The 144,179-nt window shown below is 39.7% G+C and overlaps 2 protein-coding genes across 4 annotated transcripts; one reads left to right on the top strand and one right to left on the bottom strand.

The window, feature by feature from the left end:
• The first annotated feature begins 61,406 nt into the window (after positions 1–61,406).
• LOC131243203 (uncharacterized) lies at positions 61,407–65,228 on the top strand. 2 transcript variants are annotated; one of them, XM_058242371.1, is made up of 6 exons: positions 61,407–61,456; positions 61,850–61,951; positions 62,109–62,223; positions 62,532–62,858; positions 62,948–63,015; positions 64,738–65,228. In XM_058242371.1, the coding sequence occupies exons 1-6, from the start codon at positions 61,422–61,424 to the stop codon at positions 64,976–64,978; spliced, it is 888 nt and encodes a 295-aa protein (XP_058098354.1). In that variant the 5' UTR covers positions 61,407–61,421; the 3' UTR covers positions 64,979–65,228. The 2 variants fall into 2 exon arrangements, with proteins under 2 accessions (XP_058098354.1, XP_058098355.1); XM_058242372.1 differs by lacking the exon at positions 61,407–61,456 and adding an exon at positions 61,577–61,698.
• Positions 65,229–65,801: 573 nt separating this feature from the next.
• On the bottom strand, positions 65,802–118,753 carry LOC131243202 (deaminated glutathione amidase, chloroplastic/cytosolic). 2 transcript variants are annotated; one of them, XR_009169942.1, is made up of 10 exons: positions 118,548–118,753; positions 103,869–104,005; positions 99,428–99,556; positions 91,731–91,789; positions 83,927–84,039; positions 83,713–83,805; positions 68,877–68,979; positions 66,750–66,827; positions 66,325–66,407; positions 66,166–66,196 (listed from the first exon to the last, which is right to left on the bottom strand). XR_009169942.1 is itself a non-coding variant. In XM_058242370.1 (9 exons), exons 1-9 carry the CDS (start codon positions 118,725–118,727, stop codon positions 66,143–66,145), a joined length of 951 nt encoding a protein of 316 aa, XP_058098353.1. In that variant the 5' UTR covers positions 118,728–118,752; the 3' UTR covers positions 65,802–66,142. The 2 variants fall into 2 exon arrangements, 1 of the variants encoding a protein (XP_058098353.1); XM_058242370.1 differs by lacking the exon at positions 66,750–66,827 and having other exon boundaries at positions 65,802–66,196; positions 118,548–118,752.
• Positions 118,754–144,179: the final 25,426 nt, after the last annotated feature.

Below are 144,179 nucleotides of genomic sequence, written 5' to 3'. Positions count from 1 at the left end.
CGTCTGCTGCTGACGCTGGAGGAAAGTGGGCCCCATCACAGGCCCCACATTGATGCATGTCGAACATCAGCACCGTGCATTTGATGGGTCCCGTTTAAAAATGGGCCACCTCCAAATTTTAGCCATACAGGGAACTCAGGTGGCCCACACCATCAAAAATCATGTAAAGACATGCTAAAATATACAGAAGTAGTTGCTGGGGCCCACCTGAAAATTTGATGCATCTGAAACTTGGACTAACCCCTCCACCAAGTGGGGCACACACAATAGATGGACTGGATCTCTCAAGTGACTACCTTGATGAGAAAATATACAAATAATAATAATAATATATCAAAATAAAATAATGGTGTGAGGAAGTGACGTCCTCACTGGATGTCCACATTTGGGGTAAAAATTTTGTGGGCCGATCATGGCCACACCATGATGTATGTGCTAAATCCACACCATTCATCCATCTTACTAGCACCATTTATTGTATGGTCCCAAAAATCAGGCCGATTAGAAGTTCATGTAGGCCATGCCACTTGGACAGTGGAAATTGTACACAAAATACTTAAATTTTTCTGGGACCCACCTTGGTGATGAAAGGTATATCTGGGCCATTCATTCACTCCTTCAGACCATTTTAAGTCATAAGTAAAGGAATGAGCAGATCCACAACTTAGGTGGACCACACTATAAGAAATAGTGGGAATAAAATTCCCTACTATTAAATCATTTGAGTTCTACTATGATGTGTGACCGCCGCCAAAGTTGAGTCAGCCATTAGATAATGGAGCCAACTCGTTACATGTATTTTACATCCCAGTCGTCCATCATTTAGACCATCCATGTGTTTTAAGTCCCACTCAACGTATGTACCTTATATCCATGTCATTCATCTAATGGGTGGTATCAGCTATGATGTTGCTTGTTATATGAACTGTTCATGGGGTGAACCCCACCATGTCAATGAGACCCACAATTATACAAAATATAATAATAATAATAATAATAATAATAATAATAATAAGGAAAGGGAATTGCATGCTTATCAATGAAAGCTTCCCTGAACATAATGTGATGCATGTGAAGCCCACCTAAGTGCATGTGTTGTATACCCACACTGCCTATATATTTTCCAGTCGCTTGGGAAGTGAGCCCACCTCCTGCTCGTGGACACAAAATGAAGTAGAACTCAATTTTAGGTGGGCCAAACCATGCTACAAGTAGAAACAGTGTAATAACCATTGGAAATTCTTAGGCTCTAGTATGCCCTTATATGCTGGGATGCTTCCTTGGCCATAGACTCCACTTTGTAGTATGATGTAGATCTATGCCTTTCATCGGTTTATCCTCATCATTTTAGGGTATGGTTCCATAGACTAGTCAGATCCAAATCTCATGCCACGGGAGAAAGATTGATCACTTGTCCACCGTTAAATATTTCCTAGAATTACAATAAGGTTTGTAAGAAATCTATCCATCTATTCCTTTTAATCGATCATGGACCACCTAATATACATGTTTTACCAGCCATTCATCTATTTTGATTAGATCATTTTAGAGTGTGGGGCTGCCTATATATTTATAGCAATCTAAGTCGTTTTCATGGTGCCTATTGTAATAGTTATTTCTCATTTAGTCCACCAGTTGGTACGAATCATGTGGATCACTACACTATAGGAATTTGGGATCTTGGGTGGCCCAATTAGTAGTGTGGATTGGTGGAAGTTGTGTGGACCACCACATGTGAGTGCTTGATTTTTATAACCCACCTAACTGTATGAAAATTGGGGCAATCGTGTGACTATTTGTTTAAGTAGATTTATGGTTGTTGTAGCCATTAACCATATGATCACTGACGGGATGGGTGATAACTAAATTTGACAAAATGGTGCTAAATATGTAGCTCATGAATCTTGTGATCATGCGTGACATGGATAGCCGTAAATCATGTGGGTATGTGGGGAATGTGTAGCCCAACCATATGATCAAGTAGTGCTTTGGTGACTACTAAACTATGTGAAATTATGGTACTGGCCGCCCGGCTACGTGAAAATTTAGTAAAGCGGTTGCCCCATTATGCGAAATATGGTATAATAATAATAATAATAAGTAACCATCTCACCTTAAGTCCCTTATTATGATAAGTAGAGTGACATTTGTGTGGCCACTCAACCATACGAACTTCTGATAATGGAGTGGCCATAACACCATGTGGGCATATGAGAAATTGTGTGATTACTCAGACTCATGGACTATGCCGTTGGTGTAACTTCCTGGGCACATGAACTTAGGACTTGTGACAGATTGATCATAGGCCCATTGAGATATATTTTTAGCCCATATGATGAGGCTCATTGTGATGTATTTCCTGCCCATGTGATGTGGCCCATAGTGATATGAATTAGGCCCAAGTATGTGGCTTACTTGCGAAATAGATTTAAGGCCACTTGTAATGTATTCGAGGCCCAATGTGATGTATTTGAGACCCATGGGCATGGCTCATTGAGATATATTTTAGGCCCATGGGTTGTGGCTCATTGTGATGTATTTGAGGCCCATGTGTAGGGCCCACATCTTGTGTATTTGAAACTCATGGGTCGTGAAGCCTGATGTGGTGTATTAATGGCCCATGAGCCGAGGCCCAATGTGATGTGTAGTGCACATATGATATGGCCCAATGTGATGTATATGCGGCCCATGAGTGAGGCCCAATGCAATGAATGTGCGGCCCTTGTGTGAGACCCAAAACGATGTATCTGAGGACCGATGTGATGTGTGATTTCACCATGATGTATGTATTGATGTTTATGTGGGCCATTCCTTGGGGGCAATGTTGGTTAAATGTCCACATTGTCGAAGCCGATTGTTGAGGTTAGTTATTGATACTGAGTATGAGTATGTGACAGCATAGCATCATCATACAAGCCCATATGCATCATCTGCATGTTTGTTATGAGATGTGGTTGACCATTGCATATGTCGTTGGGCAAATTGTTATGAGACTCCCTGATAGGCGAAGGTTATCTCACATGAGTGCACGCTATACGCAGGATTGATGCATGACTATATTGTATGACTCATGCATCTTGCATTGTGTGCCCTAGCGACATCAGGGCCAAAGCCTCCACAGGCATATCGTGGATGGCCAGATGGGACACCGAAAATATTTGGTTCTAGCATACGGGCGCCATAGTGTCCCTGGGTGAAAATCTCTAAACCTCCGAGGCCAGGAGACGCCCCAACGTTGAGACCAAGTGGATACATGAGTGCCCAAGTGCCAAATACCAGGAGGACGTGTCTCCCACTGTGTCGTGGTCGGTTGGGAGGGGGTGTGGCCTTACCCGCCCGAGGGTAGGGGGCATTACTAGGCTGAGTATGATCAGCTTGTGAATGGATCCGCTATCGACATGCCGGTTAGGTATTGGCAGACTATTGGCCAAGCGGATGTGAGGTTTCTTATGCTCACTTGGACTGTGCTGCTAGGAGAGAGACAGTGTCATTTAGAGTGTACTAAACCCCGGTGATGATCCCAAAAAGGAACTGTACTGATATGTAGACTTATTGAGCAAGAGTTGCATAATCATTCATTCATTCATTCACTATCCACTCGGGCTGGTGGTGCGCAACTATTTGTTACGTGTACATTTGCAATGACCAGGATTTCAGTTGGGGCGCGCGACTAACTTGAGATCAAGAGTTTACCACATTGAGTCTGACTATCCAAATTAGGTATGGGACTAATTTGGATAGAAGTCCCTTATGATCGACCCCATAGTCTATGATACTACGTACTGCCATCCCGACTTCACTCCAGCATAGTCATTTCATTCGCACCACATATTGCATTGCATTAGTAACATTTAGCATTTCAGGTTATTATGTTTCAATATTTAGATACAGCTGATGGTATTCGTGAACTCATCAGGAACTGTATATTGCATTGCATCCTCGACATCTGATGTTTGGCTCTTTATAACTCCTCATTTACATGCTGATTTATATTGCATACTCTGATATTGTATGACTCATGGACTTGTCAATATTTCCGATATTGTATAATTATGGCATGACAATATGATGATGATGATGTGATTACGGATGCATGTAATAGGTTATAGCTGTGGTATGATTTCCTTGTAGCATATTTATCTTGCCTACATGTAGGCACTGCACACACGTGTGTACTCACTAGGCTTTTTGCCTAAGCCTCCTATTTCACATTTTTTTCAGGGTTGGAGTAGCTTGGAAGACTTAGCTTTCTCGATGCATTGCATCTATTCTTCGATTTAGCAATGTTGACGTTACGTACCTTTTGTAAAGCATTATAGTTATAACCATCGGTACTTATGATGGAGAGTGTTGCTTGGTAGTTTGATCATGGATCTCCATGCTTAGGTATTATTATATGTATATACCAAAAAAAAATTCAATCAAAAATCTTCCTTGTGGTGCGCCGAACTCGGGACTTGGCGTATGGAAGTCAAGTGCCGAATTCGGGGCATCACGGAAGCTGTCCGTCCCCAGGTTTGAGGCATGACACACCAACTGTTCTCAAACAGCCACACCTACTCCACTCCCAATAATTACAACCCACGTGATATTGCGTTCAATATGAAACAAGGTTTTCCAAGGTTCACCTTAAAACCTGTACAATTGTGTTTTCAATGGGCTATCACAATTAAAAATCCCGCGCTGAGATTTTCTGGCTATCTCAGTCAAAACCAATACAGAGTGATTTTCTAGCTATCTCAAAAACCAAAAGTAATAAATCAAAATACTTATCTTGAAGATTATGCTTGATGTAACCTGGTAGAGCCGCTTCACTTGTAGATGTTAAAAAGGGCGAGCTCCAATTCCTAGAAGGGGGGATGAATAGGACTATGCCAAATAAAAATAAAATGTGGAAATATAACATAGATAACAAAAATATAAACCAACCTCAAATGCACAAGTAGTGAGAGGTTGATACCAACCTTACACCAAAAACCAATGGCTTATGGTAGGACAACCTGATTTCTAGAACGTTTGTGAGTATCAAAAATTCAAAGTGAAACAGAGGTAAAAGAAATAATCCTAGCTATTACAACATTCACCACAAATGCATAAAATAAATTATAATAATCACACATATAAACAAATACAATCATCCACCACAACTCCAGGAATTATAGTGATTTGTGTGTGTACACTAACTGTTCGAAAATAGCCACACAACTACTCCACTCCCAATATCCACACCCACGAGATATTGGCTTTCACAAAGAAAGAAGGTTTTCCAAGGTTCACCTTAAAACCTTTACAGATGTGTTTTTCAATGGGCATACATAATAATAAAAAAAAAACCCATACACTGAGATTTTCCTGGTTGATCTCAGTCAAAACCACAAATAGAGATTTTCCTGGTTAAATCTCACAAACCAAAGATACATAAAATAAAATCAATACTTATCCGAAGAATGTTCTTTGATGTAACTGGTAGAACTGTTTCTTTGTAGACGAAGATGTTCAAAGTTCAATCTCATAGAAGAAGGGGTTCTAAGTCTAGATGAATTTTAAATTAAATCCAACCTTAAGTTACTTGGATTCAATTTCTTAGATCTCATAAAGGGTTAAATCAAAATTTCCTTTTTAAATCAAATAGAATGGAATTAAGAGATCAAGAAATTAAAATAACTAAAAAGCTATTAAAATAAATTTTAAATACCTCACAATAGCTTCTCAAAAGTGGGGACTTATCTCTCAGAGTGGTGGCTTGAATTGACTCGAAATGAATGAATAATTTTGAGAAATGTCCATTATTTATAAGCTGCAAATCGGTTCCCCTGACTGGTCCTGGGTTCGGCTCGACTAGTCCTAGCCGAACAACATTTCAAATTTTCTGGCGAGATCAAATAAAACAGACCCTCGACTGGTCGAGTGGCCAACTCGACTGGTCGAGCAGAGTGCTCGACTGGTCGAGTGAATAAAAATCACATTACTAAAGTTCGAGTCGAGTCACACTTGAACCAGTCTCCACGACCGGTCGAGCAGGGTACTCGACTGGTCGAGGACCTAACAGAAAATTTTAAAATTTTAAATTTAAATCTGGACTAGTCGAGAAAAACCCTAGACTAGTTGAGCCAGTGCCTAGACTAGTCCAACTAAGACTAGGACTAGTCAAAGTAAAGCCTAAATTAAGTACAATGACCCAAATTAAATATGCAATGATAATGACCTAATCCTAAGGTCTTTCTAGGGTCATGTATACCTTAAGTGTGAGAATTGAAATTGAACCATCAGTCGCTTCGGTAGATAGGTTACTATGAAGCACATGAATCTTGACCTTAAATTCTTGAACTTGTCTCAAACTTGTGTCTTGAGACTTAAGTAAAAGTAGTGTACTTGAGCTTGAATTAGAGACTTGATCTTGAGCTTTAAATAAGCTTTAATTTTAAGCTTGAGGATTGAAGTAATGATGCACTTGAGCTTGAGTACCTCGACTTGATGAACTTCAACTAGTTGTTTGTAAGACCCGTATCCTAACCCATACTGTTCTGCCAACTCCCACGATCCTTCTCGACGAATTCCGGTGACTTGTGACCTATAATCGATGTTTGTGCATGACCCTGAGTTGTATCCTATAGATTTGAGTTAACTTAATCCGAGACTTATACCATTGCGACCGCACCGTCACCGCGATTCTAATGCCACGTCTTGCATACCAATCCGATACCCTGGCAGGGAGATGTGGGCCGGCGTTTATTTCGAAAAAAATACAATGTGCTTGCAATTCCCAAAGAATCTCTACAACATGTCCCATCAATCAATCAAATCAATCAATCAATCAATCACCTCATGTCAAGTACACACACCCATGCTTTCAATCTCCACAAGTCAAGCAAGCCCAAAAGTCAACCAATCTCTCACCTCACCCATCACTCACCTCACATTCATCACTCACATCTCTCTTACAACCACCACACCTCTCTCTCTCATTTCTCAACACATTTTTCTAAGCAAGCAAGAGAGATACACGTCCATGCATTCCAAGAGAGAAAAGTGATTTTGTGTGGCCCACTTTCTCATCCCAAATCATTCATCCTATCCATTCAAACCTCATCACCCTCCATCAAAGAGAAGCACAAGGAGATCGGCTTTTCAACGGACCAAGAAGATTAAACGGTGGGTGCTTCTATAGGCTAGATTTTCATATTTTTTGATGGGCCAAGTGAGGCCTACCGATTGATGGTATGGATCTCACTTGGGACCCTTGATGTGGCTGATGGCCCACCTTGATTTTTCATTATCATTCCATGATGGGGCCATTCTTCATGGACCCCATCATGATGTTTACTTTCCTAAGATCTAAAGAGGTCATTTAGACCATCCATTTTGGGTGGAGAAGGAATCTCCACCGTTGATCTTTGATTCAGTGGACCCACATGTATTGGGACCCACTTGATGTATGATCGAATGCAAGGGAGGGCTCATAGTGGCGGAGCCCTCCATCACATGTGTCCCTCTCTCTTTCTATCTCTCTTTCCCTCTCTCTTTCCCTCTCTTTTTCATATTTTTTTATGTGTTATGATGTGGCCGTGTGGCCCACTTGGATGGACCTCACCATGAGGCATGTATTTTATCCAAGTTATCTATTGGTGGGGCCCACTTTATATGTGTTATATCCACACCATCCATCATTAGGTGGGCCTGTGGCCCACCTTATAGCCCAAACCGTCCAGTGTCCCTGGATGCTGGACATTTATCGAAAACACAAATATTAGCTTTGGATTCAAAGCTTTTGAGAAGGGCCACTCCTACAGGCCCCACCTTGATGTATGCACCCAATCCACGCCGTCCATTTCATTCCCCAGCCCATTTTAGGCGTTGAGCCAAAATGTGAAGCCAATCTAATTCCCAGGTGGGCCATACCACAAATGCTAAGGGGTTGGCACGTCATTTCTTACTTTTTACATGGGAGATTTGGAGTGAGTTTTCACTCATGGGACCCATATTGATGTATTTCTTAGATCCACACCATATGTCCATTTTCTGGCATATTTTAGCCGTGGAGCCCAGAAATCTACTCGATCCAACCCTCAGGTGGACTACACCACAACCGATGGTGGTAGTGAGAGCACCCCTCACATCAACCATGCAGACGTGGGGTGGGGGAGTCCCAACCATGGACCCCACCTTGATGTATTTGTTTAATCCATGCCATCCACCACCTTCCCCATGTAGTTTTAGGCTATGAGTTGAAAAATGAGACAAATCTTAGTTCTTAGTGGACCGCACCGAGGGAAACAAAGTCCTACTATTGGAACCTTATAATACCTACTGTTGTGTGTATAAGTGGTGGACCTATCCATCATTAGACTCATTTGGTCCATAGAGAGCTGGTCGATATAATAGACGGAATGGATTATCCACTAGTGGGCCCCATATAGTAGAATAACATAAAAATAAAGCAAGAAAGAGAAGAAAAAAAAAGAAGTCCCTAGACGTTTTTGTCCAATGACAGTGAGGGTGGAAGCATTACTGGGCTGCCACCACATGTGGACCCCACCATGATGAAATTGCTTAATCCACACCATCCACCATCTTCTCCTTATAATTTTAGGCCATGTGCCAAATTTTAAGGCAAATATGAGTCTCGAATGAGCCGTACTAAGGGTATTAATGCCCATCTATTGAAACAATCTAGGGCCCTCTTTAGAGTCCCTTATCACCCAAACCAGTCCTAGTCAGAATCTATTTGACCTCATTCGAGGTGGCCAAGACGGTGAACAGATTATATTATTCACTTGGGGTGTCCCACCATGGATTGTATTGCGAGGCCCAAGATGGTGTATGTGTTGTATATTCACACTGCCCAGCCTCGTCGGACACCATGATATATGTATTTTATCCACGTGTGGGATAGACTCACCTTGATGTATGTAATCTATATGCACACTGTCCATTTGCCCCTGGATGGTGGGGCCCCCTTTGTATATGTGTTTTATACACGTCATCCGTCAGTGTGTGGGGCGCACCATGATGAATGTGTTTCATCCACGTTGTCCATTCGTTTTTTGGGATGAGGCCCACCTTTGATGTGTTTATGGCCCATCCATGAGGCCCACCTTTGATGTGTTTATGGCCCACCTTGATGTATTTTGTGGCCATCTAGGAGGCCCACCTTGATGTATTTTGTGGCCATCTGTGAGGCGCACCTTGATGTATTTGGGGACTATGGGTTGAGGCCCATTGTGATGTATTAGGGCCCGTTGTTGAGGCTTACTTTGGTGTGTGTGTGTGTGTGTGTGTGTGTGTGTGTGTGTATAAGGCCCATATGATTAGGTACATCTTGATGTAGTTACTGCCCATCCATTGAGGCCCACCTTGATATATATGAGGCCCATGTTATGAGGGCCATTTGATGTATTGGAGACCCATGGGTCGAGGCCCAATCGGATATATACAAGGTCTATTGCATTGTGTGATTCCACCATGGTTTATGTAATGACATTTATGGCCGGCCATACCTTGGGAGCAATGTTGGTTTGACGTCCACATTGTAACAATAATGTTAGTTAAATGTCCGCATTATAACTCTCCCTAGGTGTAACACCCTGAAATCAGGGGGTCGAGCATAACTCAGCTCCCGAGTTTCAAAGCATCACTTATGCAACATATTTAATGATGGATGTATGTTGTCTGTATAAGTACATAAAACAAGGAATAGATTAAGCCAAACTATAAACATAATTCAGGGATAAGTGAAGAACGCAAGTGGAAGACTTAAAGAAATATACGTGTACATGTGTAAATCCCTGAAATACATATACATATCAGGTCATACTTACAAGTGTTACTATCAAAATTACAAGTATCAAATGACATCATCTATTCCCAAAAAAAAAATCCCAGAATCCCACGCACATCAGGGCATGGTTCACTAGAACCCGCCTAAAAACTGCATAAAAGAGAACTCATCCTGATCGTCATAGTAATCGGGCTCCGCCTCCTGAGTCGCATCAAGATCTACATCTAAGACAGAGTCTGGTGGGTGTTTAAACACCGTCCCAGAACGTGGGAGTGAGTGATCAACTCAGTGGAACAATAAAGCAAAGGTTAACATGTTATCAAATCAATCAAGCAGTAATGATAAAGCAGAACAATCAGACATGTCCTAAGTACTCTTGTTAATGCAAGGATGTATGTAGAATGATGCGTGCCCTCGCCGGGACACCCTCAGCGTCTTCATCTTACGTTACGCATGACATCACCTCAAGTGCTCCACCTCTTTCAGGTACATGCAATGCGGTGCATGTACATAATTACCAAGTTGTTATTAGTCCTTTTCATACAGTAGGATTGGGAAGCTAAAGTACCTTTCTCATATCAATTTCCAAATAGTGATCCGTGGTAGGGTCGTCAGTCCTAGACAATCTCATACGATCATATGGTTTTAGGTCGCTGCAAAGGGCTCATCACCAATCAATGCACGCCTATCATACCTTCGTTACTACAATAAGGCTCGTCACGCCAATGCGGTATCCAGGTATGCTCGAGGTCACTACAAAGGGCTCGTCACCAATCAATGTAGGCCGACAGCACGAATATAGTGTCCCATACCACTATAATTGGCTCACGAGTTTGGTTGCTCACTGGTCACTACGGTGAGGCTCGTCACCCCAGAGTAGGCCGACAGCTCGACCACGGTGTCCCATACCACCATGTCCGGCTCATGAGTCTTAGCGGATCAAGGTACCATGGTTAATAGGATTTCATCGGTAAGTTTGGTACCCTAGATTTATACAATAGCGTCCATACATGGTGAACATACATCGGACAATCGGGTTACTTGATGAACTCGACTAGCACGAGCGCACGTTGGGTTAAACGACATAGAGTGTGCAAACACTCCGTGTGGCCAAACCACTGCCGACAACTCTAATATGACTCGGGTTCGTCAAATCACGTCCTTTGTGGTGAAAATAGCCTCGACCATAATTTCAAGGCCGATTACTGATTTCCTGGACTATTCATAGTCCCAAACATATTCCATTATAACAGATATTCATATCGACAATTTAGAATAGTAATGGAACAACAACTCAAATCATGTGGTATGTGAGCATTTGAAGAATATCAACTTAACATGGATTTTCACATAAGTAATACTTGAAATTAAACAACAAGGAATGTGACTTACATGTAGGAAATCATACACACCATTAGGAGAGTTGAGAATCGCTTCTCAACGCCCGCAAATAGGATAATATATTACACTTTAGATCATTCAGACATTTCTACAAACACTTAGAATACATAGGTCAACATACATGACGTATGTTGAAATACATGCATTTGGACAATTCCTTTTGCCAAGAGTTGACACACATACATCTTGTATAAATACACGACATATAATCATAGCAAACACATGTTCAAATTTTATACGTATTCAGTACTTCCTACATATACATAGAATACACAAATCTCAATATAACACATGCATAACAGGAACGCAAAATAAACATAGTATTTGGCATGTGAAATCTCATTCATAACAAGAATAAACCATTCACTGGCATTGAAAGCCTTGAAAACCATAACCCATACGATTAAAGTCCGCACCTTAAACCAGAAATAGAGCACCAAACTGATTCAGACGATATGTCTTCGTCAACGGCGACTAGACAACCTAAGGCAAGAATGGAAATGAGCTACAACAACACATAAACCATTCTAAGCTCTAAAACAGATTAGGGTTAGGTTAACTTACCCAAGAAGGAACTTAGAATCGCCGAAATAACGATTCAAAAGTGATGGTTTAAGGATGTAGAGTAACAGGAAAGAATCTAAGATGATTCACCAACTTCTCTCTCACTTTCTCTCTTTTCCTCTCTTTCTTAGTTAGGGTTAGGAAATTCGTATAGAAAAGAGAATGAGGGTTTTAAGGTCTATATATAGGCCTAACATTGATGAAAGTAACCCCAGGGCCAAGGTATACTTAGGTTATAACCAAAACAGGCCTCTCTCGATCCAACGGAACACTTCTAGTGGGCCTTTTTCCATGTGCGGTCGGACTTAAGCTCACTGACCATGGATCTAGGTCAGACTGAGTTTTCGTACCGATCGGATCTACAGATCAGCCGTGGCGGACCACACTCAATTCAACGGTCACCGAAACTCGATCAGGTCCACAAGCACTATGACCTGCCTAGGCCACCTTCCCTGATCCGAGGGTGAAATTGGGTCAGAATCCAATGGTCAGATTGCTTAAAATCGTGGCGCAAGCGACACAACTCAGATTTCATAAAATCATATTTAATTTCTCACCGTTCTCACACTCTTCACTCCAGACTCAATCAAATTGACCCAGAACATCATCTGGACTTGATTTTTGAGGTGATGGTCAAGCCCAACATGGTGACCATAACTGACTAAGATCATCGCTATCGAACTTTCGACGTGCGGTCCAGGTCCGATCCAGAACTTCCAAAAATTCCCAAGAGCAACTAGATTTAGCAATGAATCCCAGATTTCAGAGTAACATAGCGCTAAGGATTCTATAGGTTTTGAGTCATGCAGATCAAATTTAAAGTGATTGATGCTAATTTTACAAGCAATCGAGTTTAGCACTAAGTAACCCACAAATAACTTCTAAGGAAAATAGAGGTAGTACTCGGGTCTTGGCACAAAATTTTTTGGGTCATTACAATCTACCCCCCTTAAAGAAAATTTTATCCCCGAAATTCGTACCTTCTCATATTCCTCAAGGATCTGAGGGTAGCTCTTTCAGACCTCAGCTTCGGTTTCCCAAGTAGCCTCTTCTTCACTATGATGCGTCCATAGAACTTTCACAAGAGGGATGACCTTGCTTCGCAATACCTGCTATTCCTGTCTAGAATAGGCGTCGGTCGCAATACATATGTGGCATCCTCGCTCAACTGCACCTACTCCCAACTGATAATATGCGAAGGATCAGGAACGTACTTCTTCAGCATAGAAACATGAAATACGTTTTGCACGCCTGCAAGTGGTGTGGGCAAAGCAAGGCGGTATGCTACCGCTTCCACTCGATTCAGAATTTGAAATAGACCAATAAATCTCGGCGTAAGCTTTCCTTTTTTACCGAACCGTAGAACTCCCTTCATAAGAGAAACCTTAAGAAACACATAGTCTCCAACCTCAAACTCAAGCAGTCGCCGCCTCGTATCAGCGTAACTCTTCTGCCTACTCAGGGCTGTCAGAAGTCGACGTCGAATAATGTCAACTTTCTCTGAAGTCGCCTGCACCAATTCCGGACCAATCAAACTACGCTCGCCAACTTCTGCCCATCAATGCGGTGCTCTGCACGGGCGACCATATTATACGCGAACTCTGCATACTGGAGACAATCATCCCAACTATCCTTGAAATCCAAAACACAAACTCGCAACATGTCTTTCAGAATTTGATTCACACGTTCCGTCTGCCCATCTATTTGCGGATGAAACACGGTGCTAAACTTTAATTTCACACCCATCGCTTCTTGGATACGAGTCCAGAAGATAGATGTAAAACGCGTGTCTTTGTCAGACATAATCTCCAAGGGAACTCCATGCAGATGTACAATCTCCTTGATGTACAACCTAGCCAACTCGTCTGTAGAGTTTGTGACTCTGATCGGTAAGAAATGAGCCGACTTCGTCAATCGGTCGACGATCACCCAAATAGAGTCACGTCCCTTCCTAGTTCTCGGCAACCCAGAAATAAAGTCCATAGAGATGAAGTCCCACTTCCATTCTGCTATGGGCATGGGCTGAAGCAACCCAGGAGGTCGGCGATGCTCTGCCTTGACCTACTGGCACGTGAGACAACGAGATACAAACTCAGCAATATGGACCTTCATGTTGTCCCACCAATAAGATCTTCTCATATCCTGATACATCTTCGTGTTACAAGGATGCATCGTAAGCTTAGAACTATGGGCTAACTCGAGAACCTCCGGTCTCAAGTCAAGAATGTCTGGGACACATAACCGGCCACGAATCATAGGCCCCCATCAGAACCAACACTCCACTCAGAGTTCTCATCTGTACCAACCCGCTTTCTCATCTTCACCAAAAGCTCATCATCTGCCTGAGCTGCAACGATCTTCTCATCAATGAGGGGCTATACACGAATGTGTGCGATAACCTCATATAGCTCTTCCACCGTAAGCTTCTGCTCAAAGTCTCGCACAAACTCCAACATGTCCCATTCTGCTATCATTAGCGGAGCCGTAAACTCTATAGCCTTCTTGCGACTCAATGCATCTACCACAAGGTTCGCCTTGCCCGGATGGTAAGAAACATCGAACTTAAAGTCTTTCAATGTTACCATCCATCGGCGCTGCCTCATATTCAAATCATGTTGCGTGAAAATATACTTAAGGCTCTTGTGGTCGCAAAAGAGCTCGAACTCCTCTCCATAGAGGTAATGTCTTCAGAGATTTAATGCGAAATGACAGCTGCCAACTCTAGGTCGTGTGTAGGGTAATTCTCTTTGTGTTTCCTCAACTGTCTCGAAGCATAAGCAATCACCCTGTCCTTCTGCATAAGGACACAACCCAGGCCAACGCGAGAGGCGTCAGTATATATTGTATACTTAACCCCTTGCTCTGGCAATACTAGCACAGGGGCGGACGTCAACTTGTCCTTCAGCTCTTGAAAAGCTACCTCCACCCTCTCATTCCAAGCAAACTTCAAATCTTTCCATGTCAACTGAGACAACGGTCTGGCTATCTTCGAGAAGTCTCGTATGAAGCGTCGATAATAGCCTGCTAGACCCAGAAAGCTTCTCACCTCAGTAACTGAACCAGGCTGCTTCCAGTCCTGAACTGCAGCTACCTTAGCAAGATCGACAGCTATCCCTTCCTTGGACACCACATGTCCTAGGAACTTGACTTCCTCTTTCCAGAAATCGCATTTCTTGAACTGCGTAAAAAGCTGATTCTTCCTAAGAGTATCCAAGACCGCTCTTAAGTGCTCCTCGTGCTCTTCCCGACTCGTAGAATATATCAAGGTGTCATCGATAAAGACAATGACGAATCGGAACAAGAATGGCCGAAACACTTTGTTCATCAGATCCATGAACACGGCCGGTGCTTTCGTAAGACCGAATGACATCACAAGGAACTCATAGTGACCGAAGCTAGTCCTGAAAGCGGTCTTTTGCACGTCCTCATTCTTGACGCGTAACTGGTGATACCCTGACTGCAGATCAATCTTCGAAAAGTACCGTGCCCCCTTCAACTGATCAAATAAATCATCGATCCTAGGCAAATGGTACTTATTCTTCGCAGTCACCAAATTCAACCTGCGATAATCAATACATAATCGCAAGGAACCATCTTTCTTCTTCACAAACAAGACAGGTGCTCCCCAAGGAGACACACTAGGCCGAATAAAGCCCAAATTCAACAAACCATCTATCTGCTTCCTCAATTCCTCCATTTCACTCGGAGGCATACGATAGGTGGGCAAAGAAATGGGTGCCGCACCAGGCATGAGATCGATGGTAAAATCAATCTCGCACTGAGGAGGTAATCCAAGAATCGACTCAAACACATCTTCAAACTCCTGAACTACAGGCGTGCTTTCAAACTTCAATTCAGTCATACTCTCCAACAGAGAAGTATAATAACCAAGACGAAAAGGGTAACTGACCTGAACTGGGAAAGTAACTGTCTCGCCTTCAGGTCCATGAATTGTCACCGACCTTGCTTCACAATCAATCTCTGTTCGCATCCTCGAGAGCCAATCCATACCCATAATGACATCGTAATCGTAAAGAGGTGCGACAAAAAAGTCAATAAGAATCGATCCACTTCCTAGATCAATCAAACAATCCAGACAACGCTTGTTCATAGCAGAGGAGATCCCCGTAGTGGTAGTGAGCGTCACTCTTTGCATAGAAACAGTGGTCAAACTCAAATGCCTAACTGCCGCATACGACCTGTCCCTGTCCTGCTCTGCTCGCAAGGACATGCTCACCAACTCCGTAAAGGAAGATATGCTAGCACAACACATCTTCGATAGGATCTCAGGCCTCAATCCCTCAGAAAAATGCCACATCCTCATCGGCTGATCGCTCAAAATCAAGGGAGCATAGCGACCTAACTCAGTGAACCGGTTCTCATATTTCGTCACCGACATCCCTCCCTAACGAAGGTGAAGGAACTCACTCTCCTTCTCGTGTCAGTACCTAACCAGAAAATACTTCTCGTGAAAGCATGCCTCAAACGCCTACCACGACCACTCATATCCTTCCTCAATAGTGCGAAGAACAGTCCCACCATAAACTGGCCTCCTTCTCAAACATGAAGGAGGCAAGCTCGACCTGCTTAACCTCTGAATAGTGCAGCGGTCTCAGCATCTTAGAGATGCGATCAATCCAGTACTCGGCCTCCTCGGGTCTATGAGAACCAACAAATGTGGGAGGTCGTAAGCACTGGAATCGCTTAAAAGTGCCGCTCGCACTAGCGCTCCCAGATGGGGGCATAAGTGAAGCAAGTGGAGTCGCCCCCACTGACTGAGCAAAGATGCTAGCCATGGAAGACAGAAACTGCTGCTGCTGCTGCTGAATCTGCTGCTGTTGCATCAATAGCATCATCTGTTCAAACCTATCAGAAGGCGGAGCAGACGAAGATGCACGGTTCGGCTCAGGAACCAAAGGCGTGACTGGAGGAGCCATAGGTGAAATCATAGGTGTCGGCCCAACACCAGCGTGAGACGAGCCCGACTATGGATCCGTCTGACTATAGCTCAGAGGAGGAACCCTGGCAAGCGACTCAACCACGGAGAGATGGGCCGAAGTCTTCGAACCCTTAGGAGGCATACCCTACATTCAACAGAGGATGCAACCTATAAGATTCAACATCCACATAATCCACCCACACAGCATTCACAAAACAACTTCAACGATAAACAACATGCATTCCATTTAACAAAATTTGTCGCAATACAAGTAGTGCAGCATTACATGAATCACGACAAGGAAAGCATGAGAACCAAAACATCTAAAACTTCAACCAACAAACAACTTCCAACTACTAATGCCAACAACGGCAACACACAAGAGCAAACAACTAAACAAAGCAAAGGACGACTACAACGACAACTACTCATCGGAATCAGGAGATGGAGGCGGGGCACCCGTATCCTGCAAGCAACACAGGATAGACTTCAGAGTTCGAGTCACCTTCTTGAACTTATGCTTCACAAGGCCTTGAAGATCCATGATATCCTGGCATAGAACAGCCTGTCCTTCCTCAAGCCGAGTGATACGGGCATCCCTAGCAACCTGATCTGCGCTCTGCTCTGGTGTCACAGGAGGAGAACTCTCACTTGTATCCTGTGCCACTACCTCTTCCTCATCCTGCTCTGTTTCTTCTTCAATCTCAGCTCCACCCTCAGCATAACTCTCATCCTCATCACTCTCTGACTCATCCTCACTGTCTGAGGCTTGTCGACGAGGACCAATTTCCATCTGCTTAAGGGTCGTCAGATTAATGTGGCAAACAGGTACTGGCTTTTCTGCCCCAAGCCGATAGCCAAACTCATGTGCAAGCTTACAAATGAGTCAGCCAAATGGGAGCAATTCGGTCCTCCTAGTCAAACGAGCGATAAGGATAATCTGACGCAAGATGTACGTCGGCACACATAACTTCACTCCTTGCCCCACTTGATACAGAAAATTTACCATCAGGCGCGTACACTCACTGCGGTTGCTCCACCTTGGATATACATTGAATGTACACATGTGGTGAAGTAAGCGAAAGTCGTCCGTCATGTTGGTAACTAGAAGGCTTCTATTAGGCTACCATTCGACCAGACGATTACACAAGAGCCGGGTGCGACGATCCCTCTCGCGCATACTGTTTAAATTCTTCTCACTGGCATGCACCTCACCAAGTGGCACATTCAGGAGTCGGGATATCAAAGCGAGATTGACCGTGGCCTCCCGACCACTACCACAAGGAATCTTGAACTGCAGAGGCTCCAACGAAGGATCACGAATGTTGGCATAAAAAGCTTGAACAGTACTTGCATTGGCGCGATACTCACCCTCAAACAAGGGACACCAACTGGCCCCTTCCAAGCGCTCCAATAACAGAAACTCGCCAAAAAGCCACGAATCTATATGAGCCTCAAAAAGGACCATATGGCCTTCATAGACTCTGTGAGATAGCTCCGCCAATAAGGTTCTTCCAATGGGAGCTTGAGGATCAAGGTCCCGCTTGGTCTGAAACTCAGGGACGGCGGTCGTGCTCATGGCGGCACCTCTCGGCCTCCGTGCACGGGTTGGGCAGCTAGGCCCGGCTTCATCCACGGGCGCTCTCTTCTTCCCCATTAAAGAAAGAAGGGTAGAGATGAAAAATATGGCCGTGATAAACTCAAAGAGGGCCATAGGAAATGAGAGAAATGGGAGAAATGGGAAGAATGGTGAAGCTTCCACACACTTGAGATCCCAAAGAAGGATTTGAGAGCCCAAATGAGAAGAAAAGAGAGTGAAATCAGCAATGGGGATGGAGTTTTGAGATGGGTTGGTTGGGTGAGCACGAAAATGGAAGAAGAAGGAGATTTGGGAAGGATTTTGGTGGAGTTTTGAGGGAAACTTGAAGAAAAGGAGAGCTTAGGAGGGTGTTTTGTGAAGAGAATAGGGTTTAGGAAGGGTTTTAATCAGCAAACCATGGAGGGGTGGGCCACACTAGGCCCCAAAGTCGTCGATACAAATGTTGAGAGGTTGATACAAATGTTGATAAAAAAAATATAATAGCCAAAATAAATCACAAAGTAAGAAAGTAAAATAACCTCAAAATTCAGATCTTGAGAGGTTGATACAAATGTTGTTCTAAGGACAACCTTACACCAAAAACCAGAGTTTATAGTAGGACAACCTTATTTCTAGAAAGATCTTTGTATCAAATCTCAAACCGAAGAGGAATACAGAAATAAATACAAACTGAATTGAAATAAATTGTAATCACAAATGTATTGTTCTAGGGACAGCCATACACCATAAAAATGGCAGGGCAACCTTGCTGGAACAACTTTTAAAGGAAATTGAATATCAAGCTGATAAAGGAATAGCAGAAAATAAATTCTAAACTATTACAAAATTCTCACAATGCTTGAATTAAATGATTACAACATTCACCACCATACATACATCCCACAAAAGAATAATTAAAGATCAGAAGTATAAATCATTCAAACACAAGGGATTATGGTGGTTTGCCTATGTGTTCACCAACTGTTAAACAACAGCCACACAAAATGCTACTCCACTCCTAATATCCTCACACAGGGGATATTAGCATTCACTAACAAAATAGGTTTTCCCAGGTTCACCCAAAACCTTTACAACTGTGTCTTTGTCTGTGGGCTTACACAATTAAAAAAACCACACTTCTGAGTTTTCCTGGCTCTCCTCAGATAACCAATATAACAAGATTTTTTTGGCAAATCTTGAAAGAAAACAAAACAGAAAGGAATTTACAATTAAATGTAAAATACCTGATTATCTCCTTCGTTGTAGTAGCCCGATAGAACCAAATCAGAGTAGATGATTGAATGTCCAAGTTCAATGTCCAGTACTCAATTACAATGGTTCTAATTCTAATAGATTTTAAATTAAACCAAATAGGGCTTGCCTTAATTGATTTTGATTCCAAAGAAAGGGAATAACAATTCCTCTTATCAAATTAGATTGGAATAGTAGAAATAAAATCAATTAAATAAAGCTAAGGAAAGAGAATATTAAATAAGCACACTTAGCTTAGATGGAGCACAGAATTATCTCTTAGAAGTTCAACGAAGATTGGCTTGAATGGATTAATTAATTCGATAATTTCTTCTGAGATTCGTGCACTAGTTATAGGTGAGTAGATCGCGTCTTCGACTAGTCTAGGGAGCTCTTCGACTAGTCGAAGCAATAATAGATATTTGAAAAATTAGGCGTGATAAGCTTTGACCGTTCTACGACTGGTCGAAGGTCTCCTTCGACTAGTCGTAGGTCACCTTCAACTAGTCGAAGGTCTCCTTTGACTGGTCAAAGAACCTGAAAAACATCGCTAGATTTTGAGTCGAAGATTTTCGACTGGTCGAAGATACAGTCGACACTGTTCCTTCAACTGGTCGAACAGATTCCTGAACTAGTCGAAGCCTAACAGATTTTATCTGAAATTTGTAACAAACTCACGACTGATCGAGGAATTTCTTAGACTGGTCGAAGCAACTCTAGGACTAGTCGAAGAAGGCTTAGGACTAGTCGAAGAACAGACCAAACTTATGTAAAATAAACATTCGATTTATATATCCAAAGTGACCTACTTCTAAGGTCAACCTAAGGTCAGACAAACCTTAACCATGAAGTAAGGACATTGAAACATTAGGAACTAGTGACCTTGAAGTATGAGCCTTGAAGTCTTGATGTAGCTCAATCTTGAAATCTTGATGTAGCTCAATCTTGAAATCTTGATGTAACTCAATCTTGAAAGTGTCTTGAGTTTTTTACAAACTGCCTTGTACTCTTCTTGAAGTCTTGCAGCTTGAGTCTTGTCTTGTGAGCAGTTCTTGCATTCAAGATTGATCCTTGTACTTGTGAGCTTTGCTTGTTGTGACCTTAGCTTATTCATGAATGTTGATCCTTGAGAAAGCTTCACTTATGCAAGTTATATATAACAGTGATTTTGGCACCACAAATTTGACAACAGACAGGGATATAAACTATAGCACTTACAACTTTCAAAAATTTCCAAGAGCAACTGGATTTAGCAATGAATCCCAGATTTCAGAGTAACATAGCGCTAAGGATTCTACAGGTTTTGAGTCATGCAGATCAAATTTAAAGTGATTGATGCTAATTTCACAAGCAATCGAGTTTAGCACTAAGTAACCCTCAAATAACTTCTAAGAAAAATAGAGGTAGTACTCGGGTCTTGGCACAAAATTTTTCGGGTCATTACACTAAGGCCCATTGATAGGCTCATACTTGTTGTGTGTAGGCCATCAAGGCCCATCTTCATTGTGAGGATAGTTCATCACCATATAAAATGCTTAGTATAACTCTATGATTCATGCCCATACGCAGCATATGTATGCCTGATATGAGGAATGTTTGATCATAGCATACGCCAATGGGCAAACTATTTACGGGACTCCTTATGAGACGGAGTGCCTACATTATCGTGTCGTACGCGTAGGAATGCTGCATGACTGGATAGTGCGACTCATGCATCTAGCATACATGTGACTTGATCATTGTACGCCCTAGCGACATAGGGTCATGGCCTCTATAGGCACATTGTGGATGGCTAAATGGGACACCGAAAATACTTGGTTCTAGCGTTGTGGGCACTTAGGATGTCCTTGGGTGAAAGTCTCAGAATCCTCCGAGGCCAGGAGATGCTCTAATGTCTAGACCGAGTGGAATATGAGCACCGGTGCCTATACCATGAGGCTGTATCTCTCACTGTGTCGTGGTCGGTTGGAAGGGGGTGTGGCCATATCCACCCAAGTGAGGGGGCTGTAAGGTAGACTGAGTATGACCAACTCGTAAATGGGTCCACTATCGACGAACCAAGTAGGTATTGGCAAACTGCGGGCTAGGCGGATAGTGAGGTCTCTTCCACTCACTGGGCTGTTTAGCTAAGGAGGAGGCAGTCGGTGTGGAGTGTAATAGACCTCGGTGATTTTTCTAGAGAGCAATCGTACTAATATGTGGACTTATTGAGTAGAAATTGCATATCCATTCATTCATTCATTCACCATCCACTCAGACTGGTGGTGTGTAACTATTTATTACGTGTACCTTCGCATAGCCAGGATTTCGGTTGGGCCCGTGACTAACCTAAGATCAGGAGTTTCCCACATTGAGTCGGACTATCTAAATTTAGGTATGGGACTAGTTTGGATAACAGTCCCTTATGGTGGACCCCGTAGCCTGCGATACTACGTATTATCATCCCGACTTCACATTCCAGCATGGTTATTTCATTCGCACCGCATATTATATTGCATCTGCAGTACTTAGCATTTTGGGTTACTATATTTTTATATACTTATATGGCCTAGATGAGGTTGATGGTATTCGTGGCTCGTCAGGATTTGCATATTGCATTGCATCCTCAGCATTTGTTATTATCTCTTTCATGTCTTGCATCACATAGCCTTTGTATGGCTGATAGCACTCATGGACTTACCAGTATATTTTCACTTACTCTGATATCGTATGATTAATGATCTTGTCAATATTTAAGATTATTTCGATGATGTATGATTTATGGGCTTTATGGTATACTTGGCACTTGTAAGACCCGTGTCCTAATCCGTACCATTCCGTTAGCTTCCGCGGTCCTTCCGGTCAAATTCCGGCAACCTTCGCACCGTATTCGGTGTTTGCGCACGATCCTAAGCCAGGTCCCGCGCACCGACGTCGGCTCGATCTGAAACTTATGTCTTGGCGATCGTGTCGTCGCCGCGGTTCCAGCGCCGTGACTTGCGCACCGAACCGATACCCAGGTAAGAAGATGCCGATCAGCGTTTATTCCGAAGAAACACCGCGCGTTGCGGATTTCGAGGGAATCTCTACACAATTAGTCCCACTAATTAACCATAAATGCAACCATACCTCAAAGTACTTCACCCATTCCCTCTTTTTCCAAAAGTCCACCATCTTTCCACCTCACCATTCCTCTTTTTCTCATTTTCAACCTCAACCATCCCTCTTCTCCACCAATTTCAAACTAAACCATACCTCTCATCACTCCTTTCTTACAACCATCACTCCACCCATCCCTCCATCCATTATTTCTATCTCTCCCTCTCATTCTCTAGCAATTTTTCCAAATCCCATGAGAAATTTCACTCATCCATCTCTCTCTCAACTTCAAGTGTGGCCCACCCTCTCATCTCCAATCTCAACCATTCATCTTTCATCAACCTCCATTAAAAGTGAAGGTAAGGAGCTAAGGAGTCCAAGGGAGCAAGGAGAAGGAAGATAAGGTGGGTGATTTTTCCATTAATTTAAATTTTAGGGCCCACTTGTTGGTGGGACCCATTTGGATGTATGTGATTTAATCAAGAGGGCCCATAGTGGCGGGGTTCCTCTATCTCACCGTGTATCTCTCTCTCTATCTCTCTCTCATTCTTTCTTTGTAATGGTGTGGATCCCACCGATATGTGTTACATCTCCCCCGTCCATCTACATCAGACGGTGTGGCCCACTCTATTATAGGTGATGATCCGCACCCTCCACTGTTGGGATGGGTCCAATGCATCTTTTTATATGTATATATATATATATATATGTATGTTATATTTTATATAATATATGTATATAATATATAATATAATATGTATTTATATATATATATACAATATAAGATAAATATTAAATGTATATGTATATATATATATTGGTGGGCCACATCCACATGGGACCCACCACAAATTTGTGAATATATATAAACCGTCCAGCGTCCCTGGACGCTGGACGTTGCAACAGTGGACTTTATGAAAAAAAAAAGGGAAGGGAGATGTGGGCCACTCATGCAGGCCCCACCTTGATGTTTCTATACAATCCAAACCGTCCATTCTCTTCCTCAGGTCACTTAAGGCGTTGAACCGAAAAATGAGATTGATTTGGTTTTCTGGTGGGCCGTGATATAGGAAACAGTGTTCCTACCCTTGATTTGCTCCCTGATGCTCCTGTACATCTGAAAAAGCTCAATATTGGACTCTATGGGTTGGTATCAAGCCACAGAGACCAATGGATGGAGTGGATCTTACTGAAGCGGGCCCCGTCTATGAAAAACCGTAGAAAATCCGTTTTTTTTTTAAAAAAAAAAACTAACAGCAGCAGCAACTGCTGCCACTGACGCCAGGCGCAGGCAGCGCCTGCACGGCCCAATTGCGGGCCCCACCTTGATGCATTTCGATGATCGACACCGTGCATTTGATGGGTCCCCACAAACCGTACGTCCAACTCAAAAATTAGCCTTTTACGGAACTTAGGTAGGCCACACCATCTAAAATCATGTGAAGACATGTCTAAATATATAAAAACCCTTGGTGGGGCCTACTTGAGATCTGGATGCGGCTGAAACTTGGTCTGTACCCTCAGCCAAGTGGGGCACACATAATGGGCGGGCTGGATTGTGAATCACATCTCGGTGGGCCCCAAAACAAAAAAAAATAAAAAATAAAGAGAGAGAGCCAGCGCTGACGCTGCTGCTGCAGGACGTGCAGGCAGCGCCGGCGGCTGGCGGGCGGGCGGCCAAGAGGCAGGGACCCACGGCTCCATCCGTGGGCCCCACCATGATGTATATTTTGTATCCACACCGCCCATTTGGTGGGCCACTATCTGATGTGGACCCCCTCTAAAAATCAGGCCAATCCAACGCTCGGGCGGCCCACATCACAAGAAACAGTGTGAATTGAACTTTACCATTGAAACCCTTTCTGGGTCCACAGAAGTTCCAGATCAAGCTGAAATTTGTTGTTCCTCTTCACCCTGGCCCGTGTGACCTTGTGAACGGATCGGATGGAAGATAAACGCTATGGTGGGCCTCACATGGGACCCACAGTGATGCATGTGTTACATGCCCACCGTCCAGACGGACGGTGGGGCCTACTTGATGTATGTGTTCGTCCGCACCGTCCTCCTGGACGGTGGGACCCCTCCCTGCTGCACGTGAGTGTGCACGTGTGTGCACGTGTGTATGCATGTGGGTGTGTGTGCACTTGTGTGAGTGTGTGTGTGGATATACATACATACATATTGATATATATATATATATATATATCTATATGTATATATATATAATATTGTATACATTTACATATATTAATATTATATAATATATATATATATATGTATATATATATATGATGGTGGGCCTCTATGGGCCCCACCATGATGCATGTGTTGCATCCAAGTTGTTCAACCATATGGCCGTTGTTGAGGCCCACTTGATGTGTACTTGTGGCTGTTGTTGAGGCCCACCTGGATGTGTATTTGTGGCCATTATTGAGGTCCACCTTGGTATATACATAAGGCCCATGTGATTCGACCCATTTAACGTATTTAAAGGCCCATGGGTTATGGCCCACTGCAATGTACATAAGGCCCACTAATGCGGCCCACTTGATTTATATAAGGCCCATATGAGATGGCCCATTTAATGTATCTGAGAACTATGGGTCGAGGCCCAATGAGATGTATATGGTCCATTGCAATGTGTGATTTCCTATGGTTTGTGTAATGGTACTTTATGGTGGGCTATGCCTTGGGAACAATGTCGGTTTGACGTCCACATTGTAAGGACAATGTTGGTTAAATGTCCGCATTGTCACACTCCTTAAGGCCACTGATAGGCCCATACTTGTGGTAAGCAGGCCGTCTAGGCCCATCTCCGTTATGCGCAGAGCCCATCTCTTTATATATGTTTAGTATAGATGCATGATTCATGATCATTCGCACCATATGTATGCCTGATGTGAGGAATGACCGATCATAGCATATACCTTTGGATAGACTGTTTATGGGCTCCCTGATAGGCGGAGTTACCTCATATAAGTGCATGGTATATACAAGGCTGTTGTATGACTGATAGTATGATTCATGCACTTGCATTTGTGTGATTGTAGTTACTGTATGCCCTAGCGACATCAGGGCCATAGCCTCCACAGAGACATCGTGGATGGCAGGATTGAAAATCAGAAATATTTGGTTCTAGCATACGGGCGCCATAGACGTCCCTGGGTGAAAATCCCTAAACCCGATGGTACCAGAGGATGACTCCAACGTCGAGACCGAGTGGATATACGAGCGCATGAGGGCCGAATACCAGGAGGCCGCGTCTCCCACTGTGTCGTGGTCGGTTGGAAAGGAGTGTGGCCTTACTCGCCCGAGGGTAGGGGGCAATACTGGGAGTTTGACCGGCTCGCGAATGGGTCCGCTTATCGACATGCCGGATAGGTATTGCAGACTATGGTCACGCGGATAGTGAGGTTTCTTACGCTCACTTGGGTTGTGCGCTAGGAGAGCGACAGTGCCATTTGGAGTGTATTGAACCCCGGTGATTATCCAGAATGAGAACTGTACTGATACATGATGAGGATTAGCATGCTTGAGTTGCATCTCGCATCGCATGGCCGTATTATGGCCGATAGCATTCATAACTTGTACCGCATAGCCTTGGTACGGCTGATTGCATTCATGAGCTCATTACCATGATTCCGCATTACTCTGACCTTGCATTCTGAGCATACTTACATTGCACACACACTTACACCACCCTCTAAGCTTTCTATAAGCTTATGCACGATTGATGCGTGCAGGTGACGCCAGGATGCAGTCGCAGCCATAGTCTCGCTATAGTTGGAGCGTGCAGCCGAGCTTCTGGAGTTTTGTTTCTTTTGTTACATTGTATTTTATTTTCTTTCAGTCGCATTGTACTTAAAAAGTTTTTGATCATAGTGGATTTTGTGGTGGTGTTCTTGTGGTTATTGTTTGTGGGTTATGCTTTTGTTATGCTCATTATGAATCAGACTAATGACTTGAAATCCTCCTTGTAGTATCCCAGGATCGGAACCTGGTGAATGGGTGCCAGGACCCGAAAATGGGGTTCTACGGAGGCTGTCGGCGCCGGATTCCGATGATGTATGATTTATGGGCTTTATGGTATACTTGGCACTTATCTTGTACACACACTTTCACCACCCTCTAAGCTTTTGTAAGCTTATGCACAATAAATGTGTGCAGGTGGCGTTAGTTACAGCAGTGTTAAGCTTGAAGCATGCAGCTGTCCTCTGGAGCTTTGATTTTGACATATGTATTTCCTTTTTAGCATTGTATTCAAATGATTATATTAGTAGATATGTGATGATGATGTTGCCTTTATGATTTGGGTATACTTGTGGTTATGCTTCTTATGAGACAAATGTACGTTGGAAAATCCTCCTTGTAGGATCCCAGGATCGGAATCTGGCATATGAGTGCCGGAATCCGAGAATGGGGTACTACGGAGGCTGTTGGCGCCGGATTCGGCGATTAGGAATTTTGTGAGCCTGGTTTCTGAGTTTGGGGCGTGACATTGTTGTAGTTGAACATGCGTACTTATAGCACATATAATGTCGATGTAGATAACACCACGCTCATCTTTGAATGAAGGTGAACTTTCCATCAATTTAAATTTGAAGGTGAACTTTCCATCTATCAAAACAAGTCAATCATACTGAAGTGTTTTAGTACAACAAAATTTGACAACTCAAGGTGCTAGATTTACAACTTAGCACTTACAATCTCCCCCTTTGTCAAATTGTGACAAAACCAACTTACAGAAGATTAACCTATTCTAATACATAGATTCACTCAGTTCAAACAAAATCTAACAACACAGAAACTCCCCCTTAATCAACTCCCCTTCAACTTAAGCTTAGTATAGACCTATATTAAGAGATACATATACATTTCCAACAAAAAAAAAAATCTTTTTCCACACAATACATGCATATCCACATCTCTACATCTCATTTGAATAACTACATTATCATAAAACAGATTAAGATATAAGCAATCAAATACCAAATTTCTCCCCCGTTTTGTCACAAAATGACAAAGGAAGAAAAGATAAAAATATGTGAATGTGGTAGCAGATAAGTGAAGAGAGAAAGAAAGAGTGTGAAAGTTAACAATTTAAACCATAATAATAAGAGTATCAACATCAAACTAACTTAAACATGTCTAAAATTCAGAGTCACTAAGCACAGTAAAGTTAAGTATTACAAGCCCAACAAAAGTAAACAAACTAATCAGAACTAGAAGAAGAGGGAGGTGGAATGGATGGATCAATCTAGTGTAATCCCTTATTTATGCATCTAAAATACTTACGTATATACTTCATTTATTTATCTTGGGAAATTTTTAGTCCATCCATCTTCTCTTCCAGTGAACGAAGGCGCTCATCAAAACTAGAAAGTTGAAAATCAGGATCAGACTTAACATCATCATATTCTAATTCATTAAAAATATCTTCTATATTAGCTTCAATCGGTAGTGCATCTTCCTCTCCAACTTCTTCTCTAACTTCTCTAGCATCCCTTTCAGTTTGACCTAGTGCTAACCTCAAATTCATTTTGTTGATATTTGAGTTGTTGAAAGGTAAATGAGAAGTAGGAGCTTATCCAAGTGGCATGACCATAGAACAATGTAAAGCAAGAGTAGTCACCAAATAAGCGAATGGAATATCACTATGCCCTGGATGAAGTTGAAATTGGATAATGAAATGGTAAATCAAAGAAGGAAGACTCACCGGAATGCCGAATACAACTGAATGAAGAATACGCACCATGAAGGTAGTCAATTTAGCCTTATTACTAGATCTAGGGTATACATTGGAAATAAAAATGTGATGTAATACTTTATATCTAGGCAACATCTGATTGGCCCGAAGCACATTCCCAGAACTCCATTGTGAATCCATGTTGCATAAATTTCTGGTTAATAAATGTCTTTCTGATTCATTCAAATTTTCAGCCAATGTTAGAATGAGAATTCCTTCATCATTCACTAGAATGTCCATCAACTCAGAAATTAAGTGATGATCTACTTTATATGAACCTTATCTAAACATGATATTGAAGGTTAGATATTCAATAAAAATATCACTTATACACGCATACATTACTTATGCAATGGAGCGGTATGTCAGTCTGCCTCAATTCAGAATGTTATCTCATCCTACAGCAACAAGGAGGGGAATAATATTGAATTGAACAAGATGGTTAGCATTAACAGTCTGCTCAACAGTAATGTTGTGGAGATGGATATCCCGCACAAATTCCGGGTCCTCTTCGCGTGGTCGAAGAGTATGCACTGAAATGGAACGAGAAGAAGATGCTCGAGTAGGTTTCTTCTTCGATCTACCTTCCATTGCAAGAATAAACAAGAAAATGTAAGAAAGGATTTAAGGATTTCAAACCCAACAGACTTTTAGGAAGAAAACCCAACAAACCACAATGAAACTGTAATGCCCTGAAATTCGGGGGTCGAGCATAACTCAGCTCCCGAGTTCCAAAACATCACTTATGCAACATATATTAATGATGGATGTATGTTGTCTATATTAGTGCATAAAACATGGAATAGATTAAGCCAAATAGCAAATATAATTCAGGGATAAGTGAAGAAAGCAAGCGGAAGACTTAAAGAAATATATGTGTACATGTGCAAATCCCTGAAATACATATACATACCAGGTCGTACTGACAAGTGTTACTATCAAAATTACAAGTATTAAATTACATCATTTAATTTCCAAAAGAAATCCCAGCATCCCGCGCATCAGAACAAGGCTCACTAGAACCAGTCTGAAAACTGCATAAAAGAGAAAGCAGCCTCATCATCATCAATCTCCCACTCTGCCTCAGAGGTCGCCTCAACATCTGCAACATCAGCAACTAAGACAGAGTCTGGTAGGTGTTTAACACCGCCCCAGAACGTGGGAGTGAGTGATCAACTCAGTGGAATAATAAAGCAAAGGTTAACATGTTATCAGTTCAATCAAGCAGTAATGATAAAGCAAAACAATTAAACATGTCCTAAGTACTCTTGTTAATGCAAGGATGTATGAAGAATGATTCATGCCCTCACGCGTACACCCTCAGCGTCTTCATCTTACATTACGCATGACATCGCCTCAAAGTGCGCCACGTCTACAAAGCACATGCAAATGCGGTGCATGAACATGATTACCAAGTTATTATTAGTCCTTTTCATACAGCAGGATTGGGAAGCTAAGGTACCTTCCTCATATCACCATCCAAACAGTGATCCATTCTAGGGTCGTCGGTCCTAGACATCTCATACGATCATATGGTTTTAGGTCGTTGCAAAGGGCTCGTCACCAATCAATGCACGCCTATCATACCTTCGTTACCACAATAAGGCTCGTCACCTCAATGCGGTATCCAGGCATGCTCGAGGTCACTATAAAGGGCTCGTCACCAATCAATGTAGGCCGACAGCACGAATATAGTGTCCCATACCACCATAATCGGCTCACGAGTTTAGTTGCTCACTGGTCACTACGGGGAGGCTTGTCACCCCAGCGTAGGCCGACAGCTCGACCTCGATATCCCATACCACTATGTCCGGCTCATGAGTCTTGGCGGATCAAGGTACCATGGTTAACAGGATTTCACCGGTAAGTTTGGTACCCTAGATTCAAACAGTAGCGTCCATACATGGTGAACATACATCGGACAATCGAGTTACTTGACAAACTCGACTAGCATGAGCGCATATTGGGTTGAACGACATAGAGTGCGTAAACACTCCGCATGGCCAAACCACTGCCGACAACTCTAATACGACTCGGGTTCGTCTAATCACGTCCTACGTGGCGAAAGCAACCTCAGCCACGAACTTAAGGCCGATTACCGATTTCCTGGACTATTCATAGTCCCACACACATTCCACTACAACAGATATTCATATCTACAAGTTAGAATAGTAATGGAACAACAACTCAAATCATGTAGTACGTAAGCATTTGAAGAATATCAACTTAACATGGAATTTCACATAAGTAAGACTTGAAATTAGACAACAAGGAAAATGACTTACATGAAGGAAATCATACACATCAATAGGAGTGTTGAGAATCGCTTCTCAATGCCCGCAAATAGTATAATATATTACACTTTAGTTCATTCAGGCATTTCTACAAACACTTCGAATACATAGTTCAACATACATAACGTATGTTGAAATACACACATTTGGATAATTCCTTTTACCAAGGAGTTGCCGCACACACAATAAGCATAAGTACACGACACATAATCATGGCAATAACAGGTTCGTATTTTATACGCATACGGTACTTTATACATACACGTAGAATACATAAATCTCAATGTAACACAAGCATATCAGGAACGCAAAATAAACATAACATTTGGCATGTGAAATCTCATCCATAGCAAGAATAAACCATTCACTAACATTGAAAGCCTTGAAAACCATAACCTATACGATTATAGTTTGCACCTTAATCCAGAAAAGAACACCGAAATGATTTCAGACGATAAGTCTTCGTCAACGGCGACAAGACAACCTAAGGCAAGAATAGAAATGAGATACAACACCACAACGACTATTCTAAGCTCTAGCACAGATTAGGGTTAGATTAACTTACCCAAGGATGAACTCAGAATCACCGAAATAACAATTCTAAAGTGAAGGTTCAAGGATGAAGAAGAACAGGAAAGAATCTAAGATGATTCACCAACTTCTCTCTCACTTTCTCTCTCTTTTCATCTCTCTTTCTTAGCTAGGGTTAGGAAATTCGTATGGAAAAGAGAGCTAGGGTTTTAAGGTCTATAAATAGGACTAACATTGATGAAAATAACCCCAGAGTCAAGGAATACTTAGGATATAACCAAAACAAGCCTCTCTCAATCCAATGAAGCACTTTCGATGGGCTTAATACCACGAAAGGTCGGACTTAAGCTCACTGACCATGGATCTAGGTCAAGCTGAGGTTTCGTACCGACCGGATCTTCAGATCAGCTGTGGTGGACCACACTCAAATCAACGATCACCGAATCTTGATCAGGTCCACAAGCACTTAAACATGCCTGGGCCACCTTCCCTGATCAGAGGGTGAAATTGGGTTAGAATCCAATGATCAGATTGCTTAAAATCATCGCGCAAGCGACACGACTCAGATTTCATAAAATCTTTTTTGATTTCCAACCGTTCTCACACTCTTCACTCCGAACTTAATCAAATCGACCCAGGACATCATCTGGACTTGATTTTTGAGGTGATGGTCAAGCCCAACATGGTGACCGCATTGCTATCGGACTTTCGACGCGCGGTCCAGGTCCGATCCAAAACTTCCAAAAATTCTCAAGAACAACTGGATTTAGGATTGAATCCCAGATTTCAGAGTAACATAGCGCTAACTATTCTACAGGTTTTGAGTCATGCAGATCAAATTTAAAGTGATTGATGCAAATTTCACAAGCAATCGAGTTAAGCGCTATTTACCCAAAAAGCTTCTAAGGAAAATAGAGGTAGTACTCGGGTCTTGGCACAAAATTTTCAGGGTCATTACAGAAACTTGAAATAGATGCAAGATTCAAGCAAGATGAGAACAAAAGAGCCTAAATCCAAAAGAAAATTGAAAATGGACCACTTGCAAGAATCGAAGGTGGGTTCGATGGGTCGGAGAAGGGGCTTAAGAAGAAGAAGAAGATTTTGGAGAAAAAATGCTTTTTCACACTAAAAAGGGGTTTGGCCCGCGCACCACAACTGGTCGAGTACATGCTCGACTGGTCGTGCTACGACTGGTCGAGTATGTGCTTGACCAGTCATGAGAGCACAAAAATGCATATATATTTATTTTTCTCAAATTTTAAAATGAAATAAAATCATAAAAAATACACAATAGTACAAGCATGTGATCATGAACATTTTAAGAAGAATTACAAATATCAATATCCAATTTTAATTTGAAAAACCTATTTCTATCAAGTGATTTAGTGAATATGTCAGCAAGTTGGTTTTCAGTTTGCACATAGTCTAAAGAAATAATTTTCTCTTCCAATAATTCCTTAATATAGTGTTACCTAATGTCAATATGTTTGGTACAAGAATGTTGGATGAGATTCTTAGAGATACTGATTGCGCTAAAGTTATCGCAATATAGAATCATTATGTCTTGCGTAATCCCATAATCGTTCAACATTCTTTTCATCCACACAAGCTAAGTACAGGCATTTCCAGCTGCGATATATTTAGTCTCAGCTGTGGATAGGGATACGGAACTTTTTTTCTTGCTATGCCAGGAAACCAGACAGTTCCCAACATAATAGCAACCACCGCTAGTGGATTTTCGATCATCTGCATTCCCAGCCCAATCAGCATCTGAGTATCCAACTAATTGAACATTAGTATCAAGTGGATACCATAGACCTAAATTAATTGTACTTGCGACATACCTAATAATCCTCTTAACAGCAATTAGGTGGGATTCCTTAGGTTCAGATTGATAACTAGCACAGATTCCTATGTTGAATGAAATATCAGGTCGACTCACAGTTAAATATAACAGACTGTCAATCATACTGCGGTACAACCTAGGATCTATGCTCTTACCTGTTGCATCTTTAGATAGCTTAAGAGTTGTACTCATAGGAGTGTTAAAATGTTTACCACTTTCAAAAAAAAAACTTCTTAACCAAGTTTAGAGTATACTTGGTTTGAGAAATGAAAATACCGTTTTTAAGTTGTTTCACTTGTAAACCTAGGAAGTAATTCAGTTCTCCAACCATACTCATTTCGAACTTGGCCTTCATCAACTCTGCGAACTCAGTAGACAGGTTAGAACATGTAGAGTCATAGATAATGTCATCAACATCATCTGCACTATAAGTATGTGTTCATTAATTTTCTTAACAAATAAGGTTTTATCAACACTCCCCATTTCGAAGTTATGACTTAGTAAAAAATTAGTCAGTTTCTCATACCATGCCTGGGAGCTTGTTTTAAACCATAAAGTGCCTTTTTCAGGCGATAAACATGATCAGTGTGTTTAGGGTCTTTAAAACCCTTTAGTTGTTCTACATAAACTTCCTCATGTAGATCACCATTCAAGAAAGCACTCTTGACATCCATTTGATAAATTTTAAATTTTTTGAAACAAGCAATGGATATGAATAATCTGATGGATTCAAGTCGAGCTACTAGGGGAAAGGTTTCATCATAATCGATCCCTTCTATCTGTGTGTACCCTTGTACAACCAGTTTAGCCTTGTTTCTTATAATATTCCCTAACTCATCAAACTTATTTTTAAAGATCCACTTAATTCCAATGATATGTTTATCAGTCGGTCTAGGAACCAAATGCAACACATCATTTTGAATGAATTAATTTAGTTCATCTTGCATGGCTACAATCCAGTTTTCATCAACAAGAGCCTCTTTTACATTAGCCAGCTCAATTTAGGAAGTAAAACATACATAATTGCATATGTTTTCCAATTGTTTTCATGTACGCACACCAGTGAGAGGGTTACCTAGTATTTGATCAGTGGGATGGTCTTTAATTGATTAAAGTTCAGTGTTGACTTAACTAGATGAAGAGTCAGGTTTATCTATAAAATTGACTTCATCATCTTCTGAACTTGGAGGTGGTGTATTCAGGTGATCATCAATAAAAACATTTATGGATTCCTGAATGACACCGGACCTCTTATTGAGAACACGATACGCTCGACTGTTTAAAGCATACTCTAGGAAGATCCCTTTGTCACTTTTAGTGTCGAACTTCCCTAAATTTTTACGGTCACGCAAAATATAACACTTACTGTCAAAAACTCGAAAGTATTTAACTGTGAGCTTTTTGTTAAACCACAGTTCATATGTTGTTTTATCTTTTAATTTTCTTATGTAAACACAATTAATTATATAATATGCAGTGTTCACAGCTTCTGCCCAAAGATTTTTAGGTAACTTCATGCTATTTAACATAACATTGGCCATTTCTTAAAGCAAATGGTTTTTCCTTTCAACAACCTTATTTTGTTGAGGTGCCTTAGGTGTAGAAAATTCATACGATATCCCGTGATTGCTACAGAACTTCTCAAAATTGTTATTTTCAAATTCCGATCCATGATCACTTCGGATTTTAGAGATATTCATTTCCTTTTCAGTTTGGATATGCTTAAGTATCCTTTTCACTTCATCAAGAGTTTCAGACATCTCTCTCATGAAAGCTACCCATGTATATCTAGTAAAGTCATCTACAATTACCAAAAAGTATTTCTTTCCACCTCGACTCTTTATCCTAATAAGTCCAACGAGATCCATGTGGAGGAGTTCAAGGGGTTTATATGTGGCAAAGTAGTTCACTTTCTTGTGACTACTCCTTATTTGTTTCCCGATTTGACATTCGCCACAAATATTATCTATTTTCTTTAATTTCGGTAGACCTCTTATTAGATCGGCCTTGCTCAGTTTATATAGATTTCGGTGGTTTACATGTCTAAGGTGTTTGTGTCATAACTCGGTCTCATTGGTTTGGACCATGTAACAAGATAATTTAGGCAAACTAGTATTACTTACAATATAGCCATTTCCAGATGTTCTTCGACCATTCAATATCACATAACCTTTCTCATTAGAAATCTCACAACCTTGATTAGTAAATTTGACACTATGTTTATTATTGCAGATTTGTAAAATACTTTAAAAATTATGCTTAAGACCTTCTACGAATAAAACATTTTCAAAAGGAGGAAGATTGAAAAGTTGAACTGTACCTTGGCCAATTACTCTGCAGTTGCTCCCATCACCAAATGTGACTGACCCATCAGTTATTTCTTTGTAGTTGGTGAACAAATCTCTGTCACCTGTCATGTGTCTAAAGCAACCACTGTCTAGGTACCACTTTGATTGACTCGAAGCCTTGAAAGTGGTGTGGGCAACCAAACAAGTAACCTTTGAGACCCATTTCATCACCATTTTGAGTTTTGGAGCACTGTTGATTTTTTTATGCTTGTAGTTATTATTATTTTTACCATTGGAGTTAGTTTTCAGAAGCTCCTTAAGTAAATCGACAATCTTCTCAGCTAAGGGATTATAATTATGATTTCTAAGATTGATATGGCTGTTATTAGGTTTGGTAACTTGAAAATTTTTAGGATTTTTAAAACTATTTTGATTCAAGCTTTTCCCTTTTAAGTTGGAGGACTCACCTTTTGAAAATGCTATATTATAAATCTAGCACCTAGAGTTGTCAAATTTTGTTGTGCCAAATCATTTAGAATCTGTATCATGTATTGATGAAATGAATAGATCAACTTCGTGCATTTTAAAGTTGTCCATGTCTTCGACAAACTTCTCTACGTATTCAAGTTGAAGAGCATTGTCAAAGTTCAAGATTTCAAGCTCAAATACAAGTACTACTTCAAGGCTCAAGTTCGAGTATAATCTTCAAGATCAGTACTTTAAAGACTCAAGAATTCAAGTCTTTACTCAAGCTCAAGTTCAAGATTTGAAGACAAGCTTCAAGTATTTTAAGTATATAAATTAGCAGAGCGAATGGTGTTTCAATTGTTTAAACTCACAGACAAGGTATAGATGACCCTAAATTGACCATAGGTTAAGTCACATTCATTGCATATGCTTGGGTCATTCCATAAGTTTATAAGTCATTTCCTCAACTAGTCCCAGTCCTTGTCCGACTAGTCCAAGCTCTGGTTCGACCAGTCCAAGGTTTGTTGTTAATTTTCAAAATTTTCTGTTGGACCCTCGACCAGTCATGGAGACTGTTCGACCAGTCAAGTGAATGGTGCTCGACCAATCGTGTAGGCTCGACTCAAAGTCCAGAAAGGTTTTTTGGTCCCACTCGACAAGTCGAGTAATGACCTTATCTTATCACGCCAGAAATTTTAAAATTTGGTTGGTCCTTCGACCAGTCGAACCGACTCTTAGACCAGTTGAGAGAACAGTATTTTCACCTATAAATAGAGGACGACTCTCAGAGTTTTTCATTGATTCAAAGCTATATCAAACCATCACTCTGAAAGATAAGTTCTTGCACTTCTTAAGCTATATTGTGTTCATTTTAAATTCTCTTAAATAGCTTTTTGCATTTGATTTTGTGATCTCCATTCAACTCTATTTCTTTAAAGAAGGGAATTGTGATTTTACCCTCTTTGAGATCAAAATCAAATCAAGCTAGCCCAGGCTAAATTAATCTAAAAATCATTTAGATTTAGAACCTTTCATTTGTGAGACTGGACATTAATCATCTTCATCTACATCGGATTGGTTCTACCGGGCTTCTTTAGAAGGAGAATTTTTCAGATAAGTACCATTTATATTTTGTGTATCTTTTGTGGTTTGTGAGGTTGTGCCAGAAAATCTCATTTTTAGTTTTGTCTGAGGTTATCTAGAAAATCTCAAAGTGTGGGGTTTTTGTAATTATGTAAGCTCATCTAAAGACACAATTGTGAAAGTTTTAAGGTGAACCTTGGAAAAAAAAATTCATAGTAAAAGTCAATATCCCATGGGTGTGGATATTGGGAGTGGAGTAGTTGTGTGGCTGTTTTTTAACAGTTGGTGTACACACAAACGAACCACTATAATTCATGGAGTTGTGGTGGTTGATTGGATTTCCTTATGTGTGTGAATGTTGTAATTTACTTTATGCACTTGTGGTGAATGGTGTAATTTATTTTATGCACTTGTGGTGAATGTTGTAATAACTTAGTTTATTTCCTTTACCACTTTATTGGTTTGAATTTTTGATACTTACAAACGTTCTAGTAAGGTTGTCCTGCCATAAGCCTTTGGTTTTTGGTGTTATGTTGTCTTTAGAACTAAGTTTGTATCAACCTCTCAAGACTAGTGCATTTGAGATTGCTATTTACTTGTGTTATTTTATTATTTAATTGTGCTACCTATCTTTGTATTCTGCATTTATTTTTTAATTTGGCATAGTCCTATTCCCCCACCCCCCCAAGACGTTTAGCTCGGCCTTTTCAAGTGGTATCAGAGCCTAATAGTTCCTTTTTTATTATTTGGATTCCTTTCCTAAGCTAACTGATCTAAGCTTATAAGATGTCAAATTTTGATAGCCTCTTAATTACTAGGCCTCCACCTTTTGATGGCTCCAATTATGCCTATTGGAAAGTCAGAATGAGGATCTTTTTAAGGTCCATAGATGAGAGCATGTGGCAAGCTACAGTGACTAGATGGAACCCACCCACAACTGAAGTTTTAGGCATTGATGGAATTAAATCTGTTAAATTTACACCTTATTTTTCATGGACCACACTTCAAAAAAAATGAGAGTAGTGACAATACAAAGGCTAAATGCAATCACTTACGCACTATTACCAGATGAATTCAAAATAATTATATTTTGTGATGCTACAAAGCAAGCCTAGGACATTCTAGAAATGACACAAGAGGATACAACTATAGTCAAGAAATCTAAACTTCAAATCCTCACTACTTAGTTTGAGGAGATACATATGGAAGAAAGTGAAACTTTCATGGACTTTTATAATAAGTTAAATGACATAGTCAACTCTATGTAGGGTCTTGGTGATAGTATCCCAGAAAGTAAAGTCTGTGCAAAGATATTGTGCTCATCGCCTGATAGGTTCAATTCTAAAGTCACTATCATTCAGGAACTTTATGATACAGATAATATGAGGGTTGAAGAGCTTGTTGGTTCTTTAAAAACCTATGAGTTAAATTTTAAGGCTCCTAAAAGTAAGTCCATAGCCCTTAAGTCTTCTAAAAAATTTTCTCATAATAAAGCTAGTAATTCTAATTGTGAAAATTTTGAAGATGATATGGCACTATTAGCCAAGAAGTTTTATAAATTTTCAAAAGATAAAAAAAGGTAGATTTTCAAAAACTTTCTAAAAAGAAAAGGACTAGATCTAAAAATTGGAAATCTATTAAAGACAACCAATGTTTCAACTACCATAAATACGGGCATCTGACAAACAAATGTCTAAAAAGGGACAAACCTAAGAACAAAGGTATGTTGGCCACATGGGATGAGTTATCTTACTCTGAAGCTTCTTCTGAGTCAGATAATTCGGAACCCAAGTCTACTAATGAGGTCAAGGCCTTAATGACTCTAACTAAAGTCACTTCCTCAGACAGTTGTAATTCAACTTATGATGAAAATCTGAGAAGCGACCCTGAAAATGATGATGATTTACAAGATGTCTATAATGCCCTATATAGAAAAAGTTACAAGATAGCTGTAAAACTAAAACTTCAAAAAGAAAAGTTTCTAAAGTTAAAAGAAGATTTTGATAACTTAGTTTTAGAAAAATCGCATTTGATTGTTTTGAAAAAGCTAAGTGTGATTTAGATTTCAAAACATCCCAAGTTGAAAACCTTAAATCAGAAAATGAAAAAGTAAAACTAGAAGTCTCTTCTCTCTTGAGTTTGAAGGATACTTGGAGGTATGCCCAGGGTGATCCTAAACTTGAAAGACTATTAACCAGATCAAGGAAATGTGGTGATAGATCTAGGCTACGATAAGAATTCACCTCCTAAAAGTAAGTCCACTCCACCTAAGTTTGTTAAAGGGGAGTCCTCTAACTTAAAAGGGAAAAGTCTGAATAAAAATAGTTTCAAAATTTTTAAAACTTTTCAGGTTATGAAACCTAAAAGCAACCATATCAATTATAAAAATCAGAATCATAACCCTTTACCTGAGAAAATTGTAGATTTACTCAAGGAGCTTCTAAAATCTAACTCGAATGGAAGAATATATAACAACTACAAATGTAAAAAAACCAACTATGCTCCAAAACTCAAAACAGTAATGAAATGGGTCTCTAAGGTTGCTTGTCTGGTTGCCCACACCGCTTTCAAGGCTTCGAGTCAATCAAAGTGGAACCTAGATAGTGGTTGTTTTAAACACATGACAAGTGACAAAGATTTGTTTACTAATCTTAAAGATATGACTGATGGCTCAGTCACATTCGTGATGGTAGCAACTATAGAATTGTTGGCCAAGGTACGGTTCAACTCTTTAATTTTTCTCCATTTAAGAATGTTTTTTTTTGTAGAGGGCCTTAAGCATAATCTGTTAAGCATTTCTCAAATTTGTGATAATAAACATAACTTCAAATTCACCAACCTAGGGTGTGAGATTTTTAATGAGAATGGTTCTATGATATTAACTGGTTGCAGAACATCTGAGAACTGCTATGTAGTCAGTGGTTCAAGCTCGTCTAAGTTATCGTGTTACATGGTCCAAACCAATGAGACTGAACTATGGCATAAATGCCTAAGATATGTATACTACCATAATCTTTATAAACTAAGCAAAGGTGAAGTAATAAGAGGTCTACCCAAGTTAAAGAAAATGGATAAAATTTATAGCGAATGTCAGATTAGAAAATAAACTAGGAGTGCTCACAAGAAAGTGAACTCCGGTGCCACATCCAAACCCCTTGAACTCCTCCACATGGATCTCATTGGACCTACTAGAACGGAGAGTTAAGGTGGTAAGAAATATATTCTAGTAATAGTAGATGACTTTACCATGTATACATGGGTACTTTTCATGAGAGAAAAATTTGAAACTCTCGATGAAGTGAAAAGGGTACTCAAGCATATCCAAACTGAGAAGGAATCACATGTCTCTAAAATCCGTAGTGATCATGGTTTTGAATTTGACAATAGTAGTTTTGAGAAGTTCTATAGCGATCATGGTATATCGCATAAATTTTTTGCTCCTAAGACACCTCAACAGAATGGGGTTGTTGAAAGAAAAAATCGTGTGCTTCAAGAAATGGCTAATGTGATGTTAAACAGTATGAAACTTTCTAAAAATCTTTAGGCTAAAGCAGTGAACACGTCTTGTCATATTATTAACCATGTTTATACTAGAAATTCAAATAACAAGACTGCATATGAACTGTGGTTCGATAAGAAGCCAACAGTCAAATACTTTCGAGTTTTTGGCAGCAAATGCTATATTCTATACGATTGGGAAAATCTGAAAAAAATCGATACTAAAAGTGACGAGGGTATTTTCCTAGGATATGCGCTAAATAGCAGAGCATATTGTGTTCTCAACAAGAAGACTAGTGTAATTCAGGAATCCATTAATGTGGTTATAGATGATCACCTGAATACACCTGTCTCAAGTTCAGAAGATGATGGAGTCTCTTTATTTGATAAACCCGACTCTTCATCTAGTCAAAATGACACTAAACTATGGTCAGTTAAAGACCATCCAACTGATCAAATTTTTAGGAACCCTCTCACTAGTGCGCGCACTCGTAGACAATTAGAAAACATTTATAATTTTATGTGCTTTACATCCCGATTGAGTCGGCCAACGTAAAAGAAGCACTTGCTGATGAAAACTGGATAGTGGCTATGCAAGATGAACTTAATCAATTCGTAAGGAATGATATATGGCACTTAGTTCCTAAACCTAATGATAAACATATTATTGGAACTAAATGGATCTTTAAAAATAAGTCTAATGAATTAGGTAACATTATAAGAAACAAAGCTAGACTGATTGTACAAGGGTACATTCAAATAGAAGGCATTGATTATGATGAAACCTTTGCTCCAGTAGCTCGTCTTAAATCTATCAGACTGTTTATCTCCATTTTTTGTTACAAAAATTTCAAAATCTATCAAATGGATGTCAAGAGTACTTTCTTGAACGGTGATCTACATGAGGAAGTATATGTAGAACAACCTACTAATTTTGAAGACCCTAAACATACTGATCATGTTTATCGCCTGAAAAAGGCACTCTATGAATTAAAATAAGCTCCTAGGGCATGGTACGAGAAATTGACTAAGTTTCTACTAAGTCATAACTTTGTAATGGGAAGTATTGATAAGACACTATTTATAAAGAAACACAACGATCACATACTGATAGTACAGATATCTGTTGATGACATTATCTATGGATTTACTTATTCTAACATGTCTGTTGAGTTTGCAGATTTGATGATGTCTAAGTTTGAAATAAGTATGGTTGGAGAACTAAATTATTTTTTAGGTCTGCAAGTGAAACAGCTTAAAGACAATATCTTTATTTCTCAAACCAAGTATGCTCTAAACTTGGTGGAAAAGTTTGGATTCGAGAGCGGTAAAAATTTTGATACTCCTATGAGTACAACACTTAAGCTCTCTAAGGATTCAACGAGGAAAAATATAGATCTTAAGTTGTATCATAGTATGATAGGTAATTTATTATATTTAACTACGAGCCGACCTGATATTGCATTCAGTGCAAGAATCTGTGTTAGATATCAATCTGACCCTAAAGAATCTCACTTGATTACTGTTAAGCGTATTTTGAGATATGTCACAAGTACGGCCAATCTTGGTCTTTGGTATCCCCATGATACTAATGTTTAATTAGCCAGTTATATAGATGTTGATTGGGCTGGTAATATTGATGACCGCAAGTCTACCAACGGTGGATGTTTTTATGTCGGGAACTATCTTATTTCATGGCATAGTAAGAAACAGAGTTGTGTATCCTTTCCACAGCTGAAGCTGAGTATATTACAGCTGCTAATGCATGCACTTAGCTAGTGTGGATGAAGAGGATGTTAAATTATTATGGATTTACGCAAGATTCTATGGTTCTGTATTGTAAAAATTCTAGCACAATCAACATTTTTAAAAATCCAATCCAACATTCACGAACTAAGCATATTGACATTAGATATCATTATATTCGTGAATTAGTGGAAGATAAGATTATTTCATTGGATTATGTTCAAACTGAAAATCAACTTGCAGACATTTTTAGAAAACCACTTGACAGAAACAAATTTGCTAAATTAAAATTAGATATTGGTATGTGTAATGTGATCTGAGCTAATTATGTTTGCTTGTACTATATTGCATGTGTTTATTTTTTGTTAATTTTTAAAAATTAAAAATTACTGAAAATGGATATTTTAAAGTTGCACGACCAGTTGAGTACACACTCGACTAGTTGTGGCATGACCGGTCAAGTATGTACTCAATCAATCGAGTAAATCAAGTTTGGGGGTTTTAAATGTGAAATAAGTATTTGTTTTTCTTCATTTCTCTCATCTTCTTTAACAAGCCTTTCCACGACCAGTCAAACCCACCTTCGATTGTTACTTGGTTAGTGCATCTTTTCCATTTTCCTTTTTGATTTGGGATCTTTGCACTTCTATTTCCTTGATTTTAAAGTTTATTTTAAGTTTTCTTGTGGTTTCTCTGGTTTTCTAGCTTAAAATATGATTTGGGAGAAACCCTTCATTCATTTCTTATATTTTATTTTTGCATTGTGTAATGGAGAGTAGATGCAAGAAGAGATCATCTCATGGTCCCTCTTCTTCCCGTTCTGCACCGATTATGGTGCGTACTCTTTGATCACCTGAAGAGAACCCCAAATATGTGCGGGATATTCGTCTCCGTAATGTAATTGTTGAGCGAACAGTTAACTCCAATCATTTGAGTCCTTTCAATATTGTTCCCCTCCTTAAAATTGTAGGATGGGCTAACATTTTGAATTGGGGCAGTCCTGCATACCAGTCCATTGCACAGGCTATGTTTACTTGTATAAATGACTTCTTTGTTGAAAATTTAACTATTACTGTGACAACTAGAGAAGGTCCGGTTGGTGTAGATCATCACTTGATATCTGGTTTGATGGATATTCCTGTGAATGATGAAGGAATGTCTATCTTTACGTTAGTTACGAGACCATCTGAATATGAAAAACGTATACTAACTAGAGTGCTTTGCAACATGAATGCAGAACGAAACTCTAGTATTACGCTTAGTTCCAAAAATATGTTACCCAGATATAGGATTCTTCATCGTATTTTCATTTCTAATGTGTATCCTCGATTTGATAACAAAACTGAGTTAACTTCTTTCATGTCTCTCATACTTCACTCAGTTATTTCCAGTGCTTAAATTTATCTTTCATCTCTTATTTGTTATATCATTATTCAGTTTCGTCCCCATCCTGGCCATAGTGATATTCCCTTTGCATATCTGATGACCACGCTAGCTATTCATAGTGTTGTGGTTATGCCTGTTGGAGAAGTTCCTATTTCCCATCTACCTTTCAACAATTCCAACATTAACAAGATGAATCTGAGGTTAGTACCCGGCCAAGTTGATAGGGATAATGTAGGAGCTGCTAAAGAAACTGAAGAGGAAGATGCTTTACCTCCTGATGACGTAAACATGAATGATTTATTCAATGAGTTAGAATCTGATTCTATAGCTGATCCTGACTTTCAGCCTTCTAATTTTGATGATCAATTGAGAACCTATAAGTGCTATATTTTCTAGCTCCTATGATTGTCAAATTTTGTAGTGTCAAAACCCCTTGGAATTTGTGTCTTGTGTAGCTCATACATTTTTAAGACTATGCATCTCATGTACAAGAACAAAGGTCTTTACCTCAAGAACTTCAAATGCAAGATCAAGAGATATACATGCTCAAGTATAATACCATGGGATAGTTCACTCCTTCAAGCTTCAAAGTTCAGGGTTTCAAAGCTTCATCTAAGGCAAGAAAATAGTCTTTACTTTGGTACTCAAAGCTCAAGGTGAAGTACAACTCAAGTACCTCAAGCTTAAGCTTCAATGTATTTCAAATTCAAGCTTCAAAATGTCTCAAGTTCAAGCTTCATCATATGTCAAGATCTCAAGCTTCGTGAACTTTAAAGAACAACTATCAACTGAAGCAAAAGAAGATTCAATGTTCATATATCGCTTATAAGGTATGAATGACCCTAGATTGACCATAGGATAGGTCATTTTGACTATATAATTTAATTGGGTCACTTTATAAGTGCATAGTCTATTTTTCGACTAGTCTTAGACTATGTTCGACTAGTCCTAGTACTGGCTCGACCAGTCAAAGAAATTCCTCGACTAGTCCTAAGTTTGTTACTAATTTTCAAAATTTTTGGTTAAAGCCTCGACCAGTCATGGAGACTACACGACCGGTCGAGTGAACAGTGCTCGACCAGTCCAGCAAGCTCGACTCTAAGTCCAGCAACTAAAATGAGTCTCACACGACCAGTCGTGGACAGGACTCGACCGGTCGTGCAGGTCCTTCGACCAGTCGTGGAACGGCCTGATCTTATCGTGCCCAAATTTTTAAAAGTTTGTTGGTCCTTCGACCAGTCGAGCTGTCCTCTGGGCCAGTCGAATGAATGATTTCTACACTTCTAAATAGAGCACGATTTTCAGAGTTTGATATCCAATTTACACAAAATCAAGACACCACTTTGAGAGATAAGTTATTGATATTCTTAAGCTATTTAGTGCTCATTTTATATTCTCTTTAATTAGCTTTGTTTGCATTTGATTTTGAGTTTACATTCCAATCTTATTTGAAAAAGGGATTGAAGTTTTCCCATTTCTTGGAATCAAAATCAAATCAAGCTAGCCTAAGGTGATTTAAATCTAAAATCAATTTAGAACTTAAGAACCTTTTCATAAGTGAGTGTGAACATTGAACTTCTACTTCGAATTGGTTCTTCGAGGCTGCATCAAAAGGAGAATATCCAAATAAGTATTTTACAGTTTTGTAAATCAATTATTCTTTTGGTTTCTCTGAGATTGTGCCAGAAAAATCTCTTTCATTTGGTTTGTCTAAGGTGATCCAGAAAACTCAGAGTGTAGGGTTTTTGAATTGTGTAAGCCCACTTGAAAGACACAATTGTGAGGGTTTTAGGTGAACCTTGAAAAACCTATTTCATAGTGAACGCTAATATCCACTGTGTAAGCATATTAGGAATGGAGTAGTTATATGGTTGTTTTTCTAAACAGTTGGTGTACACACAAGCGAACCATTATAATTTCTAGTCTTGTGGTGATTGATTGATTATTTCATTGTGTGGATGTTATAATTTCCCTTTATGCAATTGTGGAGAATGTTGTAATTTTTTTTATGCAAGTGTTGGAATATTGTAATAGCTTAGTTTCTTTCTTTGCTATTCTTTTCTTTATTCCTCTACATTGGTTTGAGATTTTGATACACAGACCGTTCTAGGAATCAGGTTGTCCTATCATAAACCATTGGTTTTTGGTGTAAGGTTGTCCTTAGAACAACATCTGTATCAACCTCTCAATACTTGTACATTTGAGGTCGTACATTTCTGCATTGTGGGATTCTTTATGTGCTATCTTTATTTATATTTGTTTAAATTCTGTATTTAATTTTTAATGTACAAGTATTGAGAGATTGATACAGATGTTGTTCTAAGGACAACCGTACACCAAGGTTATTTTTCAGAACTTGTAGCTCTACCTTTTCAGAACCTTAGAGGAAAAGGTTGAAGGTTTACATGTATCCCAGGAGACTCAATGCACAAATATCTTAGGCGCATTAACAAGGGATTACATCAGATTAATCCTTCTATCCCTTCTCCTTCTTCTCGTTCTGATTATACTCTATTTGTTTTGGGTATGTATTAAATATTAACTTTTATTTGTGCTTGGATAGTATTTGGGCATGTGAACATGACTTTATGTTTCCTAAATTTTTGACTTACTCTCTTATTCCTTATACTTCTCATCTCTCTTTGATTATATCATTTGCTTGTATTTCTTTCCTTTGTCATATTGTGATAAAAAAAGGGGGAGATATTGTGGCTTGATTTTAATGTTTAATGCTTTATGATGATTGGGGATGTGTGATTGTAGATATGGTGGATTTTTTTAAATTGGACATATATTTAATTTATATAGGTTCTACATATCACCTCGCCTGGATTAAGGGGGAGTAATGGATTAAGGGAGGAGTATTTTTTGCACATTTAGTGCATGATTCTTTATTATGCATGATTCTTTTTTTGTGGTAACTGGTGCATGATTCTTTATTTGGTTTTGTCACAAATCTAACAAAGGGGGAGATTGTAAATGCTATATTGTAAATCTAGCACCCAGATTTGTCAAATTTTGTTATGTCAAATCATTTAAAATCTGTATCATGCATTGATGAAATGAATAGATCAACTTCGTGCATTTTAAAGTTGTCCACATCTTCGTCGAACTTCTCTACGTATTCAAGTTGAAGAGTATTGTAGAAGTTCTAGATTTCAAGCTCAAATACAAGTACTAGTTCAAGGCTCAAGTTCAAGTATAATCTTCAAGATCAATACTTTAAAGACTCAAGAATTCAAGTCTTTACTCAAGCTCAAGTTCAAGATTTGAAGACAAGCTTCAAGTATTTCACGTGTGTGAATTAGTAGAGCAAACGGTGTTTCAATTGTTCAAACTCACAAACAAGGTATGGATGACCCTAGATTGACCATAGGTTAGGTCACATTCATTGCATATGCTTTGTGGGTCATTTCATAAGTTTATAAGTCATTTCCTCGACTAGTCCTAGTCTTTGTTCGACTAGTCCAAACGCTGGCTCAACCAGTCCAGGAATATTTTGACCAGTCCAAGGTTTGTTGTAAATTTTTGAAATTTTCTGTTGGACCCTCAACCAGTCATGCAGGCTCGACTCAAAGTCCAGCATGGTTTTTTGGTCCCACTCGACAAGTCGAGCAGGCCACTCGACCAATCGAGTAACAACCTTATCTTATCACGCCAGAAATTTTAAAATTTGGTTGGTCCTTTGACCAGTCGAGAGAACAGTATTTTCACCTATAAATAGAGAACGAATCTCAGAGTTTTTCATTGATTCCAAGCTATATCAAACCATCACTCTGAGAGATAAGTTCCTGCACTTCTTAAGCTATATTGTGTTCATTTTAAATTCTTTTAAATAGCTTTTTGCATTTGATTTTGTGATCTCCATTCAACTCTATTTCTTTAAGAAGGGAATTGTGATTTTACCATCTTTGATATCAAAATCAAGTCAAGCTAGCCCAGGCTAAATTAATTTAAAAATCATTTAGATTTAGAACATTTCATTTGTGAGACTGGACATTGTACATCTTCGTCTACATTGGATTGGTTCACCGGGCTTCTTCAAAAGGAGAATTTTCCAGATAAGTACCATTTATATTTTGTGTATCTTTTGTGGTTTGTGAGGTTGTGCAAGAAAATCTCATTTTTGGTTTTATCTGAGGTAATCCAAAAAATTTCAGAGTGCGGGGTTTTTGTAATTGTGTAAGCCCATCTAAAGACACAATTGTGAAGGTTTTAAGGTGAACTTTAGAAAACTTTTTTCATAGTGAAAGCCAATATCCGTGGGTGTAGATATTGGGAGTGGAGTAGTTGTATGGTTGTTTTTTAACAGTTGGTGTACACACAAACGAACCACTATAATTCCTGGAGTTGTGGTGGTTGAATGGATTTTCTTATGTGTGTGAATGTTGTAATTTACTTTATGCACTTGTGGTGAATGGTGTAATTTATTTTATGCACTTGTGGTGAATGTTGTAATAACTTAATTTATTTCTTTTGCCTCTTTATTAGTTTACATTTTGGTGTAATAACATAATTCACTTACAAACATTCTATTAAGGTTATCCTGCCATAAGCCTTTGGTTTTTGGTGTTAGGTTGTCCTTAGAACTAAGTTTGTATTAACCTCTCAAGACTAGTGCATTTGAGGTTACTATTTACTTATATTATTTTATTATTTGATTGTGTTATCTATCTTTGTATTTCGCATTTATTCCCTCCCCCCAGGACGTTTAGATCGGCCTTTTCACCTTTAACAAACTTAGGAGTAGTAATCTTACTTTTTAGAGGTATGTTTTTATCATAACTTGGACCCGATCTATCTCCATATTTTTTTGATCTAGTTAGTAATTTTTCAAGTTTAGGGTCTCCCTGGGCATACCTCCAAGTATCCTTTGAACTCAAGAGAGAAAAAACTTTCATTTTTAGTTTCTCATTTTCTGATTTTTGGTTTTCAAGTTGAGATGTTTTGAAATCTAAATCACATTTAGTTTTTTTTTAAAACAATCAGAAATATGCAATTTTTCTAAAACTAAGTTTTTAAAATCCTCTTTTAATTTTAGAAACTTTTCTTTTTGAAGTTTAAGCTTGACAGCAATCTTACAACTCTCCCTGTATAGGGCATTGTAGGCATCCTGAAGATCGTCTTCATTTTCAGGGTCACTCCTCAGATTTTCATATTCAAATGTATCACAACTATCTGTGGAGGTGACTCTGGCTAGAGTCATTAGGGCCTTGACTTCACTTGAAGATTCGAGTTCTGAATCATCCGATCAGAAGAAGCTTCATAGGAGGACGATTCATCCCATGTGGCCAACATGCCTTTTCTCTTCGGCTTGTCCCTTTTAGGGTACTTATTTTCCAAATGCCCGTATTCATGGTAGTCGAAGCATTGGCTGTCTTTTAATGATTTTCAATTTTTAGTTCCACTCTTTTTTCTTTTTAGAGGGTTTTTGAAAATAAACTCTCTTTTTACTTTTGAAAATCTTATAAAACTTCTTAGCTAATAAGGCCGTATCATCCTCTAAATTTTCACAATCAGAATTATTACTACTTTCATAAGAAATACATTTTGATGATTTAAGGGCTATTGACTTACCTTTAAGAGCCTTGAAATTTAACTCATAGGTTTATAGAGAACCAACAAGCTCTTCCACCCTCATATTATCCGTGTCTCGAAGTTCCTGAATGACTGTTACCTTAGAATTGAACCTCTCAGGAAGTGAGCGCAATATCTTTGCATAAACTTTACTTTCTCAGATATTATCTCCAAGACCCCACATTAAGTTGATTATGTCATTCAGTTTAGTATAGAAGTCCATGAATGATTCACTTTCTTTCATACGTATTTCCTCAAACCTAGTGGTGAGGTTTTGAAGTTTTGACTTTTTTATATTAGTCGTACCCTCGTGTGTCATTTTTAAGATATTATAGGCTTGTTTTGCAGTATCACAAGATATAATTCTTTTCAACTCATCTGGTGATAGTGTACAAGTGATTGCATTTAAAGCTTTGGTAATGACACTGCTCCCATTTTTTTAAAGAGTGGTCCACATATAAGAAGGTGTTTCTTTAACAATCTTAGTTCCATCGGTGCCTAAAACTTCAAATGTAGGTGGACTCTATCTAGTCACTGTGGCTTGCCACACGCTCTCATCGATGAACCTCAAAAAGATCCTTATCCTGGCTTTCCAATAGGCATAATTGGAGCCATCAAATTATAGTGGCCTAGTAATAGAAAGGCTATCAAAATTTGACATATTAGGAACTCGAGATCGCTTAGCTCAAGAAATTAATCCAATGGAATGAGCTATTAGGCTCTGATACCACTTGAAAAGGGCGAGCTCCAAGTCATAGAGGAGAAGGGGTGAATAGGACTATGTCAAATAAAAATAAAATGCAGAAACATAACACAGATAGCAAAAATATAAAGCAACCTCAAATGCACAAGTATTGAGAGGTTGATACAAACATTATTCTAAGGACAACCTTACATCAAAAACTAATGGCTTATGGTAGGACAACCTAATTTCTAGAATGTCTGTGAGTATCAAAACCTCAAACTAAAATGGAGGTGAAAGAAATAATCCTAGCTATTACAACATTCACAACAAATGCATGAAATAAATTACAACATTCACACACATAAACAAATACAACCATCCACCACAACTCTAGGAATTATAGTGGTTCGTGTGTGTACACTAATTATTCGAAAACAGCCACACAACTACTCCACTCCCAATATCCACACCCAGGGGATATTGGCTTTCACTAAGAAAGAAGGTTTTCCAAGGTTCACCTTAAAACCTTTGCAAATGTGTTTTTCAATGAGCTTACACAATTAAAAAACCCCACACTGAGATTTTCCTAGCTAATCTCAGTCAAAACCACAAATAGAGATTTTCCTAGCTGAATCTCACAAACCAAAAAATACAAAAAATAAAATCAATACTTATCTGAAGAATGATCTTCGATGTAGCCGGTAGAACTGCTTCTTTGTAAATGAAGATGTTCAAAGTTCAATCTCATAGAAGAAGGGGTTCTAGGTCTAGATGAATTTTAAATTAAATCCAACCTTAGGCTACTTGGATTCAATTTCTTGGATCTCACAAAGGGTAAAATCAAAATCCCCTTTTTAAATCAAATAGAATGGAATTAAGATATCAAGAAATTAAATAACCAAAAAGCTATTAAAATAAATTTTAAATACCTCACAGTAGCTTCTCAAAAGTGGAGACTTATCTCTCAGAGTGGTGGCTTGAATTGACTTGGAATGAATGAATAATTCTGAGAAATGTCCACTATTTATAGGCTGCAAATTAGTTCCCTCGACTGGTCCTGGGTTCAGCTCGACCGGTCCTAGCCGAACGCCATTTCAAATTTTCTGGCGCGATCGGATAAAACAGACCCTCGACTGGTGGAGTGGCCAACTCGACTGGTCGAGCAGAGCGCTCGACTGGTCGAGTGAATAAAAATCGGGTTGCTGGAGTTCGAGTCGAGTCACAATCGACTGGTCGAACCAGTCTCCACGACCGGTCGAGTAGGGTACTCGACTGGTCGAGGACCTAACAGAAAATTCGAAAAATTTGAATTTAAATCTAAACTAGTCGAAAAAAACCCTAGACTGGTTGACCTAGTGCCTGGACTAGTCGAACAAGACTAGGATTAATCGAAGTAAAGCCTAAATTAAGTACAATGATTCAAATTAAATATACAATGATAATGACCTAATCCTAAGGTCTTTCTAGGGTCATGTATACCTTAAATGTGAGAATTGAAATTGAACCATCGGTTGCTTCGGTAGATAGGACACTATGAAGCACATGAATCTTGACCTTGAATTCTTGAACTTGTCTCGAACTTGTGTCTTGAGACTTAGCAAAAGTAGTGTACTTGAGCTTAAATTAGAGACTTGATCTTAAGCTTTAACATAAGCTTGAATTTTAAGCTTGAGGATTGAAGTAATGATGCACTTGAGCTTGAGTACCTTGACTTGATGAACTTTAACTTGTTGTTGTAGTTGAACATGCATACTTGTAGTACATATAACATTGATGTAGATAACACCACGCTCATCTTCGAATGAAGGTGAACTTTCCATCAACTTAAACTTGAAGGTAAACTTTCCATCAACTTGAACTTGAAGGTGAACTTTCCATCTATCAAAACAAGTCAACCATACTGAAGTGTTTTGGCACAACAAAATTTGACAACTCAGGGTGCTAGATTTACAACTTAGCACTTACAAATGTTAATGTTCAATGTCCAACACACATATAAAAGGGTTCTAGGTTCTAAATGAATTTTAATTAAATTCAAACCCGGGCTACTTGATTGAATTCCTTGGATCTCAAAAGGGGTAGAGAAGAAATCCCTTTTACAAAATCAGATGGAAAGCAAGGAGAGATTAAGAAATTACAAATCAAATAAGCTATAAAATGAATCTACAATTACCGAACCATAGCTTAACAATGATGGGGGCTTTTCTCTCAAAGTGAAGGCTTAATATAGCTTTGAATGAATGAATAAAGCTGAGAAAAGACCTCTATTTATAGGCTGAAAAACAGTTCATTCAACTAGTCTAAAGTCACCTTCGACTGGTCTAAGGTTCAACCAAATTTCAAAAATTCTGGCGCGATCGGATAAAACGGACTCTTGACTGGTCGAGTGGCTTGCTCAACTGGTCGAGTGGCCTGCTTAATTGGTTGAGCATCGCATTCGACTGGTTGAATGGGTCTAAAAAACCTTGCTGGAGTTCGAGTCGACCCCTACTCGACTGGTCGAGCCAGTATCCACGACTGGTAGAATAGGGTGCTCGACTGATCCTGACCCTACCAGAAAAATCGAAAATTATGAAACAAAACTTGGACTAGTCGAGGAAAACCCTGAACTGGTCGAGCCATAACCCAGACTATTCGAACATATACTAAGACCAGTCTAAATAAATCCTATAAAAAGTATAACAACCCATAAATAATGTGCAATATGAATGACCTAAACCTAAGGTCTTTCTAAGGTCATATATACATAAAATATTGAACATTGAACTTGATTCTTCAGAAGCTTCGGTAGATCTTTTACTTGATATATTGTACTTGAAACTTGATCTTGATCTTCATCATGAAGCGCACCTGAACTTGATCCTGCACTTGAACTTGCACTTGAACTTGAACTTAAAGTTAATCTTCATATGAATGTAAACTTTCCATCATTCTTCACTTAAAGGTGAACTTTCCAACATATGAACAAGTCAAATCTCTAAGTAGTTTGTCTCAACAAAATTTGATAACTAAGGGTGCTTGACATACAACACAATACTTACAAATACTTTTTCCCCGTGTGTCGTGGTTTACTTGACATTTCCATGTCTCATTTTGGGGTTAATATCTTAAAATGAGCTCGAAAAAATGAATTGTAAGAGTAAATAACACACATACATCATGGTAGGGCACATATAGCTCTTCAGCAGCACACAATGCCCATGTGGGTGCTGTGTGCTGCACCATGCAATGCAATGCATTCCAAGTCCGAACTGTTATGGAAAAAAAAAAAACAACGTCAATAACAAACCGGATTTGCTACTGAACTGGACCCACACCGTCTATTTATTTGGAGAGATTATTTTATGGCATGAGTTAAAAGAAGGGGGCAAATCCAAATCTCAAGTGGACCCCACCACAGAAAACAGTGGGGATTGACCGCCTACAATTAAAAACTACTTTGGGCAAAGAAGCTTTCGATCAAGCTGTTATTTGTGTTTTCCGTAATTCCATGTCTGTGTTAACTAATAAACAGGTTAGATCTCAAATAAATATCATGGTGGGCCCTAGGAAAGTTTCAATGGTGGGCGCTACTCTCCCCACTGTTTGCTACAGTGGGGTCCACTTGAACTTTAGATCTACCTCATTCTATGGCTCATGGTATAAAAAAATCTCTCCAAATAGATGGATGGTGTGGATACAACACATACATCATGGTGGGGCCCAAACAAACGTCTCATCACCAGCAAGACTCCCAACTGTTGGGTTGTAGCTAATCCGCGTCCCCTTACAGTGGGGCTCACCTTGATTCCGCGTCCCCTTACAATGGGGCTCACCTTGATTTATGTAGTTTATATCCACACCGTAGGTCTGTATTGCCCGATCATTTTGTGGCAAGAGCCTAAAAAACGAAGAAGATACTAATAATAATAATAATAGTATTAGGTGGGCTATACTGTAGGAAACAGTGATCATTAAACGCTCTATGATTAAAAACTTCTTTAAGGCCCACTGAAATGTTCCCTTAATTTTGATAAGGTCACGTAAAAGTGGATGAAGGGAAATAAAAACAAATATCCGATCCCATTAATGTCAATCAATACTGTTTTCAATGGTATGGCCCACCTGAGAATTGGATCTGCTTCATTAATGGGACGCGGATTGCGTCCTACCCCTGGCCGTCTGCACTGACGAACGCCCAATTCTGTGGGCAGGCCCTCTGGGATTTATTTGTTTATCTGCACCGTTCATTCCTTCTCTAAGATCATTTTAAGGTAAGTGCACAACAAAAGAAAAAAAAAAAAAAGCCAGATCCAATGTTCAAATGCTCAAATGGGCCACACCAAATAATACTCTTGGTTGCATTAAATATACAAAGTATGATACTTAGGTTGCATTAAATGCAAGAGTCATCTGTGGTGGTCCACTTGAACGTTTGATCTCTCTCATTTTTGTCCTCATACCTTAAAATGATCTAAGAGAATGGATGGACGGCATAGATAAACATAAATCACAGTCGGCCTAGCCACAGAACTGGGGTAGGACGCATTAAGCTTCCTTCCTTTCTGGCTCATCTCATTCCTTAAAAGTGACGGATGGACAGCGCATATACAGAATAAGCCCGACGGTAAGGGCCACACCTAATCCGCACCCATAACACACAGTCCTGACCTTTAGTTTTGTTGCAAGCAAACAGATGGCTCTATAAAGAAATACAACAACCGTCCAAACTCAAATTGGTTTCTAAGATTTTCATACTCGAGAGATTTCAAGGGAATGCAGTAGGGTCCAACTCAAACCAACGGCTTAGATCACTGAACCATGGTCCCGCTTGTGCCAACATGAAAACTCGAGTACACCGCTGGGTCGAGGATCATACATTTGGTCAGCGATAAAAACTTTAACCTAATCACGTGATAGCGAGGCGAACCAGTCTTCGAAATGACAAAAACCTTGATACTCTGCCAGAGTGTGACAGATGATATGCAGGCACTTAGAAATTAAACGTGGCACTTAAGTATTGAAATTAAATAATTCAAATTATGGTACTCTATAGATGTATCATGAATAAAAACAAAGCGTAGTTTATTCCTTATCGTCAGATAGGTTGGCGTTTATTGGACGGTTAAATTAAGAAAAGCATCCAACGGTCCTACTTCTATAACCATTTCTCCACTAATCTAAGCTTGGTATTGTGAATCTGAAACAGTCAGTTACAAAATCTAGTGTGCATGCCACGTGTACAATGTGTAAGTGCCTGAGTATCAAGCTGTCATACTCAGCCTGAGTATCATATAACTCCTCGAAATTTCAAATCTTGAAACGCGGGCTTTCTACATTTTAGATTATGGTGCGTCGCAGCCGTATGTACATGTACTATACAAGTGAGACTCTTCCAGTACACATTGGCACCTACCTATAATCCGAACCGTCCAAATAATGGAAAACCTATAGATTATTACTGTATTCTAGAATCAGATTGGTTAGAAATTCCGACCTCTGATTAAGTGTATTTCGCCATTTGGACGGTCCGATTTCCGTTTAAACCAGGAGCGGATGCGGTGCTCTTCATCATGTCATCTATCCACGTATGATAGGCACGGACAACATCGCAACACTGACAAAATGTCACCGACATTTTGAAACCTCAATATTCCGCGCTGTATTAAAAACTGAACGATATTAGCGCGTTAATATCACGATATTTTAATAATCTCGGCATTTTCAAATTTCCTCAATGGGATCGCGAAGTATTGACTTTAAAATGCCAACATATATTATTTAAAAATATTTATGAATTATTATGAATATTTTTAAAATATTTATTTTCAGTAAGATTTACTTGAAAGCCCCGGTTGAGTCCCACTTTGGGTCTGGGGTACAAAACCTCCGCTGCCATTAGTTGAGTCCCACTTTGGGAAAGAAATTCCAGGTAGAAAAGAAGTCCCAAGCCGAGGTGATAGTCTGTTCAAGGCAGAGAATTTGAAAATGTCCTGATATTTTATGATAATTAATGTATTAAGATCTCATCAAAATTTTATCATTAAATAACTAAGATATTAATATAAAAATTAAATAATAATTACAAATACATGAGAGTACTGTGCAACGCATGTGGAGAGAAGAAAGCAAGGAAAGATGATACCGGGAGGGGAATATGTCCGAATAGAGTGTGCTGGATACAAGTAGAGAGAAAAATAGAGGAGGCTACCTGTAGGTTGTGGTGTACATGAGAGACTTGAGGAGGCTGCGCATGGAATTAAATGGGATTAAGCTTGATGGAATTGAAAATACCATCATTTAAATCTTACACCATGTTTGATTTCTTCGACAATTGTTAGATATATATACTTTGAAAAATGAGTTATGTATTGAGAAGAATTATGAAGAATCCATTTAAAACACCGTGGCAAAGGCTTTTCAAATCCATTTGAAAATTGAAATGTAGCAGGCCATTCAGTGTACACTATGCGGATCCAATTTATGAGTACATTGGTGTCGACAAGTTCTCTGGGTCCCACCATGGCATATGGATTATATTCAAACCATCCATCCAATTTTCAAGATCATTTTAAAGCATGAGTCTAAAAATCAAGCAGATCGAAAGCTCACATGGACCACACCACATAAACCAATAGACATTGAACGCTTATTGTTGAAAACTTATCGGGACCACAATAAGTTTTGGATCAAGATAGTATTTGTGTTTTCCCTTCATCTAAGTTGATCTGATCTTATGAATAGGTTTGATGGGTAAAAAAACATCACGGTGGGCCCTAGAAAGGTTTTACTGTCGACGTTATTATCTCTACTGCTTTCTAGTGTGGTCTATAATAAGCTTTGGATCTTCTTCAGTTTTTGGCCCATGCCATAAAACGATCACGTAAATGGATGGACAGTGTGTGTATAACACATACATCACAGTAGGGTCCACAACTTATTGAAGTCAACACATTAGGAAAGTCTGTGATATTTCCAAACAATATATTTGGTAAATAGTGAGTTTTGCTTATTCCACATATCAATACAAACATAATTTCAAATAAACCCTAGGATTTAACTTTTCAATATTTATAATCCAAATATAATATACAATATTAACTAAACCATAGGATTTGTAAACAAACTCTGACACCATGTCATCATTGTAAAAAATCAATTCCATCCCACTTAATCCCATTTAATTCCACATGCCAACTAGTTTGGCACATGGAATTGGCTAGGATTACGATGGATAGTATTGTAATATCCCACCTGATAATACCGCTCATCATTTGGGACACATGGTTTACTCACCCGAATTCCTCTCCTTAGAATTATTGTTGCATCGCTGGATTGCGAGAATTCATTATTGGATTCGCGCCGGGTTCCATCCCAATCCTCAAGCCCATCCCGGAGTGTGGCTGAATCCAGTGTGTAGGTGTGGGATTATAGGAATGGCTTCAATATTGCTTCAGAGTATTCATCTGCTACGAACTCCCTGACAGGAACCTTCACTTATTTACAGGAGAGTGCAGGGTGAGGACTCACAATACAGAGAGCTCGAAGCTCTTGGGATTGAGAGGCCTAAGGGCAACTTGCACACGTGTGTGAGATTAGCAAAGCTCCATTTTTCCTACCCTAAAATACGCAGCAGCAGGAGCTGCACTTGGGATATCTCCCGGGCTTTAATATCTATGTGTGTATACATGGAAATGGCAGGCCTTCTAATTCTACCCCTGTTGCTTCTACGACTCTTTTCATCATTCTTCGGAACAGGTTTTCTTTAATCCAAGGTGAGATTTCTTTCTTCCATTCTTAGGGTTTTGTTCATAAGTTTGTATTGCTTGGATGGAACTTCATTTTCGTGAATTTTGTAGTGGTAAACCGAGATTATTCTCTTCAAATACCCGAACAATGCTTTTATACTCTGTAGAATCGTGGCGACATCTGATCTCTGTAGCTTTAGATTTGAAACACAATATCTGAATTGTTTGGTTTTGAATTATTGCATTTCCGTTGGTTTTGTTGTGTTTAGATTCATTATGCAATAGAATTTCTATGTAATGGTGGCTTCTCTGTTGCTATTTGGATGTTGGAGATGAATGTTTATGGTGTTTACTCGAGCACATCATCCCAGCATGTCTAAACGCGCTAAACATGCTTTCGTGGGATTGTGGCAACTGATCTAGATCCCACAAAATAACCAAACGTGTCCGTGGAGCATTCTCAAGAATGTTGGATCTAACTCCGGGATCCAAACATGACATCCTATATCCCTTGGATTTAAAACATCCCACAACAAACCCTGACAAGACGGTGGGATGACTTGTAAGCAGTTCCATCCCATCCAATCCCCTTTAAGGGATTGGCTGGGATATTGTATTTGAGTGTATTTGAGGGGATTTAAGAGGATTTTGGAGAATTTTGTCCTAATTCCGTTATTTAGGCCATGGATTTGAAGGTATTTGAAATACATACATTAATTTTATTTTAAAATCCTAGATTTTTGTTATGATTTTAGTGTAATCAGAGTAAAATATATTTTTTTCTCTTTTTAAAAGTAAGAAAGTCACACGTGTAACAAAAGTGTTGTTAGGCTACTAATTCAACATGCATGTGACATGCTAATGACACTTCAAAACAATCTAATTATCAACTACAACACTAATATCATATAAATAGAATGATCTGAACTATAAAAAATTGGTCATCTAAATTATAGTTAAAAAATATCGACAAGTCACTTAATTGTGATCCTTATGTTTGTGTCTCACCCAAGGCTTGGAATTTCCTCTATATTTCAAGTTAGAGTATATATTTCAATGGGCTTATTATAATTGTTTTGGTCAAACATTACATACATACTTTTTAAGATATTAAAGGTGATTTAGTTAATCAACTTCAGGACATGTGAATGTACTAAGAATTCCCATGCATGCTAAACATAAGCTTTCAAAAGGTTTGGATTCTAGTGTGTTTACATTTGTTTTGGTGCGTCCACTTGGACCAATGAGATGTTGCCACATATCAACACTACGAGCTTAATGATGGACACAATCTTATTCGCATCCTGAGAATATCTTTTGCCCCACCTTTTTCGGATACATGCCACTTGCTAAAAGCAAAATGACACAGAGTCATACTCACTTCTATGGAAAAGACACCATGGTGAATGACAAGTGGCCCTAATACGTGTGGCATGTTTATCTGAGCCAGTATATTCGACAAGGCTATAAAAGACCCGCCAAGACAGGAATCTTATCACAAATTAGGATATACTCGGCAACACCGTATCGCATAGCCCTTCCAAAATAAGAGATCCTCCTAGAGAAGATCGGTGCTCTCACGACGATTACAAAGGTTCAAAAAGTGAATTTTTCTTAGTGAGGATGGGAACTAAGGACACCATGATGGATTCAGGTCCAGTGACACTAATTCCATAAGATCCATGAATCGTTGCGGTTATACTGGCAAGAGATCCAAAAATAATTTTTGATCTATGGAGATCTCTTTAGCCAGGCTAGGATAATTAGAGAACAAATGTGCACTGGACTGCCAAGGATCCTGGACCAGCAAGGGATTGCCACCTCCTTAAAGTTATATAAGGAGCATGCGATGAAGAGCTCCAAACCCACACTAAACACAATCTCTCAAACATGGCACAACGCTTCTTATCTTAGATTAGATTCTTCTACTTCTGTCTAGCCATGTTGTAGAACGTCCAGAGTTTAGGTTAGCTTATATTGTCATTGTCTAGTGTCATCGTTGCAAAACACTTAGGAGTAGTATAGATATTCGTAACCTATCATCATTGGATCCCCAATCAATCAAGTCCTTATTTGAAAAATCACATCCCTGTTATATCTTGCTAACTAATCCGCCTCAATTGTTTGTCCACACAAATGATTACAAATATTTATTTTTCATTTATTTCTTTGTTTATTTAGTTTATTTGTCGATTGTATTAGGCATCAAATACATACTAATAAAATCAACATTTTTTATCTTTTAGTTTTAAATCTTTTCATCGTTTCTCTATTGAGAAATATAAAGTTTGCTATTATTAGTGAAAGAAAAGTTCTTAATGTAAGGTAAAAAGAATCTATTTGGAAGGAATAACCCCTATCCTTCTAAAATCGCCCAATTTTTATAACCGTTGGTGGTTGAGAGACGGTTGATCCCACGAGTTTGATCTTAATCAGTCTATCTTAACGTGAGGGCCACTAGCGTTCAATCAAACTTGGGTTGAGTATGACTCTGGCACGCCTATATTATCCTAAATGCACACGTTTAACATAATATAGTCCTTCAATAACACGTGGCCTTATATTTGATTGAATTACATAAATACAGTGTATTTCAATTACAAGTTGCCAAACACCTCTAAAGATTTAAAATCACTCTAATTCCAATGTTGTGATTTGGATTTCAATGCATTCCAAATACAAGCTCCCAAACGAGCATGTTTGGCACCTTGGGTTTAGAATCTCTTATAATTTAAAAATAATTATGAACTTAAATTATATAATATATTTACAAGAGTTTGAATTTAATTATTAAATCGACTTTAATATCCCTAATTATGTCAGATAAGTGATGTTTGACACAATAATTATAACAGACCATTTAAATATATAATTTGACAAAAAATGATGAAATTAGAAGCTTTGGATAAGCCACAAGCATAAGACCACAATCAAGCAACTAATAAAAAGAAATTTACTAATGATTTACATGATGAATGCTTGGATTGCTCAAATCTATCAATTGAAGTAAAGTTAGATATGCAGTTAATAGTTTGACTCTCTAAGAATATCATCACTGGGCCAGGTATATAATAAATTAATAGCTTAGTGGGCCATATGTTACACAGTAATCCAAGTAAAAGATAAGGATTTCAAAACTCAACAATAGTGAGGATTTGAAATACCTCCTAATTCACATGCCATCTAAATTACTATGGTGCCAAACAACCCCTCAGTATCCGTAGTGTCCCAATCCTATTGTATCCTAGGCATAATTCATGTACTATCACCGTCCAACTCCATCTATAAAATGAGTCACCTCCGAAAACTCCAAACACAAACTAATGTGGGCCACAGCAAAAGGAATGAGCTATGAGGGGACGCCCACCCTTGAATTCCATGGGGCCCACCTGATTCGCGAAATAGATTGAATCTTGGTATGAACAGTCATCTGGACTGGAAGAAGGTTCTGAACAGATTTGATTAGAGATACACACAACATGTTGTTGGACCCCCACAATTCACATTCCTCGCCCTATCCTTAAATTGAGAACCTGTCGAAATCACGCAATACTAAATGCGTGGGTAAAACTGTCGCCTCTACTCCCGTTTATGATACTGATATTCAAAAACCCAAAATGGTTTATTAATTTATAATTAATAATTTCTAATTCTATACTTTCATAAAGATTTTACAGATAATATCTTGAGAAAAACCTGAAAATCTTAAATTCAAACCGAGAAATTGTCGAGGAGGAGATAAATCACTTGTGACTATGGTTTGATCTGGACTGGGAGTAGATAAATGCTGATGGTGGATTCACATGCCTCATCTCATCTGACAATACACGTGTATGAAGGTCAGTACAGTTCCATGGTGGGCCACACAGCCCAGATGGTACCATCTAATCCTTTGTCCTGGAACAGATGGCCACGAAATGAAGCCACATCCAACAGGGTAAAAGAATCCTCTCCAAATGGAAAGGTCCAAGCAGGGTGGGGCCCACATGCGGTAATGAGGAAGGAAAGGAGAATGATGGAGTAGGAAAACAAGGAATTACAGAAATCATGTGGTAACGAGGGTTAAAAGTAGTGTAAGTGCTTCTTTAAAAGGGGGTAGAGTTATCTCTGTATTTTTCAGGAGCAAAGAAATGCTCCTTGTCTACCTCTTTGTAATCCATTTTAACTTTCCTTTTCCCCTTCCGTACTGCTGAAACTCTAATGCCAGCTCTCATTAAAAAAAACCCAGAAAATGTAAATTTTGTCAGTTTTCAATTCTTTGTTATTATTATTATTATTATTTATTTATTTATTTTAAAATTTGAAGAATGATGTTATGTTGGGTTTTGAATGAAGTTGGTTTTTATTGTTGTTGTTGTTGATGAGAATGTTTGTGGTTGATCAGGTTGCCGACAAGCTCTGTGTTGATTTCGGGGAGTGGCGAGAGGGAAGAAGAAGAGAAGTGCAGAATGCTGAGAAATAGTGGTTTTGGAGATCAGAAATGGAGGTATGGAATGGGTTCTTATTGATTTTTTATTTTTTATTTTTAAAATTTTATTATTATTATTATTATTATTATTTTTAGTCATATTTCTCTTCACACATCTTTTGGGTTTTTCTTGCCTTTTGTTTTGTTTTGTTTTGTTTTGTTTTGTTTTTTTCAGAGAGAAGATGATGGAAGGAGAAGCAAGAACTGTTGATTGTTTAAGGGGAAGATTGCTTGCAGAGAGAGTGACTTCAAAGGCTGCAAAAGAAGATGCAGATCTCATGGGTAAAAAGGTCTTTTTCCTTCTTCTTCTTCATTTCCTTTTGCTACTGTCATTTTTTTCTTTTTTGTTGGAAAGACTACTGACATTTCTGTTATATTATATTTCGATGAAATCTGTAGAGCTTTGTGGGTTTTTTTTTTTTTTTTTCTATTTTTTGAATGCTCTCCTGTTTTTTCCTATGTAAAAATTTCATGGTTAGTGTAATTTGATGGATTTCTTAGTTAAAATTACATGTTGGGAATCTAAAACAGCTTTGATTTTGAATTGGTTATCCTTCTTTCTTCTCATTCCCTTATCTCCTTTTTGGAGGAGATGCAGCTGATAGAGCTAGAAAGGCAGCTACAGCTGGAGATGGAATCCCGGAACAGAGTGGAAAAGAAGCTGAAACTTGCTACAAGAAAGCTACAATCCCTGAAACTTTCAGCTGTTCCAAGCCAATCCAGTTCGCCTGAGAAAAGCGAAAGCTCTGCTAGTTCATCCACAGTTTCCTCAGGCCTCCAAAAGCAAGAAGAAGAAGAACAGAAAGCCGATTTGCAAACAGCAGATTCAGGAGAATGGGGCATGGATCAGAATGCAGGGAAGACAACTGATGTGCTCTTGAATGTGGAGGGTTCCAGACTAGACAACAATTCAGTTTCTAATTCAGTCAGTAAAGAGCTATCAAGTGCCTTGTTCTTGCGTAATGCTTCTCATTCTCATGCTAATAACTACAATGCAATGCTTCTCCTTCTCAGGAACAAGCAGGTGAATCTAAAGAGGTCCTTAGCTCCGGAGAGTCCGCGACAACAGCTGATGCTATCAGGTATGTCTCAATACATTGATTGTTTGAAGAGAGACTCATTTCCATGTTTTCTTCTGCCTGCGTTGGGATAGGATTGATCGCTTGATCGATTGTAGAAGATCATCTGAACCTGTGATTCAGTAACTTGCTCAAACAGTTTCACCCACCTACAGAGAAGGCAGGTGAAATTCAAAGCTGCTGTCTAGATAGAATTTCTAATAAATACTGTGACGGGCCTTTTTTGTTCTTTTCGGTTCTCCATTAGTTCTGTTGGTTGGTAAAGTCATAGCCATAGCTGAAGGCATCATCATGTAGGCTTTTATAGTATCTGCCATCACTGGTTCTTCTGCAATTCTGTTTTGATTTATGCTTGAAGAACATAATATCAAGAGAAACTCATTTCCATCATTTCTTCTGCCTATGTTTGGTTCGCATGAGCCGTTTTAGAAGATCATCTGACGGTTTCACCCATCCACTGCAAAGGCATGTGAAATTTTTGTTCTTTTCAATTCTCCATCAGTCATGTTGGTTAGCTGAGCGATAGCGATAGCCGAAGGCTAGCCTTTTATAGTATCCGCCATCTATGGTTCCCCTACGGCTCTGTTTTGATTTATGCTAGAAGATCATAATATCAGTTTGCAAATGAGAATTATTTTTTTGGTTCAATGTTTTAATTTGTTTCTTAGTAAGCACAGTTCAAATGAAGCCAGAGCTTGAGGATGATATAATACTGTCTGCATTGTAAGAAATGGTCTGTTGTTCAAAGATAAATGGTAAGAATTGGAGATACTTGAAATCAAGTTGCATGAAGAGGAATGCAAATTCCGGGTGCTCTTCTTCAAGCACCACACACGCCAATGTGGCACATATTCCACGGCGACATAGGCGGTCCCCATAATGAATGTTGTTCCGCTCAAAAATCGGATGAGTACATTTATCAGGGCCCCATATGTATGAAGAAATGGAGTAGAGAAACTTAAAAAGGTGTACATTCAATGGGCTAGTGTTGCTCACATGATGAGTGGCCCAGTGACTGTTAAGATAGTCCACATTAACCATAGCTACATTGGCATTTATGGTGCATTTGCGTTAGGTCAGGTGTGGTATTGGGTCATTCATCACATCACCCTGTGAATCTAAGGTGTTGATGGGCATGCTGAGATGACATCCTCATGGAGTCTAAGCAGAAAGAGCTCCAGTCTCACACGACTAAGGTCAGATCTTGAACTGCCAAAAATACTAAATAACTCATCAAGCATAAGCCTGATCCTAAGCAGTGTGACAAATATTGCCGATATCACAAGAGATCAACTGTAAGATATTATCTTGGTATTTTAAAAATATCTATAGTTATGAAAATTTCATGATTTTATCATGAAAATACCCTGATATTAATGAAAAAAAATGTTAATTTATTCATTTTAAAATTCTATGTTGAAATTTTAAAAAAGTATTTATTAATTTATAATAAATATTTTAAAATGTTTTTGTTTTAGGTGAGATCTTCCTTAAACTATCCTAAGAAAAAAAAAAATCAAAGTTCAAAATTTTCGAATTTTCCTAGAACGAGAGTTGTTGCTATGATGCTTAGATCTAATGAGGATACCTTGCTGAAATCAAACTGTCCGAGCACATGAATATGTCTGCATTTATTGCAAGGGTTTCTGAGACTCAAATCCAAGTTTCAAATAAATTGTAGGGAGATTCATGTTTATGTACTTTGTTTTTCTCTTCCTCAAACAGACAGTCTTCATTGGGTGGAGAAGAGCTGGGTAAAGCACAAGATGGGGAGGATTTCGAAGGCGATCTTTCTCTTGCATTAGTTCCAGCAAGCATGTGGCATGAGATCAAAGCTTCTGAACCCCGCTTCAACACTAACGCCCATGATGTTCTTGTTGCTCTGCAACATGCCAAAGCAAAACTGCAAAGTTCAATGGACAGAATAGCGATTCAATCTCGCTCCTACGAGTTGTGTGGTGTGTAAAAGACATTATTCTTACCAGATGTGCTGGATATTTTCTATATGAGAATTGTCAAAAATGGTGGTCCTCAGAAAAATGCTGGCAAAACTAGAGGGCACTTCTCCTTCATTACTCAACAGTGGCACAATCATGTGTCCTTGTTCACCATCAGGATGTTAGAAGGGCTCAAGCTTTATCATAGCCAGTAGAGATGCCAGCAGTAATTTTTCAATAACCATTCATTTATTTTTATCATTTCAACTTAGGCCTGTATGTTTTTGTTCCTCCTTTTCTTCTCTTATTACAATCCAAAATGCAGACAGAAGGAATACCATGGCAGAAGGATAACCATCCATCCGAAAGTCATTTGGGGTGGGAAAGGAAACTAGAAACACATTGGGTGGGATATAGTTTTTTCTGCCTTGTCTGCCAAAAATCAATATCCGTTGCCTTTCATGTCAAACCCGAAATGCCAGCTGCTATTAATTGCATGGAAAAACATGTCATCCGCCATCATTCTAAGAACACCCAAAACACACCCAAAATCATTTGCTTGACATATGGAGATCTAAAAAGAATGGCCGTGTAAGATGATTCAATGGGCGTTTTGGAAAATATAGACATCCAAAATCTCACGATTATCATACAAATGCTGAAATGGTAGTTTCTGACTCTTTGGGTGCAAGAATAATTAACCTCAGTATCCAAACGGGATGAGAGCAAGTTAACTTGCAGGAAAAACTGCTCCAGTAACATCTGAAGCATTTTTGGGTGTGGTAATAAGAGAGTAAAAAGATCCCTCTTGAATGCAGTAATATACTTCAATCCTCAAAAAACTCATGTAAGTGTTCATTTGGATGCATTATCAAATTAAATTGCAATAACTAGTATAATTAAGGGGAAGAGGCCAAATTGTTCCTTTAGCAATAACATTCAGGGTTTGGGCTCGAAATTGCAATTTGAAAGAAACGTGACTGCAATTTGAGGCTACTTAATCATGAATACTAAGAAGTATACTCTCTCTCCCTTTTTTTTTTTTTCCCTTCTTGGTCAATTCCTCGTGAATGCTCACAAATAATTCACTCATGCTTTCCAAAAGCTGCCCCAATATTAAATCTTATATATAGAGAATACATAAGTTGGATATCTAAAACACCTTGTATTGTCATGGTTTCATATGACTCATATCAATGGTTTTCGTGTGAAGGAGCATATTTCAAGTAACCATGGGGCTTCTGATGCTGAAAAAAAGAAAATGAATTAGAACCATGAATTAAAATGCTTCAGCCATGGAGACATTCAAAAGATGAACTCTTCAAAATTTAAGAACTGGGATGAATATAGAAACCAAATCAAATGGAAAATATACCTCTGATATTGGCATCTTGGTCCGCACTGAATCAATCACTGACAAATCAATATCAGCTACAGCAACACCTATTGACAGCCGATCTGACACAGCAAAAGACACATCACGGGATGCATTATTGTGTACAAAATCCTCAATATGCTTTTAGAATGTGAGTGACGTTCTAACATCTGGCAATTTTACATCTTCAAATCTATAATGAATGGAGGAAGCATGGTTATACAGAAATGCATGCATGGAGAGATAACATATACGTGGAAGCACATCACATGTCCTCACAAATGTGCACCCAGTTCATTAAAGCATCTGCACTCTCTCCATCAGGGACCTTGATCATTTAACCAATAGGGCTGTCCTGGATGCTCCAAGGCAATAATAAAGGAGCATGGGAAAATTCATTCTGGGAAAAAGAGGAATGGAGTCACCTGAATTACAGAAGGAAGTTCTGGTTGGAGCCGCAGGTCACTTTTCCTGATCCATCCCAAAGGTTCCCCCCTCTCTCACTTTTCCCAAAGGTTCCCCCCACAAATCACACATGCATGTTAATGTGTTCAAGTACTTTGTCAATCACGTATTTCATCATTAAGGAAAACTAGATTACGAGCCAATGTTGGTTGAGCTCCTTACAGATCAACAGAAGGGCAAATAGGATGAAAAGAACTCTTCTTAACATGCTAAGAACAGAAAAAGCTAAAAGAATTGACTGGTGAAAGATACTGTCAGTGCTTGTGATGGAAAGAAATTCACAGCTGGTGTGTCGAATTATTTTCTGGATGTTTGGCAAACAGTTCATTTAGCTAATACCTTTTCAGTTGGCAAGAATCAAGTTGTATCTGCCAAAAGATTCCTTTAGATGATGCGAGACAAAAGGGGTGTTATTGGTTAGGACCCATGGTGTAAGCTATCCCTCACTTGAGTGGTGCCCTGGCTGAGTCTGTGGGGATGAATTTAAGGTCAAAGCATAGCTGAATTACTGATATGCAAAAAATTGATACTGAGCTTCCTCTCAGCGCCATTCTCATGGATATGCCTGATGGCTAACCAAGGGTGATTTTCTTGTAGGGATGGAGGGTTCAGGATTGGGGTGTGTAGGAAGTCAAGATTTGATGATTGTTTACTTAAAAAGGGGGATTTGGGTGCCAATAGAAATGTTCAGTTGAGGTCAACAATTTTCTTGATGTTGGGAAGGGTGCGAATTGCTGGTTGGGGATCAGGAAACTCGGGGGTTTGAGCAAGGGATCAGATTCTACAAGACAGTTCCCAGATCAGCTCCAGGTTCCACGGGATATAGATGCAGGGGGGGTCAATATCATGGACAGTGAGTAGCAAAGGACATTTTGAGTATGGACCTGCATGATATCTTTCAAATGAAGGATTTCTAGTGCAAAATTTAGTTGGAGATTCAAGTCCAAGGAATTAATTTTGCAAGTCCTTTTGGTTGATATTTCTTGGAAGCCTTACACTGGAGATTCACCCTCTCCATTATGATTGTGTGAAGAGAAAAGCTGGAAACAACATCTCTACAGGTTTTACCTTGGTTAATAGACTGAATATGGAAATACTTACAATCAAACTATTGACATAATGTCCCATAGCACAAGTGATGAGACCCTATGATCAGGAAGTGACAGCCTCTCACAATTTTTGCATAGGTCAATCTTCATGGTAGGGGCACCTTACTCGCCTCTTAATGTTTCCTACACAATTGCCAGGGTTGCATGTGGCCTATGTAAAGGTGCTTGAGGTGAGGGTGTTTGGAGGGCTAGAAAACCTCCAGGAAAATCTGTGCAAGAAGAGGAAAAAAAGAAGAAGAAAAAAAGAAAAGGAAAAGGAAAAGAAAAAAGAAAAGAAAACGAGAGAACATTTTGGGTTGCTTGAGGAATGACTATTTAAGTACCATGCTTTTCTTACATATTTCTTAAACAATTCAAAGGCAGAACTAGATCTAAATGAATTTGCTTCCACACAGTTTTGCCCAATATGATGGTGGCTTGAGATTTCAATAAAGGCTTTAAATACAAATACCTACAAGAATTTCAAATCTATAGTGATGTTCTAATAAGCATGTTCCTAAAGCATTGTCCAAAAAAGAAAAAAAGAAAAAAATGACCATGTAATAGAGTCTAAAACAATGAGATTTTCTTTTATCCACGTAATGTTATGTGATAAACGTAAGGTTAGTATTCTCTATATTTCAGGTTGAGCTAGTAACATAAAGATAATTTTCAGTAAACATATCTAGATTAACATTCTACCTCATGGCAACTCACTTCTTTATCTATTAAAAAAAGGTCGTATATTTTTCCAAGAATATCCATGGAAGAATATCATAAAGAGCAGCTTTTCTGTATTGGATCATTCACCACCAAGACAGGGTTGTATTGCCCTGTGTTGCCCCTGTATCAGGATGTTTTAGGCCAATACGGATCGATACAGCCATATCATTCATGGACAATACTGGTATGGAATACGTCAAACTTTCATAAAGAGAAGTAATCTAAGGTGACATTTCCATCTAAATAGCACATGCATGTTTGGGACTAAATTCTCACCTGGAAGCCGAGATAGGATTTTCCCCCATGGGTCAATAATTAAAGTATCACCATAGCTTTCTCTTTTCTCATTGTGCCTTCCAGTTTGTGCAGCAGCAATTACCTAATAAAACAAGGATGACAGGCGGTGAAGCATCCATGCATTTTAAAAAAATAATTTCCAGAAGCTCAATTAAATGCAAGATGTTACTTATATCATTGAATAAAAAGCTTCCATATAGTATAAGAGGAACAAGCTTTAGAGGTTTTAGTTGACAAAAAAGTTCAAAACTCAATATTTGACAATGGGAAACAAAATAAGAACTTTCCAGAGTTCAAGTTGCTTTTTCTGCGTCATAGCTTAAAATTCGACAGCTAGGCGTGGCATAATGGTAAGCCCAGAAAACTCTTGGAATCGCGCTAGCAACAAAAACGTAGTACATGGATATTTTTATCAAAATAATGAACCCATTAGTAGCAATTCATCATCACTATAAGTTGCACTAATTTGTTGTGAATGTATGTAATTGAAAATTTTATTGACAACAGATGTTTTAGGAATCGTAATAATTTCTTTCATTCTTGATCCTTTTTATAAGAAGAAACTGGGCTCCTCACAACAAAAATACGGTTTCACAGTTTATATTCCTTGATGTTCTAACCTGCACATGCAAGTCATCTCAGTCAATTCTTAGGGCCTCTTTGTTTCACCAATTACTCTAGTAATGTAAGGGAGATGTGTCATCATTACGATTTTACCACGGCCAAACCAAACACTGGAATCATTGGTCAAATGCAGACATATTAGGAGACAGGTAAAGTAAACCAGACCAATCCTTTTTTTTTTTTTTAAAAGGTAACGAGAATTTCATTGAGAAAAAGGGCTGAAACAAAAAGGCTGTTGATCTGCTGAGAAGGCAGAACAACTAGGAGGCCCAAAAAGAAATATTACAAGATTGAAGCTTTTCAACAGAAGCGGACCATTCCGCTATGAAATAAATCACCCTTTGAAGAACACATTCTATCGGTTTGGAATTCCCATTGAAGCATCTGTCGTTCCTTTCTTCCCATATAGACCACCAAACTGCCAGGAGGGAATTTCTCCAGATTTCGGACCGCCTCTTGCCACAACAAGCACCACACCAAGCTAGAAAGAGGCTACAAACATCCAGCAGGAAAGCCCAAGAAATTTGAAAGCGAGATAGAGTGTAAATCCAAATCGGATGAAAGAAGGGGCAGTGAATGAAGAGGTGGTCTACCAATTCAGCATCAGCCATACAACACACACAAATATTTGTAATACACATACCCCTTTTCCTCAAGGTGTGCACCGTGAGGACCTTTTTGTTACCCACCAACCATCCAAAAGCTGCAATCTTTGGAGGAGCGTGAAGTTTCCAAACTATAGGGAAAACAACTTCTTGAACTGATAAGGCCTGACTGGAAATGATATAATATAAGGATTTGACTGAAAACTGACCATCTTTATCGGAGTGCCAAAAGAGACTATCAGAGGAAGTACGATCCAGGTTGCTGATTTGAATGCGATTTAAGAGCGTTATGAATTCTTCGATCTCCCAATCGTAAAGGTTTGGTCTGTATTTTGGATTCCACACCACTTCCCCCCCTATAACTGAGTAACAACCCTCCACCATGATATTCTTGTTAGAGGCAAGACTGTAAAATCTAGGAAAAGCCTCTCTAAGAGCGACGTCCCCAACCCAAATATCATCCCAAAACCTGGTACGGTTACCTCTGCCAACAGCGATGCGAGTTTCTTTTAGAACCTCATTTTTCATAGAAAGAATTCCTTTCCAAAGAGCCAAAGCTTTATAAGAAGAGGAATCCTTTGTCCACCAACCCCCTTCTGAAAGACCATATTTACTTTTGACACGTCCATTTCCCTAAAAGCGCCCTATTCATGATTTTAAGATCTTTGATACCTGCCCCACCTTGATCAATATGACTACAAACCTCCTTCCAATTGACCAAGTGAAATTTGTTCTCGTCTTCTTTTCCATACCACAAAAAGTCCCTTCTGAGCCTTTCGAGAGTACTCAAAACCGACGACGGACATACAAATAGGGACATAAAGTAGAGGGGGAGATTCCATAAAGCTGCCTTTATGAGAGTCATCCGCCCGCCCAATGAGAAATATTTGCATTTCCATCTCGAAAGATATGACTCAAATCTGTTGATGATCTTGTCCCATAAGAACTTTGGGGGCTTTCCGATGCAAAGAGGGAGGCCGACAAATGTGGATGGGAGAGAACCTACCGAGCAGCGGAAAAATTCTGCAAAGTGCTTTGTTTCTTCTTCCTTTATATTAACTCCAAACAGCTTGGATTTGGCCATGTTGACTTTCAAGCCTGATACTGCCTCGAAACATGTAATGATCATCCACAAGTTGCTCACTTTGGACTGGTCAGCTTCGCAAAATAAGAGAGTGTCATCTGCAAACTGAACATGAGAAATCTGAGCCAACATACCTTCCACACTCAAGCCATTGAACTCCCCTTCCGATTGACCCTTACTCAACATTCTAGAAAGATCTTCTCCAACTATTAGAATAAAAAGGGGAATAGGGGGTCTCCTTGGCGAAGCCCCCTTGAACTATCGAAGAAGCCTTTTGGGGACCCATTGATAAGAACCGAGAAGAAGGCTGATTTCACACATTCACCTATCCATCTTCTCCATCTATCCCCAAATCCCATCCGCTTGAGCATATACTGAAGGAAACCCCAGTCAACATGGTCATATGTCTTCTCAATATCCAACTTGCAAATAATAACTTTGGATTTGGATCTATGCGTGGAGTCGAAGCATTCGAGGGCTATAAGGGCACTGTCCACAATTTGACGCCCCGGGATAAAGGCGTTCTGATTATCTGATATTAGAGCTCCAATGACTCCTTTTAACCAGGAGGCCAACACCTTAGCAAGGATTTTATACAGACCACCTAGAAGACTGATCGGCCTGAAATCCTTTAATTGATTTGCCCATGAGATCTTGGGGATGAACGCAATGAAGGAAGCCTGATGCAGGACATGAAAATTAAATATGATATGCGAGATTTCAGGCTTAAGATCACGTTATTTCAGAAACAATTATACAAATTCCATATCCCACATGAAAGTCCAAACATTCAATTAAGGGGAATCTATGCGGGTCCAGGCCTACACATGATAGGGCTGGATCAATAAAAATTATGAACCAAACAATACTCAAAGATAAGAAATAATCATCCACACATGCATAGTAATCAGTCCCTAATCCAAGGGATTCAGAAATTCCAATTCGGGGAACCCTAGAGTAAGAAAAGGGGCATAAAATTAGATATTTGAGTAATTTAGGGTTAGGTTTAAGGATTTTGGGTGAAAGCAGAGTGAAAGAGATGAGAGAGACGAACCAGAAAAGAGCCGCACGTGTGGACAACAACAATGGTCCAAACGCACGTGCGTGTGATCCCAGCAGCACGTGTGTGGGACCCACTATTCAGAAAAAGGCCACCTTGGCCCTGGTCGGCTAGGGATGGACTCCAAAACCCCCAAATCTCAGCTCGATCCGATGTACGGTTTGTGCGTGGTGCTCCGCCGAAGTTTCAGCCCTCCTGTAGGGCCAGATTCTAAAATTCTGCTGTGGGGAGGAGAATTGCTGCAATAGATGATTGATTTGAAGTATAGATGATGGGGTGAGATGAGAAGAAGGGATGGTAGAAGATGGGTAGTAAAGATGGCGATGGATGGGGGCAAATCGGGATAAATGTGGCTTCGCACCACGGTAGTTAACCCTTCGATGAAGGGATGACTTTACACCCAATTAGGCTTCACAACTCAAAGAGTAGGAAAACACATAATTTTTATTAATCTTCAATGAATGAAAAAAAGCTACAAGGGGTGCCTATTTATAAAATAATCCTATACCCCTAAACTCGCACCATGTGCGCAACCTATCACTTGGCGATGAAGTAAACTAAAATTAAAACCTAACAAAGAAATCTAAAGCGTTCATAATGTTCTAAATAATAACAATAAGCAAAACCTAAAATATGAAATCAATCCGACTAGTGGGCCATGATCATGAGATCCCATGATGGGCTTTTCTTGACTATCGGGCCCACTCTTTTGAACCAAACTTCGTCTTCTAGCTAGGAGGCCCTCTCTGGAAGTCGTCATCGAGCCAGATCGACGGTGGGGCCCTCCTACTCCATGCGTACGTTCGTAGGTGAGGCGGCATATGTGCGCGAGATATCCCCATCAATTCTCCTCGGCTGCAAAGATTTTGCCACTAGCGAAATAAAACTCCTAAACCACTCTGGGATGTCAGGATCAAGTCTCCTGTCTGAAGCTGGGCGTGACTTCCATTTAACCAGGTACTTCTGAAACCTGCCGTCCGACGTTGAAACTATCTGATGGTCTAGGATGTCTTTTATTTTCTCTCTGGGTGTGTAAAGGTTAGGTATGGGAGGTAGAGCCTAGGAAGAAAGGTCGGGAAGAGTAGGTATGGGAGGTAGAGGCTGAGAAAATAGGTCAGGACGGGTAGGTATGGGACGTAGAGGCTGCGAAAACGGGTTGGGAGGGATAGGTATGGGAGGTAGAGGCTAGGAAAATGGGTCGGGATAGGTAAGTATGAGAGGTAGAGGTTGAGAAAATGGGTCGGAACGGGTAGGAATGGGACGTAGAGGCTGGAAAAATGGGTCTGGAGGGGGCCATGGATCAAAGAAAAAGTCTGGGGAATCAGGATGGTTAGGCGAAAGGCTAGACAATGCATCAATGGCCTCTTGAAATGCAATTAGATCCTCCACATTGAATGTGGAACTAATTCCCATGGAGGGTGGAAGATTTGCCACATACGCATTGAGACCGTTTCGTTTTATAATTTTGAATAGTCCAACGCTATACACGTGTAATTTTTGAACGGCTCCCTGAGGGTACCGCTCTGGCCTGATGCGGATCATGACAGAGTCCCTTACATTGAATTCATTGAAACATTTATGTTGGTCTGCAGAAAGTGAGCAATGTTCATTACTAGTCATGATCTTCTGCCTGATTTCTTGATGCCATGAATGAATATGATGCACAAAAGACTCTACAGGCTCTGACGGCCTATGGGACAGTGACATAGGGACAAGATCAATAGGTTTCCCTTATTTATAACCAGTAACGACTTCATAAGGACTAAGACCTGTGGACTTATCGACAGAACTATTAAACGTAAACTCAGCTATAGATATTACGGTGTCCCATGTTCTGGTGTGCTCTATATCCCTCCTAGGGGGAGACTCATCCGGTAGATCATCAGGAACGACATCACGAAACTCATCCACTACCGGAATGGCCTCAGTGGATAACTCTACACTAGCCTCTGGTGCACTCTCTCTAGCCACGAGGCCGCACATGTCGTACCCTTCAAAATAATGGTCTTGATGTCCCTCATGGGGTGGGGGTATGGGTGCACGCCTATGACTGATTCCTTGGCCACCTCCATTCATTGGTCTATCCTCCTGGCCACCTGCCTGAGATTGACCATCTTCCCTAATGGTGGGGTTTATCTTGAGGGAGGCCTCTATTTGGTCAAGGCGTTAATCTATGCTTCGTTCCAAGCACTTACCCCAAGACTCAATTTGCTGGGACAACTTGTTTGGTGACTCTAACAGTTGTTCCATGTTTAGTGTAGGGTGCTAGCCAAAACCATGATCCATACGTGTGGGCGTACAACTTGCTAACTCCACCTAAGGACTTTCTACGACGACTATATGGGACTAAATGATCCTATGAGACTATATGAGGGGACTATGCAATGTTACTCCAGCAATATAGTTAATAAAATAAGGGACTATGGACTCCTAAAAGCTACATGTGATGGACTAGATGCATGACGGACTCAAATAAACTAACACTAAACAAATAATGTATTCCCCTATAAGAACCCTAAGCTTTGATACCAAATTTGATGCAGGACATGAAAATTAAATATGATATGCGAGATTTCAGACTTAAGATCACGTTAGTTCAGAAACAATTACACAAATTTCATATCCCACATGAAAGTCCAAACATTCAATTAAGGGGAATCTATGCGGGTCCAGGCCTACACATGATAGGGCTGGATCAATAAAAATTATGAACCAAACGATACTCAAAGATAAGAAATAAGCATCCACATATGCATAGTAATCAATCCCTAATCCAAGGGATTTAGAAATTCCAATTCAGGGAACCCAAGGGTAAAAAAAAGAGCATAAAATTGGAGATTTGAGTAATTTAGGGTTAGGTTTAAGGATTTTGGGTGAAAGCAGAGTGAAAGAGATGAGAGAGACGAACCAGAGAATTACTGCCCGCGTGGACAACAACAATGGCCCAGACGCACGTGCGTGTGATCCCGGCCGCACGTGTGTGGGACCCACTATTCAGAAAAAGGCCACCTTGGCCCTGGTCGGCTAGGGATGGACTCCAAAACCCCCAAATCTCAGCTCGATCCGATATACGGTTTGTGCGTGGTGCTCCGCCGAAGTTTCAGCCCTCCTATAGGGCCAGATTCTAAAATTTTGCTGTGGGGAGGAGAATTGCTACAATAGATGATTGATTTGAAGTGTAGATGATGGGGTGAGATGCGAAGAAGGGATGGTAGAAGATGGGTAGTAGAGATGGCGATGGATGAGGGCGAATCAGGATAAATGTGGCTTCGCACCACGGTAGTTAACCCTTCGATGAAGGGAGGGCTTCACACCCAATTAGGCTTCACAACTCAAAGAGTAGGAAAATATAATTTTTATTAATCTTCAATGAATGAAAAAAAGCTACAATGGGTGCCTATTTATAAGAAAATCCTATACCCCTAAACTTGCGCCATGTGCGCAACCTATTACTTGGCGATGAAGTAAACTAAAATAAAAACCAAACAAAGAAATCTAAAGGGTTCATAATGTTCTAAATAATAATAATAAGCAAAACCTAAAATATGAAATCAATCCGACTAGTGGGCCACGATCATGAGATCCCATGATGGGCTTTTCTTGACCATCGGGCCCACTCTTTTGAACCAAACTTCGTCTTCTAGCTAGGAGGCCCTCTCTGGACATCGTCATCAAGCCAGATCGACGGTGGGGCCCTCCTACTCCGTGCGTACGTGCGTAGGTGGGGCTGCGTGCGTGCGCGTGTGCGCAAGATATCCCCATCAAAGCCCCAATGTCTTTAGAGATATGGCCCCTATCGTGGAATTCATTAAGACAATCCATCACATCCCTTTTTAACATTTCCTAAAATGATTGAAAGAAGAGAATCGAAAAACCATCTGGGCCAGGGCCTTATCCCCTCCCATATCCATTAGAGGCCTTTTCACCTCGTCCATCGAGAAGGGAGATTCTAACACACCCGCGTCTTCTTCTGAAAGAGAGGTTATAGGAAGAAGATCCAGCTTTGGCCTGTCCCAATTCTCACCCCGAAACTGGTTACTGAAATGGTGAACTATCTCCGCTAAAATTGAGTCTTGCTCTTCTAACCTAGCTCCATCTACCAAAATGCTGCTGATATTATTGACTCTCGTTCTGGCAGTTGCTATAGAATGGAAGAATTTTGTATTTTTATACCAAACCAGTCCTGATGACACTTTGCTTTTTTGCAAGGCTAATGAATCCATGGTGGATTTTCTGGGGTATGGTTGTTTGCTGGTTTGAAGTTCCCTAAAGGTTCACCTGATTTTTACACGTTGGATCTGGAACGATACAATCTTGCCGACCTTCAATCTGGCAAGAATCAGGCTTCTAACACTCGAGATTGACACACTACTTGTCACAGAAGTCACTTTTACCTTTGCACTCGAGTGTCGATAAATTCTCCGTTGTGGAAATCTCAACGAAACTCGACACCTTTGTGAGGTGGAAACTCGAATATCTGCTCTCTAATCACCCTTAAATGTGATTTTGAGGAGGTAAAACGGGTCGAGTTAGAAGTCTGACAGCACCTCCCCTTAAACGTGAAGGATATAAAGCAGTTAAGAGATTGGTGTGCTTGTTAATAAATAGAAGAGTTAAAGGGATTTTATTTATTTATTTTTTTTTGAGAATTGACGATATTATATTGAAAAGCGGGAAATGAAAATACAGATTAAAAAAAAACACACACACACGCGCGCGCACACACGAGCAAAAGACAAAGAAGCAACAAAATAGCAAAGCTAATAAACAGGGAGGCTACGCTAAGATAGCGATGGCCTTAAGTAGCAAGAAAACTGAAATCCATTCCCCTTAGGGACTCCTTGTACGATGCCCATTCGATCACCAATCTTAGAGCTCTGATAGAACTGAGTCAGCAGAGTAGGACGAGTTGCGGAAGCATCTATCGTTTCTTTCTAGCCAAACTAACCACCAGATGGCGAGGTGATGCAGGACATGGGAAATTAAATATGATATGCAAGATTTCAAGCTTAGATCCTACCAATTCAGAAACAATCACACAAATTCCACGTCCCACATGGAAATCCAAACATACAATTAAAAAGGGGAATCTATGCGGGTCAGGGCTAGGATTGGACCGATAAAAATTATAAACCAAACGATGTCGAAGGAAAATAAAATCAATACTCATCTGAAGAAAGATCTTTGATGTAGTTGGTAATTTCAATTCAAGGAACCCTAAGGTGATAAAAAGGGACAAATCAATTAGAGATCATATAATCTAGGGTTAGGATTCATGAAAAATGGCTATGAGAGGATAAAAGAGGATAAAAACCTGAGCCAAAAGATGATCCCGTGTGGACAGCACATAAACGGACGTGCGTGTGATCCCGCCGCACATGTGTGGGGCCCACTATTGAAAAAAGGCCACCTTGGCCCGTCGGCCAGGATGGACTCCAAAACCCCAAAATCTCGCTCAATCCGATGTACGGTTTTTGTGTGGTGCTCCACCGAATTGCGGGCCGAAATCTGGAAAACTGTTGTAATGAAGAAATTGATACAACAAAAGGATAAATTAAAGTACGGATGGTGGGGGAAGATGGAAAAAGATGATGGAAGAAGGGGGTGAATTGGGATCGATGTGGCTTGAACTTGCTGTTAGCCCTTCTAAAAGGGAGGGCTTCGCACCCACTTTGAATTCTTCCACAACTCACGAAGAGAGGAGAAAAATAAAGCGGGAATTTTTATTAAGCTCGATGAATGAAAAGAACTACAAGGGGTGCCTATTTATAAGAACCTTATACCCCAAACCGTATGCGACACCTATTACTTGACGATAAATTAAACTAAAATAAAAACCAAACAAGGAAATCTAAAGCGTTCACGATGTTCTAAATAATAACAATAAGCAAAACCTAAAATATAAAACCAATCCGACGAGTGGGCCACGATCATGAGATCCCATGGTGGGCTTTTCTTGACTATCAGGCCACTTTTCTGAACCAAAACTTGACTTCTAGCTAGGAGGCCCTCCCTGGACGTCGTCACAGAGTAGGACGAGTTGCGGAAGCATCTATCGTTTCTTTCTAGCCAAACTGACCACCAGATGGCGAGGATAACCGATCTCCAGATGAGCGTCTTCGACTTTCCAATCCTGATCCCGTGCCATGCTTTGAGCAACAAATCAATAGAACTAGAATGCACCATTAAATGTTGAATTTTCTAGCAAACACTGCCCAGATATACAGATATAAGAGATAAAGGGCAGTGAATTAATAGATCGTCAATCGACTCTGTGTCCTTCATGCAACACAAACAGACATTGGAAATGATCATTCCTCTCTTCCGCAGATTATCGATAGTAAGGATTTTCTTGTTGGCGACCAACCAGGTGAAAGCCACAATTCTTGGGGGGGGTGGGGGAGGGGGGGAATAGGGCTGACGGAGATTCTGGAGATGCTACCTGATCAGGGAGGAGAAGACTGTAAAGGGATCTGACCGAGAACAAAGCGGATTTCTCCTTCCTCCAAATGATTCTGTTGGCTTCTAGAGGATTGGGATTAGTGTTGTAGATACTTTCTAAGAGTTTAGCAAACTCAGAAATTTCCCAATCTTCTAAATTCTTTCTGCAACAAATGTTCCACTCCACCTTTCCCTCTTTTAGGGAAAAACAGTCATCTACCGTGACGTCAGAATTTGGGGCTAACCTGTAAATGGAGGGGAAGACGTCTTTCAGGGGCTTATCACCTATCCAAAGGTCCTTCCAGAAATTGATCTTGTTGCCCGTGCTTGGTTGGAATCTGATTCCTTTAAGAACCTCGCTTTGAAGGCACATGATGTTTTTCCAGATATGGGAAGCCCTGTATAACGTCGAAGAATTGGTCCACGAGCCCCCACGCAAGCTGCTATACTTGCTTTTGATGATGGAATTCCAGAAACTGCTGCTATCCGATCCTAATCTCCAAACCCATTTCCTGAGCAAGGCCCTGTTCATCTGCCTGAGATCTTTGATACCAGCCCCTCTGTACTGTTTGCAGACTTGCTTCCAGCTCATCAAATGGAATCGCTTCCTATCCTCTTTTCCATGTCATAAGAAATCACGTCTCAGTTTGTTGATAGCAGCTAGGACCGAGCTAGGACATCTAAATAGAGACATATAATAGATAGGCAAATTGGACAGCGCAAACTTTATGAGGGCTATGCGGCCACCGATCGAAAGAAAACGGCATTGCCACTTGGCTAAACATTTCTGAAATCTGAGAATAACTCTATTCCAGTCAGATTTCGATGGCGCACCTAAACCCAGCAGCAATCCAACATAGGAGGTCGAGAAGGAAGCTGCGCAACATCCGAATCGGGCAACGAACTTTTTAGTATCTTCCTCATCCAGATTTACCCCAAAAATCTTTGATTTACCCAGATTCACTCCTAGACCTGAGACCGCCTCAAAACAACGAACAACTATACGCAGGTTGTCCATCATAGATGGAGAAGCTTCAGAGAAGATGAGGATGTTATCTGCAAATTGGACATGAGATATCGGATTGGGCATCCCTTCAATACTAATTCCTCGAAGAATACCTTCTTCCTGTCCCTTGTGAAGCATCCTGGAGAGGGCCTCGCCCACAATGAGAAAGAGAAAGGGGGAAAGAGGGTCGCCCTGTCTGAGACCCCTGAGGCTCTTAAAGTATCCCTTAGGGGAGCCATTTAGGAGAACAAAAAAGAAAGGAGAACCAATGCATTCTTTTATCCAGCTGCTCCACCTTTCGCCGAATCCCATCCTCTTCATCATGTATAGAAGAAACTCCCAGTCGACATGATCATAAGCTTTCTCAACATCTAAACTACAAAAAACACTCTTCATTCCAAAACGGAAGGAGGAATGAAGGCATTCATTGGCTATTAAGGCGCAATCGACTATCTGTCTGCCCGGAATAAAAGCGCATTGGTTTGAAGAAATAACCGACCCGATTACCTTCTTCATACGAGATGCTAGGACTTCCGCTAGGATTTTATAGCGGCTTCCGATCGGGCTGATGGGACGATAGTCGCTTAAGGAGGCTGCGCCCTCAAACTTGGGAATGAGGGCTATGAAGGAGGATCCGAGATCTTTGGATATCCTGCTTCTCAAGTGGAACTCAGATAGGAAATTCATAACATCCATCTTTATCAACTCCCAGAAGTGGTGGAAGAAACGAATTGGGAAGCCATCAGGGCCTAGAGCTTTATCTCCCTGTAGCGAGTCAATGGCCGATTTGACCTCTTCTTCCAAGAAAGGAGCTTCCAGCGATTGAGCCTCAGCAGGAGAGAGAGTTTACCTCGAGATTATCTAACCGGGGTCTGATCCAAGAGTCTCCTTTAAGCAAGTTGCTAAAGTGGGAGATAGCCTCTGATTCAATCAATGATTGATCATCTAAGCGGGCACCATTGATGATCATGCTGTTGATCTTATTAGCGTTGGAATGCAAACTGGTGAGTCTATGGAAATACTTCATGTTCTTATCGCCTTCTTTAATCCATTTGGCATGAGACTTCTGCCTCTAGGAGATTTCGTACTCTCGGGCTATGGCAGAAAGACTTTGGATTAGTTGAATTCTTCTAGCGAGGCAAGTTGATGTCATCGGAGAACCTTCAGCTTGCGAGTCAATCGATTGGATTTCAGTTAAGAGCGATTCCATCTCTCCTTCTCTGGCGCTCCATTCGATCTGCTTCCACTGCTTCAGCTTCTGCTTGAGAGATCTGAGTTTTGAACTGAGAGAATGACCTGCAAAACCATTAGCCTGGAAACCTTTCCACCAATCGGAGACCATGCTGTGAAACCCCGTGACTTCCAGCCACGAAATATCGAACTTAAACGGCTTGGGGCCCCAGTTTAGCACCTCCATAGACAGAAGAATCGACCAATGGTCAGAAGTGGAACGGGGGAGAACAGCTTGAGAGGAAGGAGAGAACCGGTCCATCCATTCAGGGGAAAGGAGGAAACGGTCCAGCCTTAAGAGAGTGGGGTTGAGGCGCCCGTTGGTCCATGTGAACCTAGACCTGAGAAGAGGGATATCCATCAAAGAATTGTCGTCGATCCATCCTGAGAACGCCTTCATACCTGAGTTGAAGAGTTGAAGGGAATTTAGGGACATAAAGGACAAATGATAATGAAAGGGAAGAAATTGGATGAACAACACCCATTCCACATACTTTGAATTGGGTACCATGTGCTAAAGTGATAGATAAACCCGTTAATACTGTATTAATAGGGGAAAACACTATAAACTCACTTGTCATATGGTTAGATGCTCCATAGTACCCCATGAAGCATGAAACTTGGATCCTAAACAAGCCATACCTGAGGTCACAAATGTGGCTGTAAGAGTGGAAGCAACTGCAGAAGCAGCAGGAATAGATTGATTCTGTAGTTTTTCAACTTACTTTTATTGAGAAAGTGTAACCATCTCTCTAAACAAACATAGCCATTGATTTCTAAATACAGAACTAGCCAAATGAGACCCATTGCTTTCTTTAACGTGAGATGTATGATTAGCCTATGTTGGCTTTCCCTGGAGATCCCAACATTTTTCAACAGAATAATGCATAGGCTCTACCACATCCTCCTCCCACTTCACCATAGTCACCTTGAGTACCACGACCACTACCTGGACCTCGACCAGTAAAAGATACTAAAGCAAAGTTGTCATTAGCTCTACTTGTAAAGCCAAGAGATGGGCATTAGAGGTGAGTATACACCCTCATTTAGAGATGGCATATCTTTGCCACCCAAGATCTATACACAAACCAGCTCATATTCATGCTTCAGACCAAATAAAAACTTGGCCACACGAAACTCCTCCAGTTGATGACATTACTTTTATAAATCAATAGTAAGAGGTTGATACACATTCATCTCCTCTCACAATCGTTTAAGTTTTGAATAGTATTCAATCACCCAATGATTTATCTCCTTATTGAAGCTCAAATATTTCTTCAAATAACAGATACATACGAGAAATAATTGTTGGATGAATGCATCTCTCATAATTCATCCCACACCCCCTTTGCAGTATAAAAAAAACATTATATTTGCACTAATGGATGGTTCCATACTATTCTACAACCATGTCATAATCAAAGCATTTCTCTTGGACTCACTGATCATATGTACTAGCGCACTCGTCAGCCTTCTCACTAGTCAAATATTTTAATTTACCCCTGACAGTTAAAAAAACCTTGGACATATTTGGACGACTAAAGATAATTTGTTCCATTTAATTTAACGAATGTTATTTAGACCCCAAAAGAATCAGGTGGATTTATGAATCTGGTTCTCGAATCACTCTTCATATCCATTGAAAGAAGGGATTATAATAAATACCGCAAACTTATACAATCACAGGCTGGCCTTTCGCGGTAGATGAATACACAACCTGTACGGTTCACACTATATGCACACCACACTTGATGAGACTAAACAACCCATTCATCCACACATTCCAACCAACGACGAGGGTCGATGATCACAGACACAACATCCGACAATGGCAATCAGCCTAGACGTCCACATGTCCTACACTACACACAAGAGGTGATGATCACGAACATTGCATCCCCTTCTCATGCACAAAGCATGACAAAGCCCAGCACAACAAAAAGAAAACAAACCCTAGGTTGCTTAGAAGATTTTCAGAACAAGCAGTATGAGTGGGACCAAAAATAAAAGGAAAAAAGAACTATAGGATAGAAGGGAAAATATTGATTAGATTAACAAAAAGAAATATTGATTAAAAAGAAAAGAAGAGGAGAAGAAAAGAGAGGAGAAAGTTGGGAGAAGAGAGGAAAAAGAGTCGGGGCTGGACGTCCCCACTCTTCCCATTTATATTAATAATAAAAATAAAAATAAGTTCAAAAATACCCTCACTATTAATGCCCATATTCCAAACAAGTCGTAATCCACTATAACACTAAATATAAAAGAGGGAAGCAAGGTGGGCTGTACACTGGAATAGTCCACATCCACATCCATTAGGTGGATTGTACAGTTATACAGCCCCACATCCTCATGCATTAACAATGCATATGCATGTATGGAAAGGTACCCCCTAAACTAAGATACTGCAATGCAGAGTCTTTCACCACTAACACCAAAACATTTGCTGACATAACCAAGACTGCTGATGTGGCCTCTTGGAACCATTTATTTCAAATGTTGGCAGCTGCTTCAATTCCTACACTTCAGACCACAGCACTGAACATATATAAAAGTACCGGTCTGGAGCTTACTCTATTGGCATGTAATGCTGAATTTGTAACTTGAGAGAGAGAGAGAGAGAGAGAGAGAGAGAGAGAGATTACTTAAGTAGCTACTGTAAATAGGAAATCAAGACAAAGGAATCAATAATTTCTTAACCAGAAAAAAGATGATTGCATAAAGAAAATATCAGTGCAAATACAAATCACAAGGCTAAGTCTCCATACATAGCATTGATTCTCAATTGCCCGAGCACGGAGAAGAATCTCCCAGTGTGCCTCCCCAGTGACCTTTGTAAAAGCTGCAGGCACCAGTAAAATCTGCAAATCGATTTTAGAATACAAATGTGAAGCATTAAAGATCCCAAGACAACAATAATGTTAGCACACCACAAGTTGCATTACTAAATAACACCATATGGTTAAGCAGGCCCATATATACTTGTGCATGGTGCTGAAACCGCAGCTGCTGATAAAGCTCTGGAAATCTCAAGTCGTAGCAAACTGTTACACCTAAACGTCCAAAAGGGCTGTCCACAACCACAAGATCACTCCCTAAAAATTGCAAAACAATTAAAAGTCTGGCATTGGAAACATTCTTCTACAAACATGCTGAAGAGCAATTTTATATGGGGCCAAACATAATCAAGTAATATCAGATTCTAAACAAAGTATTATCATCTACAGAAATAAAAAGAAAAGGGACAGAAAATGATCTTACCCAAGAAAAATAAATTATTGATAACCATAAAGTAAATCTTATGTTTGATTAATTTAGCCAATAGTTTGATTAATTAAGCCAATATTCATGGATGAAATCATAGACTACGGTTTGTCAGCTTCAACAAACATGAAGGATTGAAGATAAGCAATTATATGACCTCGACCCAAGTCTATCCATACATCCTCAGCTTTCCAGTTTCTACAAAATGGGGCTCATATTTCAATAATTCAGTCATTTCAGGTGATGGGCCCCACAGTGGATAGACCATTCCAAAAAGTCTCTCGGATTGGAATTTCATAGCCATCCAATCATATTAGCCCTTTCTGAGTGGAATACTAGAAATCCCACTGTGATGTGAGTGCGTGGGGTGTGAGTTATGTGAAAAAAAAAAAAAAAGTATCTGCATTTCTTTTCTTAAGCATCGAGCACTTATTTGCAGGCCAAAAATGGAAAGGTCAGGATTATGGATCAAGATTCAGACATGCAAATATCAGTGCAATTTGCACATTAAATCAGGTCTAACTGTTAACCTTGGCCCACAGATGAATAGGAGGCTTACCAATGCACAACAGGAGACCTAAATATGTCGTCAGGAATTCAACAGTCCTACATTTCCAACTAAACCACATTAATTTTCAGACCCGAAACTGCCTCGAAGCAAACCGTAATTTTTTGAAGGTTGTCCACAGAAGTAAAGTTCACATCACAAGGAAAAAGGGTATCATCTTCATATTGGAGATGTGTAACCAAAAGATTATTGTTAGCCGCTTTGAACCTAGTAATGAGACCATTATCTTCACCCTTGCTGAGCATCCAATTTAGAGCTTCCCCAGCGACCACAAAAAGATATGGAGACAGAGTCTCCCTGCCTTAGCCCCCTAGTTGCTTTGAAAACGCCTTTTGGAGACCCATTGATCAAAATAGAGAAAAAGGCAGATTGCACACAAACCCGCATCCACCCTCTCCATTTTTTACCACAACCCCACCTGTCCAACATATAGTCCAGAAAACTCTAGTCGACATGATCGTAAGCCTTCTCAATGTCTAACTTGCACACGATGCCTATCTTTCGACCCTTATACCTCGAATTGATGCACTCATGAGTGATGAGAGCACTATTTAGAATTTGTCTCCCTATAATGAAGGTGCCCCAATTCTCCCATATAACATTACCAAGCACATTTTTAAACCTCAAAGCCAAAACTTTAGGCAAAATCTTGTATAGTCCCCCTATCAGACTGATTAGTCTAAAATCTTTAAGATGCTCTGCCCCCCTCCACTTTAAGAATAAGAACAACGAAGGTCGCCCCAAGTTCAATCAATAGACGTCTCCGCTCGAAAAATTCGAAGAAAAAGTCCATGATATCTTCTTTTCTTTTTTTAAAAAAAATAAAGTCCATTTTAAAAATTTTTTTTTTTTTTAAAAAAAAAAAAAAAGAAGAAGAAGAAGAAGAAGAAGAAGAAGAAGAGCATTAGGAAGTTGTCCGGGCCCGACGCCTTGTCCCCACACATTGAATCTACAGCAGCTTTCACTTCTTTTTTCCTGAATTCCGCTTCTAGCAACAAGGTATCCTCATCTAAAAACGTTTAAAACTAAAGATTGCCCAAACATGGCATTTCCCACTTATCTCCCGAAAGCAGATTCTTATAAGATTGAACTATAACATCAAAGATTTTGTTCTTATCTGTGTCCATGTCCCTTCTACAATCAGATTGGAGATCCTATTAGCGCGGGCTCGAGCACTAGCCATATTATGAAAGAAACGAGTATTTTTGTCCCTTTCTTTAAGCCAAACAGCTCTTAATCTTTGTTGCCACTTTATTTCCTCTTTTCTTGCTGCCCACTTTTTGTACTTAGAGGATAAATTTGCTTCTTTTTTTTTTTCTTTTTTCTTTTTTTGTTTAGGACAAACCTCCCTCCTCTTCAATGACATCCAAAGTATGAATTTCTTCTAGCATGCTATCGAATTTTGCCTCCCAGTTACCAAGAAACTCCTTTTTCCAAATGTTAATTTCGTTCTTTAAGAGTTGTAATTTCCTAGCGGTCTTGAATCCTGCATATCCATCCACCGACGAATCATTTCATCAATCAGAAATTAATTGTTGAAAGCCTTCAATTTCAAGCCAAGCCGCCTCAAATCTAAAAGGTCCCGGCCCCCAATTTTCCGCAGCCACATCTAGCAAAATGGGTCGGTGATCTGACAACGATCTCAGGCGTAGCGCGCTAAGAAACCAACGGGAATTTTTCCAACCAAAGAGGCGAAACCAGAAATCTGTCCAATCTGGAGAAAACGAGATTCTCCTAACCATTGGACCAAGTGTATCTTGCACCTTCTAGCAGGAGATCCACCTATCATTCCTTACCACCCAATCTGCAAATGCAGTTATGATGCTGGTAATTTAGTCCCAGGAACATTTTTTGTGACTAAATCCGGTTACATTAAAATCTCCCCCGACAATCTCCCCCGACACACCAAGGGTCCAACCATCACTGACTAACTGCATCTAACTCATCCTAAAAACTACCCCGTTGTCTATAAGAACAGGAGACGTACACAACTATAAACACCCAAACTACTCCAGAGGAAATATCACTGAACTAAATAGAGACGGAGAAGTTACAAGTGAAAGAGTCTATCATCTTCCATCGATTCAAGTTCCACGCTATAATGATACTTCCAATGGACAACACCCCCCCCAACCGAAGTTTGGATTCTTGTAAGGCAATAATATTGCTCCCCCAGCCACTTCGTAGTAATGGAGCATTCTAGGCTAAGCACTTCCCTCCAACCCTTTGGTGATTTTTTTTTAAATTATTATTATTATTATTATTATTATTATTATTATTATTATTATTATTTTAACTTCAGCGCATGGCAATCCTATTGCATTTGAGTCCCCTTGAGTCGAACAAAGTGCAAAAATTCGTATACATCCTTGTCGGTTACTCCATACGTCATCCCCGCCATGCCGCCTACCCATATGAGAGCATCTTTTGCCCACTGGAACTGCACTTCGGAGATCTTACATGTTTCCCCGATCAGATGATGATACTCTGTGCCAAAATCGTGGTCAATCAAGTGAACCTGCATCTTTTCAGCACACAGAGGTGTAACGATCAAAGCCTCTTCATGATCATTAGTCGGATTAGCGAATGCGAGAGTTTTCCCCTTTTTCCAAATCAGAGGCTAACAAATTGGAATAATCTCCTTCATCTTCCTCTATTTCATCTTCATCTATTTCATCATCACCGCAAACTGTGGCCACCTACCAGCAATCCAGAGGGTCTTCACTCACCCGATGAACGTCAAACATATGCTCCTCTGCCTATGAGTCATGGTCAGCTTCGAATAGAAGATGTCCCTTGCTTCGATTATTGTTCTTCAACATTCTGCAGTGATCTCTCTTCCATCTCTTCCTTGTTCAAAGTGTCGCTTCTCGGGCTAGAGTCTCTTTTGAGCAGAAATGGAGGTTTTGAAGCCCGCTTATCGCCCTTAAGTGAATTTGGCAATACTCGTGCAGGGATTTCATTACTTAAGAGGTCATGTGTGGGAGTCTCATTAACTTGAGAGTCGTGTGTGGTAGTTTCATTATCTTGAAAGTCACATGTGGAAGCTTCACACACATCATTCGAAGGTGTGGCATGTGATTGAGGAGCAAGCATCATCGTTCGAATTTGGAGAAAGGTTGGGCACATGTCAACATCCACTTCGACAAGAGAGGAGATATTACCCTCCTCCATGGTCTGCTGATGATGCGTGTCTTGATCCTGGGTTGAAGCGTTGTCGAAGCTACCAGCACATAGAGGTAGCGCAGGCTTGGGAGCCTACATTTGAAAATCGGTTCGGGGTGGAGTAACATGGTTTAGATGCTCTTGTTACACTCTGAACATTACGTGTCAGCATGAGAGGAAGAATATTCTTACCAACCCTATCTCCTTCCACCATAGCGTTACATGCGTCCCCTCTGACATTCAATGCTCCAACGGAGCATGGAGATCGAGCTTCCTCTCCCTCTTCGTTTCGACCACCATTGAAGCCTTGAGCCAAAGTCTTCTCTCGAGTCTTCTAGAGCTCCCCCCACCGTAGCGGGCATCCCCATTTCTCATCTCTTTGAACCTTAAGAATCGGTTTCTTCCCCAACCAACATTGTAATCTTTGACGGATCCTCCAACGCGTTCTTCCTATTCACACAAATTCGGGCAACTCCTAGCTCGTTTCCATCTTCCATGCCCTCATCTATCATCGAAACCTCTACCAAATAGGACCCAGCTGCCATGAAGAATTCACGTGACCATAGTTCGAGCAAAATTCCCCCAAATGAGATACCACTTTGGTTCACATCCAAAATGGAGAAGTCCTCCCACATTCGGACCCTTTAATCGATCTGTCCTTGTGCAATCCTTCAGCAACCATCAGCAAATCCAGATTCCTCTCAGGCTGAACCCAGATCCACACCTCATTAGGTCCTATCCATTTGATTGAGAAATCATCCCTCAACCAGCCACAACAATCTTCCAACCACCCTTGAATTTGGGGAACAGTTGAGTTTGGGATGGTTTTGGCTACTACAGACCATCTCAACCCCTCATTAGCTTTGTCCAGCTTCCTATCAAGCTGAACCCAGATCCACACCTCATTAGGTCTTATGGGTCTAATCCAGAAATCATCCCTAAACCAGCCACAACAATCTTCCAACCAGCCTTGAATTTGGGGAACGGTCGAGTTTGGGATGGTTTCGGCTACTACAGACCATCTCAACCCCTCATTAACTTTGTCCGGCTTCCTATCAGGCTAAACCCAGATCCACACCTCGTTAGGTCCTATGGGTCTGATCCAGAAATCATCCCTAAACCAGCCACAACAATCTTTGAACCAGCCTTGAATTTGGGGAACGGTTGAGTTTGGGATGGTTTTAGCAAGTACAGACCATCTCAACCCCTCATTAGCTTTGTCCGGCACCTTTGGATTGACTTTCACTGATTTATGCTTTATCCAACTTTGTCTTGCACCTTCAGATAGCTATGTCCAGCAGCATCCTGATCCCCATATTTCCTTGTTTTTATATTCCGGACCAAATCTCGCCTTTTGTACGAGTTTCTTCCCCCCGAAACCTTCCCCATGTAATAGCCTCACCGCACATACCGAATCCTCCTCTGGACCCATCCACATGAATGCGAAGCCTCATAATTGTGCAAATAAACGATCTGAAGAATGACTTTCATCACGGCTCTTGCTCTTTCGAAGACTCTCGAAAAGTTGATCAGAGCCCACCCCTCTGGGAATCTTAAAACATATAATGTCGGATAAGAGGAGGGGGGGCTTACTCTTTCCGAATGAAACCTATCCAACTGCTGTCCATTCGCAATCCTCAGATCCCACCCCATCACCCGCAATCTCTACTTGTGATTCTGCTTCTTTTTCACTCACCATTCACTTGAAATGATGTTTCCATTCAAAACAAGTTACTCGTGACAATTAATTAGAACAGAAAAGAATAAAGGAACTAAAATGTAATTGAGTAGCAATTTCATTAAAATTTTGTTACATCTATTAGACTATTCTCAATTTCATTAAAATTTTGTTACATTTATTAGACTATTGGACTATAGCAAGTCAACATACTCAAATGAATGCATATATTCAAAAAAAAAAAAAAAAAAAAGGACATTTTATTGATGTGATTTTGAACAAAGATATAATTTAAACTAAAAATGCATTATATAAATTCAAATTTTAAAAATTATAAATTGCCGATACAGATTGATCCCTAATCCATTGTGACACATCTCCACCACCATTGGCACTATCATCATTGCCATCATCATTAGGGAGAGAAGGAAAAAAAAGGTTCATTAGGCCATTGCATAATGAGTATACGATGGCACAATCGCATAATTGTGGCTTATGAGGCAGTACACTTCTTTGTGCGACCGCATAATGCCCAACAGTACAAAAACCGTGTATGCCAATATGGCATATGCGATTGCATAATCACTTAGCTCTTATTACATGCATACAATGCTCACATGGAGGTGGAGTAGTTGGGGCATGTAATGTGCATGGTTTGTGTTCCATGGTGTAGCATGAAACTAACATGCATTTATACATTTCTCACTTGTTGTTCTGTGCCCATAAAATGAAGAGTGTGGCTTTGGGAAGCATGTTTGCTCCTACATGCATACAATTGCTGACTATTTAGTTGCTGTCACGTGTAAATTGCAACAAGGAGCTTTTTCACAAATGAATGACCTTGCATATTAATTCCCGGGCACCAAGCTTGTTGCATATAAATGTTTATATTTGGATATAGTGTAGGCGCCACTTTAATTCCATAACAACACATACATTTTTCCTCTACTGCTTGTAAATATCTATTATCAGTGGAAATGTTATCACTGAATACTCCTCTGCATGCACCTACGTTGGTCCTTGGAACCCCTCATGTGAAAATGTTGTTGCTTGTTGTACACACTTCACCTACTTCATCTCCTGAAATAGCCAATGTCCGTGAGACCTTGCTGCCCACTATATTGTAATGTATCTACTAGACACCTCATTTGCACATTTTCTCTACCAAACAACTATCAGAAACAGCGTGCTTTCAACTTCTATGGACCTCTCCTCCACTCTTTAACAACTCGAAAAATTTGCAACAGGGAAAATGAGAATGCTAGCCCTCTCCTTTTATAGTTGATTCACATTCTAGGAGTACTCATTCATAGGAGTAATCTTGTACATCCTTGGAGATTCTTCTCCATTCCCATTGGTTACTTGGGTGAGCCACATTCTCTTGGCAACACGCACTCATCCCACACACATCGGTTGCATTATAGGTGGCAATTCTATTCATTTTCATTAGCCAAGTGTTGTGACTCTCTCAAGGCTCCGTTTGCAGGTGGGTGTGGGTGTTAAGGTGTTGTGACTCTCTCAAGGCTCCGTTTGCAGGTGGGTGTAGGTGTTAAGAAAGAATTTGAGAGAGAGAGAGAGAGAGAGAGAGAGAGAGAGAGAGAGAGCACATCCCATCCCTATATTTTTTATAATAATAGAAGAAAAGGTAAAATTACATATATACCCTCATATGAGGAAAAACTAAAGGCTGATGGGAAAATAGGGAAAGATGAAACAAAGATAAAAGGCTGGAAAATAAAGGACAAAGGTCCATAACATATCAGACCTATGTGTATGTACCTGTGGGCTTGGTCATAGGCCCCCACTCACAGTAAGCACTGAATGTGAAAAGAAAAGAAAAGAAAAGAAAAGAAAAGAAAAGAAAAGAAAAGAAAAGAAAGAAGAAGTCAAATAGCAAAAACATAGAGAGAGAAAGCATAATGAAGTTCCATAGATGAAATGACCTCGCGTCTTGAACAAAACCTAAATGAACAACAACTCAATGAGTTGGCACAAGGAAATTGAAGCAAACACAATACCATGTAGCATAATTTGTTGAACTGGATTGATGGTTATAGTCACTGTTCACTACACATGTAAATCATTAAATACATATGTAAGATATTGCATACCTGATATTGTAAAGCTACTCTCTTTGTAGACCATGCCACCAGGAACATCCACATCAAACCTTCAAATGGTAGAATGAAGTTATTATTTCGAATTCAGTCTATTTGAATCCAGGTTGCTGAATATATAGCAATTAACCTGTTAGAGATAAGTGCAATATGACGGCAACATAACAATAACTTAGTCACTACTCAAATAATGTAAGGTGATGGAAGATGGTTGCCATAAAAATTTTAAAATTTAAAAAAAAAAAAAAAAACTCTATTAAAAACTCCACTTTTCCATTTTCTGATGGTATAAGAGAAAAACAAAAGGACATGAAGGTTTAAAATATTTTGTTCCCACCCTCTATCATGAACCTTTTTTGAGTTCACAAGAAAAACAACAAAGCTTCTCTGATATGTCATTACAAGAAAAACGAGAAAATCATGTCTCATTGTTTCCATGAAGCTTTACAAAGGAGAGGTGGAGCAGCGCTGCTTGTCAACATCCCTAAGTCAATGTTAGATCTTACTTCTTTCATTACTTCGATTTTCTTTTCCATAAACTAAAGATAGCAACATTGCCACCTGGCAGTTCCACAATTGTAGATTTTCATAATCATCAACATCATAGCCTTGTTGCAGCTATTTAAGTCAGTTTTATGATCCTTCTTTTCTTTTCTTTTTTTCAAATATCACTGATAATTTCAATATTAACAGTGATATTTCATGATAATACTAATTCAACAATATTTTGGGCAGCCTCCAGTATATAAGTTCTGATGGGGACATCCCGCACACATGCGCACGCACGCCGCCCCCTATGCACGTACACTAGAAAGAGGACCCCACCGTCGATCTGAATCGATGACGACGTCCAGGGAGAGCCTCCCAATTAGGAGACAAAGTTTTGATTTAAAAGAGTGGGCCCAACAATCAAGAAAAGCCCACCATGGGATCTCATGATCGTAACCCACCAGTCGGATTGATTTCATATTTTAGGTTTTGCTTATTGTTCTTATTTAAAACATCATGAACGCTTTAAATTTCTTTGTTTGATTTTTATTTTAGTTTACTTCATTGTCAAGTAATAGATTACACACAAGGCGCAAGTTTTGGGGTATAGGGTTTTCTTATAAATAGGCACCCCTTGTAACTTCTTTTCATTCATTGGAGATTAATAAAAATTCTGCGTTTTCCTACTCTTTGAGTTGTGAAGCCTAATTGGGTGTTAAGCCCTCCCTTCATTGAAGGGTTAACTACCGTAGTGTGAAGCCACATCTATCCCAATTCGCCCCCATCCATCGTCATCTCTACTACCCATCTTCTACCATCCCTTCTTCTCATCTCACCCCATCATCTATACTTCGAATCAATTATCTATTGCAGCAATTCTCCTCCCCACAGCAAAATTTCAGAATCTGGCCTTACAGGAGGGCTGAAACTTCGGCGGAGCACCATGCACAAACTGTATATCGGATCAAGATGAGATTTGGGGGTTTGTCCATCCCTGTCCGACCAGGGCCAAGGTGGCCTTTTTCTGAATAGTGGGCCCTACACACGTGCAGCCGGGATCACACGCACGTGCGTCTGGGCCATTGTTGTTGTCTATGTGTGCGCGGTACTTCTCTGGTTCATCTCTCTCCTCTTTTTCACTCCACTTTCACCCAAAATCTCCAAACCTAACCCTAAATTACTCAAATCTCCAATTTTATGCCCCCTTTCTTACCCTAGGATTTTCCGAATTGGAATTTCTGAATCTCTTAGATTTGGGAGTTATTACTATGCATGTGTAGATGATTATTTCTTATCTTTGAGTATCGTTTGGTTCATAATGTTTATTGATCCAACCCTATCATGTGTAGGCCTGGACCCGCATAGATTCCCCTTAATTGAATGTTTGGACTTTCATGTGGGATGTGGAATTAATATGGATTGTTTTGAATTAGTATGATCTAAAGCCTGAGATCTCGCACATCATATTTGAATTTCATGTCCTGCATCAAGTTCCTTATTATCAGCATACCAACGATAATTCGCTGATCCAGGGATACTCACATAAATCGTAGGAAAATCAAGTGAAAATCGGGAAAAAAGATCGAAAAAAAAAAACTGCATTTCTCGAAGGATATAGGGGGTTTGAATTTGCTCCTTAGGTGATTTCAATCACTCTTGATTTTTGTTGAATCAAAGTTTGGATATGGGGGACAAATCTTGACTTGAATAGGAGATGGGTCAGAACTCAAAGGTGACCAAAAGTTCATAAGAACTTTTTTCAAATGTTAGCATGGGTTTCAATGAAAATTCATGTCTATGCATGATTCTCATGCATTAACATGGATTTGTGGTGAACAGATATTGAGTATAGCTTCTCCAAGGCAGGCGCTCTGTGCAGTCATCTTCTGACCATAGGGAGCATGCCTAAGGCCAACGTGGTTAGGGCATAGCGGTTAAAGAAGGGGGAGACAGTTGGGCAGTAGTCCAAAATCAGAAGAAGAAAGAACCAGGCGCTAGTTTATTTGTTGGTAATTTCCCATTTGATTGTTCTAAGGATGAGATTAGATCTAGATTCAAAAAGTTTGGGGATATTTCTGATGTATAAATCCCAACCTTTGCTAAATCAGTAAGGAACAGGGGTTGTTTTTGTTAGATTTCGGAATAAGAGGGATGCAGATCTAGTAGCTGCGAAACTTAACAATAGAAAGATGCGAGGAAGCAAAATGATCAAATCAACAAAGCTCATTAGGGAGAGGAGGAAGGACACCCTGCTCCCTCCCATCCAGCTTTGGTTGCACCACAAGAGATTCCTTAGATGGCTGCATTTCCATAGTTGGCTTCAGGGGTGCATTGTATGGGAGACTTCAAGTAGGTTGATATTAGAAAGGGTGCTTCTAATTTTTATTCAGTGATGGCTCAGGGCTAATCGGCTCCCCCTCAAAGGGTTTACTTGTTAAGGTTAGGATCATCTAAAGGTTAGGTTGTTTTGGATTGAAGGTTAGGGTCACCAAGGCACCCCAATTTACCTGTTCTTCACTTCCTTGATGCTTCATGTCCTCTTGTGTCCTCGGTCTTCAACTTCCAACAGCTCAACCGACTCATTGACACACGGATTCACATGATTGACAAATAGGTGCATAAACCAGTGTGCTAACATACGTGTTTGATTTTATGTTTGGACACAGATTGCAACTACTTTGTAAGAAATTGGAAATTTTTTATTTTTTTCAACTTTCTGCAACTCGGCCCCCATCTCCAAATCTCAAAATTCAAGCTTTCAATCCATGATTTTTTCATGCAAAACATGAAAAACCATGAATTTGTAACAATTTGACGCTGATTTAACATGATTTATAGAAGAAAAAAAAGTATCGAAAATGCTCACTAGATCGAATATGTGGGATATATCCTACTACTTGTATGTTTCGTATTGCACAAGTGGGATACAAGATATATCGTGGGATATATTAGTCGATATCGTCAATGCTTAAAACACTGGTGCTGACATTTGAAGCGGTGTGGTGATCTGAGCTAGACCCAGCCTGGTTGAAGTTGAATTTGGATGGGTCTTCTCAGGAGAATCGGGAATTGGTGGTGGGGACAGAATATGTGGGGATTGCTCCGATAAAATTTTATTGGCTTTCCACAACTCTTATGGCAATGTCTCAAACACCATTGTGGAAGCTCGGGTGTTTCTTAATGGGGTGAGGATTTGTGGGGAGCTTGGCCTTAACAACATCATCGTTGAGACTAACTCAAGGGTCATATTGGAGGTCGTCTCTAAGCCCAATGTTTCATGCCCTTGGTCGATCTGGTTCAAATTAGGAATCATCGAGCGAATGAAGTTGCAAGTTTTCTTTAAAACTGCCCACATGTTGAGAGAAGGTAATCTGTGGCAGATGGTCTGGCGAAGCTTGGAAGCAGTAGGATCCAAAACTAGTTATTCATATGCAAAGAGGAGCTTCTGAGAGAGATCCAAGGTTTGGTTTCCTTGGACGACACGAGGATAGGTGTGATCAGAAAAAGAACATCCCTTCCATAGTATGGGTTGATCTTAGTTGTTGTTCAGGCTTTATGTTCTGGATGTTCGAGACAGCGGTTATCTTATCTTTGCTTGGAGTTTTGCCAACAAGGGTTTCTTCTGCAGGTTTTATAAAAATAAAAATAAAAAACCCTCAGCCTCCCTCCCGTGGTGATTGAGCCCCTTGTAGTCCTACATCCTTTGTCTTTGGGGAGTGTGCAAGCACTCAGAATCTCCAGTAGTTTGCTTAATGATCAACCTAAATTTTGAAGAAAAAAAATAAAATAAAATAAATCACGTTAGCATATGTTCTCCCACACATTACTCCTGTTTTAGCGGGCTAGGGGTGATTAAAGAGGTACTTTGATGCACATGTGCTAGTGCAACACAAGTGTGCAAGATTGGAGAAAATGGTAGGACATCCGAGGTGTTGTTTGGAGCATCTTGCGCAAGCTTTCAGAATTGGCTATGTTATGTTGGATTTCTTGTCTTGCTGCTTGTGTTGCCAACGGCTAGGAGTTTGTAGTGGACTGGGCTGATGTTTGATGTAATTGGGGTTGTAGTTCTTCTGTGTTGTTTGATGCAGCTGTTTTGCTGGTAAAAGTAGCAAAGTGGTTTATTTTGGGATCGGTGGATTGGACTGCTGATTGTTGTACATTGCAGCTATGGGAGCAGTTTGGCTCTGTTGGACAGTTTGTTGTTAGATGTGCCTGACGGAGGGGCTTAATTTGTTGGGATTGTTGGTGGTGGGCACCGTGGTGGCCTTTTAGTTCGTGTCGTTATTTCCTGCAAGTTCTGCAACTATTAAGTTTTTGTGACAATTAGGAGCTGGAAGTTTTCACCCTTTCGGCTCTCTCGGATGCTTGCATTCAGGTGTCCTTCATGGTGGAATCAATCTTTAGTTTGGATTGGATGTTATATGCATTTGACGTGTTTGACTCAATTGGAGTTGGTTCGTGCTACTAGCCTCCTTTGTGCTTTGTTGCTTCTAGCCCAAAGATGGCAGTGTGTGGTTTTTTAGTTGTGGCCCCATTTGAGCCATATTTTATTCAGGAATGGTTAATGTTTGTAGAAGGCATGTATTGGGGGTGAATTAACAGGATGCTGCCCATCTGTTAGATGTGGCAGAGTGTGATTGGTAAGTTTTTCTCCTGTGGAAGCTGTTGGGGCCCTTTTATGGTGTCCATGGCCTGTTCATCTCCTTCCACTGCTTCAGTAGAGATAATAGTCTATTGTAACAGCCGTTACAAGGTTGTAAAAGCCGTTACGTAAAGGTAACGGTGGCAACCATTACACATTACGGGGTCGTAAAGGCCGTAGCGACCATAACGGAAAAAATTACCCATAAAGGTCATTACAGTTCCCGTATGGCCTGTTACGCCCCCTGTAAAGACCGTAACGGCCCTGTAATAGTCCATTATGGGGCTGATACAGATTTTTTTTGGGTTTTTTTAATATAAAATAAAAGAAACCGTAACAGCTGCTACGGGGACCATAACGGTCTTTACAACCCGTATCGTAAAGGTAAAGATGGCAGCCATTACGGCCACTGTAACTGTTATGGAATACCTTGGTAGGTATAGCTTCTTCATGATATGCTATAGCTAAAGTACTGTGTTTGCTATAGATATATGGCATATGCATGGGACTCAATGCTGCCTGCTTGGCCTAGTTGGAGGTCTTGTGTTAAGGAACCGGGGTTGTTAGAAGTTTGCTGAGGATGTATAAGTTTCTATTGTGATTTCTTGGCAGTCGTCCTGGCCCTGAGATATCCAGTTTGGCTTTTTCGTTGTGTAGCTATCAGGGTGTCCTGAGGCTCTGTGGAGCTGTTAGCTATGGCCCTGTTCGATGCCTATAATTAGCCTTTGTTGTGGCATTGTTTTCTGCTGTTTTTTTTTTTTTTTTTTTTTTCCTGTTTTTGTGGTGTTACACAGTCTATATATATATATATATATCAAGATCAACAATTGAATGGATAAATGGATAACGGGAGAAACTAGGAAATCCTAAGTTCCACCATTTTTTTTCACCCCTCTAATTAAGAATGGATTATATTAATGAGTGTTGGTCAACCTATAGATTGGCTATAAATTTTCAATTTTACAAAAGAAAAATATTTTTTCTTAATTTAAATTAAGAAAATTGAAGAAAAAACTATTTAATTTGAAAGAGTAATAAGGTTTTTTTCATTGATGTATCAAGTATGACATGTATGTATCATGTATGTAGGCATGCATGCATGCATTGATGGATGGATGGATGCATGCAAATATATAAGTAGGTGTATATGTATGGATGAATGGATGGATCATTGTAGAATATATGCATCCATACACATATGCTTAAGTATGTATCATGCATGTGTGTGGATGGACAGATCCATGAGTATGGTGGGGCATCCAGGCTACTCATATGATAACAAAAAAATCCTATCTAGGAGTTCCAGTTGGAGTCAGTCCATTTCCTGTAGACCCTTTTCGACCATAGTCGGTTACTAATATACAGTACCCACAGCTGGGGTAGGGGAGGATGAATACTAGCAATATCTCAAAGAATACCTGCATTGGTATAATCAATTCATGACCTGAGTACATTACTGTTGACAATGAGGAGCGCCAGTACTATGGTCAGCCTAGTGGGAATTGATGGCAACATCGGGCCACCTTGTAACTCCATTTGGGTTTGAGGCAAAGGTATTTTTTGCATGCTTTTTAGTTTCTAGATGTATTGTGTATGTTTTATTACTTGAATTGTACGGTTTTTTTTTCTTTTCTAACAGCACATGGTTAGGCCCCTATAAAATGAAAACTTATTATGTATAGTTGTTTCTTGCACAACATTAATTCTGAAATGTGTAAACACGTGTCTTTTAACATCTCCTGAAGTTTCATTGAAAAATTCCGCCTTTTTCCCAATGTTTCCTCTAGTAACCAATATTTTTTCTGAGAATCAGTGATATCGAGTACATGTTTCTGTATATCGAGTACGTGTTTCTGTATATACTTGGTGATCAATACATGTAACGATACTGACACTCTAAATAATGATCATGACAAGGTACTGTGGCAAGGTTGTGCATGCAACCTAGCAAAGAATATGGTAGATAGGTGGTTGCAATATGCCAACTAGCATGTAAGAAGAAAGACGTATGTTCTTGGTCATTGATATATAGTTCTTCTATTTTTATTTTTTTAATACAGTTATGAGTTAAATTCATGAGTAATTTGCGCCTATTTCTTATGGTAAGTCACATAGCGCTATTGGATGGTTATACGGTGCAAGCTAGGGTTCAAACCAAACTTACTAAAAGAAATTTATTAAATTGGGATGAGCTCAAAACCCAAGAGTTAAGCTTTGCCACTTAAGATCACAAGTTTACAATGCTGAATACCCAAAAATTATGTAAAATTAATTTTTATACCAATTCACAAATGGAGAGGTATCAGCAGAACCACATGACATCCAAGAAACAATACCCAATCAAACATCTTAATTAGAAGAAGAAAAAAAAAACTTGATACAGTGACAAATTGTAATAAAGAAAAAGGAATCACAAGTTCTTTTGAGATTAAGGTACAATCTCCCATTGGAGAAAAGATGGGATGACAAAGAAAGAAAGAAGCATTAAGAGTATTAACATGGGCAGACGGCGTGCACATTAAAAAATATCCAATTAAAAGATGAATTATGATTTTCTTACAAGTGTATCTTGCGATATGTGCTTCTGATTTTCCCAGAATCATCAACTAAAACATGTGTATTATATAAGTGTGCATCATCTGGTCCTTTCTCTTGGAAGCCTCCAAGTGACAACCAAATATTGGATTCCCTGTTATTCATAATTGGAAAAGGAAAAAAATCAGTAATTGTAACAAAAGAAACTGAAAATATAAACTAGTATCAAAAAAGGTAATAACTATTACAAATTATTAAGGGAATTAAAACTTTAATGGGAAGAGAATGAAATAAGAAATTTATGAAATTATACAGAAGTCACAAAGACTGAATTCCATTTTTTTGTTTTAAGCACAAGGAGAAGTGGAGAACTCTTAAAACTAGGGAAAAATATATAACAGAAAACGTGAGGGTCAGAGTTTGAATATAATAGGTTAAAGCTTATTTCTTTCTTCTTCTTCTTCTTCTTCTTCTTTTTTTTTTTTTTTTTTTGAATAGCATAATAGGTCAAAGTTTGATCATAATAGGTCAAAGTTTCTTTCAAATATAAGGTAGATCAAATTTTATGAACACATTTAGGCATATATTGTGTTTATAGAGTCACAATGTAATAAATAGTGGGTTAACTTTGACTATCAGTAATAATTCATGTACGTAATTAAATAGTGGGTCAATTCACTACATGCAATCCCTCTATAAACCCTCCCATGTCTGCTCAATCTCCGACTTTTTACTCAATCCCAACCCTTTATCAATGGAAGGCCACCCTAAAATGATTCGTGTTTTCTTTTTAGAAGAATTTCTTTCTGGGAGATACATGTTTAGTTCAGTTTAACCAAAAATAAATAAATCTTGGCCCATCTTTCAAAATACGAGTTCTAAATTTTAATTTAATTAGTCAAATTTCTCAACAAAAAGAGTTTTGATAACCATGCGTATAACAAGGAGGTCTTTAGGCTATTTGAATTTGAGTCCTTGTCAAAGTGGGGGCACCCTCAATCATTATCATTAAAATAAGTGGTTCAATTTTATTTATTTATTTTTTAATGGAGAAAAAGAAACTAACACAATAGCTCAATATGGCGCTTTGTGACTATTTTGAGATTTTCAATTCAATCCCATAACAACCAAGGCTATGACCATAGATGAGCTAACCTTTACTCTTCTTATTTACAATGTCTTGTCGCTCGATGAAATTGATTCAAAATAAATATATATAGAATGGTAAATTTATTAGTAAAATGTACGAGCAAATGCATGTGGGAGGCACTTCAATCTTTAAGTGGGACCCACCAGATGGTATGACTAAAATCATTTAATTTGGGAGAAGTTTCATTCCACACCTCCGCATTGTGAGTTTCTTACACTTAGCAGTTCAGATTCACGAAAAATTGTCCCCTTATGCACAAATGGCAGATTAGGACAGAAATCACATTCCTATGCCATATAATTCATTTCGTTTAAACATTCATTTATTTTCTACACATAATCCATCTAATGAGCAATTGGCCTAAATTTCTACACATATAATACAAGATGCGGGTTGCCAGATAAGCTGATTAGATCTTGACCAATTGTGTCAAATTGGCACATCATAATGGCAAATATCAGAGAAGTCCACTCTCATATAAATGCTTAACAAGGGTACCATCATGATGATTATTTAGACAATGAACACTCATAGTATATGCGCTGCCATTTGATTGGACTGGATATCATGTGGACAAGATTTAGTCCTTTCATCATGTATGGCCCACTAAATATACCTTTGAGACCAAAAATTAAGATGTGTCCATTCATCAAGTGGGCCATATAGAAATGGAAAGAAATGTGGCTCATAAAATATAACTACCCAGAAAAATAAATGAATACACAATATTGCAATGTAATTTTAGGCTATGGCCACAGCTCCTCTACGCTCAGCCATATATTCCAACTTCGCACATGTGCTATGAGCAAGGCGTGTGACCTACCATGTGGATGGGCCCTTCCAAAAGCAGGCATGTACAAAAACAATCTACTTTTAGAGAAGTTACCAATTGTCCACATTCAACAGTGTGGCCTGCCTGATGGATGGATGACCATTATTTTTGGGCCAGTTCATATACACGCTATGGCCCACCAATCAATGGTTGGAATGGCCTTAATGTAGATTGTAGAGGTGAGTGTGCGCTCTAAGATGAGTTACATTGTTCACAATAGCGCATCTTCCAATGGTTGAATATATTCAAGTCTATTTTCAGGTTATGTTCTACATAAAGAGGAGGTCCAACAATCTTGAGTAGAATCTTCTAATATGAAAGAAATCCAGATGGAGTCCATCCATGGTGGGGACACAATATACTAACGGTCTAGATTACTGAACCATCGGTCCACTTTTCTGAAGGCAAACCCGAGTATATTATTGAAATCATCAGGTTGAGTGTCAAATAATTCCTCAAGGGTGAGTTCTTTGATATGCATGCAAGAGGTTAGCAGGAATACATCCTGACGTATTGTAATATGATACATTTGGAATTTAGCCATTGGAATTGGGTTCTTTTCAATTATCCAAACTGTTTATGTAATGGGGATTCACTTGGATGGGGTATAAAATCTCTAAGTTTGAATCTTTTAACCCTTTTATCATACGAAGGTCGTAATGACCATCCAATTTCAATGCAAAAAAAAAAAAAAACACATTTCAAAGAGATGATATAATCCAATTTGGGAGATTTTTATTGTTGTCTATCCACCATAGAAGGTGAGACTAATCATATAAACCTTTTGGATCATTGGAAGACGACCCAAATTCAAAGGTTAAAATCCCGACGTATCATATCGCGATATGTTGGGATGTATTTGAGCAAACCTCCGGTGGCAGAGATACAGTGATCTTAAGAGAACTCCGTCGAGTAAACTTTTCTTGTACTCTCCTCCCAAACGTCCTAACATGGCACGCTTGAGAGTTGAGATGGATCTGAGAATCTTATGATAGTTGGACCACACCTATACAAATGGAATGTATAATTGAAAGGAATGAGCAGCAGTCAATATTCAATGTGCACAAGTAACCCACCTGATGAGTGGCTATCATGAATGTCACAGACCTCACACTTGTTTGCCAAGTTAGCAAGTGTTGCAAGGCCCGTTGTTGGTCGCAAGTGAGCAAGTTACCTAAATACATGTGCTAAGTTGGCAGGTGTGAGTAGAGGTGCATGTGGAACAACAATTCTTCAAGCATTTCACAAGTCACAACTGGCGGACTATAAAAGCCAAATTCAAGCACACAGCCTAGTAGACATCCCACTGTATATAAATCCTCCGTCAAAAGAGCAATACCTACTGGGGATGTAACATATCTAGAAAATCAGGTTGATTAGGTGAAATGACCCTTAAAGAAATGTAAATCTTTTATTAAATTTGGACCATAGACATTTTATATATATATATATATATAACCATCTTTTATTTACTCAGCAATCATTCAATTAGATCCATCTGTTCAGTGAGAATTTTGAGTTATGGTCCATCTAAAGTAGGTCTGCGATTTGGACGATTTAAATAAAATTTAAGTCTGCCACCCTTACTGGGCCTGTATGCCAATCGCCACACTTTTCTTGGATGTATTTTAGGAAAACTCTAATTGGGCTGGTATGACAGAAACCTCACCAACAATAAAGGGGATTGCTTCTTCATGCATGTACAAGATAGTGACATGGAGCATTGGAATTACCTTTAGCCCTAACATTATACTTAATACTATAATAAAAGGGTAAGATTGGAATTTCAAAAGGTTGTGAAAAAATAAATCAACATCAGCATCATCTAAGCCTGATCCCAGTTAATTGGGTTCGGCTACATGAGTCCTGTTCCACCATTCCACTCTATCAAGGGCCATACCTTCAGTTATACCATAGGTCATCAAGTATTTTCCTTCTACCTCCATCCACATTCTTTTGGGACTTCCACTTGCCCGTTTAGAGCCTTCAACTTGTACACACTGACTTCTTCTAAGTTCTAACCAAAGCGGTTTGTGGTCTCTGTACCAAATGACCAAACCATATATGTCGACTTTCCTTTATCTTATAACCTACTGGTGCTACTCCTAAGTTCCCTCAAATGCATTCATGTCTAATTCTATCCTTCCTCATCTTGGCACTCATCCATCACAACATCCTCATTTCAGTTACACATCCTTTGAATATGATGTTCCTCATCTGCCTAACATTCTGTCCTATAATGCATGGCTGGCGTTATATCTATCCTATAAAATTTCCCTTTCAATTTGAGTGGTACACAACAATCACATAAGACTCCAGAGGCATATTATAAAACTGAAAATTATTCTGACTTCTGATAGCAGTATAGATGCATTGTATTTTTAGTGGAAAAGAATAGGATCTATTCTTGGGAGAAACAAATTACAAGTGAACATGATTAAAAATAATAATAATAATAACAATAATAATGCCGCAGCAGGTTACCTTGCAAGAGAACAGTATCCCTGCATAATAGGTCCATCCAAGGTTTCTGCTATCTGAAGACTCTCCCCATCTCTAGCACCCAGAAACGAAAAGTTCTCAGGAAAACAAAGCAATTTCGCTCCAGCAGCAGCTGCCTCCTTTACAAATTCCATTTGTATTTTTCAAACATTAGTGTCAGAAACCCTACCCAAGAAAAATGCCTAACAAGAAGATTTGAACAAAATTTATCCACCCAAACAAGTTGTTTCAGGATGAATAAACAGATTTTCTAATATGTTTATATCTTTCAGAAATATCCAAATGCAAAGGTTTGAAGATATGGCAAGGGATGGCACTGTCAGACTGGAAATCACTTCTGAAAACAGCAGGGAGACGAGAAAAAAGGTCCTTATTTCGCCTTTTCTTTCACTGAATTCTCCATATCCATATAAAAAAGGTCCTTATGCATCAGCTTGTAATAAGATATTCAGCTTAAAATTCAAAGAAAAAACACAAAAGCAATTGAAGTACCATCAAGTTGAATGGGAAGGGGTCTGGAGCAAGCCAAACGAAGACAGGGAAGACTCAAGGGATATTCCTTGGGCATTCTTGAGGAAATGGTGGTGAAAGATTAGTTGCAATTTTGAATGATTATGGAAGAGAATTGTAAACGCAAACAGGTATGTGACTGGATGATATGGATCATTGGTTTTCCTTCAGATCTGGATCTAAGAATATTGTAGAACAAACATCAATGAAGAAACTGTTTGGATTGGCGAAAACCAAAACATGGATATGGGAAACCAAACATCACTTTAGCAGAAAGGCAAAAAGTGTGGAAAACAATCCACGTTAAGCTGTTTGTGAAACTGTTTGGATTGGTGGAAACCAAAACATGGATATGGGAAACCAAACATCACTTTAGCGGAAAGGCAAAAGTGTGGAAAAGAATCCACGTTAACCTGCTTGTTTCATGACACGTGATTTCCATGGAGTTAAAAGGTCAATGGTCAAGCTGCGAGGTTTGTCTCTTGTAACCTTGGAATTCCAGAGTTAACAAGTTCTCTTGGGGAAATGGAAGTAACTGTTTTTTAGGAAAACCATGGAAATGGAAATTTATTTCCACTTTAAAAAAAAAAAATTCCAAACAGGGGAAAACATCACATGCGGCAATCAATTTCATTTTCACGGTTGTCCAAAGGATTCCACCAACCTAAACAGCCCCTAAGACTCACAAGTCCACTAGTTGAAACCAGTGATCAATCACCTCCTCTGCTACCATACACAACGCATGCCCAAGGGAAGCAACACATGCTATGACCCAGGAAAATTTCTAAAGCTGATTTTTCTATTCAAAATATCATGATGGGTTGTTACAAGTAATTACTCAAAAATCGTTATCGTGTAACATATCCCACCCTTGGGATACAGGTACATATCAGTTATCGCATGGGATATATCAATTGTATCGTGTAATGTATCGTTGTTGTTAGGAAACATTGGAACATTGGGAAATTGGTCGAATTTTTCAATGAAACTTCAAGGATTGTTGTAAAAGACATTAATACACACTTAGAAATCAAAACATTACCAAAAAAAAAATAACTTCACATAATAGGGGTTTCCTTTTTATGGGGTCATAATATATGCATTGTTCAAATGACTTGATGCAAGTATATTCAAACTCTATTCATATAATTTATAAACGTAAGAAGACATGTATGGAAACACAAGCAATACATTCAAAAGCAAAAAAAGAATCTAGATCAGGTTACATACATGTTTGATCTTGTGTTTGGATATAAAGATTGCAATTGATTTGTGAGAAATTGAGAACTTTCGATTTTTCCCAATTTTCCGCAACTTGGCCATCTCCCCCAAATCTCGAAATTGAAGCTCCAAATCCAAGATTTTTCATGAAAAACATGAAGAATAATAGATTTGTAACCATCTAGCACTGAATTAATGTGATTTACAAAAGGATTGAAAATCGAAAATTCTCACCGAATCGAATAGGTGGGATATGTCGGCACTTCATGTGCGTTTCATATCACATGGGTGGGATACAAGATATATTGTGGGATATATCGGCTGATATCCTCGATATTTAAAACACTGGTTACAAGCAAGGAGGCCTTTATATAGACCTTTGACAAATGACGAATAAAGGAAAACCCTAACACAATAGGAAATGATCAAAATGCCCTTTGATCCGATCAAAACCCTATGAACTCTTTGAAAAGTGGCCACAACTCAAATTGTACTAGATGATATAAGGCTTGTTTGAAAGATAACTCAATGGCTATTGAAAGGGACCGATTTCATTTCCTAACATCGTTTGATGCCCAAAAGGTCACCAGCTAAATTAATGAAAACATACAAAGGGAAACATATTGCATAACTCACTCAAACCCTAGCAACTAAAATAAATGAATCTTATGAACTTGAGCACCATTTTCTTACTCCCATGAACTCCAAAGCTGATTTTTCTATTCAAAAATCATGATCGGCTATTACAAGCAAGGGCCTTAGACATTTGAAAAATAAAAGAAAACATTAATATAGTAGGAAACGACCAAAATGCCCTCACTCAAGCAATTTTGAAATTACAAGATAATTAGGCTTGTTTGGAAGCTCACTCAATAGACTATCAAATAAGACCAATTTCATGTCCATGTAACATCGCTTGATGCCCAAAAAGTGGCCTAGTAAATTAGTGACAGAAACAAAGGGAAACTTATTAAATAAGACTGATAAATCCTGTGAACTTAAGGATCATTTAATTGCTCCCATGAGCCCTGCGATGTACTGTGATGGTTGATCTTATCACATTTATCATCAGACCATGGTTCTGGATCAAATAATCAATCAAGACATTCTTAATGGATGGATTAATCAGATCGCTACTTGGTCAGCTTATGTAGCCATTTGGTTGCATCAATTCCACCCAACTTCAAAGAGAACCCCTCCTAAAGTTAAAGGTAGTGGCATTAATCTTTTGCTAAGACCTTCGTTTATGCCACAACTTTGTCAACCTCAATGGCAATTGATGATGAAGCCACATGCATCAGATTGGCGACTTGTGCATAGGATGGTGTCTCTTCTTCTATTTCTTCAGTCCCCCATGACATGAGCATCGACCTCCACTTCCTCGTCAATAGTTGATGCATGGGCCTTAAATGTTCAAATGTTGATCATTGCTTATCTGTTGATGTTGATTGGTCTGTGGAGGATGAAATCAAGTCGGAAGTTTTCTCCCCAGGTAGGGACAAATCTCCTGGTCCGGATGGTTTCCCTCTTACGTTCCTTCCATCGTTTTGGTAGGTGATTAGTAAGGACGTGGTGAATTTTGTCTCTGATTTTTTCACTTCTAATCTTATTTCTCGAGCTATGGGAGCATCTTTCATCGCTTTGATTCCAAAAATTGAAGGCGTTGCAGACCTTAAGGACTTCCATCCAATTAGTCTATTGGGATTCCCAAATAAAATTTTAGTTCAAATCCTAGCTACTACTAGGCATGGGCCGGCCCTCTCTAACATTATCACCGAAGCGCAGGAGGCCTTCCTGGCTAACAGACAAATCCTAGACTGCACCCTCCTGGTTCATGAATGTATTGACTCTCGCTTCCGTCAACAATCAGGAGGTTTAGTCTACAAACTTGATATTGAAAAGGGCTTCGACCATGTAGATTGGGGCTTCCTTGACAATATGCTTGGCCCTTTGGGTTTTGGTTTGAAATGGCATGGTTGGATTAGATCATGTATTTCCTCAGCCCACTTCTCAATCCTTGTCCATGGCTCCCCTAAAGGTTTTTTTCCAATCTTCTAGACACCTTCAGCAAGGAGACCCGCTGTCTCCTTCTTCTTTTTTCTGATTGCTGCTGAAGGGCTAAGTCGTATGCTGAGGAAAGGGGAGTTGATTGGTCTGTTTTACGTATTTAAGGTGATCCCATCTAGCCCTTCTATAACCCACATTCAGTATGGTGACAATGCCCTTTTCTTCTGCAAAGCCTCAAACAATGTTGTGATCAACCTTAGGAAGACTTTGTGTTGTTTTGAGGCCATCTCTGGTTTGAAAATCAACCTCTTCAAAAGTGAAATGTTAGGCATTAATATTTCATCTTCTTCTCTTTATAATTTTGCTAATTTGTTTGGTTGTAAAGCAGGTTCCTTCCCTCTCCCTCCACTTACCTAGGTTTGCCTCTTGGTATCGGCAAGCCTGCTAAGCACCTTTGGGATGTGGTTATCGAACGGATAGAGTGGAAGTTGTCCACTTGGAAAAGTCGCTACTTATCCCTTGGAGGCCAGCTAACTTTGATTAAATCAGCTCTATCTAATCCTCCGTCTTACTTCCTCTCCTTATTCCAATCCCTTAGTCTATTTTAGATGGGATAGATAAGTTGAGGAGAGACTTTCTGTGGAATGGAAATTCAGACAGTAGCAAATTCCATCTCCTCAGTTGGTCTGAAGTAGGCAAAACCTACTCTTCTGGAAGGTGGGGCAGGCATCAAAGTCCTCTTGGATGTGAACTCTACTCTTCTAGATAAATGGCTTTGGTGCTTCGGCAATGAATTGGACTCTTGGTGGAGGAATATCCTTGCTGCAAATATGGCACTGATAAAGGAGGATGGTTGAGGGTGGTTTTCCAAACCATCCTCCTTGCACAAGGCCTCCTCTATCTAGAAAGCTATCTTGAGCCTCAAGTTTCCTTTGAGGAAGGAATATCCTTCAGCCTGGGTAATGAAAACAAAATTAGATTTTGGGTCAGTAAGTGGATTTTTAGGGCACAAACCATGAAGACGTGAAATAGGAAGTGACATGATTTGCCTCCACATCTGGTGAAAGACATTAGTAACCGGCACATGACTTTCATCATCAACTCCTACCAAAACCTGCGGGCCGCAACAAAGCGAAGAAAAGACAGATCATGGCAATGGACAGACATCAGCTCTCAGTTCAAGGACCAAGTTATTTTTCAAACCCAGAGAGGTGTATCCAGGGCCATAAATGTTCAACAAAAGATGCATCCATGCCAAACAAGCTTCCCAATTGAGGATCCAGCCATCTGATTTTATATCAAGCCTAGAACCAGCCCATCTAAGGGTCTCTATCCAATATCTGATGACCCCAACTTTCCATATTTAAAATTTGGATCATCCATCCATCCATATTTAAGATCTAGACCACATCGACAGTCAAGACTAGCCTAATGGAGGACCTGGATCAAGTCCATGGTCTGATGGTAAATTTGGACCAAATCAACAGTGAAGTTGACCAGTGATGTCCACAGGATCAATCTGACAGTCCAAATGGACCACAAGCCCAAATGGGCATCAACTAATGACTTTACATACTTGTGTCCATGATATTTAGTACCTACTACCTACATGCCAATCATACAGCCTTTTAGGGCCACAAAGTTGTGCATAGGGATCCCTAGGCATTGCATACGAAGTAGTGTAGTGTGTAGGTGTGTACACGAACCGAGCTAGCTCGGTTAGCTCGCTCGACTCGACTCGAAGAAGCTCGATTCGACTTGGTTCAAAGCTGAGTTTGAGCCGAGTCAAGCTGTTTTTTGGAGCTTGAAAATGAGTTCGAGCAGACCCCAGCTCGACTTGACTCGGATCGAATCTAGCTCGAATTGAACTCGGATCAAACCAGTTCGGTAACTCGGTTACTTTGCCATTGATGTTGCTAACCAACTGTTTAATAAAATGACTCAACAAAATGTGGCTGGTGGCAAGGAAGGTATGTACATGAAACAAATACCCTTTTTCTCTTTGTTCTTCTTGGTTTTTTATGTTGCTTAGCAGGGGTTTGATAAAATACCTGTAAAACCATTGCTTCTATTTGTAAAATAATGGGATTTTGAAGTTGCAGTTCAGGTGTTTGTGGAAATGCCTCAATGGCGAACTCGGTTCAGTCTTGGCTTGAACTTGGCCCGAGCTGCTGACCGAACCAAGCCGAGCTGGCCAGTCAAGCTCGAGGACCGAGCCGAGCCGAGTTCGACCTGAGGTCAGCCAGTGGCCAAGCCGAGTCAAGCTGAGGCCAGCTCAACTCGGTTCGACTCGATGTACACCCTTAGTAGTGTGGTTTGGACTCCTTGATTGTCATTATCTAGATATATCTCCTTCATAGAAACTTGGATAAAGTTGGAGTCCTAGTTCTTGGCTATTTATGTTCTTTTAATAGTATTTGGATTTTTAGCATGTTTTTGGTTCCAGTTAGCATGTGTTGCTCACCAATCTTAGCATTAGTTGCTTGATTATCCTAACATGTGTAGTATCACTTAATTTGGGCTCAATTATCAACTTTGTAAAGAAGAACATAACCAACTGATGCACAACATATAAGGAGGCAACTTCATATCAGGAGATATGTCGATAATCAATTGGAAGGAAAGTAAATCAAGAAGAAAAAGATTCTTTCAAGAAATGGAGTGATGGAGTCCTAAAGCTGAATTTAAATGGAAGTTCCCATGGGAATCCTAGGAGGCTAGTGGCAGGGTGCATGATAAGGAATAGTAATTGTGATCCTGAAGATTTTTATTTTTATTTTTTCTGAGCCTTTTGGACTATTTTTTTCTGAGCCTTTTGGACTAATGGACCCAAACAGGGACAAAAAATGGTGATTATACATGGGATGAACTCACTCATTAAGCAATTCAAAGAACAATTGATAGTGGAAAGCGCTTCTGCTAGTTTGATAAGTTGGATTCATCAAAGAGCTAGGCATCCACAGTGCCTCGTGGGTTTTATCGAATAACTTAGGATAATTGTCTTGCTATGAATTCCTCCTTCGCCATGCCCACAAGGAAGAAAATGCGGAGATAAACTCTTTAGCTAGTCAAGGGTGAGATGAATGAAGAGGAATCTCTCCCTTTGTCCTCAGAGCACTTTGAAATGCTTTTTCTCCTGTTCATGTTGGAGTTTTCTTTTATTTTCCTTTCCTCAAGTGTTTACATTTTCTTGCAGGATAGTTAATACTCCATGTGTTGCTAGTTTCTTCTGTTCTCTCCCTCTCTCTTGACTAAAAAGTCCATTATCCATCAAAAGAAAGGTTCCTCTTTGCCGATAGATATCAACTCCAATAATTAGCTCGAAATCATCAAGCAAATATACAGGTGGAGGTGAAATCTCAATTTCTCTCCAAAAAAATCAATAAATTCAACTTTGCCAAACACTACAAATATCCAGAGAGGACATATCCATGTTTTATAAACTCCCCAATCCCACACCAACCACAATTTTGATCATATGAAAAAAATATTAGAAATTCCATATTTGTGTTTGGATGCATTGTTGAAATGAATCGTGATTATTAGTCAATTAAAGTGGAAATGGCCAAATTTTAGCTACCTTCTTCAGCTCCAATGTTGAAGCATTGGTTCCAAATGCATGTTATTTCAAAGTTGGACACAAAAGGGATGAAGCTGCTAAGGCTGGCAATGGGCCGGGTCTAGGCCCAACAAACTCAAAATTTTGAATGCCTAACCAGTCGAAATTCAGGCCCGGGCCTGACCCATTGCCTAGTAACTGCACCTAGTGGTGAAACTCAGGGAGGTTTCTTTGTGCTGAGGATCAACCCAAGCCCGACCCAAACTCAAGAGGACCTAACCCGCAACCCAACCTGACCGAAATTCAAACCAAGCCACCCAACCTGAATTCCTCCATATTTAACCCTAAACCAACCCAACCTGACCGAAATACATGTGATTATTCTCAACATTACTTAGCCATCCTGAATTTGTACAACCCGAACCCAACCCGATTTCACATCGGGTTATTGTTTTCCAACTGTAACCTGACCTGAGAACTTTGGCAACCTCACTCAACATGACCCAAACTCGGGTTGGGTCAGTCAGGTTGGCCGAACCCAAGTTGCAGCCCTAACTGCACCTTGAGGGGTCTTCCTCATTATCAATAATAGCAAACATCATTACAGATTCGTTATTTCCTCTTCTTTAAAACTTCAAACTGCATTCAAAATTCAACTCTATTATGCACCCACACCCAGTCAATCAAGCACAGAAACGCTTTGATTTTCTTCTTATTTTTCATTAAACAAATGTCAGCTTGTAATTCTTCTAGATATCATCCTTGATTTACAATCTCTGTCTGCTAAATCTACTTGTGCAAACAGGATTAAATCCCTACCATGGCCACACATGCCAGCACGGCACACATGGGAACATCCTGGTGTTCATTAGCCCAGGTCTAGTCATGGAAATAGCCAGCACGCTCATCAGGTGAGCCAGAAGACCAAGAAAGAAATGGAAGGTTGAGAAATCAACGAGCAGTCTCGCATTCAACGTACACGTACAGCCTCCCCAGATTTCTGGGACATTAGAGTAGGATTTCAATCCTGCTCACTGGCAGACTTCTCATTTCTTGCCTGAGGTTCTCTCAGATACTCCCGATGTATTGCAATGGATGCATTGAGATTTTATCCTTTGAATCTGGATTGTCTTCTAATAATCCAAACCGTTTATACGAAGAGTTCCAGCTTGTTTGGTAGATACACAACAAATAAGATATCTTACCACTATTTACCTGTAAATCATTTACAGCTTAAAGCCAAACAGGACAGGCGATCGAAGAAAACTATTAATACAATCGTCTCACATCCCACAAGTGCACGCTCCACACGTGTGTACGAAAAGGACCACCATCCTTTTTTAGCCCATCATCACTTCCCATTTCTTTCAAATCTCTAGATTAGGAAATCTACTCTTTCTTTCATATCTTTATTGCAGGGAATAATTTTAAATATTTTCTTCTCTAAGCATCTTCTTATTTTAGGCATTTTCTTAATTAGAATGCTTTGTTATTTAGGTGTTTTCCTATTTTTGCAGATTTTTAGATTCCATATCCTTTATTACAGATTGGAAGAAGAAAAAGAAAATTATTTGAAAAAAAAAAAGGAGAAAAAGAAGAAGAAAAAATAATTTCTCGCATGCTTTGCCAAAGCCCGTTGTCTTATGCACCGCACTATAAGAAAGACAATTTACAATCCTAAAATGGCCACATAACCTCAAGATGAAACTATCACAACCTTGCAACAAGTAGTCGATTTGATCACAAAACGGGTGGATGACTTAGAGACCCGTTCCATATCCAGAATGAATGCTTTGGAAAGAAGTATTATTGTTCTAGAAAACGCAAACAAGGGAATCAATCCAAACCGCCAAACATCTATGGATGACCTTGATGGAGAATTGGAGTTCGGAAATGTTGACTCAAGGCATCCTGGTCGGAATGGTAATTTCCAAGAAGAAGAATATGAGCCAGGCTACGGGGCCCAACAACATCGCTATGCGCAATTGAGAGCCAGAGGCATGAACAATCTCCCACGGGTTCATCCAATTTATCCTGAAGGAGGAAGGAATAGTCACACTTCGGATCCCGCCAAGCATGTCAAGATTGATATTCCAGATTACGACGGTAATTTGGATCCCAAACTGTTCAATAACTGGCTAAAGTCAATGGAGCAATATTTTCGTTGGTACAAAATGGAAGATGTTGTCAAGTTGCATTTTGCTACCTTGAAACTTAAAGGCACAACTCAAGATTGATGGTACACCAAGAAGATCTACAATGGTATGGCCTTCCTCCTGTAAGCAAAATGGGAGGAAATGAAAGCAAGAATGAAGTGAAGGTTTCTACTATTAAATTACGAGACGACCTCTTTTCAACAACTTATCACGCTTCAACAAGACAATCTAACCGTGGAGGAATACACATAGCATTATTATGACTTACTCATTCAGTGCCACTTAACAAAAACTGGAAGACAACAAGTGGCGCGTTATTGTAATGGGCTACAGTTCGATATTCAAAGAGAGTTGGTAACCGTTCAGCTCAACAACATGGACAAGGCGTATCAAATGGCCCGAAAAGTGCAAGACCAAAAGTTGGTGATAAGGCGTGATAACCCTCAAGGCGAGGGCTATGTATCCACCCGTCCCACTACTAGTGGCTCCACTTCGCGCCCCACAACCATTCGTGCCCCGCACTAACTTACCTCAAGATTACAAAATTGGTTAGAACTCCACCCAATCCGCTTCCAATCCTCTTCCCCGAAATGGTGATATAAAGGAAAAGTCTATTGCAGTAACGCAAGGGAGGTCGACTAACAATTGCTTTAAATATGGTGGTCGTGGACATTACGTGATTGAGTGTCCCTCTAACAACCTCCAATTTTGCGAGACAGAAGACTTCATTGCAAACCAAGTGGAAGATGAACACGCAAATGATCCAGAAGATGATGAACATGAACTTGAGTAAGGCCTCAATGGACTAAATGAAAACAAGTTATCATTGGTGGTCAGAAGCATTCTGACAACACCAAAGGAAGAGGCCCAAGAAGACTAATTGCGAATGAATATTTTATATACACAAGTACCGTGTGGTGAAAAGGTTGTCAAGGTCAACAGAGGTAGCAGCATAAGCGTGGTCTCACGGAGCATGGTAGACAAGTGGAAACTGAAATCTCAAACGCATCCCCAAACCATACAAGATTGCGTGGGTGAATGACACGTTCATCCCTGTGACTAAGAGGTGAGTAGTCAACTTCTCTCTAGGTCGTTATGAAGAATCGTTTTGGTGCGAAATCATTCCAATGAAGGTCACGCATATATTATTGGGGCGCCCGTGGATATACGATAGGGATGTAACTCACAAGGGTCGTAAGAACACATACAGCTTTATATATAAAGGAAAGCCCATTACTCTTAACCTTTTGAAGGATGGCGAATTTGAAGAGGCAAAGTTGGCTTCCACAGTGTTGAGTATGGCCCGATTCGTGAAGGAGAGTCGTAAATGTGGAATCATGTATGCTCTGGTAGGATTCAAGACTGATCCAGTTGATATTGTTGTTATTCAACCACCTGAGATTCAGGACATTCTATTCCAATTTCAGGATTTGGTCCCTGATGAACTACCAAGTGAGCTTCCACCCATGTGTGACATTCGGCATGTAATTGATTTGGTACCTAGAGCGTTGTTCATATCGAATGAACCCAATAGAGCATGCAGAGCTTCATCAACGGGTGGAAGAATTGATAACAAAGGGGTTCATTCATAATAGCCTCAACCCATGTGATGTGCCAGCGTTGCTAACACCAAAGAAGGATGGCAGCTGGCGACTGTGTGTTGACAATCACACCATTAACAAGATAACAATAAAGTGCCGCTTTCCCATTCCGTGCCTAGATGACATGCTGGACATGTTGGCAAATGCTAAATTTTTTCAAAGATTGATTTGCGAAGCAGGTACCACCAGATAAGAATTTGTCATAGCGATGAATGGAAAATTGCTTTCAAGACAAAGGATGGATTGCATGAATGGCTAGTTATGCCCTTCGGCTTGACGAACGCACTTAGCACATTCATAGGGGTGATGACGCAAATTCTACGGCCATTCATTGGCGAGTTTGTTGTCGTATACTTCGATTATATCCTCATTTATAGCCATTCACGAGAAGATCATTGGACCATCTTTACCAAGTGATGAGAGTACTACGCCATGAAAAACTCTGCATCAATTTGAAGAAGTGTACCTTCATGAGTTCTAGCGTGGTCTTTCTGGGGTTCGTTGTTTCAGCAGAGGGCGTAAAAATTGATTCAGAAAAAACAAGGGCCATTGTTGAATAGTCTACTCCCATAAACCTTCACGAGGTTCGCAGTTTTCATGGGCTTGTGACATTTTATCAAAGTTTTATTCGGAAATTTAGTTCCATCATGGCACCAATTACTGAATGTATGAAGTCCAGTCCATTTGAGTGGACTAAAGCAGCAACAAAGGCATTTCAAGAAATCAAGCAGAAAATGAAAGATTCTCTAGTTCTTAGACTTCCTGATTTCAAAAAAGTGTTTAAAGTTGTCTATGATGCATCGCACGTAGGCAAAGGAGGTGTTTTTAGCCAAGAAGGACATCCAGTTTCCTTTTTCAGTGAGAAACTCAATGAGGCACAAAAGAAGTATTCTACATACGACGTTGAGTTTTATGCTATTGAACAAGCTCTGAAGCATTGGCGTCATTACCTCATTCATCAAGAGTTTGTAATCTATTCTGATCATGAGGCATTGCGTTACTTGAATTCTCAGAAGAAGTTAAGCATTAGGCATGCTAAGTGGAGTGCTTATATTCAAGAGTTCACATTCAACCTGAAACATCATGACAGTAATGAAAATAAGGTAGCGGACAGCCTCAGCCGAAGGTTACACCTATTGTCTATCTTATGAGTTTCCGTTGTTGGGTTTGAAGAAGTTAAACGAGACTATGCCACAGATGATGATTTTGGGAAGGTATTTTCAGCACTCATTTCCAGTGCAGGCACCGAGTGCCCAAGGTATAGCTTGCACGATGGGTACTTATTCTTTGATATGAGGTCATGTCTTCCTAAGAGTTCCTTGCGAGAACTTGTTATACAAGAGCTTCATTCAGGTGGCCTGGGAGGTCACTTTGGTGTCAATAAAACATCAGCCTTGGTTGAGGACCGTTTCTACTAGCCAAGTCTAAAGAAAGACGTTGGGATCGTTGTTCGTCAATGTCGAGCGTGTCAGCTGGGTAAATGTAGTAAGCAGAATACTAGTCTTTATACGCCATTACCTATCTCATATGCTCCATGGGAAGACATCAGTATGGATTTCGTCTTAGGATTGCCTAAGACTCAACGTGGCTGTGACTATATTTATGTTGTAGTTGACAGGTTTTCGAAGATGACTCATTTTGTCCCTTGTAAGAAGACATTGGACACCATGCACATCGCCGATGTTTTCTTTAAAGAGGTGGTTCGTCTACATGGTGTTCCCAAAACTATTGTATCGGATCGTGACGTCAAGTTTATGAGCTACTTCTAGCGCACCTTGTGGTCTAAGATGGGAACTAAGTTGAAATTCTCAAGTGCTTATCATCCGCAAACAGATGGAAAGACTGAAGTCGTAAACCATAGACTTGGGAATCTACTTCGATGCTTGGTTGGTGATCATATCAGCTCATGGCTGTATTACCACAAGTTGAGTTCGCTTATAACAGTTCTATGAACCACACTACGGGACTCTCCTTTCGAAATTGCGACTGGAATGCAACCGCGACAACCTATCAATTTAGTCCCACTTCCTAGTGTGACTCGATCAAGCCAGGACATTGAAGCTTTTGCAAAGCATGTTAAGGAGATACAAGAAGAAGTTAGGCGAATCTTAGTAATGAAAATTACAAGAGATATGCAGATGTTCGACGACGTTTTGCACAATTCCAAGAAGGAGATAGAGTTATGGTGTGACTTAAGCCTGAGGGGTTTCCAATGGGTTCTTACATAAAGCTCCACTCCAAAAAGACAAGTCCTTAACACATTTTGAAGAAGCTAGGTGATAATGCATACCTAATCAAGCTGTCACGTGAAATGAAGATCAGCCCCATTTCTAATGTGGAAGACCTTACAGTTTATCTGGGATATCACACAAACAAGGGTACGGAAGAACGGGCTATCCAGATACTCGAGGTACCACAAGAGCTCAAAAAAATCATTGAGGACGTGTTGGATGATCAAATAGTTTCCACACACCAATGAGGGTATCAAAACTTTCTTGTCAAATGGAAGGGCTGACCAAGGTCCGACAACATATGGATTTCAGCAGTTCAGGTGCATCAACCTAAAATTCTATGAGGAGTACATTGTCATTAACCCGACGGTGCCGAGTTTTATCAAGCCGAAGGGAATTGATGCAATCGTCCCACATTCCACAAGTGCACACTCCATATGTGGAAAAGGACCACCTTCCTTTTTTAGCCCATCACCACTTCCCATTTCTTTCAAATCTCTAGATTAGGAAATTTGCTCTTTCTTTCTTATCTTTATTGCAGGGAATAATTTTAAATATTTTCTTATCTAGGTATCTTCTTATTTTAGGTATTTTCTTAATTAGAATGCTTTGTTATTTACGTGCTTTCCTATTTTTGCAGATTTTTAGATTCCATATCCCTTATTACAGATTGTGAGGTTGATTATAAATAGGACCTATGGCCTATGGAATAAAACAAGCTGATTAATATTCTTTTTATGAAATTTTCTTATTTTCTATATGGTAGCTGTTGAGGGGAGTGAGAGTGGTCTCTAGTTCTAGACTAAAGGACTGTGGAGCTCGCTTACAATCTTGCATTTGTGATCTCTAGCATTCAACTAGAGGATTGTTGGGTCTTTTCCCACAATCACTTTCTTTTCTTATTGATTTATTTGCTTCTCCTTTCAGGTTTGCATCAACTCTTTACCTATAAATCATTTACAGCTTAAAGCGAAACGGGACAGGCTGTAAATGATTTACAGACCACTTACAAAATTTACAGGCATCCAAACGAGTTCAATTATTTCTACTTAAAAAATAAAAAATAAAAAATAAAAATGATGGTCATCATGACTTTTGTATAATTGAAGGGTTGAAATATTCAATCTGAGAGTCCTCTCGGGCATCCCCATCCCACGGGAGCCCTATCACATAAACGGTTTGTGTCACTGGAAAAAAATAAAATACAATAGATAAAAGTCCCGACTATCGCATGGCAATACATCACGATGAATCCAAGCAAACATCTTCTCGCCTGTCTCTGTGACTGAGAAAGGTATGATTGTCGCTCTGTTAAATGACATTAAAAAAAAAAAAAAAGCTTAAAAAATGAGGAAAATGAAGGGCGCAGCGATTGCCTTGACAAGACGAGCGCAAGTGTTGAAATTGTCCGTTAGATCGTTGATGGAAGTCATCTGTGCCGCGGCTACTCTGATGCTCTCCGCCATGGAACACCTGCAACCGATGGCGCGAGCCGATACAGAGTTTCGGATTCCGGAAATTATATTCAGCTTCGGGGAGAGACTCCCAAGTGCCATTACCAGCTACTTTTAACATTTGGGGATTTAAATGCCGACAAAAGCTTCGATACTCCTGCATAGCCGCGGCCAGACACGGACGCGGTATGACTGGTGACCCAACGCCAGCCAGCTGGCTGATGTTAAAGCTCTGTGGACCCATCCATGATGTAATCCACGCCATCCATCCATTTTAACAGCTAATTTTAGTGAAATAGCACAAAAATAAGTCAGATCCAACGCTCATGTGGACAACACCGTATGAAACAGTGAAGAGGATGATGTCCACCGTTGAAACATTCCTAGGGCCCACGGTGATGCTTATTTGTCATCCAATCTGTACACAAGGTCACACAGACCTGGATGTATGGAAAATACAAATATCAGCTTGATTCAAATTTTTTGTGGCCCTACGAATTTTCAACAACAAGCATTCAATCCCCACTGTTTCCAATGGTGTGGTCTAATTTACCTTTCGATCTACCTATTTTTGGGCTCATGCCTTAAAATGAGGTTGGAAAAATGGATTGACTGAATGGATAAAACAAATAAATCACGGTGGGGGTTAGGAGCTTTGACACTAGCTAGGTGGTTGGTAGTGGGTCCCGGCCAAACCCAGCTTGGCGGGCACGGATTGCCTACAGATAGGGCTGTACAAGAACACATTTAGCTTGCTAGACCAGACTGAAAAAGCACAATTTGACTATGTTTGAAACTTAGTTTGAGCTCAGTCGAGCAAATTTTTTTAGCTAGCAGTAATTTTCAACCGATTTGGAGCTTGCCCAATCTCAACTCGACCCGGATCAAACCCCAACTCAAATTGAACTCCGATCGAACCAGTTCAGTGACATAGTTACTTTGATATCGACGTTGCTAACCAAGTGTTCAATGAAATGACTCAATGATGTGTCGGCCGGTGGCAAGGAAGGTATGTATATGAAACAAATACCATTTTTTCTTGATTTTGATGTTGCCTACAAAGTGTTTGATGAAATACCTATAAAATTGTTACTATTGTTTTACATACGGTGAGATTTTGAAGGTCCAATCCATGTGTTTGTGAAAATGTTGCACATGCGAACCTGGCTCGTTCGTAGCTCGAACTGGCCCAACCTGCTGACTGAAGCAAGCCAAGCTGGTGAGTCAGGCTTGAGGACCAAACCGAGCCAAGTTCGAGCTGGGGTCAGCTAGTGGCCAAGCCGAGTCGAGCTATGCCAAGCTCAACTCGGTTCAACTCGTGTACACCTCTACCTACTGACGCTACCAGTAGTAACTGGACGTTCCGCTATGGGCCCCACCATGATACATTATCATGGGTTTCATCCACCCCGTCCATTCATTTTACCATCTGACTTTAGGACCTAAGCCAAAGTAAAGTCATCAAAATCTAAGATGAACCACACCGCAAGAAATAGTGTGATCGAACACTTAAAATTAAGAAATTTTGGGGCCATAAACGTTTTGGATTAAGTTAATATTTGTGTTTTCCCTTCATCCTGTTCTTCCGTGGCATAATCAACGGTTTGGATGGAAAATTAACATTATAATGGCATTAAGGAAGTTTTTAATAGTGGGCATGTTATATTATCAGAATGTGGAATAGTCGAAAAGACCTTGTTGTGCATCGGTCATGGAGATTAGAGAAGGAAGATTAAGTGCCTATCTTAGACGCCATAGTCGAAGAAACAAAATACCAGAATCTTCCTCTCCTTCACACCCTAATAGAAGTATCAATGGGATTAAACTTCTCTTTCTTGGTGTAGGAACGGGGACCTAGCCTTCTTTTATAGATCATAGGGGTGGAGAGTTTGAAACCCATCAAAACTCTTCACCTACGGCTCCACACGTGTCAATGTCTTAGTAAAATTCATATTGTTGTGTGCGTATCACAGCAATAGCATTCCAAACCCCTTACGCAGTTCATTACAGAATTATCACAATGTATTGGGGGTCCACTAGCTTACCCGATCACATTATCCAACCTTAGGACAATTCTGACTATTGATCAATAATGCCCACCTTATAGAGTTCTTACATTCTCCCACTTTGGTCATATTGAACAATGTCAAGGATTGATCTGTAGAAAATACTTTTATAATTTTTATTTTTATTTTAAGAAAACTTCCAAATGGTTAACCACTACGATGGTAGGATAATGCGGGTAATGCTATTCAATCTGATCCATTGAGATTGTCAGTATCGAATCGTGGTAGTCATCACAACATTTAATTTAAGCGAAGTGGGGCTAAGCATGGTCACAAATACTAATAATCTTGATGACATAGATCTGGAACTAGGAAGTGTGATATAAGGATTACACACTTACTGTGATGATGTGTGCTTATCCTTAAGAGGTCTTGAAGCTTTCAAATGTCTCCAACGAGACATGACTTTAATTCTACTTACTCAAAATTTGCACAAACTTATCGAGAAGTACAAATAACTTTATATCAAAATCATCAAACCTTATCAAATGAGATCTCTAGAATGTTTATGAAAATCAAAATGCGCTCATCTCCCACTAATTAAAAACATCTGTAGGATCAATAACTTCCAACAATGTTACATGCTCCTGAAATGACGTGATAGGGAGCCCTTTTAGTAAGCAGATCTGCAATCATCTGCTTAGTGCCAATGAACTCCACAGACATTTGATGATTTTGAACTCTTTCCTTTACAATAAGATATTTGATGTTGATATGCCTCGACCTTGATAAATGTTTCTCGTTACAAGAGAAGGAAATAATAGCTAAATTATCGCAAAATATTCTCAATGGTTTTGGGATATACTTCAGTACCCGCAAACCTGAGAAGAAACATTGTAACCATAATACCTGATTAGATGCCTCGTGGCAGGCAATGAATTTAGCTTCCATGGTGAATGAAGCTGTGGTAGACTATTTCACGCTTTTCCAAGACACAGCTCCTCCAACCATCATGAAGATGGATCATGAGGTGGATTTCTTAATGTCAACGTAGCCTGTAAAGTCTGTGTTTGAATATCCAATCAACTCCAACTGATCAGATCTTTTATATGTGAGTTTGAAGTCCTTCGATATTTGTATATACCGCAATACTTTCTTTACAACTATTCAATGTTGCATTCCTGGATTAGATAGGTATCTGCCCAATATTCCAACAACAAATGCGATATCCGGTCGCGTACAGACTTAATCATACATGATGCTCCCCACTACTGATGCGTATAAAAATTCCTTAATTCTATTCTTTTCCAAATCATTCTTTGGACACTGGAATAGGCCAAATTTGTTGTCCTTTACAATAGGTGACTGTCCAGAAGCATAATTTTGCATAACATACCTTTCGAGTACCTTAGTAATATAGGCCCTCTGTGACAGGCTGAGTAGTCCATGTGATCTGTCACGGTGAACCTCAATGTCGATGACGTAAGAGGCGTCGCCAAGATCTTTCATTTTAAATCTTTGAGATAAGAATTTCTTAGTGTCGCTCAATATTCTGATATCACTGCTATCCAACAGAATGTCATCAACATACAAAATCATCATAACGAACTTACTCCCACTGATTTTAATGTAGATACATTCATCTGCAATATTTTCTACAAAACTATATAAGAAAATTACTTCATGAAACTTTAAATACCAATCTCATGATGTCTGCTTTAACCCATAGATGAATTTCTTCAATTTAAAAACCAATTTTTATGAGTCATGGGCTACAAAACCTTCAGGTTGTAACATGTATACATTCTCATTTAGATCCCCATTGAAAAATGTTGTCTTTACATCTATCTGATGTAACTCTAAGTTCATATGAGGTACCAGAGCCATTATAATTTTGAATGAATCTTTTTTAGATATTGGTGAGAAAGTCTCCTTAAAATCAATGCCCCTACATTGGTTAAAACTCTTGGCAACAAGTCAGACTTTATATCCTTCAACATTACCCTTGTAGTCTCGCTTGATTTTAAATATCCATTTATAACCAATCGACCTTATTCCAGAGGGCAACTCAACAAGATCCCATACTTTATTATCCCTCATGGATTTCAACTCATTTTTCATGGCATCAAACCAACGAGAAGGATTAGCACTTTGTTTGACTTGTGCAAAGGATTCAGGATCCTTTTCCACCCCTATGTCAAAATTGTCCTCTTATAAGTATACAATATAATCGTTTCGACTTATAGGCCTCATCTTTCTTTTAGATCTTCTCAATGGTTTAGCTTGTTGGGTGTGATTTTGATTTTGATTTTCCTCATCAATGGGTTATACATGAGGTTCAACGTTGTGTTCTGCAGTGACTGTAGGATCAGCACTGAAGTCACAGTCCTTTGTTCCTCAAATATAAAGTTTTTAATGTTTATACTCCCATTATTTTTAGTGTCCTCAATGAATCTGACATTTTCGGTCTCAACAATCCTAATAGAATGGGAAGGACAGTAGAATCGATAGCCCTTTGATCTATCTGGATATCCAATAAAGAAACAGCTTATAGTTATAGGATCAAACTTCATTTCATGCAGGTTATAAATTTTGGCCTCAGCAAGACAACCCCAAACAAGTAGATATCAGAGACTTGGTTTTCTCCCATTCTACAACTCAAAAGGGGTTTTGCTTACTTCTTTGCTTGGGACTTTGTTGAGTATATGAATTGCGGTTTTGATCGCATCACCCCACATGGATTCTGATAATGTAGAATTGTTAACCATGCTTCACACCATATCCATAAGAGTGTAATCATGCCTTCAGCCACACCATTCTGTTCTGGAGTGTCAGGCATAGTGTACTGGGTGACAATGCCACAATCTTGTAGATATCTAGCGAATGGCCCTGTATTGCGACCTGATTCGTCATATTTACCATAGTATTCACCATCACGGTCAGATTTGACAACTTTAATCGTTTTATCGAGTTGATTTTCAACTTCGGCCTTATAAATTTTAAAAGCATCTAGGGCATCTGATTTCTCATTGATAAGGTAGAGGTTCCCGAAATGATAGTCGTCAACTATAAAGGTAATAAAATATTTGTATCCACTCCAAGAAGCTGTAGGGAATGGTCCACAAATGTCCATATATATCATATTTAAAAGTCCTACACTCCTTGTTGTACATTTCTTTCTAGTTCTGGTTTATTTTTCTTTTATACAATCAATGCACACTTTATAATCGGAGAAGTCTAGAGAATGAAGAATTCCTCGCACAAGTCTGTTCAATCTCTCACGAGATATATGACATAGTCGCCTGTGCTACAACATGAAGGAATTCTCATAGTCTAGTATTTGCTTAGATCAACTTTATTTCCATGTAAGACATTAACATTATAGACATGTGAGGCAATTAAGTCTAACTGGTATAGGTTATTTACCATAGAGCCGGTACCAACTTTAATCAAATTAAAGTAAATACTGAATCTTTTATTCTCAAATTGAAATGAATATCCCAATTTATCCAAACGAGAAATAGAAACTAGATTACGCCTTGTAAAAGGCACACAAAATGTATCTACTAAATCTAAAAATTGATCAGAATCTAACTTAAGCTTATAGACTCCAATTACCTCTATGTCGACTTTGACACCATTGCTTATATACACTGAGCACTCTGCATCAGTTGGTGGCCTGGCCCGTAGTAATTTCTACATAGAAGTATATATGTGAATAGTAGTTTCCAAATCTATCCACCAAGAACCCGCTGATACATCGGTTAGATTAGATTCAAAACAGACGAGAACAGAATGATTACTTTTCTTTATGAGCCATTTCTTATACTTTTCACAGTCTTTCTTTTGATGGCCCACCTTTTTACAAAAGAAGCATTTACTGCTTTTGGCCCATTTACGGTTTGATCCATTTCCAGATTGATTCTCATTGTTTCCTAAGAATTCATTATTAGAACTTTGGTTCCTTTTCCTTTTCCCCCTTTGCCCATGTCCTTGTCCTTGTCCTAAGCTCACCATATTTATATTTTGTACTGTGCCTGACTGCCTAATCCTATCCTCCTCTTGAACGTACTAAGAAATCAATTCGTTTAATGTCCACATGTCCTTCAGAGTGTTATAGTTTACAAGGAATGTACCGTATTGAGGAGGTAGGTTGTTTATGATCAAGTGAATCAGATGATCATCTGTGAGTACAAGGCCTTGAAAGTGGATCTTAGATACAACTTTGATCTACTCTATAATGTATTCACAGATATTTCCTTTACTGTCACAGGATGAGCGGGTTAATTTATTCAAAGGACCATTTCAGCTTTATCCAATTTCTTAGATAGGTTTTCCATTTCGGTCAGGAAGGCTTTGGCCTTATGATTTTTACGCACGTTTCATTCGATCTAAACCATGCCTCGTAACAGTTAATCTCTGATTCAGAGGCATCATCAGATGGTTTTGGCGGTTCTGGTTTTATTAGGCCAATGTCTAATTGCAGGCAACCCAAAACAACTTCAATGGATTCCTTCCAATGAGTATAATTGGATCGATTAAGGGCAGGAACGTGATGCGTATGAGTTGGAATTGAGACTGAAATGGAAGAGATATGTACTCATATTAGTGCTTTATTTCATAAAATAATTCATGAATATAAACAAATATCAGACAAAGTTAATCAATTCAGTTGTTAAGGAAGACATCAATTGAATTATTCAGGGTGAAGATGGGCCCAACCATCACATCCCGGTGAGGATCTATTACATCATCATTATTCCTCCCATGGGAGGTAATGATGATATGCCAGTGATCCTCCTGAATATGAAGCTAAGTGATGTCAATTATATAAATCTAAAACGCTTAACACCTATGGGTGAGATGAGTCTTTCAGCTTTACATCACCAGCATCATTTACTTCACCCACTCATGTTCTTACCAACCGATAATCATCTGTGTTTTCATTACTGTATGCATGAAGCATGAACGCAACTGTATGCAATCCTCTTTATCTCAATTTCACAAGTCAATACTTGTAAAATTTTCATTAATTGAGGTCACTATGGTGGTTAACATAACCAAATCCAATTTTATGAATATAGACTTAGGATCATGATTATAATCTTGTACTCAACGGATTATATCTAAATCAGTCTGATATGGCCCACAAGGTCAATGGTATTGATTATTTAAAAGTAGACGAACCTTAGAGGGATGCAGACGAATATGTATCACTCTCTACGTTCCAATAGTCTATATCAATTCTTAAAGGTGGGTAACGGGCCCATAATTGAGCCGAATCAAGACGTTACATGATCAGTGTAATATTAATGAGCATAACTAATCTAGCTCCTGATAGACAGTATTATTATTATTATTATTGTTATTATTTTTTTATATATAATTGATGTGTAGATCCATCCATGGATGTCCATACGGTGGATGGATCAACCCATAATCTTAATATTGATTAAATGAAGTTTATGTTCTTTATTATCTATCCAGTGAACGAACCGGATTGAGTGCTCATGGCGAACCGAACATACCGATTAGATGTGGGCTTACACATGATCCGAATTGAATGGTCCCAAAAAATGGGCCCTTACCAATAGTCATGATCATACTCTATAGATGAGGCCTACCACATACAAATCTTATATGTGGCCAACGGGCCTACTACCAGGATATGGCCCATGAGGGACTTAGGTATGGATCAAATGGCCCAGGATGTGGGCAATGGGCCCACAACCAGTGATAGGCCCATAAGGGACTCAAGAATGATCCCGTTCGCGGGGTTCAAACAGTGGACCCAAATACATGTAATCAAATCCGAAGACCTGACCTCATATAAGGTCATTCTCGACCTAATTCCAGCAACAAAACACGGTCGTCTTCGACTGACTGAGGGCAGCAGCTGAAGGGAGAGAGAAAGAAATCCCCCTTTTCACAGATGGATCCGCAGCCAGTCAAAGGTCCGGTCGCCTTCATCAACCATGACGCCGATCATGTTGGCACTACCATCCCTGATGGTGGGCTTCATGGCTGACGGTGATGCTGAAAGCAAGATATGTTGGTGGTGGACCAGAAATCCACGGTCGCCTCCATTGAAAACACAGGTGAGGGAGGGAATATCTTTTCCAACCGAATTTTGGGTATTGAAACCCTAACAGTTGGATTGGGAATTAAAATCCCTAACTACCTGTATGGATTTGGGGCTAATTGAACTGAAATCCCTAATTATTACTGATTTGGGATTCGAATCTAAATCCCTAAATTGATTTAGGGTTTAGAATCTGGAATCCCTAATTAGCCTGATTTGGGGACGAATCCAAAATCCCTAATTTGATCTAGGGTTTAAAATATAAAATCCCTAATTAGCCTGATTTGGGGATTCAAATCCAAAATCCCTAATTACTTTTACTGGATTTGGGGATTTGAACGGGCTTTGAATTCGAAAAACCTAATTTCCAATATGGGCTTCGAATTGGAAAAACCCTAATTTCCAATATGGGTTTCGAAATAAAAAAACCTAATTTCCGATATGGGCTTCGAATTGGAAAACCCTGATTTCCAATATGGGTTTCGAATTTTAAAAACCTAATTATTGATATGGGCTTTGAATTGGAAAACCCTAAATTTCTGAATCTGAATCTGTAATAGATGAATCTTATCATCCATACCTATGCACAGTGGCTCTAATACCAACTGTTATATTATCATAATGCAGAATAGTCGAAAACACCTTGTTGTGCATCGGTCATGGAGATCAAAGAAGGAAGATTACATACCCATCTGAGACACCATAGTCGAAGAAATAGAATACCAGAAATATAAAACTATAATCTTCCTCTCCTTCACACCCTAATAGAAGTATCGATGGGATTAAGCTTCTCTTTCTTGGTGTAGGATCGGGGACCTAGCCTTCTTTTATAGATCACAGGGGTGGAGAGTTTGAAACCCATCAAAACTCTTCACCCACGGCTCCACACGTATCAGTGTCCTAGTAAAATTCATATTGTTATGTGTGTATCACAGCAATAGCATTCCAAACCGCTTACGCAGTTCATTCAGAATTATCACAACGTAGTGGGGTCCACTGGCTTACTCCGATCACATTATCCAACCTTAGGACAATCCTGACCGTTGATCAATAATGCCCACCTTCAAGTTGGGGTCAACTGGTGGCCAAGCCGAGTCGAGCTGCACCACGCTTAACTCGGTTCCACTCGTGTACACCTCTACTTACAGACGTTGCTAGTAGTAACTGGACGTTTCGCTATGGGCCCCACCATAATACATTATCATGGGTTTCATCCACCCCGTCCATCCATTTTACCATCTGACTTTAGGACCTAAGCCAAACTGAAGTACATTAAAATCTAAGATGAACCACACCGCAAGAAATAGTGGTGATTGAACACTTAACATTAAGAAATTCTAGGGCCACAAACGTTTTGGATTAAGCTAATATTTGTGTTTTCCCTTCATCCAATTCTTCTGTGGCATAATCAATAGTTCGGATGGAAAATAAACATTACAGTGGCATTAAGGAAGTTTTTCATAGTGGGCATTCATTTACCACTATTTTTCTCAGCCCAACGATAATGATAAAATAGATGGATGGCATGGTAAACACATAAATCATATCGGGGCTTATAGAGCACCAACCAGTGTCGGTATGCAATCTGCATCTACCGTGGGCACTTAAAACTAGATATCAATACTGTTGCAGGCATCTTATTTCAGCCTCACATGTACAAACATTGCATGGGTACATTTGTGAGGAGTAGGAGGGGAGATCATAGTTGTTGGCACTTTCATTTATTTTCTGTCACATGTAGAATATGCAGACATACCAAATCAGTAAAACGACTCGATCCAAATGGATCAACATTGATTCCAAGCGCCAAAATACGCAGATATATCTAATATGAACATATATGATATGATTATGAGAAGATAAGTCGTTTACTTAGCCACATGCAGAATTTTATAACAATTAGGCGATAATCGAAGGGTGGGGTTCTTCCTCCAAAGATGAGTTGCTTTTGCCTTCCATAAGAAAAGACCTTTTAGAATACCAATGCAATCAAATAAAAGCAAAAACTCACAATCAATCAGTAGGAGCAACTACAAGAATGCTTCTCTTGAAAGAACTGTGTGATATTGGATAAGGACAAATCCAACGTATGAGTGTAGATTTGGCTTAGTAAAGATTATAGTTAAGAATTACCACTGCTGGATTATCGCTACTCCTCAGATAAGTTGAGATAAAAGTAAATTGATATATTTATTTGGTTTGGAGATTAGATGTGATTCAATTGTCTTATTGAATTCCTCTCCTATTTATAGAGTTCTGTTATGTAGTTTTATTCTTCCAGATCCTTCTTCCATTACTGCAATGGTTACAATAGTAAAAAAGCCATTTTCTATATCCTTCTTTTTATTACGTTTCTCTTTTGCGATTGGTCCTCTTTTGTTGCTCAAGCTTTGTTCCTCTCGGTCGCCTTTTGTATCTCGAACTGCTTGACCACATTTCTCTCTTTGCTCGTTAGACTTTTGAGTAACTCGACCACATCACTCTATCAACCATCCATTAGCATGAAAAATTAGATTTTATGCCAGCTATGATTCTGTAAAAAGTGCTCCTAGTATCTCGAAGATCTTTTCATCCACCTCATATTCTCATGCAATGCCACATGTTACCCTCCTACTGGCTTTTTCCAACATAGCTAGAAATAGGGTATAATATTGCCCTCCCAAGTTGCTTTGCATTTAGGAAAAAAAGGTTAAAGTGACATTATTCTGTTGCCCAATGTAATAAATGCAATCGATCGTTGTTCCACGTGTTGTCTCCCCATTGATTCTACTTGACCGAGGATGTATCGAAAGATATCATTTGCCTCACCCTTTTAAGCTGTCCATGTGACACATCACATATAATCATATTAGACGATGAGTCTTGATTATTCTTTTATTAATGTGCATGTATCGCGGCTGATACATAAATAATACTCTAAGTCGATGCTTCTCTTCATTCACATTTGCTTCTTCCATCTTACAATAAAACCCCTTCTTTTAATTTTTTCCACCCAATGGCTACTTCTTCTTCTTTTACTCCAACTTTCCATTTAGAATTGTTCATTAAAGATCTATATTGTCACGCCCCAAACTCAGAAACCGGGCTCATAAAATTCCCGATTGCCGAATCCGGTGCTGACAGCCTCCGTAGTACCCCATTCTCGGCTCCCAGCGTATGTACGCCAGATTTCCGATCCCGAGATCCTACAAGGAGGATTTTTTCAATGTACATTTATCTCGTAATGAGCATAACCACAAGATTACCCAAATCACAAAAGCAACATCATCATCACATATCCACTAATATAATCGATTGAGTACAATACTGAAAGGAAAAACAAATATAAAATAAATCAAAGCTCCAGAAGACCGCTACACGCTCCAAGCTCAACACTGCTGTAACCTGACATCACCTGCACGCATCTATCGTGCATAAGCTTATAGAGAGCTTAGAGGGTGGTGTAAATGTGTACAAGGTAAGTGCCAAATTTTCAACATAATGACATCATCATATAAGACCAGAAATACCGGTAATCTATAAATCACACAATATCGAAATAAGCAAAAATATTGATAAGATTATGAATTATCAGAGCGAGCAGGAATATTGACAAGATCATGCGATAACAGAGTAAGCGAAAATACGGACAAGTCCATGAGTCAATTAATGTCAGAATACGCAATATAGAACTACTATGCAAATGAGGAATCATAGATAGCCAAATATCAGATGCTGAGGATGTAATAATATACATTCCTGATGAGTAACACAAATAGCTTCAGCTGTACCTAAACCATATAATTGCAAAGACACATTAGCTCAAAATGCCGTATGCCGCGAGTGTTATGCAATATGCGGTGCGAATGGAATGACCATACTAGAGTGTGAAGTCGGGATGATAGTACGTAGTATCGCAGGCTATGAGGTCCATCACAAGGGACTTCTATCCAAACCAGTCCCATACTTGAATTTGGATAGTCAGACCTAATGTGGTAAACTCCTGATCTCAGGTTAGTCGCGCGCCCAACCGAAATCCTGGCCATGCGAAGGTACACGTAATAAATATTTGTGCACCACCAGCCCGAGTGGATAGTGAATGAATGAATGAATGATTATGCAATTCTTGCTCAATAAGTCCACATATCAGTACGGTTCTTCTCTGGAAAATCACCGGGGTCTATTACACTCCAAACCAGATTGCCGCCCCATCGCGCGCAACAAGGTGAGTGGAAGAGACCTCACTATCCGCCTGCCAATATCAGGCCCGACTCGTCGATAGCGGACCCATTCCTCGAGCTGGTCAGACTCAGCCTAGCATTGCCCCCTCCTCTCGGGCAGGTAAGGCCGCACCCCCTTCCAACCGACCACGACACAGTGGGAGACGCGGCCTAATGGTATACGGCCCTTATGCGCTCATGCATCCACTCGGTCTAGACGTTGGAGCAACCTCTGGAACCAAGAGGGTTTAGGGACTTTCACCCAGGGATATCTATAGCACCCCATGTAGAACAGATTTCCGGTGTCCCATCTGGCCATCCACGAAATACCTGTGGAGGCTACGACCCTGATGTCACTAGGGCGTACAGTAATCACAATGCAAGATGCATGAGCCATACAATCCAGTCATGCATCAATCCTGCACATACCATGCGCTCATGTGAAATAGCCTCCGCTTATCAGGGAGTCTCATAACAATCTGCCCAATGACATATGCAATGGTCAACCACATCTCATAACAAACATGCAGATGGTGCGTATGGGCATGTATGATGATGTTATGCTGTCACATACTCATAATAGGTGCCAACGATCGGCCTCGACAATGTGGACATTTAACCAACATTGTCCACAAGGAATAGCTCACATAGAGCCAAACATATAATGGGCCCACGGCCCCACACAATGGCCCAATACACATCTCTTATGGGCCTCACACACATCACATCGACCTTCATACGAGGGCCTTGAATGTATCACAATGGGCCTTGCCCATGGGCCTCAAATACATCACAATGCGCCTCAACTACGGGTCGTATATGCATCATATAGGCATCAACAATAGGCCTTGGCAATCGAAATCGGCCTTAACAATCAGGTTTGACACTCGGAACCGGCCTCGATACTTAGCCTTGACAATCAGAATCGGCCTATACAATTGGCCTCGACAAATCGGAATCGATCGATAATCAGAATCAACAATTCGGTCACGTCAATCGGCAATCGGTCATGACAATCGGGGTCGATCAATAATCAGAATCGGCAAACCAGTCATGTCAATCGACAATCGGTCACGACAATCGAAATCGATCGATAATCAGAATCGGTAAACCAGTCATGTCAATCGGCAATCGGTCACGACAATCGAAATCGATCGATAATCAGAATCAACAATTCGGTCACGTCAATCGGCAATCGGTCATGACAATCGGGGTCGATCAATAATCAGAATCGGCAAACCAGTCATGTCAATCAAAATTGGCAAACAGCCATGACAATCGGAATCAATCGATAATCAGAATCGGCCAACCGGTCATGTCAATCGGCAATCGGTCACGACAATCGAAATCGATCGATAATCAGAATCGGCAAACCAGTCATGTCAATCGACAATCGGTCACGACAATCGAAATCGATCGATAATCAGAATCGGTAAACCAGTCATGTCAATCAAAATTGACAAACAGCCACGACAATCGGAATCGATCGATAATCAGAATCAACAATTCGGTCACGTCAATCGGCAATCGGTCATGACAATCGGGGTCGATCAATAATCAGAATCGGCAAACCAGTCATGTCAATCAAAATTGGCAAACAGCCATGACAATCGGAATCGATCGATAATCAGAATCGGCCAACCGGTCATGTCAATCGGCAATCGGTCACGACAATCGAAATCGATCGATAATCAGAATCGGCGTCGATAATCGGCCTCGATGAGAATGGGCTGAACAAGGGCTAAGGGAAGGTCACAACGTGGACATTAAACCATCATTGTCCATCAATGTGGCCATTTAACCAACATTGCTCCCAAGGAGTGGCCCACATAGAGTCAAACGTATAATGGGCCCATGGCCTCACACAAGGACCACATATGCATTACGTCGGGCCTCGACACATCGGTCATAAATTCATCACATCGGGCCCTAACACATGGGTCGGATATACCTCATATTGGGTCTCGTATACATAGAGTGGACCGCTCAAATATCATATTGGGCCACATATACGGCCAGAAATACATCACAATGGGCCTTGTCCCACGGCCCAATGCACACCACAATGGGCCTCACTAAATGGGCCATAGATACATGACAGGTGAGCCCTACACATGGGCCTCAGATATATCACACGAGCCACAATCCATGAGCCTAATACATATCACAATGGGCCTCATCATATGGGCCATGAATACATCACCTTAGGCCTCATCAATACAAATATATCACATTGGGCCCCATCATATGGGCCGCAAATACATCACCGTGGGTCGCACAAATGGACGGTATAGATATACAATGCATACATCACGGCGGGCCACACAATTGGACGGCATACATACATCACGGTGGGCCGCATACACGGGCCTAATATACATCACCAAGGGCCACAATCCCTAGGCCTCAATTACATTACAATGGGTTACGACCCATGGGCCTCAATGTACATCGAATGGGCCACATCAATGGGCCGCACCAATGGGCCATAAATACACAACAGGCGGGCCCCGTTCATGGGCCAAAGATACATCATGATGGGCCTTATCACAATGGGCCTTATGTACATTACATCAAGGTGGGTCTTCACACACCATGTATGTATATGTATTTTATTATTATTATAAGGCATTACCCAAAATGAATCATATCCAAAGATCATCTGGACCATACTACAGATAATAATGGAGATAATGATTTCCACTGTTAAAAATTACTATGCCCACCATTACGATCATTTTCCATCCAGTCTGTTCATAAGGCCACAAGGACCTGGATTAAGTGGAAAACAAGTTTCTTACTGATCCAAAACTCCTGTCCTCCCAAAGGGGTTTCAATGGTAGATGTTCATCCCTCCATTGTTTCCTGCAATGTGGTCCACCTGATATGTGGATCTCATTTAGACTCGAGCCTTATGACGATCTCACCAAATGAATGGACGGTTTGGATGTAATGCTTACATTAGGGGTGGGGTGCTAACTATCCAGCAGATGGATGGTTCTGAATCCACCAAGTGGATGGACAGTTTGGATGGAAAATACCCCTCAGAGGTGGCGCGCTGACCGTCCAGCGATGGTGGGTCCCACCAGATAGATAGACGGCATGGGGTTACAAACATACATCACGGTGGGCTCATCCCATCCGTCCAGATTGTTGGACGGTGTGGATGAGATCCACACATCAGGTGCGGTCCATCCAGCACCGTCCAGGGGTGGACGGTTGCATACAATGCACACGTCAGCGGTGGGTCCAAACACCCACTCCTTCCCTTTTTCTATATAACGTACATGTTATATCATGTACTTTATATATTATTTTATAAATATATTATATTTTAAAACAACCAGCCTACATCCAGCGTCCTGGATGGATGAACTGGATGCAAGGCATGGGCATTAACGTAGGCCCACGTGTGGGATGGGTACCCACCGTCCAAGCAATGGACGGTGAGGATATGAAACATATGCATTGTGTGGGCCCCACACGGATGAACGACTTGGATAAAAATGATCATACCCTCAATCAAGGCCATACACCAGTCATTCCATCCAGCTATATTGCACGGTCGATAGCGTCATGCATCAAGGTGGATCTTCACCGTCCAGGCCTTTGCACTGGACGGTGCAGATAAATGCAGCATCAAAGCGGGATCACGTGGGTGGGGTTCACGTCCCAGCAAGGGACGGGCGGTTAGGATAAAACCCATACCTCATGGTGGCCCACAGACTCGCTGATGCCAGTGGAGCAGGTGGAGATGGTGGGGACCAAAACACTCGTTGACGCCAAACAGCAGCTGCTGCTATGTGGTGGACGGTTTGGATCTCATACATGGACATCAAGGTGGGTCAAGTCCCATGTGAACAGTCACCACATCAGGGCCAAGGCCCCACCGTCCAGCAGAATGGACGGTGAATGGCATGGATAAAAGACACGCATCAGGTGGATCCACACACCTGGAATCCACCAGCTTTAAATAGAGCTGATTTTTGTATTGTCCCTTCGTCCAGGTGGTCATCGACGGGCAGCAAGGGCTGCTGTTAGATGGCCAGCCGGTTGGCCCTGCTAAACGGGCAGCGTGGATAAAATAATCACGGTGGGCCGCTGCCTGGATGTCAACGAGGTGGGCCCCACAAATGGGACAACGCGGATAAAATCATGGTGGGCCACATCATCACCAACAAAAAGAGAAAGAGAGAGAGAGAGATCGGGAGGAGGAACGTGGGTAGCGGAGGGACCCCGCCACTATGGGTCCCTCTTTAAATAATGCATACATCAAGGTGGGTCCCACCATATGTGGGCCCTCAAATCATCAAAAAAAAAAATTAACAAATGAGATCACCCACCTATGATCTTCTCCTCCTTCTTCCGCCAAGGCATCCTAGAGCTCCAATGGATGAGTTTCAACGGTTGAGATGGACTTAGGATGGTGGGATTGGGTGGTAGGAAGGTGGGCCACACTAACTCTCTCATGGGAAGCTCTCATGGACGTTGGGTTGCTTGTTTGTAAAATGGAGAAAGAAAAATGAAAGAGAGAAAGGATGGGATGGATTGATAAAGTATGGTTGTTGTAAGAGATGGGAAAGGGGAGGTATGGGTTAGTTTGAAAATGGTGTAAAAAAAGTATGGGTGGAGAGAGAGAGAGTTGACTTGTGAGGGGTGAGGTGGCATGGAGCATGGGTGGTGTACTTGACTTGTGAAATGATGGATTGATGTGATGTATCATAGAGATTCTCTCGGTATTTGCAACACGCGGCGTTTTTCTCAAACTGAACGCAGGCCCATATCTCCTGGCCCAGGTATCACCTCAGCACGTAATATGCGGCATCAGGACCGCGGTGACGGCGCGGTCGTAACGGTACAAGTCTCGGGTCGAGCCGATTCTGGAATACGGGACATGATTCAGGATAGTGCGCAAACACCGATAACAGATCGCGGATCGCCGGAATTCGACCGGAGGACCGCAGAAGCCTACGGAACAGTACAGGCTAGGATACGGGCCTTACATATATGTTCTGTTGTAAGGAGTAGTCAATGACCTCTTGTTCAACACTCCAATCAAACCAAATAAGGCATTGTTAACACTTGATCTAGCCTTTCACCCTGTAGTCACTCACAAACAGGTTCGTGAAATCGAACTAAGTTTTCTGAAATGTCCCAATGAAGTCCTTCTGGTTCAATCCGACTTCCCGAATCCTTCCAACGTGTTTAAATCTTCGAGAGCATGGTCAAAATTGATGAATGGTTGGGCCGACTGGTTCACACCGTTGAAGCACAGCATGATGATACATTGAGGTAGGCAAGAATCTATAAATGCATCAAACTCTCCTTACATGAATATCTAGTCAACACCTTCCTTCTTGCAATAGTGTCAACTTTTTAGAGTCAGTTGACTAATACATTCCATTTTAAATGCGGGCCCATAGGTCTAATAATCATGTATGTATGTGCATTCACTTACCTTTTACTCTTTCGCGAGCCTGTCTATCCAGGCTTTAATTTAAAGAATTAACAACCCTTTGCTCTTCTAGACAAGACCATCAAGGCATATTCCACTTTCATGGCTCTACAACGCAAGTCTCGAGATGAAGTGGATGAGCAAGAATACACAACGTTCCTTCTGATGTGGATTTGTCAATTCCTTCTATGTGTGAATGCCTTGCAAATCACCAAGGAATACATTCATCTGTCCGAAACGCTCGCTCAAGGACGCCAGCTCGGTCTTGCTCCTTTCGTTCTTGGCTATCTTTACCACAACATGTTTGAAGCAACCATAAAGTGATTTACTACTTTGGTAGGCCTATTTAGCTTGTCCAAATATGGTTATATGAGTACTTTAGAGAAAAATTCATTGAATCTGTTCCAATAGATGTAGAATTTACTTCATTCAATCACTGTAACATCCTTTGTCCCAAAATCAATTATTCTTTTGCTAAATATATGAGTTTTTTTTCCTTTGTTTCACCCTCAAGAAGTTCAACCATTCTTTCTACCCCTTTAAAGATAAAGAGTTCGGTCCGACCTGGTTTACTGAAGACTATGAGTCGATTGACACCAAGATGGCAAGCCTCAAGGATGTGGCTTGGAAAAGCTATCTGATATGCAGAGACCTTTCATATGACAACATAATAGATATGACTATTAATGACAAGGCTGACATCAAACAGTACTTCCATAATATTTTTGCTCATCAATTTGGTTTGGCTCAAGGTATCCCTTGTCCATTCATTCACCAAACTTACAACCAACCTTCGACTCATCAACCAATTCCAAACTCAGTCATCACCTTTCATACTCTCCATAGAGGGTTTGATTCCATTAGTTCTTCTTTTACACTCCCCCTCTTCTCCAACTATCCGCAACAGCTAGAGTCATTCCACTCCTGGTGAAAAACTACTATGGGACTTTAATTAATGGGCCCTAAGAATTAATCATCAGTTGACTTTCTTTTTTATCTAAAGTGAAGAAACTTATGGCCGAGAAGAAAAACAATAAAGAGGTCACCAAGAAATCAATTGCTCCTCAGTTGGTCATGTCCCCTTCCCAGAGGAAGACACGATCAAAGAAGACAACCTCGGTCGCATAAACCGTCCCATCCCCAACACCAATAAAGATGATTGAGCCTTCTTTCACATCAATAAGAGCGGTCGAGCCAACTCAACCTGAATTGAAATATTAGAAGACCACGGTAGCAGGTCCCGCTAAAGTGGTTTCGACAACTGCTTCAATCCCAACTTCTACAACTCCTCCAGCATTTTAAGGATTTTTAAGCTTGAGCCTCTTGTAGCTTATCACCTCGCTCTGCCTACAATGTTTGGTCGATCTGCGCCAGGTATTTCTTCTTTGACTAAAGCTATTGCAAACTTTGAAAAATATTATAAAATAAAATTCTAGCTAGGTGTTCCACTTTCAAAGTATTCCTGGAAGATGGAAGAGGCGAATAAGAGACATAAAGACGCTCACTTCAATAGAGCATTTAACAAATGACAGAAAGAAAATGAAAGATTAAATGATCCTAATATTCGTTTTGACCGGTTTATCAAGCTACGTTGACTTAATCCTCCTCATTTCCAGTGTTCCAACTGAGCTTTAGTTTTGGTCATCGACCTCATAAAAATTTCACCAATGCTCGACTGATTTACCACTGTTGTTGTTCCATCAGATTTAAGTGGATGTTACTCCAACATTTCATTCATTTCTTTTGTAAATATTTTGCAATTCTTCAGTCGTACTTTCCCTTATCTTGGTTACAATGACCAGAGAAGTATTGACCTTTAAAAAGTTGGTCTCTGTGCTAGCCACTCAAGCCGAGGTATCTGTTCCAGACACTTCCGTCGACATTGATCAGTCTCCTATAGAAAGACTTGAAGTTTTTGACTCGGAAGAGACCATGAGCGACATTTGTCGGTTAGAGTATCATACAAAAGGTCAAGCTTAAGAGGAAGTAATAATATACCAACCTGTGGAGTCCTTCAATCTCCTTTTGCAATCTATAATTTCATCTCTTACACCTGATTAGGATTAAGGAGTTGTGGAATCAATCACTCTGATAACCCTATCTTCCATTCAGCCTATTCCTTCCACAGAACCGACTAATCAAGTAGCCCTTGCCTCGTTCAATGAACATAAGATGACTCCTATGGACGAAGCAGAAGCACTAGAATAAGAAACATCTCAGCCAACTGAAGTTTCTTTTAGTCGAGCTTCAGAAGTTCATGCAGTCGAAGTTTCTGCCTTTCTAGCCCAATAGGCCGATATTTCTCGTGCCTTATCTTCTTCCTCCGAGGAGTTGCTTCCCATTATAAAACATTATATCCTCCTTTAATCAGGCTTTCCCTTATAACACCCTTGTAACCGAATCCTGTGCACCTTCATCAGAGATTCAATGGCTGGGGGAGGAATTAGGAGCTCTTATTCACTCTGGTGCTACTGGCATCATTGCATAGGGATCGATCGAGAGACTTAACTTTCTCATTGGTCAATACTAAAACTCTTTCTCAATCGAATGTGTTTCTGTTGACCAAACTACTTGCACTCTATGAATTTCTGAGCTTGATTCACGAGCATTAGGATACAATAGTTGTGGTCGATAAACATCAATCTAAGCATTCAAATGTCTCTATCAAAATGACTGAAATCGCAACTTGCAGGAAATAACTTGCTATTGTATACAGGGACCTAAAGGAGTCGAACGTAACATTGATGGATTCGAAAGCTCAAATCTCGGCCATGGAGGATAAACTGAGATTGTTGAAGGAAGAAGAAAAATAACTGACCAAGTGTAGACATAGTTAGAAGGCTGAAATTAATCATCTGGACACTTATATGCAAAAGCACACTCCATTGATTGGTGACATAGCACACTAAGAAGCTAAAACCAGATCTGCTCTCCATCGATAAAAATCCAAGCATTCGAAGCTTCAAGAAGTGATTGCCTCTGTTCCATCTTTTAAATTCCGATTGCTCTGTACTTATCTTCTATTGGTTTGTAATTTTCTCTATCTTTAATACAATCGGCCAAAATATTTTCTTTCTGCCTATCTTGTATTATCTCAAGTACTTAGCTTTTATCTGCATGCCGTAATTGTATTAATCATATGGCACATTAATGAGAGAAGTCATGCGCCTGTTTGTTTCCTCTTCCTAGGGAACGTTTTATGTAATTAATGGAGCACTTTAACCATCATGACACCTCATCTCTAGCATGATTATTCATTCCAAATGCCTATATAAAGGATTTTTTTGGTGCTTGTTCCCTTACACACTCCAATTTCCTCTATTCCCATGTTAAAAAACTCTTACTTTCTCTTTCAATGGCTATTAGATCTGCTATCGATCAAGCTCAGAGATTTTTGAGGGAAATCCTTGCCCTATATATTGAAGCTTTCACTCACTCCACCCTTCAGTATGACATATATCTATTCATTCGCGACCTTCAGATCATTACCAGGGATGATGTTCCCCTGATTGAACTACTGGATGCCTTGACCAAACTTCAAAGCATTGGCGACGCATACTTCGTTGCCAAGAAAGACTTGAAAATACTTTACGATCATACGGATGAGTGCACTGCCATTCATAAGAAAATGAACATACTCTCTGATCAATATGATTAGGCTTGGTACAACCATATGCACTGGACTTGGTAACATCATTTCAACAAAGTGATGCTGAGAACTCTATAGGTTCAACCTAAAGAAATCAATGATGATCTCCAGGAGACTGAGTGAATCTACCTCGGAAGGTGCCCGCACCACTCCCAAACTCTTATAAACTTTATCAATTTTCAAATCGATCTCTATCAAGCTTGGCCGACTGAGTGCAATGAACAAAAGATAGAGGCTGAGTACAAAGCCGACATGATCATCCGCCACATCGACCAAGTCCTACACTTTCTTGACCAAGTTCTGAAAAGTGAAGAGTCCTGGAAGGCTCAAAGGCAAACAACTAAACTCATCAGAGAATGTGCTGCCAAGGAATATGATGAGATGAAGTTTGCTTAAGCCTAATTCACACTCAAGCAGAGCCCTTACTTTTCTTTCTTTTCTCTTCATTTTTTAAAAAATAAAAAATAAAAAAGATGTAATCAGCCCATTAGTCGCATTTGCCTAGTCTAGACCTTATAATATAATATTTATATTTCTAATTACTTCTGTCTTTTAACTGATTTCAGTCTTTCTTTGCACGTCTTTTGCAATTATTCTAACCATCAATTGGCTTACTCTTTCCATATCTCTGATAGATTGAGATGATATGCTTTTAGAAATTAGCCATTTATCAGATTTTTTGCTATCTTTCTAGCGATATCATGAAGGATATAAGCTCCTCTATGGAGAGATTTTATCACTGTATATGGTCCATCCTATGTAGGCGACAACTTACAAAATTCAACATCCTTAGTCTCGAGAGTCAATGTCACTTTTTAAACCATATCGCCTTAACCGAAAGCTTTCTTTTTCACTTTTTTATTGTGAGTGACTATGGCCTTATTTGTCATTATGGAATTTAAGGCCCTTTGTCGAATTTTGTCTAAGTCCACAGGTTCAACTAGCATAACCTTTGTGAACTCAGGCAAGGTCAAGTTACCCTAATAGGCTACCCGTAATGATGACACAATCACTTCCAATGGTAACAAAACATCATGTCCGTATGCTAATATGAATGGACTCGTCCCCGTGCTTATTCAAAACGAGTCGCGATAAGCCCAAAGAACTTCTGACAACTTAACATGCCATTGTCTAGGATTCTCATCAATCATTTTTTAAAATTATTCTTGATGACCTTCTTACTAGCCTTGGCCTGACTGTTGGCCTGAGTATAGTAGGGTGATGAATGCATCAACTTGATTTTATACTGATCAGCCATACCTTGACCTGCTCAAATGAAAATGTTGCTCCTTGGTCTAGAGTAATTGATTCAATAATTTCAAATTGATGAATTATATGAGTCTCAATGAATTGAATAATTTCTTGATGATTTGTTCTTAACATGGGCTTTGCTTTTACCTATTTGGTGAACTAATCAGTGGCCATAACAATAAAATTGTGATCCTTAGATGATGGAGGATAATTTTGTCCTATCAAATCAAAAGTCCATCTTCTAATTGGTCAAGGTTTGATAATAGGATGCAATTTGGTCGCGAGCACATGTTGTATCGGTACATGTTTCTAACATGCTTCATATCCTTTAGCATATTGGTTATAATTGGTTGACACGTTCGACCAGAAATATCCATAGCATCAAAGTGTGAGCCTCATTTTTCTTCTAACTTGGTGTACTCCACAAATTTCTTCATGCACTTTACCCATAGCCAGCATTAGCTCCTTTCTGCTCAAACATTACAACAACACTCCATCGCCCATTTTCAATATAGCTCATTATTAATCAACACATAGTTTACAACTGTTCACATAATGTCTTAGCCAACCATCATTGTGAAGACTGGAGATATTTTATGATTGGAGCTCTCGAATCGTTATCACTCACTTCGAGCTGAAAAATCTTGTTGAACGTCTTCCTCTTGAAAAATAAAGGTAAAGACTTTGTTTAAATGGTCACTATTCTCTCTTTAAATCCTTAGGTGATTTGAAGGCCTGATGCTAACTGTGCCATTTCATTTACATCAATATTGTTTTCTTGAGTTATATGTTTTAACTTGACCTCATCAAATCTACTTAGGAACTATGTCGCCAAAAGAAGATATGATTATAGAGTCATACTTATACAATTGAACAAATTAATTAGTTGTTTTATCACTAATAAGGAATCACCCATAACCAATAACTCCTTTTCTCCTAAATCGGTCAACAGTTCTAACCTGATTATCAAAGCTTCATATTCGTCTTGATTATTGGTGCAATCGAACTCAAGTTGGAATGCAAATTCTTATTTTTTATCAGCTAGATCAACAAGAACAATCCTTGCTCCCAATCCTTTATTGCTCTTTGAACTGTCAAATATCAGTCGCTAATGTGATCGATAAACCACATATAAGTCTAAGGCCTCCAAATAAAGTTGACGTTGTATTTCAGAAGGATGATTAACTAAAAAATCAACTGTAACATGTCCTTTCATAGCCCTTTATGGCACATAGACTAAATTAAACTCGGATAATGCAAGAATCCATTTGCCAATTCAGACGATTTAACATATATTTTATTATATATAGTTACTGCAATTACATTAACTATCTCAACCAACAAATAATGTCGTAAGTTTGTAGTCATGAAGTATAATGATAAACATGACATTTCTATGGCAAAATATCGTCCCTCTGTATCTAACAATGTTCAATGAAGATAATAGACCATACTTTCTTTTCGGTCATCATCATCTTGTGCTAACAAAGTTCCAAATGATTATGAAGAAGTTAGAATATACAACTTGAGTGATTGACCCTTTACTGGCGGCATCAACACTGGTGGCGAGGACAAATAATCTTTAATATTGTCAAAAGCCAACTGATGCTCTGCCTCCCATCTGAATTCATCTCATTTTTTCAGGTTCAATAAAGGAGAAAACACGTTAGTTTTTCAACATAGTTCAAAATAAATCGCAACATAAAATTAACCTTACCAAGAAACCTTTATAACTCAGTTTTGGTTCTTATTGGCAGAGCTTCTATTATCGCTCACACCATATGCTGGTTGATTCCAATTCATCTCTATTATACAATAAAACTAGAAAATTGCTGGTCGATACCCTGAAAGCACATTTAAGAGGATTCATCTTTAATTTATAAATACTCATCCTTTCAAATAACTTTCGTAAGTGATCAAGATGGTCCATCAAATTGGCTGATTTAACCACCACGTTATCAATATAAATCTTTATGAATTGTCTATGTTAGTGCATTGATTTTTATACCCTATTTTCAATCATGTGAGTCCTTGTGTTATGTAGTCAGTTAAGCCCTTAGAAGCTGAAGATCGAAGACACAGGTGAGAGTGGAACATCAATGAGCAAAGAACAGGTAAACGCAGTGCCTTGATGACCCTAACCCTTAACTCAAAACAATCTAGACCTCTAGATGATCTTAAACTCAATAGGTAAACCTTTTATTGATCATCCCTTAAGTTATAAAAGCCTAAATGACCATCCTTAAATTGGCTTTAAAGGTCTCGTGTTGCTTAGAAAACTGCACGATTTCAGCAACATTCGGTCCCATCGAACCCACCCTTAGTCTGACCGAAAATGGCTAAAACAGGACAACGAGTTGAGGCAGAATTTTGAGTATTTCAACTGTAACCTAGTGTCACCTTTGGTCTCACTGAAGACCACTTCCGGTACAACTGAAGACCACCTTTGGTGCGACCGAAAGTGCCAAAATATGTCCAGCGATTTTCCTATCTAAATTTAGTTCTATCGAACCTCAATTCGGTGCGACCGAACATTATTTAGTGCGATTAAACAGGCACTCGGTTTGACCGACGACTAGCCGTTATAGATCCATTAGAGTTTTTTTCCTATAAATCTAACAACCAGATCTTTGTGCAGATGATTGATTTTGGCATTTTAGAGACCTAAGTGCATCTCAAGCTCTACTAAAGCTCCTAGGCTTTATCCAAATGAGATTTATGCTCTCTTCTTAGTGATTCTTCACTCTAACGAGCATTCTAAACTCCTTTACAAGAAGATAATGATCTCATGCCCTCTCTAGAATTTAAACACAATTTTTCTTGGCAAATCTAAGTGTCCATCAACCTCTATCGTATCCATCAAGTAGAATCCCCTAGGCTTCATAACTTACCATTAGTTGTAAGAAATTCTA

Source organism: Magnolia sinica, chromosome 4 (genome assembly GCF_029962835.1).
Source record: "Magnolia sinica isolate HGM2019 chromosome 4, MsV1, whole genome shotgun sequence".
NCBI lineage: Eukaryota > Viridiplantae > Streptophyta > Magnoliopsida > Magnoliales > Magnoliaceae > Magnolia > Magnolia sinica.
The sequence above is the reverse complement of the archived record's forward strand: the minus strand, read 5'-3'. Positions and strand labels throughout refer to the sequence as shown.

Bases quoted from the DNA above. Each gene is read 5' to 3' on its own strand.
- LOC131243203 (XM_058242371.1), top strand. From the start codon at position 61,422: ATGGAAAGGTCCAAGCAGGGTGGGGCCCACATGCG. The intron at 61,457-61,849 runs GTAATGAGGAAG...GTGGTTGATCAG, and splicing joins CAGGGTGGGGCCCACATGCG to GTTGCCGACAAGCTCTGTGT. The intron at 62,224-62,531 runs GTCTTTTTCCTT...GAGGAGATGCAG, and splicing joins CAGATCTCATGGGTAAAAAG to CTGATAGAGCTAGAAAGGCA.
- LOC131243202 (XM_058242370.1), bottom strand. From the start codon at position 118,727: ATGGCACTTGGGAGTCTCTCCCCGAAGCTGAATATAATTTCCGGAATC. The intron at 84,040-91,730 runs GTATGCAATATC...TGCAATTTTTAG, and splicing joins GAGTAGCTTTACAATATCAG to GGAGTGATCTTGTGGTTGTG. The intron at 66,197-66,324 runs GTATATTTTCCA...TCTTTTTTTCAG, and splicing joins CCAAGATGCCAATATCAGAG to CATCAGAAGCCCCATGGTTA.